This window comes from Triturus cristatus, chromosome 10, assembly GCF_964204655.1.
Source record: "Triturus cristatus chromosome 10, aTriCri1.1, whole genome shotgun sequence".
Lineage (NCBI taxonomy): Eukaryota > Metazoa > Chordata > Amphibia > Caudata > Salamandridae > Triturus > Triturus cristatus.
Genome location: NC_140593.1, coordinates 477,343,822 through 477,488,000, shown reverse-complemented (window position 1 = coordinate 477,488,000; position 144,179 = coordinate 477,343,822).

The following is a 144,179-nucleotide window of genomic DNA, read 5'->3' as shown; positions in this document are numbered from 1 at the left end:
GGTCTTAGGCTCTAGCTTTTGCTTGTATCTCTATACCCTCCACAGGCCAAAGTTAGCATTTTTGTGGTCTTGAAACAGAAAGCTTAAGCTGTCACACACAGACCGCATGCATTACAAAACTTGGAGTTGACTTAGGGATCAGCTCTTTTTCATGGTTGGATGGTTTTCCTTCCTATTCTTGTTTTTTGTTCCAACTATAAGCATTGTTCATTTAACATTGTTTGGATTGGATGAGTGGATGAGCTTTATCCTTCCACTGCTGATCACAGGGAACTATTATTTTAGGCTGCACTTTTCCATTTCATTTAGCGTTAAGTACTCAACAGGAGTGCATGGCTTTCCCTATGTCTTTTTCCATGTCTGCCTGACAGCTCATTGTTAAATGTTTTTTGAGTATTAACACAACATTAGAGTGAATGGTTTTCCTTGTGTCTTGCCACTCATATTCCCTGTCACATCCCCAAACCCAGTTGATGTTTGTGTGTTCCTCATTACAAATGTCTTGCCCTAACGTGCACAGGGCAGTGCAAGCCCAGTCGACAAACACCACTGTCACTTTGACATTGCTTGTTGAATTGACTCATAGGCATTGCCTACGCCAATAATAGCATCAAAACATCTCAGAATTATATTTTTCACTAGTTCCAAGATGGTCATCACGTTGCACATAGATTCAATGTGACGGACATGTTTGAACAGTATAACAGTGTTATTTTCTATTATTGTTTGATTATTCCAAGACAGCAGTTGTGTGGTATGTAGACATAATGGGACAGCCATCTTGGAAGTATACAATTCCAAGATCTACATATACCACTGTTTGCTTTGACAGTACTTGCAACTACTTCCTACAAGCATTTCCCAAGACTAAACTGGCAAAAAAAAAAAGAGAAAAGGTTTGACAGATGCCGGCTAAATAGGCTTTATAGATGTTTGGACAAAAGGGTTACTCTTTTATGATGTTGGCTCCTTTTACATAATGAAACAAGTAGTTGTAAAACAAGAAGAAAAATGACAGAAGGCCTACAGATTCTCCTGTAGTGGTAATAGACAGCTTTGAGCATCAGGAGGACACCAAGAAGAAGACGAACAGGAATAAAAATGTAAATAGAATATTAAATTGGAATTGAGCATAGCAACAAAGGCAAAGGAAGAATACAGTCCTGGAGCAGAACATCAAACCTATATGCCTTCCCTTCAGTTTGCTGCTCAGCTTCCAAGATGGACAACGCTATAATCACACCCCGCGATATTAGCTGCATAGAGTGCAGTCAAAAGTCATCACAAGGCTTTATGCAAGAAACTCTTTACCACGTACTCCCACCAAGAGGCTGGCAGAAAGGTGCACTAATCAATGTAAGTGAATTGGGGGCAAGATGAAGAAGCATACAGCAGCTGCCAGGCTTCCGGTCTATTTGGTTATCCCCCTTCACTGCTAGGCCTTTATTCACCTTGGGCTATTTGGGATAGCTCCCGCTTAGGCCCCTGTAAAGTTTTATAACTTTTTGTCCACATAAGGTATGCATGCCAAATTGGTGTCCTTTTCTTCCAACATCCTTAGAATTCTAAAGGTACCCATTGTTTGTGGATTTTCCTGGAGAATTAGTCAAAATACAGCAAAAGTTTGTTTTTTGGGGGTGAAATGGGAAAAAAGAGCTGCAGAAGACAGCATCATTTTTTTGCCCCTGCAATTGGTATCAACTAAGGGTTTGCAGTGCTAAAATCACCATCTTCCCAGCTTTCAGGAACAGGTAGACTTTCGCCGGAAAACCAACATTTTCTATACAGTTTTGGCATTTTACTGGGACATCGCCTATTTTTCCTATTTTCTGTGCTTTCACCACATCTCCAGTTACTGGTAGAAATGGGTGTGAAACCAATAATGGATCCCAGAAAGCTATACATTCTATTTTAAAAAGTAGACCGAATTATGAGTTCAGCAAGGGGTCATTTGTGTAGATCCTTCACTGTTTTCATATAGAAACTAGCAGCTGAAATAAAACAAATATTGATATTGAATTGAATAAAACAGCCATTTGTGCCTACATTTTCACCTGTAACTTCTTATAGTTATGGCAGAATTTTTAAAGAAATATACCATTAAGTCTGCTGGACACTTCTGGTTGTGCATTCAGCAGGCTGCTTCACCAGAGCCATACTTTTCTTGGACTGGTTAGTGGCAGGCCCATGAAGATTGATGTGTTTCCACCGAAGTCTGTAATTACAAACAAACAGTGGTCCTCAAATGGTTTAAGGAATAAAGGGAATAAATATAGTACAGAATCGAAACTATATTAAGGATGTCCAGCCGGACACCCAGAAGATTATTTCTTTGAAGCTTCCATTCTCACCCAAAAACTCAGAGACCGAGGGTACCCTAAGAGACTTGTACCAAACGCACAAAAACGAGCATGGTATTGCCCAAGGGAAGTTCTTCTATCTCCCAGAACTAAAACCAATACCGACCGTATAGTTTGCGTCACTACCTTCTCCCCCGCTTCTAATCAAATTCGCAAATCTATTTTGCAACACTGGCCAGTGTTAAATGCGGGCAATCTCTCAATAGAGCGACCCTTGTTTGCCTTCCGAAAGAGCCGTAACCTCAAGGATCATTTAGTAAGGGCCGCCCTACCTCCCACTCGTCCCATGGCGACCTTGGACGCTCACTGGGGCCTTGCACCCCTCATTGGTCATGCGAAATGTGGTAATTGTAATGTTTGTAGCACGACTATAGAAGGAAAGAATTTGTATTTAACAATGTATCTATCACTCTGACTTCTTTTTCCAATTGTAACACCAGCAACGTCATTTATCTGATTTCCTGTCCCTGTAACAAAGTTTACATTGGCCAAACCACTCAAAAAGTAAAACTACGCATGGTCAGCACAGAAGTAGAGTGCGCTGCAAAACCCTCAATGCCCCTCTTGTTGAACATTTTTCCGAAATGGGGCACACAGAGGATGACATTAAGTGGACAATTATCAAAACCATCAAGCAACCCCAAAGGGGTGGGGACATTGCAAAAATCCTAAATAAAGAAGAACTAAGAATGATCATTTGTACCAACAGCATCAGGGATGGTTTGAACCGCAACGAGGACTGGACCAATCTCATCTGATTATCACCGGAATGGTTCTACCTTTTTCCCCATTGACAATTTTCCTCACAGTTCTTTAGAGGTTGTTTGAATTCACACCTTATTTTTATTTTCTTATATGTCTGATTAAGAATTGTCTCTTCTCCCTTATTATCAATCATTCTCTCACTGTTATGAAGTATCCTGTCTTACATGGTATGTGGCGCACAATATATAATTTTTTCTATTCTCCTCATGATTGTCGAAAATGAAAATATGTTATTCTCATTGATGTCATTTTCTATGAAATCGTCGCAATTTTGATGACTTTCTGATTGTCGAGTCCTATTTCTATCTGCATTCTTCTCTCCCATCATGGCGACGCGTTTTTACGCTTTAGTACCCCACTTGCCATTTTCTCACTGTTTTGAAGTATCCTGTCGTATATGGTATATTTTACCTCCCTTCTCATACTGTGGCGCATAATTTATAATTTTTTCAATTCTCCTCATGGTTGTCAAAATTTTAATGTGTTCTTCTCATTGATGTACTTCTCTCCGAAATCGTCGCAATTTTGATGACTTTCTTATTGCTGAGTCTTTTTTCCATCTTTATTCTTCTGTCCCATCATGGCGGCGCGGTTTTACGCTCTAGTGCCCCACACGCCAATGCTGCATGTATACCAGCACGCTTTCCTCTTCACTTGTCCATCGCCACTTGAGGACGCGACTTGATCACGGTAACCGCTCTCACCATCGCCCCTCACGGGTTCAACCACTACTGACCCAGTCACTAACTCGCATTTCCCCCCTTTTCCAGTGCATTTTCACGGATCATCCCTCGGAGCAACTTATCCGAATTGCCCGTTTCCTCTGAATGTCAGGTACCTCCCCTCGTACCTTCCTTTTCCAGTGCTAGCTCACGGATTACCCATCGGAGCAACTTATCCGAATTGCCCGGTTCCTCCCAATCTCAGGTACCTCTCCTTCCCTTTTTTGCCCCTCGGCGCCTCTATCCATTCACTTGCTCACTGCTTCACGTGCCTTCTTCCTCCCCTAGCAACTGTTATGGTAACGCCCGTACTCCCGAGCCTCCTGCCGGACCTCCTTAATTCCCATTGCAAGACGTGAGTTCCATCATTCCGGCATTGAACACGTCCTGAATTCTGTTTTCCTCACTACGGTAAGCGGGCCCTCTGGCTACCCTACATCCCGTGTTGTCATCCATATAATGACCGGCAGTTACCACCCAATGCCTGCAAGACCCTGTCTACACCTCATGCGGTTCAATTCTCTCCACTTATCAGTCCCGATTTTAGTGGTCGTTCGTAGCACTCTCCTATCGGCGCCAATTTAATGCTTGCCTTAACTCACTCCCCACGTTTCCGTGAACCGGAGACCCTTCCGGCTCCTTCACCAGTTTCACTCGTTGGCTTCCTAACGACCGCCACGTTTTCAAATACGCATGCACTCACAAACGGCATGTGCACTGCGCACAATTTTGGCTAAATTACCGCAGCTGCCTTATCCTAGCTCTAATTTTTACCATTTCTCCTCCTCTTTTTCCTTTTTTTTCCCCTCCTTTACTCTTACTTCACCTCCCATTTCCCCACAGGCAATTTCTCTCAATACCAGGCTTGTACATTCTACCGTCCTGATGATGATCCTTGTATCCCTGTAATAGGATCGAAACGTCGTCGACCCCAGTCTAAACAGCGTGCACATTAACCCATTACGTAAAAAAGTGCATTGTCTGTTCGGAATAAGCTTAAAACACTGGATTTTGTAAATAAGCTCCTCTGCCTTGCCTGAAATGTCTGTTTGTTTTGTATATGTCTTTTTTTCCCAACAGATGCAGGACTGTGTCCCACATATGTTTTGCTGTTGACTATTTTTTATGTTTCATTGAAGAATTAAACTGGGTGTCCGGCTGGACATCCTTAATATAGTTTCGATTCTGTACTATATTTATTCCCTTTATTCCTTAAACCATTTGAGGACCACTGTTTGTTTGTAATTAACGATTACCCAAGGTCCTCAACTACCTTTTGGGTCCCCTTGTTTTGTTTGAATAATCCACCTAAGTCTGTGGCACACTGAGGAAACTTAAATCAGCCCCTGCAGATGATCCATGCCTGGAGTTCACTTCTCAGGCCTACACCTAAAGATTCACAGTAGTTAAGATCCAGACTCCAATGAAATATCAGGTAAACATAATGAAAAGTATACATACATCTATGTATTTAACCAGTGCCTAAAACTGACTCATATATTTGAGAAACAATCTTGTTATCTTTATAACACAACTAGTTATGTTGGCCCTATGTACAAAGGGAGCTCAAATTTATCTAGGAAATGGGTGGTGATCTTCAAGAATACACAGGCACTGGCAAAGCCAATAGGTGTTGTGTTTACTTTCTTTTGTCATGATTCCATTATTACATACAATATGTTCTACGCTCCGTGCCCATCTATTTGTCCACTCTAGCTGTGGATTCTAGATTGCTCTTAGAGGACGTTAGGAGTTGGACAATGGGTGAAGGGTCTTGCCTTCCTGCTGTACCAGTGTTTCTTAATACGGAATAAAGCTTTATCTTCTTCATTTGTGTACGACTCCACTTTACAAGTGGTTTCAATTTTGAGTGATGCCTTTAAAAGGTAGCAGCAGTGAACACAATAAACAAAAGTATGTTTCTTTCTTTATGAATGAAGTATCGGGGTTGCTGACAGACGAGACTGGAAATGGAGAGTCGATCCAAAGAAGTTTATTTGAAAGGATTGAGGGGCATATTATCAAGGGCTGGCGATAACATTATCGCCGCTTTAGCATCCATTTTGGGTCAAAATGCGGCGATAATGTTATCGCTTTATTAACAAGGAAACGCTAGCCCGTGTTTCCTTGCCTTAGCGCCCGGTTTCCTATCGCCTCGCATCGCATCGCTAATGAGATGCAAGGTAGGCGTGCCGCTTACAACTACATTATAAAATATCGCGAACGGTTCTTCGCTGTATCTACAACGAAGCCCTGTCCGGTTTAGTGCTGCTTTTTTTTCGCACTAACTGGGCCTTAACGCTGGAATTTAATGTCTGTTAAATTCCAGACTAAGGCATTTCTAACATGGGAGGTGGATTGTGTGGCTAAGATCAAAGGCCCTATCATCAAGGATATCGCCGTTTTCCATGGAACATCGCTGGAAAACCAGCGTTGTTCCATGGAAAACAGCGATATCCCCGTTATCGCTGGAATATTTATCGCAATAGCGCTAAGCGTTGTTAATACAGCGCTAACATGGCGATAAGTTCCGGCGATAGGAAAATGCGCGCTAAGCACGGTCAGCGATAATTATCGCTGCCGCTTGATAATATGCCCCTGAGTTCCCAGTACAGGGAACCACAGCTATCACCAGTTGCTCAGAAAAAAGTCCAGAGAGTCTGACCTTTCTCCTAGCAACTGGAGATAGATTCCAGAATAGGACTTAAAGGATAATGAATAAAACAGAAGAAATACTCAACTACTGTAAAGATACACTAAAATGCAAATAATACAAAACACTAAATCATCTTCCCCCTTATAACAGAAAAATTAAGATAAATCATAATCATCAAATTGGAAGTGTCTGGTTGTAAAATATTATGTCACGCACCTGAAAAAGGAGGGGAAACCCCTCAAGGAGTGAAAATACTCATGTAGATGCAGGTGAAATGAAGGAGGAAGCTGGTGGGTCCAGAGGCAGGAACTGCGTGGTAGTAGAGGGAACAAAAGTCAGCACTACCCCACTCCTGGTCCCAGATGAAGTTTTGGGGTAGCTGACAGAAGAGACTGGAAACGGAGAGTTGATTCAAAGAAGTTAATTTGAAAGGATTGAGTTCTCAGTACAGGGACCCACAGCTATCGCCAGCTGCTCAGGAGAAAGTCCAGAGAGTCTGACCTTTCTCCTAGCAACTGGAGATAGACTCCAGAATAGAACATTAAGAATAATGAATAAAACATAGAAGAAATACTCAACTACTGTAAAGATACAATAAGAGTAAAATGCAAATATTACAAAGCACTACAATGAAGTACATATATGTTATAAATACTTCAATATGTCCTAGGTCACTGTACTTTTGAGATGTGAAATAGTCCTTTATGCTCTGCAATGAAAACACTCAATGAGAGGCGGAATAATACACCAAAATAGCCAATGGTATGAGGTGAGTGGGTAATATTTGTCTCAGCAGAGCTAAAGCGAGCAATAGGTATATATATAGGTATATTTTACTTAGTTAAATAATTAATAAAAGTTGCTAAATATAGACCGTGCACACATCTGCACTGTAGCCATTCTTAAGAAGGAATATTCTCTAAAAATCCAGCCCGCAGGCAGCTTGACAGGATAATAACTCCAAATAAAAGGTATTGCCTGTGCAAATGTTCTAGTCTGACAGCTTTAAAAACGATGGCAGTGAAATTCTGAGCATCTTTCCTCTTAGGTCACGAGATCAACCTCTGCTCATAAATACTGCAGATCATAAGATGCATGGAGATTGTAATAGGACAAGCGATACTGCAATTAAACAAGAGCACAACAGAGCCTTTTAGTAAAAGTGACACAAAATTGGGGCTTGTAAATCTGCCCTACTATTCCTGGACTGCAACGCAATCCAATTGCAGCATCCTGCTCTTAACATAGTGAGTTTGACAACACGAACGGCTGTGCAAACACATGAAATGAACTGCCAGGCGGATGAGATTAACAAGACGGTTGTGAAATATTTCACTAGTACACAAACATCCTTGGGGCAGATTTACAAGCCCCTTGCGCCACTTTTGCGTCACTTTTAATATGGGAAAAGTGACGTAAAAGTGGCGCAAGGGGCTTGTAAATCTGCCCCCTTATTCTCAAATAATAATCTCCATACCTGAAGTAAAATTAGCTTAGTTAACTTAACGTAGCAGGAAAGAAATTAAAACAGTCCGCTCTGCGTCATAAACAAAAGTAAATGAGACTAATTGCGCACCTTCTCCTGAAAGGAAAATAATGTGTCTCTGATCGGACCCCATAGACTTTCGTTTTCAGCCCTATATCACTCTGAAGGAAGACACTGCGGGGCAGATTTGCTAAGAGTTTATGTTGTGTTTGCATCACAAAAGTGATGCAAATCGTCGCAAAATCCTTTTGTACGATTTTCTTTCAAGCGCTAAACTCGTTTAAGTCTGGAAATAATGTGAAAGTAACGCGAAGCAGCCTTTGCATTACTTACGCCAACAGGGCGTACTGTGGGTGGTGCATGGGCGTTCTCATGCAACCACCCATGGTTTCTGATGCTAAATCCAATTCACTAAATAAAGTAGACAGGGTTTAGCGTCAGAAAATAGTGTACCTTCAACCAGGCTCTATGAAGGAGAAATGCTTTTATTCTCCTTTGTTTTCAGACATGGCATGTGTGCTGCACTGTACAGTGGGAACAAATTTAAAATTAGTCTAAGCATAGTATTTTGGACTGGATGATTATCTATACAAGAAAAAAACCTATGCTTGACTCACAGAGACACCCCTGCACTATGGAGCAAAGGTGTCTCTGTGGCACACAGCATCTAATTCTAGCGCTCGCACTAGGGAGAGGAGAGTGCCATTTTTCAGTAAATTTGGCGCTGTCCTGCTCTCTCCTTCTCATGCAGCGCAGCATTTGGGGCTGCTGCACTGCTCTGTGTTAGAAATTGCTAAATCTGGCCCTGCGTGTCTAAAATCACAGGTAATTTGCTTATGATCTTTTCTGAATTTTATGGTGCATTTAGTATTATTTCAGTTAACTAAAGCTATCTGGGATTCATACCCTCTGAGGTAGTAGGTCCTCAACAGCAAGCAACCAAAGTCAGTTTTAATAATGATCTGAAAACATCACTAATTCCTTCAAATAAAGTTTACTTTTGCAGATGGGGGTAAAGATTGATTTTCCACATAAAGTGAGATATACTTCATTTGTGAGAACCAACACAAACAAATATTTCTATATTAGAAATTTGGAGCAGCAATCTTGTGCATCTAAAATCAGTTGGCTTAACCACGACTACTACTGCTATTGTAACATTAAAAAGAAGTAAACCACTACATAAGTATTAACAGGCACATGCATCAAGCATAAAAATAGCGGTTCCTTATTTGCGATTTTTAGGGACTCGCAAATAAGGAATCGCTATTACCTATGCATGATGCAGATAGCGATTAAATAACGAATCGCAAATAATCGCTAAACATATTAGCGATAACACCAAAAATAATCGCAAATCCTGTGAAACACACAAATTGCGATCTCGCAATTTGCGAGATCGCTATTTGTGATTTCGCAAATTGCGAGATTGCAATTAGCGAGATCGCAATTTTACCGAGTCGCATTGGGAGCAGGCTGATGACCTCACAACCAGGAAGTCAGTCAGCCCATGCTGCAGTCTGTGCCCAGAGGAAGTGAGAGCAGGAAGCAGAGTGCTCGGGGAGAGCTGTGAAAAGAAATACATTGTTTTCCAGACACCTGCAGATACCACAAATGGCCCAAACATCAGCAGAAGAGGGGGCAGTGGCCAGAAAGCGAAAGCTAAAATTCAGTGAGAGGGAACAGGAGTACCTCATTGAAGAGGTGGTAAAGAGCCATGATAAGCTCTTTGGGAAGCTCTCACTAAAAGTACCAGAGGCAGAAAAAAGAAGGATCTGGAACCGGATCAAGAACAAAGTTAATGCTGTGGGTGTGACACACCGCAGTATAGAAGAGCTGAAAAAAAGGTGGTATGACCTGCGTAGCCGGGCCAAGGAGAGAATTGCACAGAGGCTGAAGGAGGCGAAGAGAACTGGAGGAGGACCCTCAACAGTCCCAGACAACACAGCCCTGGAGGACCTGGTGGAGGGCACAATCCTCAGTCAAGAAAAACCTCCTTGTCAACAAACCATTCAAACCGATGCACCTTTCATACCAAGGGGATGAGGATGGACAGCAGCAGCATAAAACACAAATAAGAAGAAATAAATCAGACAAGTTTATTAGACATGATAAAAACGATGTACACAATCAAAAATGTTGATAATGCAACAGAAAACAATTTCATTGTATCAGTGTATGAGTATTAAAAAACATTTAGTACAATCAAAATTAAAAACGACCTATACAGTAATGAAAAACACAACATTAAAATTGGGAACAGCATACAAGGAAGATATTATACTTGTAATCCTATTGACATAAGGAAATCACCAAATCAAAAAATTGCATTAATTGTGACCCGAATCAGTGTCCTTTTCGATTATATGTCACACAGACCAATATTGCTAGATTTTAAGTGGTTTCCTTTTTAAAAGCATCGACGCGTTTCGGTGGGCCTAGATTCACAGCCAGCACCTTCTTCAGGAATAGTATAGTACCATCCCAATAGTTAAAATCCTATAGAGATACAAAAAGACATTATGTAGTCCCAATAATTGTAGCCCTATAAGGAACATAACATAAAAACAATTATTATTAACATATTGTGTCTCTACCAATAATTATCAGTGTTATTTCTTCTTAAAAAATGCCAGCTGTCCAAGAGCATCCTCCGTATTCCATCCATTCTCACCCTATCCAAGCAACAATCAAACTCCATTCATATCACACCAAGAGGTGGAATAATAGTGAAATATCACTTACACATATACTGATGAAAATTGAATAATGTGGTGTGTTCAAAAGACCAATAAACAGGCTACACCATAAATAGTAGTATTAAAAAAGCCTTGTTTAGGGTCGCAATGCTGTAGTATATGCGTACCCATAATCACACAACTACTTCACCATATTATAGCGCTGATTCTAGTATGATATATATCCCAGATATTATATGAAAAGGGGACTTACATGAATCCTTTAGTAAGCAATGTCCTTAAGGATCCTGCCAACAGTTCTGAACTTTAACTTATTTATATTTTCTTTGAAGATTCTTTGGTTGCAAACACCCTATTTGAGAAAAATGGAAATTCGTAACAGACTGCTAAGATTGAATCTAGGCTATGATATCAGGTTTAAATAATCTAGAATCTAGATATAGCTTATATATACCTGGTATTTGATCAAATCCGGGTCTTAATGGACCAGAAGATAGCGCTTCTTGCCTGACTAACAGACATGCCAAAGTCTGTATCTATTTAGAGCATGGGTTTTCATAAGACCTAAAGGAAAAATATATATAACTGGTTTAAATTCTATTATTAGTAACCCCATATCGCCAGATTTCTTGCTATTTTATCAATGATGAAGCCTAGTTAAAATATAAGAATATTCTTTTAACAAAGGGCTAAAAAATGATTAGCACAGCTGTATAAGCCATATTAAAGCAAGCCTATCGCTAGAGAAATACACGCTGAAAGCAGCTCCCGACCTGACGGTTAGGCGGGGCCAACATATCATGAATTGCGAGCCCCAAAACTAGGCACTGCCAAATTGGCCTAATATGCAACCTATAATGGTCTCATTATATCTAACCATAATAACATCTATATGCCCACAAGAACTCCCACGTGATAATAGAGCAAACCAGAAACATGACCACTGTGCTCCTGACAAGGCATCTAGGTACGCGGGTGACAAAGAATGAAAATACCCCGACATGACTTTATGTCGTAAAAATCTGAAACCGACATTAAAACTAGCTATGACCGGATAACGCGGTCCGATGAAAAATAGCGATAAACCGGCATATGTTACTGTCATGACACCTAACGTCAACCTGGGGCTAGCTAAGACCGAGCGACACGGTCCAATACTCATTAAATAAAGTTTCACCCGGTTATTCATAAAGAAAAAAGACAAATAACACAAAATAAACACAGATTGGACAATATACCTTAAGTGCTGTCTCTGCAGTCAATAACCGTGCCAACGTCTGGTGTATATAAAAACGGATAAGTTGTGTCCGGAGACGGTGCCGAAAGAGCACTATGGAAAGAATAATCTAATCAGACCACGTACTTTGAAACTAGTCGATAATACCACCAGCCCATCGCTCAATGTGCTAAAACCTTACCTCAGTCTCGACTTGCTTGGATATACGTGGCACGGTCTTCCTCGTCGGGTAAATATAAAACTCGGACAACGCCGGAATACAATACCGGGCATTAAATAACCCCGCAGGTCGGAAGTAGATACATCTCTTCCGGGGTGTCCATGCCTAACTAAAGGTCCTATATGTTATGCCAACGAAAGAAAACGCCATCTTGGAAGAGAAAATAAAAATGATAAACAGCTAGCATACGCATCAATGTAGCTAGCATCAAGCCATATATCTCAGATTAGACCCGTGAAGAGTTTAGTAATATTTAACAAACTATAGGGACGGACACATCGGTGTTGAAATGGTTGACATTAAAGTGTTTTTATACCGTATCCATCAACACTTATAACACCGAGTCCATCCTGGCAAAATACATCGTGTGGATAAAAATAAGCATGCTGAGTTACGGCAAACCGTGCGATCACGTGGTTACTAATCAATCCCAACCGGCCATTGAAAGTTTCAGGACGCCATATTGGAAAGGTGCGGCAAATACACAAACTCCCCATAAAAGTTAGGGGAACAAGGTGTATATTGGCAACAAACAATGCCGAAAGATATTTTTCAGTAAGGGATATGAAAACAAAATGCGTTTTATACTAGACCTACAGGGATACAGTGATAGATGATATACAGCCACTAGCTAATATCATGCACCTAAATGAACCTATACAAAGAATATAGGTAGCCCCAGTACGATACAGGGGTCTAAATAGGTATTTTTAGAGCACAGACCAGTGCATGCCTAAGTCACGTTTGATTGCACTGACTACCTCGCAAAAAAGGTGTAAGTATAAGCGACATAACCACAAATTGACTCTCCCAGTGTATAGGGAATAATAGACGCAGACCCTTATTTCTGCCTAAATCGCGTTTTAATCATACTAACTGCCAATCTGGAAAAGTGAGAATATAGACTACACGACACTAAAGTATACGCGACATGACACTAAAGTGACTCTCCCAGTATATAGAGAAGTATAGAAGCAGACCCTTATATCTGCCTTAGTCGCGTTTTAATAATACTAACAGCCTATCTGCAAAAGTAAGAATACAGACTACACGACACTAAAGTGATTCTGCTAATCTAGATCATCTTGCTGCCAGCAGATTGTCCCATTCCTCTCTTGAATTTAGTCCCTTATAGACAGTATTGAGATGGGAAATATGCCATTGTTCACGAGCTTTGCGTTTGCTGGCAATATTACCACCTCTTCTATCTATTCTGACCTTTTCCAGAATAAACCACACGAAGTCATTCTCGCCATGTCCAGACTCAAGGAAATGAGATACAAGGAGGGCACAATCCTGCCAGAAGCTGCTGTGGGAGTATTGCAGCTGGATACATCCGGTGCGGCCTGTAGTACACAAGGTAAGAGGCACAAAAATATACACATCAATATAAATACTAATTGTGCACATACTGTAATTAAAAGCCAATTAGCTGTAATCAACTCCAGTCCACCTTTCACATAGAGATTCTAATGCATCATGGGAGTTGTAGTCTCCTGAGCCAAATTGGTAGTCAAATTCCACATTGTGAGGCCATAGTTCCAAAACTGCATTGCAGTCAGTGATTACAGACAGTGAGATCTTAAGAGCAAACTACATTTAATGAGGCAAAACATTAACACCAACACAAATTAATATTGCACTGTTTCACACCACAGATGTTGAAGAAGTAGACACTGATGACAGTGAATGCGGAGAGAGCACACAGACCACTGCAGAGACTGCCGTTGCGAAACCTGTAACACCCCCGAGCACATCCCAGGCACCCCCAAGATGCAGGGCCACAGTCCCTACTCTTCAGACAATGGAGAGCGATCAGGATCCTGAAAGGGCTCCGGTGCCAAGCCAGCCTAGTGTGAGGACCACCACAACACCTCAGGCACAGGTCCGGATGACAAGAAGACGCAGGTCAAGGGGACACATAGCAGCACAGGAGGCATCAACTCCAGATGTGTGGGGAGGTGTGGAGTCGCAGATGATGAGGGTGCAGGGCCTAAAAGCACGACATATGGGAGCCATCAATCTGCAAATGACAAAGATGAACAAGAACATTTCATTCATGGCAGATCGCATGAGTGAACTGACTCAAGCGCTTGTGGAAGGCAACAGGCACACTAACGCCACAATGCAGGAGCTTGCGCGTGTGATGCAGGAGGGACACAACACAGAGAGGAGAAGGCATCGCCAATTCATGGCGCGCTTGGCTGGCTATACCAGATCGAACAACAAGTTGTGCAACGCAACTGCACTGCTGTCACGGAGGTCGGTGGCAATGCAAATTGACATGGGCCATTGTTGTGGGGATGTGGCCTGGGCCCTTGGCCAAGTAAAAACTGCTGTTGAACAGCTCCAGGCTGGTACTGGTGGGCTCAGCAATGTCACAGGAGATGAGGGGACTGAGGGGGCATCCAGCCTTAGCAGCATGTCAGCACCAGTCAGCACTGGCAGGAGGTGCAGTACACGTCAGTCAACACCTACAGTTGCACCCATGAGTGAGGATGCAGATGCAGGCGAAAGACGTCTCGGTGTGTGTGGGAGGAAGCGCTGAACACAAACATACCTCCGGACTATCTTCCATGGTGGCGTAACCATGTCCAAGACATTCATAGTGACTGAGAATGAAGTCCATCATTTATTTAATTTGTGCTTTGGTACATGCAGTGAATGTGCTATTAAGCAACATCTATGTTTAGCCACACACCACTACCTGCTCACGTGCAAATAAAAACTTTGCAGTTCAAGAAGGCGAGTGTTTTGTCTCATTATTACGTACCTCAGAAGTAATGTTGGGTGATCTCTGCACGTTTGCTCTGCCCTTCCGCTTGAGCTTGCCGAATGCGGCTGTCGTGAGTGTACAGGGGACTGGTTGTCATCAGTGTCGGACACCTCTATGGGTATGCCTCTCCTTGTAGCTATATTATGCAACATTGCACATGCTGCCACTATCCTACAGCAGGTTTCTGGCTGGTACAGCATCGCTCCACCAGTTTTGTGCAGGATGCGGAAGCGACTTTTGAGCAATCCAAATGTCCGTTCGATCACATTACGTCCTGATGTGTGCTGCGTTGTACCGCTGCTCTTGTGGGGAGGCTGGGTTCAAGTATGGAGTCATGATATAGTTCCTCACGGTGTATGCACTGTCACCTACAGGGTAGTTAGCACGGTGTTAGTGTCAGGTATGCATTGCCATATCAGAATTAATTTGTGTGCATGAGTATATTGTCTTACCTAGCAGGTGTCCTTCGCCAAATTCTCCCCTGAGCAGGCGTGTGTGAATGCCACTGTGTCGGAAGATGTATGAATCATGGGTGCTCCCAGGATGTTGCGCTACAATGTCGGTTATGATGTTTTTCCCATTGCACACTGCTTGGACATTGATTGAGTGATACGATTTCTGGTTACGGAGGATATACTCATTGACTGCTGGTGGACATATGGCTACATGGGTGCAATCTATGCATCCAATCACATGAGGGTACTGGGCTAATCAATAGAATTTGAGTTTTGTTTGGTTCAATTCCCTTTGGGTTGTGGGGAAGGAGATGTGGTTGTGGATCATAGTCATCATGGTAGCCAGGAAGGATCTGAAGAAACGTGAGAGGGAGCTTTGTGATACCCCTCCAGCTACTGCCACTACTCCCGGGAAACTTCCTGATGCAAGTAGGTGCAGGCAACATAGCACCTGGACATGGGTAGGGATTGCATGGGTCCTATGTGTCTGGCGCTGCATTAGTGGTTCCAATTCAGCTATGAGGTAAAGTATCATAGCAGCGTTCAGCCGGTACTTATCATATATGTCCTCAGCAGTTTGTCCCAATAGAGTGATGCTCAGGCGGAATATCCTCTCCTGGATTCTCCTTCTGGCCTGGCCTGCTGTATGGATCCTCATCCTCCTCGCAAACACGTAGAGTGCTGCCATTGTGTATTGGTCAGTTTAAATAGCCCTCTGCTGCTTTGCAGCTGTTGGGAAATGTTTTTTTCCACCTGCTTCTGATTCCCCTTAATCTGCACTTGCTAATTTGCGAATTTCATGGAAATCGCTATTGGCGATTTTTCATGCATTGCATTGCGAATTTTTTTAGCGAATATTTATTTGCTCCCGCATTTTTTTTATCGCTAATAAGGATTCGCTATATCTTGTTGCCCGGTATTAGCGATTCAGTATAATTGCGATTTTGTGATATTTGGTTGATGTATTGGAAATTGCTAAAATGCGCTCGCAAATAGCTATGCGCTAATTTTGCGAGCACATTTTAGCTTGATGCATGTGCCTGTAAGATCATTAAGTTGGGTTGCACTTGGTCTAGTATTTTATTGTCAGGTTCTGTCAGGTGATAAAAGGTAAGGAAGGCATCACCCACCTCGTGTTAGCCAGATCCAGCGGGGGCGATGCTATGATTCTCAATTCCCCTTAGTGCTACTTGCAGAGAGAGCTATCACATACACAGCTCTGCACAGGAGCAATCATGGGAAAAGGGAAGTGGATAAAATAATAAAGGAAATGGTAGTCGTCCGCTACCCACAAACTGCTCTGGTCTTCTGACTCTTCTGTATGTCTATCTGTACTCCTCGCTCTATGCATGAAACAGGAGCTGACGACTGTAAGCGAAGAAAGACAGAAAAAGAGTCACATACCAAACACCTCTTCCTACACCATAATACAAACATGGAGGAGATACATTCTACTCACACGTCACTCCCCCTCATGCACCCTGGGAGAGAGAGAGAGGATTGTTCCAGAAGAGGATGCTCTGCGAATGTCCCCTGCGAGTTGAGCCCAAAAAGAGCACCTGAGCAGTCTCAAAGAAATAATAGTGTAGAAGACCTCACCGTGTCTACATGAAATGTTAATCCAATCATGAGAAACGTGTACGTAATAATGAGTCCCTTCCTACGACACCATGAAATGAAAAGGAAGCAGAATAAATGCACCTGCAGAGGCTCCTACCTCTCGTAAAATAATCACGAACTTCAGAAATCTGAAAATGAGCAAACAACCGCTTCCGGATCTCGGGAGGGAGAAAGAGGATACAACGGCGTATGCGAGATTGGCTGCAACTGACTCCTCTGCTCACCCTGCGGCTCTGCATGGCAGGCAGATGTGTCCTGACCTGAACACGGCCAGGAAGAAAAGATCCCCTTGCTTTTCAAACTCATGCAGCTGTAGCAAAGAACAAGAACACGTAGCTGCTGATGTCGGCCACGCTCTGGCAAACACCAAAGTGCAGATAAGGCCTGCCAAGCAGCAAACTCCTCTGGGAATTCACAATGAAACCGCCAGACTCGTCCAAGGAGTCGATTGTCAAGCACTGATTCTCCCTTTCCCCCTCGGCATTGTGGGATATGTAGTTTTCCCCCCACTCCGAGACATTATTTCCAGAAAGTCGTGACATTTATATCCTACATCTAAGATAGTGAAAGTTGGAGAGGCTGCCTTTGACTTTAACAGTGATTGGACCTGCATCAGAGATGCGTTCCAAATCACAAGAGAACCTAAAGTATACATAATTAAAACATTGGAATGTTGGGAGCTTCTAATGAGCTCCAACATTCCAATGTTGTTGTTCACAGCTGTTGCTATGAACAAGGGCCTCACGGAGCCCGAGGGGATTGAAATCCCCTCGGGCTCATTGAGGCCTTTGCTTTATTTGTTAGAACATTCTGCCCTCTTGTTTGCAAAATCTTTACTACTTCACCCAGATGACTAGATTGAGGCAAAGGAATAAGTTCATAAGTTCATCAGTTCAAACTGGCTTTTGTATAGGCTTGTCAACAGCTCTGCCCACCCAACAAATACTGCACTACAAGTTTCTTGTATACTAATATACTTGCATATATAATATAATTGCATAGTTAAGTCGCATAGTTAAGTCGCATATGTTTCTCCTGAGGAGACACTGTTCAATTATGTCCCTCCTGGCTGCCAACAGACAGACCTGCCGTCGCAGCTCCTGCATTCGATTTTTTTCAGGGAAGGGGGGAGGGGAGGGAGGGGAGGGAGGGGAATGGGTGGAGGGGGGAACAGGGGTAAATTCACTTACGGTTGTTTCCTTTCTGTTTTTATTCTATGTACGTCCATTTTGTCACTTACTCTATGTTGTAGCATTACGTATTCTCCATGCTGAACATTTGCTCAGGGACAGATCGAACTTGGTCACAAATGCGAAAAATGCTCTCCAAAAGTCGTCAACCTTGACCCTAGTTACACAACACAGTCACCATACACATGTTCGGTGCTCCAGCGCCCACGCAAACATCCACCTCAAGGTCAACCAATCACATAGCGTCCTCTAGTCTCTAAAATGGCTCAAAATAAGGTCTAGCAGAGAACCTTAACATCGTTTCTCTGAATGTTAAAGGACTCAATCACCCGGCGAAACGCAGGAAAGTGTTCGAGTATTTGGCCAAAACTAGGGGAGACATTATTATTCTCCAAGAAACAAAATTATCAGAAGAAGATGTAGGCCTTATCAAACACAACTGGATCTCTCATATCTCTTGCTCACCAGCAGACCATAAGAAAAAAGGTGTCATTACCCTTATTGCCAAAAAATCCAATATCACCTCTATCTCGCACACAAACGACGAAGATGGGAGACTATTAGTCACACATCTACAGAGAGGGGACAACCCCATCCATGTAGTTAACATCTATGGCCCTAACTCCAATGAGCCCAGTTTCTGGGAAAAGGTCTCAAATTCAATAGAAAGCGTCCCTCAAGATGATCTCATCATATTAGGCAGTGACTTTAATTTGCCGTTAGATCCCCTTATAGACCGCCAATCGAAATGCAAATATCAACCCACCCGCTCACACGAGGTGCTTCACAGAATTTGTTCCAAGTTTAACTTAAAAGACTCATGGCGCCTCCACCATCCAGATACAAGAGACTAGACATTCTACTCAGCCCCACACAACTCCTACTCTAGAATCGACTACATCCTAATCTCAAGTATCTTTACACATCTCATAGACCAAACATACATAGCCCCTAAATTAATCTCAGATCACTCCTGCATCAGCGTCAAGCTAGCAGGTACCTATCCAATCTCACCCCCAAAAAGATGGCACTACAATGAGGAGGGACTCTCTGATCCAGTAAACAAAATAAAAATCGAAACCGCAATTAAGGAGTACATTGCAACAAACAACCTCCCAGATATAAGTACTTCCACCTTGTGGGAGGCACTTAAAGCAACCTTCAGAGGGGTCATTATTGGCATTAAAGACCCTGGTGCAGGATTTTGTCCTAAGTCGGCTGGATTACTGTAATGGCCTGCTCCTCTCAGCAAATGAGGGAGTGTTGGCCAAACTACAGGTGATCCAAAATACAGCAGCTCGACTGGTCCTTAATGCCCCTCCTGGAACAGCTTCTAAACCTCTTTTGGAAAAACTGCATTGGCTGTCAATCCGTCAACGGACTAAGTTTAAAATCTGTTGCCGATCCACAAAAGTATAAATGGCCAAGGTCCCTTGTACTTGGAAAACAAATTCATTCCTTACACTCCTACCAGGACCTTGAGATCCAGCAATGGTTATCTGCTGGTAGTGCCCCGTGCCAAAAAAGCTAGACATGGGGGTAAAGCATTGTCAGTCGTGGGACCTACACTGTGGAACAGTCTACCACAAACTTTAAGACTATGTCCCGAACACTTGCAATTCAGGAAACAGCTTAAAACTTTGTTGTTTAAAAGTGACATCTAAGCCGGCTCTCCCTGTCTGCTAATGATCAGCTGAAACCCGATCCAAAGCGCAGAGATACTCCATTGGAGTCGATTCTAGCGCTATATAAACCCGCAAATAAATAAATAAATAAATAAATAAATAAATAAATAAATAAACTAAATCTTGAAGGGAGAGAAATCAAATCACTTGAATTAAAACATACCAAGGATATAAACAACAAGGAAGCCCTTGATCGGTTAATCAAGAAGAAATACGAATATAATAAAATTGTGAGCAAACGTGCTGGAGTGTGGATTAATAAATTCAATGCACTCAAGCTTTGTGAAGGAAACAAGGCAGGCAAATTACTGGCCTCTTATCTCAAGCACAAACAAAGACAGTTTAATATCTCCTCGATCAAAGATACCAATAATGTTATCCAGGCCAAACAAAACGAAATATCAAAGGCCTTCTATTCTTTTTATGAGGATCTATACAAAAACAAACAAACATTAGATTCAGACGCCTGCGTAAAATATTTAGATTCACTAAATCTCCCAAAATTACCAGAGGCTGACAGCTCTGCGCTGGGGAACCCTATTTCTGAAATTGAACTTGCGATCGCTATCAAGTCACTTAAGAGCAACAAAGCCCCGGGCCCGGACGGCTTCTCAGCCTCCTTCTACAAGGAATTCGACAGGTCGCTTCAACCCACCTTACTAAAACTCTTTAACTCCATAACTAAAGATGGCTGCATTTCTAATTCAATGAAGGAAGCCACTATCATTGTCATACCGAAAGAAGGAAAAGATCCCCTTTTAACAAAAAACTACAGACCAATCTCATTGATCAACGTGGATTGTAAGATTTATGCAAAAATCCTAGCCAATAGACTAAATGCGATCCTTCCAAAGTTAATCAGTAACTCGCAGGTAGGGTTCCTCAAATATCGTATGTCTAAGGACAACACTAGATTATTATGTCACATACTGGAGAAAGCTAAAATCACCCTGCCCCCTCTATCGCCATTACCCTTGACGCAGAAAAAGCGTTTGACAGAGTTTCATGGTCATTCCTGAAACACTGCATGATATCCTTCAATTTGGGTGATCCATATATTAACATGGTTATGGCATTATATTCAAACCCTACTGCCCGTATAGCAATTAATGGAACCCTCTCAGAGTCTTTCCACCTAGAACAAGGCACTAGACAGGGCTGCCCCCTTTCCCCTGCTCTGTTTCTTCTAGCCCTAGAACCTTTAATTCAGGATATTAAACACAACAATGAAATAAGTGGGGTAAACTTTGGAGATATGCATGTGAAATTAGCCGCATACGCGGATGATATCCTCATTGTTGCAGAGAATCCGGGAGAATCCATCAAAGCCCTAATGTCCACCATAGAATTATACTCTAAGCATTCCGGGTATAAATTAAATCGCGATAAGTCCGAGGTCAAGCCCCTAAATATTCACGGCACACGAGAAAAATTAGGTGACTCCGGTCTTACATGGCAACCAGGGCACATCAAATATCTGGGGATCGAATTCGGCAGCACTACACTAGAGACACTCCAACACAATGAAAATAGAACCCTAGTTAAAATCAAAAAACTGCTTGATGCATGGTCCCCAAGATTCATAACATGGTAGGGTAGGATCGAGACCATCAAGATGTTGATCTCTCCTCTAGTGAACTATCTAATAACCATGCTTCCTCTAACTCTATCAGAGGACTTCAATCATAAATTGGACACCCTACTCTCGAAATTCTTCTGGAAAGGGAAAAAAGCTAGAATCAGTATGAAAAAACTCAGACTAGACAAATCCTTGGGAGGGGTCAATCTAGCTGATTTTAAACTATACCAGGCGGCTTTCATAGCAAAACAAGGCTCATACTGGCTTGCCCCACCAGAAGGAGACACCCCGGTATGGCTAGAAATTGAAAAATCGCTACTCAAGAATCTCGCCCCAGCAGCCCTTCTTACCACAAATCTCAACAAGGTCACCTGTTCAAAGCCCATTTTCAAAAACACTAGATCTGCCCTGCTGAAAATAGACGAAATTTTAGACATCAGCATCAAACAGTCGAATCTTGAGTCCCTGTGGGACCCTGGACCAAGTATTTAGGGTAGTACTTCTTTATTGGAAGGTTGTTTTTCTGGGGGGTGGTAAGTTGTATGCGGCATTCGTGGACCTAAGGTCTGCGTTTGACCTTGTGCCGAGGGACAAGTTATGGAAAGTACTCTTGGATATGGGCATGCCAAAAGATCTGGTTTCCTTTTTGGTCACCTTTCATGAAAATACGTATGCCCGTGTCCGCTGGGGTAAACCCGGGGAGCTGACTGATAGATTTAAAGTGTCCAAAGGTGTTCGACAAGGATGTGTACTCGCTCCCACCTTGTTTTCATTATTCATCAACGGGGTTGTAAATTATTTCTCAAACAGCCCTACTGATGCACCTATCCTGGCCGGAATGAAGATTCCCCTACTCATGTTCGCGGATGACACCCTTCTGATCTCGAAGACGAGGCAGGGCTTGCAGTTGGCCCTGTCTCGCTTCGAGATCTTCTGCCGCGAGCATGAGTTGGAGATAAATGTTGGGAAGACCAAGTTTATGGTTTTTCGTGGCCCCCGGCGCGTTAAGGCGGAGGTGTGTCTGGGTGGTGTCAACTTATCCCAAACGGCAGTGTTTACTTATCTTGGAGTCACCTTTAGCGAGACATGCAGCTGGTCCCATCAGCTGGATCTCCTCGCTCTCAAGCATGCCCAATTGGGAGGAGCCTTGCTGAAAGAGCACAAACACTCTTTAACAAAACCAATAGCTCCACTCATGAAGATCTACGGCTCCAAGATTTTACCTGCCATCTTATATGGAGCCGAGATCTGGGGTTTTAATAACTTGTCTAAGTTGATGACCGCCCAGAATAAATTCCTCCGGTCAGCTATCGGGCTCCCCCAATCCACTCCGCGCATCCCCCTATTGTATGATCTGGGAATCCAGCCTATAGAGGACTGGGCAGGGTACAGACCTCTGGCGTTTTGGCGTCGTTTGTGGACTACTCCTGAACTGAAAGCCCTTTTGGAGATCAAAGGGTTGGAGGGGTCGCACAGGATTCCCTGGTTGTCTGGCATCAAAACCCTGCTGATTGATCTCGGGATGCGTGACCTATGGGCTAACCCTGATACAGAGGTCTTCCCGGCAAAAAAGGTCCTCAAGGATGCGTACTGGAGTTATATTAAGAACAGGAGATGTGCTTCCCTTATAGGTTCCACGATGACTGTCACTTTCCTAGTTTTTAAGGACGAGTCTGTTTATGAAAGCTACTGGGATACCATCTTGAAGTTTTTTGATCGTAAACTGTATCACCAGTTTAGAGTGGGCGCCCTACCACTGCGAGGACTCACCAAAAGTTGGAGTCCTCTTGGTAGTGATAAATGCCCCTTTTGTGCAGACAAGATTGAAACCATGGATCATTTCCTTTTTTGTTGCCCAATCTACCAACTCCCTAGACGTGTTTGGCTTCGACCGGTCTGCAGACTAATGAGTACTCGTTCTGCACAGGTTGCTAGTAGAATTTTAAAAACAGATACATCAAAACCTGTAGTAATTGGTGTTGCCAAATTTATTAGCTGGGCTTGGATCCTTAGGGCTAGGAAACTTAAGTCGTGATCTGTGTTGTTAGCTGTCATTAACTAGCATTTTATTTTGGTCCCTGGGTTAAATGACTTGTCCCAATTTGCACTTTATTGTATTTTTATCATGTTGCGACCATTTTAATCTACCATTTTATGTAATATTTTAAAGGTTTTATAAGTCTGATTTTGTACTGTAAAATGAATTGCATTGTAGTTGAATTGTTTTAATATGTGTAGTTATGTCTTTTATGATGCGAATCGAATAAAGACTTTTTTGACTGACTGACTGACTGAGTCCCTGTGGGATAACCGTACAATCCTATATAAAGGGAATACCCTACATAACGCATCATGGATTAAGAAGGGTATCTATTTTCCCCAGCAACTCTATAACGGAGCCCATCCACTAATCTTTAAGGAAATACAGGCTAAATACAACCTAGATCCAATCGAATTTTACAACTTCCTAAAAATAAAGGCTGCTTTAACTAAAGCGAAACTATCAACTCTACCCCTTCCCTCCCACAATATCTGTCAAAGCTGCACAATTTAGGCCACCAGGTCTCCAGGATCTATACATTAATACTCCCACAGCGATCTTCTCTAAATAAGAAGCTCACATCCTTCTGGGAGTTACACTCCTCCTACCCAATCTTGGAGACAGACTGGTCCAAAACTTGAAACTCAGTCATGAGAAACAAAATCAGCCCAACACTATCCCAGACAAAGTTCTGGTTACTGCATAAGGTCTACTGGACACCAGCCCGTTTACACTCACACAAAATTCGTGACGATCCCATCTGCTGGAATTGTAACGATAAAATAGGTGATCTGGAACACTTGATAATTCTGTGCGAGTGTGTTGTACCCTTTTGGGATAAGGTCTTCGAACTCATATCTAAACTCTTCTCCTACTCCCCTAAAAGAGATCTATTAACACTGGTATTCGGTCACCTCCAAGCCGAGTCATTGAGTGAAGAAGATAGGGCGCTGCTGAACCTACTTCTAACAGCTGCTGTTAAGATCATACTTAACAATTGGAAAGATACACTCAAAGCATCCTTTAACTGCTGGTTAAACTGGGTCACCAACCTAAGAGGGGCTGACAACATAGCGCTCCAGAACTCTCCATGGAAAGCCCCTATTAGACACATGTGGGTCACTCTTGATCTCTATTTTAACTCACACAGACCACCATGAATCACAACAGACCAGACATCATACTTTCTCTAGAGTTCGTTTAACGGACTGTGGGCACCACCCCGTCGATCATTGTTTCACACCGATATCCGAATCGTTCTAGTCCCTGAGCTAAGACACTTCCTGCTTATTATGTAGTCACATTATGCGAAATTTTAATTCTACTTAGTGGCTGGTTAACACTAGGCATGCATACCTGTGTAAAAAGATGTTATTCAGACACACCTACCATTACTTAATGCTTTTGTGTTTTGATTTATTACCCTGCTTATTATTTTCGCTTGTCTAGTCCTTATGTCCTCTCATCTGATGTACTGTACATATTGCTTTATTCGGAAACAACCAATAAAATACTTTGAAATTAAAAAAAATACTGCACTGTTGTTTTGAAACCTTAATTCGACCTCTTCATACAGAAACTTTGGCTCAAGTTCAAATTGCTTGTTAGTTGTTCTCCAAACAGCATGATTGCTACTGCTAATGACCTTAAACAGGGACATGTTCCTGTCCCCTGCATTTTTGCAGTGAGATGCCTTCTTCCTGTGTTTGATGATACCAGCAATTCTGGCCTATCCTGATGATGTAATATTCATTGATCAAACTCCTATTAGACTTCAAAGATTACTGGAGTCTTTGATGTTATATAACCAAGACAAGGGCCTGGTAACATTTTTTTAAAAGTCCTCATTTTTTGCTCGTTGTTACCTTTCTCGGGTATGGAGAACTCTGGGTCTGCAGGGGAAGGCTAGTATCGCCAGTAGAAGTTTTTCTTTTTTTGGTTATGGGGTGAATATTTGGATGGGGGGTGGAATTTGCCTCTATGGATAAGCTTAAAGTTCTCTCATGGAACATTAATGGCCTGCGTTCTAGTCGAAGAAAGTGGAAGATTATGCAGTATCTTCGAGACTTTGATGCTCAAGTACTTATATTACAAGAGACCCATCTCACAGAAAAAGAGATTCTTTCTCTAGTTAAAAAAAATAGGTGGGTCGATTTCTGTGTATCTACCACACAAAATTCTAATACTAGAGGGGTCGCGATTATTTTTAAAAAGTCATTAAAAGCAAGGCTAGTTGATAAACTCGCTGATTTAGGAGGGAGGTGGCTTATTGTTTCGGTAATTATAGCTGGGGCCCTAGTTACCATAGTAGGGTATTATGGGCCTAACCAGGACGATCCATCAGTTCTAAGTTCTGTGTTCTCCCATCTCCTTCATTATCCAGAACCGATCATCTTGGCCGGAGATTTTAATGTGGTCTTGGACCCTATTCTTGATAAATCTCCATCTAACAGACCTACATCCCTATCTAAAACTAGGTCTTTTCTACTTGATAAAATGAAGGAGTTTGGATATGTGGACATATGGAAACTTAAGTCTGGCCTAAGACAGGGCATCTCATTTCATAACTATAAATACCATCACCAGTCAAGGATAGATTTAGCGCTGGTCAGTCAGGAACTAGTTAATCTGGTGCAAAACGTTTCCTATCTCCCTTTTCATCTCTCTGACTATGCAGCTTTATGCCTTGAACTGGTTGGGCTGTCGAAAACCACAGTTAGAACATGGTCATTTGACCGCTCACTCCTTAATGTTCCAGATGATATTTCCTTCTTAAAAACTGAAACACAGTATTTCTTTGATAATAATACCGGCTCCGCTTCCTCAGGTTCTGTATGGGACGCATTTAAGGCCTTTTTGCGTGGCCTAATCACTAACAAGGTCTCGCATAAGAGGAAAATCTATAGAGACATGGTCACCTCGTTGGAAGCCGATATGGCTAAGGTGCAGGAGAGCATCCTGCTACATCCTGCCGCTCCACCAGAAATATTGGAAGTCTGGCAAAATAAATTACTTACATTAAAGGGGGAATTGGGTTCTATCTTGGATTTACGAGTTCTCCAGAGATGGGAGGCCAGTAAGATGGCCCATTTTGAATATGGAGAAAGCGCAGGGAAGCTTTTGGCTTGGAAAGCAAAAACGAATCGTATTAGAAATAATATAGATCAAATTTCGGTTGAAGGCACGGTCCATTCTGCAGATAGGGATATTAGAAATGCCTTTCGCGACTTCTATAAGAATATATATCATGAGGATAAAAGCATTGATGCGCGACAAGTTGACGACTGGCTGAATGGAATATCCCTCCCTTCTCTTTTGCCTATTCAGAAAGTTGCCTTGGATAGATCTATCACAGAAGAAGAGGTAACTGGAGCTATCTTACATAGTAAGAAGGGGAGGGCATCAGGTCCTGATGGCCTCCCTTCTGAGGTTTATTCGGCTTTATTACCAACAATAGTCCCCTTCTTAACCCAGCTGTTTAATCAGATTTTTTTGGAGGGGGTCTGTCCTCCTGAATCTTGGAACGATGCTTCTGTTACTTTGATACTAAAGCCTGGTAAACCAGCTGATAGCTGTGGGTCATACAGACCGATTTCCATTCTAAATTCGGATTACAAGCTTTTTACATCTATCCTAGCTAAAAGACTGGGGGAGGTGGCACCCTGCATTTTACATCAAGACCAACGAAGCTTTGTGAGGGGCCGCCAGCTCTTTGAGCTGACTTATGATCTGATGGGTGCTATCGACATGGCGACTACGGATTCCTTGCCCTTAGCAGTTATTCCTTTGGATGCTACCAAGGCCTTCGACAGGGTGAATTGGACATTCCTGTCGGGGGTCTTGGGGAAATTCAACATTGGTGAGGGTTTCCGTGGAGCGGTTGGTTTGCTGTATCGGAATCCTACAGCTTCCCTGTTGGTCAATGGTGAATTGTCAGACCCCTTTAATATTACTCGTGGCACCAGGCAGGGCTGCCCACTCTCCCCTCTCCTATTCGATTTATACATCGAGCCCTTTGCCCAACGACTGAGGGACGATGTTAATATCAAGTCGTTTATCTATAGGGGATGGGAGAAGAAGGTAGCCCTATACGCTGATGACATTCTTATTTTCTCTTCAGACCTGAGTGCAGCACTACCCGCGGTTTTCGCACAGGCCCGTGATTATGGTGACATGTCGGGATACCAGATCAATGCATCTAAAACAGAGATGATGCTATGGAATGAGGCTGAGCCAGTGGCAGGGGCCCAGCCAAGTCGCTCTATGCGTTATCTCGGACTTACCATCGTTACGGACATAGATAAAATCGTACCACTGAACTTAGACATAGTGACGAGAGAATGCAGAAAGCTTATGAGGTCTTGGTCTTCGCTCTCTCTTTCAATTTTGGGTAGAGTTAACTTGGTTAAAATGTTCATTTTACCGAAAATTTCTTTCTTGTTTAACACTATTCCGTTGTACTTTGAACCTTCTACTCTACAAAAGTTGCAAGGCTACATTAGTTCTTTTATTTGGAATGATCATATACCTCGGATAGCATGGAAAAAGATCAGGCGCCGTAGAGAAAAGGGGGGACTGGCAGCACCTGATTTGCAACTATATGCTTGGGCTTTTCAACTTTCCCATGCCAGGATGCTGCTTAAGATGCCGACAAATGTGGGTATAGGTAGCATGTTTGCTGCACTATTGAGAGGGGGGGCAGTAGACCAGCAGGGCTTTTTGTTTAAATTTGGGGATCCTAAGTTTTTTAAAAAGGTTAAGTTGAAGATTTTGTTGGGTTCTATAAAAACATGGGTCAAACTAAGATGTGCAATAAAGGTGGGTTATTTTTCAGGTAGGTCACCACTATGGGACTCTCCGGGTTCCCCGGCGTGGCTTCTTGATAGTTTGGCAACACCTTTGAGAGAGGCTGGTCTGGAGATCTGGGGAGATCTCTTTTTCGATGGTGTTTTGCTATCTTGGGACCACATATTAGTTAGAGTGGGGTTGGGTCTCTCTAAATTTAAATATTTACAGATGGCGAGTTGGGCCCATACTCAGAGCTCTATTAGGGGTAGATTTCAAATAGGTGGTGAGAGCAGTATAGTGACCCTGATGATGGACAAACCTCCTGTACCTAAGGAGATTTCGTTCTGGTATAATTTGTTACTAGATGAGGTTGACGGGGAGTTTGTCTTACCTGAAACATTGTGGACTTTATTGTATTTTTATCATGTTGCGACCATTTTAATCTACCATTTTATGTAATATTTTAAAGGTTTTATAAGTCTGATTTTGTACTGTAAAATGAATTGCATTGTAGTTGAATTGTTTTAATATGTGTAGTTATGTCTTTTATGATGCGAATCGAATAAAGACTTTTTTGACTGACTGACTGACTGAGTCCCTGTGGGATAACCGTACAATCCTATATAAAGGGAATACCCTACATAACGCATCATGGATTAACAAGGGTATCTATTTTCCCCAGCAACTCTATAACGGAGCCCATCCACTAATCTTTAAGGAAATACAGGCTAAATACAACCTAGATCCAATCGAATTCTACAACTTCCTAAAAATAAAGGCTGCTTTAACTAAAGCGAAACTATCAACTCTACCCCTTCCCTCCCACAATATCTGTCAAAGCTGCGCAATTTAGGCCACCAGGTCTCCAGGATCTATACATTAATACTCCCACAGCGATCTTCTCTAAATAAGAAGCTCACATCCTTCTGGGAGTTACACTCCTCCTACCCAATCTTGGAGACAGACTGGTCCAAAACTTGAAACTCAGTCATGAGAAACAAAATCAGCCCAACACTATCCCAGACAAAGTTCTGGTTACTGCATAAGGTCTACTGGACACCAGCCCGTTTACACTCACACAAAATTCGTGACGATCCCATCTGCTGGAATTGTAACGATAAAATAGGTGATCTGGAACACTTGATAATTCTGTGCGAGTGTGTTGTACCCTTTTGGGATAAGGTCTTCGAACTCATATCTAAACTCTTCTCCTACTCCCCTAAAAGAGATCTATTAACACTGGTATTCGGTCACCTCCAAGCCGAGTCATTGAGTGAAGAAGATAGGGCGCTGCTGAACCTACTTCTAACAGCTGCTGTTAAGATCATACTTAACAATTGGAAAGATACACTCAAAGCATCCTTTAACTGCTGGTTAAACTGGGTCACCAACCTAAGAGGGGCTGACAACATAGCGCTCCAGAACTCTCCATGGAAAGCCCCTATTAGACACATGTGGGTCACTCTTGATCTCTATTTTAACTCACACAGACCACCATGAATCACAACAGACCAGACATCATACTTTCTCTAGAGTTCGTTTAACGGACTGTGGGCACCACCCCGTCGATCATTGTTTCACACCGATATCCGAGTCGTTCTAGTCCCTGAGCTAAGACACTTCCTGCTTATTATGTAGTCACATTATGCGAAATTTTAATTCTACTTAGTGGCTGGTTAACACTAGGCATGCATACCTGTGTAAAAAGATGTTATTCAGACACACCTACCATTACTTAATGCTTTTGTGTTTTGATTTATTACCCTGCTTATTATTTTCGCTTGTCTAGTCCTTATGTCCTCTCATCTGATGTACTGTACATATTGCTTTATTCGGAAACAACCAATAAAATACTTTGAAATTAAAGAAAATACTGCACTGTTGTTTTGAAACCTTAATTCGACCTCTTCATACAGAAACTTTGGCTCAAGTTCAAATTGCTTGTTAGTTGTTCTCCAAACAGCATGATTGCTACTGCTAATGACCTTAAACAGGGACATGTTCCTGTCCCCTGCATTTTTGCAGTGAGATGCCTTCTTCCTGTGTTTGATGATACCAGCAATTCTGGCCTATCCTGATGATGTAATATTCATTGATCAAACTCCTATTAGACTTCAAAGATTACTGGAGTCTTTGATGTTATATAACCAAGACAAGGGCCTGGTAATATTTTTTTAAAAGTCCTCATTTTTTGCTCGTTGTTACCTTTCTCGGGTATGGAGAACTCTGGGTCTGCAGGGGAAGGCTAGTATCGCCAGTAGAAGTTTTTCTTTTTTTGGTTATGGGGTGAATATTTGGATGGGGGGTGGAATTTGCCTCTATGGATAAGCTTAAAGTTCTCTCATGGAACATTAATGGCCTGCGTTCTAGTCGAAGAAAGTGGAAGATTATGCAGTATCTTCGAGACTTTGATGCTCAAGTACTTATATTACAAGAGACCCATCTCACAGAAAAAGAGATTCTTTCTCTAGTTAAAAAAAATAGGTGGGTCGATTTCTGTGTATCTACCACACAAAATTCTAATACTAGAGGGGTCGCGATTATTTTTAAAAAGTCATTAAAAGCAAGGCTAGTTGATAAACTCGCTGATTTAGGAGGGAGGTGGCTTATTGTTTCGGTAATTATAGCTGGGGCCCTAGTTACCATAGTAGGGTATTATGGGCCTAACCAGGACGATCCATCAGTTCTAAGTTCTGTGTTCTCCCATCTCCTTCATTATCCAGAACCGATCATCTTGGCCGGAGATTTTAATGTGGTCTTGGACCCTATTCTTGATAAATCTCCATCTAACAGACCTACATCCCTATCTAAAACTAAGTCTTTTCTACTTGATAAAATGAAGGAGTTTGGATATGTGGACATATGGAAACTTAAGTCTGGCCTAAGACAGGGCATCTCATTTCATAACTATAAATACCATCACCAGTCAAGGATAGATTTAGCGCTGGTCAGTCAGGAACTAGTTAATCTGGTGCAAAACGTTTCCTATCTCCCTTTTCATCTCTCTGACTATGCAGCTTTATGCCTTGAACTGGTTGGGCTGTCGAAAACCACAGTTAGAACATGGTCATTTGACCGCTCACTCCTTAATGTTCCAGATGATATTTCCTTCTTAAAAACTGAAACACAGTATTTCTTTGATAATAATACCGGCTCCGCTTCCTCAGGTTCTGTATGGGACGCATTTAAGGCCTTTTTGCGTGGCCTAATCACTAACAAGGTCTCGCATAAGAGGAAAATCTATAGAGACATGGTCACCTCGTTGGAAGCCGATATGGCTAAGGTGCAGGAGAGCATCCTGCTACATCCTGCCGCTCCACCAGAAATATTGGAAGTCTGGCAAAATAAATTACTTACATTAAAGGGGGAATTGGGTTCTATCTTGGATTTACGAGTTCTCCAGAGATGGGAGGCCAGTAAGATGGCCCATTTTGAATATGGAGAAAGCGCAGGGAAGCTTTTGGCTTGGAAAGCAAAAACGAATCGTATTAGAAATAATATAGATCAAATTTCGGTTGAAGGCACGGTCCATTCTGCAGATAGGGATATTAGAAATGCCTTTCGCGACTTCTATAAGAATATATATCATGAGGATAAAAGCATTGATGCGCGACAAGTTGACGACTGGCTGAATGGAATATCCCTCCCTTCTCTTTTGCCTATTCAGAAAGTTGCCTTGGATAGATCTATCACAGAAGAAGAGGTAACTGGAGCTATCTTACATAGTAAGAAGGGGAGGGCATCAGGTCCTGATGGCCTCCCTTCTGAGGTTTATTCGGCTTTATTACCAACAATAGTCCCCTTCTTAACCCAGCTGTTTAATCAGATTTTTTTGGAGGGGGTCTGTCCTCCTGAATCTTGGAACGATGCTTCTGTTACTTTGATACTAAAGCCTGGTAAACCAGCTGATAGCTGTGGGTCATACAGACCGATTTCCATTCTAAATTCGGATTACAAGCTTTTTACATCTATCCTAGCTAAAAGACTGGGGGAGGTGGCACCCTGCATTTTACATCAAGACCAACAAAGCTTTGTGAGGGGCCGCCAGCTCTTTGAGCTGACTTATGATCTGATGGGTGCTATCGACATGGCGACTACGGATTCCTTGCCCTTAGCAGTTATTCCTTTGGATGCTACCAAGGCCTTCGACAGGGTGAATTGGACATTCCTGTCGGGGGTCTTGGGGAAATTCAACATTGGTGAGGGTTTCCGTGGAGCGGTTGGTTTGCTGTATCGGAATCCTACAGCTTCCCTGTTGGTCAATGGTGAATTGTCAGACCCCTTTAATATTACTCGTGGCACCAGGCAGGGCTGCCCACTCTCCCCTCTCCTATTCGATTTATACATCGAGCCCTTTGCCCAACGACTGAGGGACGATGTTAATATCAAGTCGTTTATCTATAGGGGATGGGAGAAGAAGGTAGCCCTATACGCTGATGACATTCTTATTTTCTCTTCAGACCTGAGTGCAGCACTACCCGCGGTTTTCGCACAGGCCCGTGATTATGGTGACATGTCGGGATACCAGATCAATGCATCTAAAACAGAGATGATGCTATGGAATGAGGCTGAGCCAGTGGCAGGGGCCCAGCCAAGTCGCTCTATGCGTTATCTCGGACTTACCATCGTTACGGACATAGATAAAATCGTACCACTGAACTTAGACATAGTGACGAGAGAATGCAGAAAGCTTATGAGGTCTTGGTCTTCGCTCTCTCTTTCAATTTTGGGTAGAGTTAACTTGGTTAAAATGTTCATTTTACCGAAAATTTCTTTCTTGTTTAACACTATTCCGTTGTACTTTGAACCTTCTACTCTACAAAAGTTGCAAGGCTACATTAGTTCTTTTATTTGGAATGATCATATACCTCGGATAGCATGGAAAAAGATCAGGCGCCGTAGAGAAAAGGGGGGACTGGCAGCACCTGATTTGCAACTATATGCTTGGGCTTTTCAACTTTCCCATGCCAGGATGCTGCTTAAGATGCCGACAAATGTGGGTATAGGTAGCATGTTTGCTGCACTATTGAGAGGGGGGGCAGTAGACCAGCAGGGCTTTTTGTTTAAATTTGGGGATCCTAAGTTTTTTAAAAAGGTTAAGTTGAAGATTTTGTTGGGTTCTATAAAAACATGGGTCAAACTAAGATGTGCAATAAAGGTGGGTTATTTTTCAGGTAGGTCACCACTATGGGACTCTCCGGGTTCCCCGGCGTGGCTTCTTGATAGATTGGCAACACCTTTGAGAGAGGCTGGTCTGGAGATCTGGGGAGATCTCTTTTTCGATGGTGTTTTGCTATCTTGGGACCACATATTAGTTAGAGTGGGGTTGGGTCTCTCTAAATTTAAATATTTACAGATGGCGAGTTGGGCCCATACTCAGAGCTCTATTAGGGGTAGATTTCAAATAGGTGGTGAGAGCAGTATAGTGACCCTGATGATGGACAAACCTCCTGTACCTAAGGAGATTTCGTTCTGGTATAATTTGTTACCAGATGAGGTTGACGGGGAGTTTGTCTTACCTGAAACATTGTGGACTTTATTGTATTTTTATCATGTTGCGACCATTTTAATCTACCATTTTATGTAATATTTTAAAGGTTTTATAAGTCTGATTTTGTACTGTAAAATGAATTGCATTGTAGTTGAATTGTTTTAATATGTGTAGTTATGTCTTTTATGATGCGAATCGAATAAAGACTTTTTTGACTGACTGACTGACTGAGTCCCTGTGGGATAACCGTACAATCCTATATAAAGGGAATACCCTACATAACGCATCATGGATTAACAAGGGTATCTATTTTCCCCAGCAACTCTATAACGGAGCCCATCCACTAATCTTTAAGGAAATACAGGCTAAATACAACCTAGATCCAATAGAATTCTACAACTTCCTAAAAATAAAGGCTGCTTTAACTAAAGCGAAACTATCAACTCTACCCCTTCCCTCCCACAATATCTGTCAAAGCTGCGCAATTTAGGCCACCAGGTCTCCAGGATCTATACATTAATACTCCCACAGCGATCTTCTCTAAATAAGAAGCTCACATCCTTCTGTGAGTTACACTCCTCCTACCCAATCTTGGAGACAGACTGGTCCAAAACTTGAAACTCAGTCATGAGAAACAAAATCAGCCCAACACTATCCCAGACAAAGTTCTGGTTACTGCATAAGGTCTACTGGACACCAGCCCGTTTACACTCACACAAAATTCGTGACGATCCCATCTGCTGGAATTGTAACGATAAAATAGGTGATCTGGAACACTTGATAATTCTGTGCGAGTGTGTTGTACCCTTTTGGGATAAGGTCTTCAAACTCATATCTAAACTCTTCTCCTACTCCCCTAAAAGAGATCTATTAACACTGGTATTCGGTCACCTCCAAGCCGAGTCATTGAGTGAAGAAGATAGGGCGCTGCTGAACCGACTTCTAACAGCTGCTGTTAAGATCATACTTAACAATTGGAAAGATACACTCAAAGCATCCTTTAACTGCTGGTTAAACTGGGTCACCAACCTAAGAGGGGCTGACAACATAGCGCTCCAGAACTCTCCATGGAAAGCCCCTATTAGACACATGTGGGTCACTCTTGATCTCTATTTTAACTCACACAGACCACCATGAATCACAACAGACCAGACATCATACTTTCTCTAGAGTTCGTTTAACGGACTGTGGGCACCACCCCGTCGATCATTGTTTCACACCGATATCCGAGTCGTTCTAGTCCCTGAGCTAAGACACTTCCTGCTTATTATGTAGTCACATTATGCGAAATTTTTATTCTACTTAGTGGCTGGTTAACACTAGGCATGCATACCTGTGTAAAAAGATGTTATTCAGACACACCTACCATTACTTAATGCTTTTGTGTTTTGATTTATTACCCTGCTTATTATTTTCGCTTGTCTAGTCCTTATGTCCTCTCATCTGATGTACTGTACATATTGCTTTATTCGGAAACAACCAATAAAATACTTTGAAATTAAAAAAAATACTGCACTGTTGTTTTGAAACCTTAATTCGACATCTTCATACAGAAACTTTGGCTCAAGTTCAAATTGCTTGTTAGTTGTTCTCCAAACAGCATGATTGCTACTGCTAATGACCTTAAACAGGGACATGTTCCTGTCCCCTGCATTTTTGCAGTGAGATGCCTTCTTCCTGTGTTTGATGATACCAGCAATTCTGGCCTATCCTGATGATGTAATATTCATTGATCAAACTCCTATTAGACTTCAAAGATTACTGGAGTCTTTGATGTTATATAACCAAGACAAGGGCCTGGTAACATTTTTTTAAAAGTCCTCATTTTTTGCTCGTTGTTACCTTTCTCGGGTATGGAGAACTCTGGGTCTGCAGGGGAAGGCTAGTATCGCCAGTAGAAGTTTTTCTTTTTTTGGTTATGGGGTGAATATTTGGATGGGGGGTGGAATTTGCCTCTATGGATAAGCTTAAAGTTCTCTCATGGAACATTAATGGCCTGCGTTCTAGTCGAAGAAAGTGGAAGATTATGCAGTATCTTCGAGACTTTGATGCTCAAGTACTTATATTACAAGAGACCCATCTCACAGAAAAAGAGATTCTTTCTCTAGTTAAAAAAAATAGGTGGGTCGATTTCTGTGTATCTACCACACAAAATTCTAATACTAGAGGGGTCGCGATTATTTTTAAAAAGTCATTAAAAGCAAGGCTAGTTGATAAACTCGCTGATTTAGGAGGGAGGTGGCTTATTGTTTCGGTAATTATAGCTGGGGCCCTAGTTACCATAGTAGGGTATTATGGGCCTAACCAGGACGATCCATCAGTTCTAAGTTCTGTGTTCTCCCATCTCCTTCATTATCCAGAACCGATCATCTTGGCCGGAGATTTTAATGTGGTCTTGGACCCTATTCTTGATAAATCTCCATCTAACAGACCTACATCCCTATCTAAAACTAAGTCTTTTCTACTTGATAAAATGAAGGAGTTTGGATATGTGGACATATGGAAACTTAAGTCTGGCCTAAGACAGGGCATCTCATTTCATAACTATAAATACCATCACCAGTCAAGGATAGATTTAGCGCTGGTCAGTCAGGAACTAGTTAATCTGGTGCAAAACGTTTCCTATCTCCCTTTTCATCTCTCTGACTATGCAGCTTTATGCCTTGAACTGGTTGGGCTGTCGAAAACCACAGTTAGAACATGGTCATTTGACCGCTCACTCCTTAATGTTCCAGATGATATTTCCTTCTTAAAAACTGAAACACAGTATTTCTTTGATAATAATACCGGCTCCGCTTCCTCAGGTTCTGTATGGGACGCATTTAAGGCCTTTTTGCGTGGCCTAATCACTAACAAGGTCTCGCATAAGAGGAAAATCTATAGAGACATGGTCACCTCGTTGGAAGCCGATATGGCTAAGGTGCAGGAGAGCATCCTGCTACATCCTGCCGCTCCACCAGAAATATTGGAAGTCTGGCAAAATAAATTACTTACATTAAAGGGGGAATTGGGTTCTATCTTGGATTTACGAGTTCTCCAGAGATGGGAGGCCAGTAAGATGGCCCATTTTGAATATGGAGAAAGCGCAGGGAAGCTTTTGGCTTGGAAAGCAAAAACGAATCGTATTAGAAATAATATAGATCAAATTTCGGTTGAGGGCACGGTCCATTCTGCAGATAGGGATATTAGAAATGCCTTTCGCGACTTCTATAAGAATATATATCATGAGGATAAAAGCATTGATGCGCGACAAGTTGACGACTGGCTGAATGGAATATCCCTCCCTTCTCTTTTGCCTATTCAGAAAGTTGCCTTGGATAGATCTATCACAGAAGAAGAGGTAACTGGAGCTATCTTACATAGTAAGAAGGGGAGGGCATCAGGTCCTGATGGCCTCCCTTCTGAGGTTTATTCGGCTTTATTACCAACAATAGTCCCCTTCTTAACCCAGCTGTTTAATCAGATTTTTTTGGAGGGGGTCTGTCCTCCTGAATCTTGGAACGATGCTTCTGTTACTTTGATACTAAAGCCTGGTAAACCAGCTGATAGCTGTGGGTCATACAGACCGATTTCCATTCTAAATTCGGATTACAAGCTTTTTACATCTATCCTAGCTAAAAGACTGGGGGAGGTGGCACCCTGCATTTTACATCAAGACCAACAAAGCTTTGTGAGGGGCCGCCAGCTCTTTGAGCTGACTTATGATCTGATGGGTGCTATCGACATGGCGACTACGGATTCCTTGCCCTTAGCAGTTATTCCTTTGGATGCTACCAAGGCCTTCGACAGGGTGAATTGGACATTCCTGTCGGGGGTCTTGGGGAAATTCAACATTGGTGAGGGTTTCCGTGGAGCGGTTGGTTTGCTGTATCGGAATCCTACAGCTTCCCTGTTGGTCAATGGTGAATTGTCAGACCCCTTTAATATTACTCGTGGCACCAGGCAGGGCTGCCCACTCTCCCCTCTCCTATTCGATTTATACATCGAGCCCTTTGCCCAACGACTGAGGGACGATGTTAATATCAAGTCGTTTATCTATAGGGGATGGGAGAAGAAGGTAGCCCTATACGCTGATGTCATTCTTATTTTCTCTTCAGACCTGAGTGCAGCACTACCCGCGGTTTTCGCACAGGCCCGTGATTATGGTGACATGTCGGGATACCAGATCAATGCATCTAAAACAGAGATGATGCTATGGAATGAGGCTGAGCCAGTGGCAGGGGCCCAGCCAAGTCGCTCTATGCGTTATCTCGGACTTACCATCGTTACGGACATAGATAAAATCGTACCACTGAACTTAGACATAGTGACGAGAGAATGCAGAAAGCTTATGAGGTCTTGGTCTTCGCTCTCTCTTTCAATTTTGGGTAGAGTTAACTTGGTTAAAATGTTCATTTTACCGAAAATTTCTTTCTTGTTTAACACTATTCCGTTGTACTTTGAACCTTCTACTCTACAAAAGTTGCAAGGCTACATTAGTTCTTTTATTTGGAATGATCATATACCTCGGATAGCATGGAAAAAGATCAGGCGCCGTAGAGAAAAGGGGGGACTGGCAGCACCTGATTTGCAACTATATGCTTGGGCTTTTCAACTTTCCCATGCCAGGATGCTGCTTAAGATGCCGACAAATGTGGGTATAGGTAGCATGTTTGCTGCACTATTGAGAGGGGGGGCAGTAGACCAGCAGGGCTTTTTGTTTAAATTTGGGGATCCTAAGTTTTTTAAAAAGGTTAAGTTAAAGATTTTGTTGGGTTCTATAAAAACATGGGTCAAACTAAGATGTGCAATAAAGGTGGGTTATTTTTCAGGTAGGTCACCACTATGGGACTCTCCGGGTTCCCCGGCGTGGCTTCTTGATAGTTTGGCAACACCTTTGAGAGAGGCTGGTCTGGAGATCTGGGGAGATCTCTTTTTCGATGGTGTTTTGCTATCTTGGGACCACATATTAGTTAGAGTGGGGTTGGGTCTCTCTAAATTTAAATATTTACAGATGGCGAGTTGGGCCCATACTCAGAGCTCTATTAGGGGTAGATTTCAAATAGGTGGTGAGAGCAGTATAGTGACCCTGATGATGGACAAACCTCCTGTACCTAAGGAGATTTCGTTCTGGTATAATTTGTTACTAGATGAGGTTGACGGGGAGTTTGTCTTACCTGAAACATTGTGGAGTTCCTCTTTCCCTGGAAAAGACCTTGAGAACATCTGGTATTCCTCCTTTAAGATCCTGTGGGATACAGTGAAGCCGGCGTGGTTGTGTAGGAACCATTTCTTTACGCTACATAGGGCTTATTATTCCCCACAGCGGCCATCAAAATTTTCTACTGAATCCACTGTGGCATGCCCTAAATGCGGGTTGCCAGCAGCCTCGGACCTACATATGTTTTATGAATGCCCTTTGGTGTTACCTTTTTGGGACGCTATCAGCACTTTGTTGACAACATCTGTGGGGCATCAAATTTCAATCGATACACTGCTCGTAATTTTTGGAACATCACTGGATGTTCAAGGTCCTGTTAAAAAACTCTTGTTTTATTGTATCCTACTTGCAAGAAGAGAGATTTGCAGGAAATGGAAGAAACCACTGCCTCCCACCTTGTTAGATTGGCGTTCATCAGTATTGCGAACGTCAAAAATAGACCTAGTAAGATCCGGTAACCCTGAAAAACTAGACTTTTGGCACCTTTTGAACTGGTCCTAGATGTGTGTTTGGGTTTTTTTTTTTTCCCCCACTGTCCGATGATTAACGCTGCTTGGTCTGCTCTCCCTCCTAGATATAGATATACCCAGAGCATGGTTTCCCTGATCTGTCATGGGTATTTAATAGCAGCAATATTGCTCCTATATGGATTATATTCTCGTGGTGCACTTTTTGGAGAGTTTTGAATGACACTGAGTGCTATCTCTGCCTGTCAGGGCACTACCACTTTATTTCATCTTTTCTCTCCTAGAGCTTCTACGTGATCTTCCAAGGGCAAAATGAGGACAAAAAAAAAGACAAGGGCCTGGTTATGAACAGCTCAAAGGAAAAATGTTTGATGTCTGCAAGAGAAAACACTGTTACTTCTGGTATGGAAAAGGACCAAAACTGAGGTGATGCCTCGGTATTAGTATTTGGACATCACCTCCAACAGCACTCGCATATGGTGAGTTGATAATGAAATCCCCCATTTAAAAAATTTGGTAATGTATTTTTGATTCCTATATTGCCCGTTTTTGATGCTAAAATCACCACTGTGATGTTGTTTTTTTGTAATTAACACATGGGCAGTCAGTTCTTAGATAGTATTGAAGCATCAAGTCTTCAGAAGGGTTCATATCCAAGTACCTCAACTCTCTAGTAAACATCTGAAACCTTGGCTACTAGCAGTATCTTAACCTTATTACAAAGGTCTTCATTGTCTACATGAATAAACTTCACTGCAGTACATCTGATACGGTAGCTGCTATTAGTTGGAGGGAGCAACAAAACTCTGCATCTCTGTTCATGTCTTCTTTTTTTGACCAATTGGCAGTTTTATGACTGTTTGGTGGTGCTGACTCGAGGTACCCCTAAAAGACACCTCAACAGCAAACCCATGGGTGGGTGGTTCAGTGATGGTGTTAAATTTTTATTTCATGATCCAACGTTTCCCAAGATAAGGTGTAAATCAGCATATCAAATGTTCAGTCAATTAAAAAAGGACCATCTCATAAGTGAGTTCTAGGGTGGAATGAAGAATTCATTACAAAAACTTAAAGGGTCGGTTACAGGATAATAAGAATGCAAGAGCATAAAGTCATTGACATAATGGCCATCATTGCAAAAAAATCACAAAATCAAAGGGATGCTAAGTGTCAAATGTGCAGCAAAATCAGTAAGAAATCGGACAGCATACATAGTAGCATGGGAAAATCATCTGGCTCACCTCCAAATACGAAGGTTTATATTGGAAAACTTGTTATAGAACAGAAGGAAAACTAGATTCATCACAAGCAAAAAAGGATACACTTACAGCAAATCAAGACACATAATTGTAGATTGTCACACTGTGGTAAGGCTGTAAGCACTAACCCACTACAGAATTTTAGTTTGCTCACCCATGACCGAATGTTATCTGGAGATGTCTGGAGATGTAAAAAAAAACTAGTTTGAACAACAGTGAACCATTATGAAGGAATGCAGTACCACATACAAGTGGAAGAACCTTGAAGGTAGTTACAATACTGAGCCAATGGCAATAGGAAATAAACAAACATGAATTTGCTTGACTGTGTGCAACAGAAATAATAAACATTGAATATAACATCCATTTTGACAAAGATGGCATTGAGGCCTAGCTTAGGTCTAGTTGGCATAAGCCAAGAATATGCACTTTAACAGGTTATACCAAAATTGTTTCAAACACAACACCATTATGTCAGTGTACAAATGTGAATTTAAATGAAGATCCATATTCTGCACATTGTTAATAATGCACAAATAATATAAAATACACAAAAAACTTCTACAATATCCTTAGCATGTGGGTAAATCAAAGCTGAAGTATAGCGTGACTGGTGTAATTAGGGAGCAATGCTATGATGACAATATAGAAACTTTGTCTATGCTTAAATTAGCTTGGCATGTGTGTGAATATTTTCCTTCCCTCTCACTCCAAGTTTACCTGCTCCTGTGTACAGAGCAGTCCACTCGCACTTCACACCTGAAAATTTAGGTCCAGGGCAACACGTGTGTCTAATGTGCCAAATGGCCAACCCATATGCTCCTCATTAGCCCTCTGTCTGCTAAGTCTATCCAAGTATTTTCTGAGACATATCTTTAAAAAGCATAGTGTATGTAAACGCTGAGCTGTTATTGAGGTTTGTGTGGGAGGGTATACAGCTAAAATGTTCTTCGGGATAGTATAATGTGTATCTGCTTTATGCAAACTTCTTAACAATATTAAACTGCATAGCTTGTTAGTGAGTTATTATTTGCGCTTGGGAAGAAGTGGTCTTATTAATGGTAGTTTGTTCGATGATCCTGCTTCTCTTCAATGGGGACTAACAACCTTTTATTACCTTCTGTATACCACCGCTTTAACGATTTGTATTTGTAACTACCTTTTTATGATGCCAATTTGTATTAGTTTATTCAATTAAGAGTAATATAACAGTTTTATTTAAATCTATCTATGAATTAATTTAATTGCTTGAAGGTATAGCTAACAAGAGGGTTATATTCCTGTATACTAATTAACTTTACAAACTCACTTTAAAAATAAAACAGGAAGTTGTCTTAATAAAAGCAGCATGAAAGAATGAAATAATGAGTAACTTGTCAATCTACACGTGATTATTGGATCACAGTAGCCTTGTGTTACTTAAGGTTTGTGGTATACTTTGTGTTGTTATCTGGTTTGTTACTGTCTATATTGGCATGTAATTTACAATAAGGAATGGGACACAAAGTAATTATCAGAGTCTGATATTAAATCAATGAGGTCATTCATCAATGTTTGTGTTGTATGCAGTGATTGTTAACAGAATTTAAAATAGAAGATGAATTTGAAAGCCATTACTTTCTTTTTTTCAATATTTTCTGGTTCTATCCAGAAAGCGTAACAGCTCAGGTCAGTTTTTCGGGAAGTTTAAAGTAAAAGTGTCATAGAATATTGCTTGCCAAGATGTCCTCATCTGACATGTCCACTGCCCAGTTTGTTGTATTCTGTTCGTACACTAAAATAAGAAGACTCCATTCCTCCATGAGGCAACAAGAGCATACTCTTAGGAGAAACGAGTGCAGTAATATGTATATTTGGGAGCAATATGGGGGCATATCATCAAGGGGCGACAATAGGATTATCGCCGCTTTAGAGCCCGTTTTCGGGCGAAAAGCGGCGATAATATCATCGCATTATCATCAAGGGCACGCTGGCGCGTGATTGCCTGACGTATTGCCCCTTTTTCACACACCTCGACTCGCATTGATAATGAGATGCAAAGGAGGCGTGGCTGTGAAAACAACATGGGATAATATCGCGAAGGCAGCTCGCGATATTATCAAGGAGGTTTAGTGATATATAAAATCGCGTTAAGTATGCCTTAACGCAGAAATTTAACATCTGTTAAATTCCTGACTAAGGCATACCTAACATGGGAGGTGGATTGTGTGGCTAAAACCACAGGCCCTATCATCTAGGATACCGCAGTTTTCCACCATGGAAAACGGCGATATCCCAACTATCTCTGGAATTTTTATTGCCTCGGTGATGCACGTTGTTGATAACGCACTAACCGGGCGATAAATTCCAGAGATAGCGGCGATAAATATGCAAGCGCTAAACGCGCTTTGCGATATTTATCGCCGGCCCTTGTTATTATGCCCCAAGGTACTTCTCCTTTGAGCTTAACAAACATCACTTTCAGCAGGCCAGTGGCTCTGAAGATCAAGGTGAGTAATCTACAGAGAGCTATATTCTTAGCTGACAGCTATGCAACCTGGTTTTGGAGATAGGCAAGTGTTTCAGAAGATTGTAAATGGTTATTATGTCAAAAGTAAGTATTGTTTAATAGTTGAATTCTGACTCCTGTTACAGTGTTGGTTATGAATGTTCAATATTCTAGGAAGGTTCTAGCTGTACGGTGAGTATCTAGAGGAGTGTCTGGGAGGCAGAATGTCAGAGAGGAAGAGGATACAGCAAAGAAGGGAAGCAGGTGGCAGAAAGTTAGATAATAAAGGGGCATATCAACAACAACCGGAGATAATTATCGCTGAGCGCACTTAGCGCTCGGATAAATATCGCCGGCTAGCGCCGATTTTTATCGCTGAGATAGCGTGCTATTAGCAACGCTTATCTCATCAGCGATAAAAATCCTAGCGCTAACTGGCTAACGTGAGATTATCGCTGGAAACCCAGCGATAATCTCACGTTAGCTTGTTGATAGGGACTCACAAACTTAGCCATGATATCCTCCTGCCATAGGATATCATGGCTAAGTCAGTCCTGAAGCAGGTGTTAGGAAAGTAGCGATAACAGGTGTTATCGCTACTTTTCCAGACGCTATGCTTCATAGCGTGGGGCTTGATGATAGGAGAAATGTCGCTTAGTGACATTTCTCCTATCATATCAGGTCAGGAACGCCCACTTTGCATCTCATTAGAGATGCAAAGCTGGGCGTTAGAAATCCCCACGCTAAAGCAAGGTTTCACGCCTTAGCGTGACCTTGCTAATATAGCGATAAAATTATCGCCGCTTTTCGGCCGAAAACGGCCGCTAAAGCGGCGATAATTTTTTATCGCCTCGTTGTAAATATGCCCCTTAGTTACGTGAGGGTTAAAGGACGAAGAGCACTAAGATAATTAGAAGAAACAGCAAGAGATAGAGGAAGAAAAACAGTTTAAATTGGTGACGCTCTATCATTATTTTATGCTTTGCATGACATTTACATTAATCTGCACGCATTCATTTATATACAGAGGGGCAGATTTACAAGCCCCTTGCACCACTTTTGCGTCACTTTTCCCATGTTAAAAGTGACGCAAGAGTGGTGCAATGGGCTTGTAAATCTGCCCCAGAGTGTGGTTTCCAAGTTAAACTTGACCATAGAAGACGTAGGCCTCAGTTTAAATGAACGATGCTAAAATTAAGGGGCATAGTATCAAGACAGGCGATAAAATTATCGCCGCTTTATCAGCAGAAAACTGCAGCTAAAATGGCGAAAATGGGCTTGATAATATGCTCTATGGCAGTGGTTCCCAAACTTTTGACTCCTGAGGACCCCCATCGAGTCACCACTGAAAGCCGGGGACCCCCAAGCAGTTTGTAGGATTTAAATTTCAAACATTAAAACAGTAATTTAAAAAAAAAAAAACACGTGTGCACACAAAACAAATACTCGAATTACTAAGGATTTCAGGGGCATATTTACAAGTCCCTATCGCCATGGGAACGTCACTTTTAGCGATGTTCCTGTGGCAATAGGGGCTTCGCCTTATTTACAAGGCAGCGTTAAGCAACTTATTGTGGCTTAACGCTGCCTTGTAAATAAGGCCCCCTATCACGCAATGATTAGCGTGAAAAAGGTGGGCAATGGGAGTTACAGTGGGCGTTTCACTCCAACACCCATTGATTTTGACGCTGCCCTCTATTTACAAGGTCAGCTTAAATAGGAGACAGCACCCAAATTAAGACCATGAAAAACCTGCTTTTAACTTTGCGAAATGAGGAGAAATGCCTTATTTCTCCTTGTTTTTGCTTTTTCCAACGGAAAAAGCAAAACACCTTCGATTGTTTATCTTCGGAAAGGTGACCCTTCCTGCACATAAACAATCTTTAATAAAAATGACGTTTTGTAACTTCCATGTGTGCTGCATTAGGCAGCACACATAGAAGTGACAAAACAGCATTACAAAATTGTTCATGTGCAGGAAGTGGGAACATAGCAGCATCAGGATAATGATAGACTGGGAATAAACATATGTTGCTAACTTTTACCATGCAGTTTGCAAGCAACTCTTTGATGACAGTTTATAGGACACTGCTAGATTACGATTGTCCCTTATGAATTGCACAGTGACGAAAGAATCTCTGTGACAAAATCAGTAACCCATTGACCTAGGCACATAAAATACTGTTTTTTAAAATGCATTGTACACGTTCTTTGCAGTAGGCATATTAACTCTCTGTGTCACATTAGATAAGTCAAAGCTGCCACTGGACAAAACTCTCATCTCTCTCCAGCAGGTACAGTAATCACTGGCATTTTCTTGCCACTTTTATAGTTGCTCAAACTGCTAATTTCACAAAGAACTTTGCAGTGCTTTTAAAATTGCTGGCTGAGGACCCCCTGGGAATGTGCCACGGACCCCTGGGGGTCCTCGGACCCCAGTTTTGGAAACACTGCTCTATGGAATTTCAATTGAAGCCCATGTCTGATGTGAAGGACATCTAACCTGAGCTTCAATTGGAATTCTATAGAGCATATTATCAAGCCCATTATCGCCGTTTTAGCTGCAGTTTTCTGCCGCCAAAGCGGCGATAATTTTATCGCCTGTCTTGATAATATGCCCCTAAATGCTCTCTGTCTGCTGTGCTGTTTTACGTGTTCTCGTTTCAGGAACCAAGCTACAACAATATGAGCTCGTTGATAGCATAATAATAGTATTGTTCTTCTTTTAGTTTCTGTATAAATGTTTATCTGTGTGCGTTCAACGGAGAGCTGAATAACCTGCACATGGAATACACTGACCGTGATTTATCATCCTACTACGAGATATCTCTTGAAGGTCAAACAACAGAGACGTTCATTGTGCATTGACTCGGAATAAGGCGGAAACTGGCTTATCATAGAGTTTCTTGATCCTGATTGGTTCTCTTCATGGTAAACGTGGTAGTTCGTTTTCACTGAGGATCTATGCTTTTAAGTGTGTATTGCTGAGTTAGTTAGATTTAGATGCCCATTCCACTCTCCTCAGAGGATATTCTCCTTTGCTCCTGCCGAAAGAGTTAGACTCTGAGTCCTGGGCAAATCTATTCTCAGTTACTTGACTGCATTTTTATTTGATTCTTCCTTTTAGAGACTATACCTGCTGACACCTCCTGCCTAACTTCTCTCACAAACTTCCAAATTTTCTTTAGTTTAGCATATCAGGGATCTTCCATTCAAGGGATGTTGAGCCTTCTCAATTTGCTTTATGACTTTAAGCATTTTGTATTTGCTATTTCAAATGAAATTGAATTATACTCAGTGATATCTTTGTGCATGGCCAACTGATTTTGACTACATTAAATGACTTGAGTGTGTAACTTTGCTAATCTAGTCATGAATTGCAAAAACCATGACTCTGTGGGGCCTACCTGCTTCTCTTTAAGTATTGTTGAGTCAGGGACTAAAGGTCCATCCGCTATAGGGCAGCTTGTACTTGAGTTGTACCAAAGATTCACAGTGCAAATCCGCTGCAGCAATGCGAAGTTTCTGTTGCCACGATTAGATAGTGTGGGCGGTATAGAGGGTGATTAACAGCGTCAGACTTGGAAGGCTGAGAATTTAACTGTGAATATAATGACGTTTTTGAATTCATTAGAAAGATCGCGCATTTGTGAATTGACTGTAATATCTATATGTGAACACGAGAGGGTGCTCGAGGATTAAAAACACACCGAGAATGTTAAAACGTATCACGTTTTCGTTATGGATTTGGATTCTATTATAAAATAGTTAAAAGGATTCTAGTTTAAGGCATTCGGCAGGTTTGCTCATTCGGGTGTGTGTTGGAGAAAACAATCCAGTTAGAACCTAAGGAACAAGTGACAGCACACTGCATAAAATATTGTTAATCCCATTGATTTTCAATAAGTTTGCAGCAGGTAGTTATTTGGAGAGCACGTTGCATACAAAGTGCATGGGGATGCTCTCTTGATGGCGTTACGCTTAATCTTGACTGATGTAGTCTGCATAAGGACATGCGCGTGCTGGTGAGTTCTATCCTCGTAAAATCAGGGGGGCATATTTACAAGAGCTTTATCTCCGCTTTTTTGGCTTACAAAGCCAAAAAAGCGGAGATAAAACCAGCGCCCTATTTACAAGAGGGTGCTAACATGCATAATCGCATGTTCGCACCCTTTTTCCCAACGCCTCCCTTTGCATCTCCAATGAGATGCAAAGTGGGCGTTACTGGGTGTACCCCGGATGGACTACCTTGCAAATATCGCTGATGTTTACATCGCAAAATTTACAAGTAAGCCCACATGATTTTACCAGTCGTTAGATTTTGGCGAAAACTGCAGTTTTCACCAAAATCTAACGTCTGCTAAAATCCTGACTTAGCCATCCCCAGCATAGGGGGTGGATTATGCTGATACGACCCTGTGGGTCGTATCAGCAAGGTTATCGCTGTTTTGCAGGGAACATCGCTGGAAAACCAGCGATGTTCTCTGCAAAAGGGCGATAACCTCGCTATCTCTGGAATTTTTATCGCCCTGGAGAAATGCGTTGTTAATAATGTGCTACCAGGGCGATAAATTCCAGAGATAGCCTGCGATAATATTATTATCGCTAAGCACGGCCAAAGATAATTATCGCTGGTCGTTGATAATATGCCCCAGGGTTCTCACGAAAAGCGTTACAAGTGAGAGAAGAAAGCGGCACGGGACTTCATGACCATAATGGAGGGATTGACATTGAACCGAGTATTCACATTCATTAATGGAGAAGGGTTTCCTGCTGCTGAAATCCTTTGCATAGCAGGCCAGCGCCTGGGAGCCAGCTTAGCGACGTTGACCTTCCAGAGCGGGAAGGAGCAAGCAGTGTGCACCCAGAGCTCATTAACTAGAACTAAACAGCTTGAAATATTTTAAACGCTGTTCCACAGCCAAGACCACATTTTGGCCTACTTTAGCGTTCATGGTGCCCGGTGCAACAATCTTTGTGGACTCCCTCGGTAAATGTTTTCTTTTAATGTAGAGTATATGTAGGTGTTTTGGGGCCTATTTATGTAGACGTCAGCAACACAGTACAGCAAGTCACCTTGCTGCTCTGAGTGACAGGGAAAGGGCAGGAATGCGTCGTATTTAACACAATTCGGCACACTCCTGCCTTTTCCAAGCACTGGTGCACAATGTGCTAGTGCCAAAGCAGGGACTGTTACACCATGGGTGCCTGCGTTGTAATCAGGATTGTTTCTGTGCAAGAAGGGGCGCTTTCCTACACAAAACCATTCTCCTGAGAGGCATTCTCCTCTTTCTATGGGTGCTTTTGCAGCACACATAGAATGAGGAAAAACCAGGAGAAGTGAAGATATTTCTCCTTGTTATACCTCGCCTGGGACCACAACACTTTTTTGGCGCATTCCCAGGTCTACCAGTAATGATAAATCTGGGCATGTGTCAAAATCCATAGGTATTGCGAGGGCACACCCAAGCAACACCCATCGAATGATTACCTCGGGCAGAGTAACGCAACTCGGTGATTTGGATTATAGTATCCATAAAAAATTAACACTACATTAATTAAGAAAAAATAAAAAGTAACTAAAAATATAAATGCACAATTTAAAAACCAAAAATTCAAATAAAATTACTTGCACTTACATTGACCTAGCTAAAAACAAAGAAATGACAATATAAAAAAAAAAATACAAAAGTATTTAATTTAAATTAATAATAAAAAACAAACATAAAATATTATAAGCAAAATTATTCTACAAATGGACAATCAAAATCACTTACAGGAGAAATAAGTCATATATAACACAAAGGAGTTAAAAATATACATAATAAATGTATGAAAATACAAAAACAATTAAACATTTCAATGAACAATAAACTAATATTAATTGTAAAAACATTTTAATTTAACTTCCCACCCGATTCTCCTACAAACCCAACAACCCAGCACTACAATATCACATGCAATTACTCATAATACAATTAAAATATGCTGTAAAATAATAAAATACATTTTAAAAATATAAAAGAACAATTAAACAAGTAACAGAATTAATAATTGTGAGAAATTGGGTTTTTGGTTGAGTGGGGTGTTAACCTTGCTCAACCAATAGTCATAGTCCCCGTCAGGGTGAACCACTAAAGAAACTAAATTAACCTGTGTTTAACCCTTTTGTAGATTGGCACAAAGCAGTTAGGCTTAACTTAGAAGCAATATGTTGTCTATATATGCAGCACACAAACAGTAATAAAGTGAAAACATACACATGAAAAATTCCACACCAATTAAAACAAGCATTTGCAATGTAATAGGTCTCGAATTTACGCAAGTTGAAGCTATTGGTATTGTAAATGACAATGCGTTTTATGTATGTTTCAAAAACCAAAACATAAATAAAAGGCTTTGTCATTTACAATGCTAATAGTTGAAAGTCACGTAAATGGAGACCTGTTGTATTGCAAATGCTTGTTTGCATGTGCTACACTGAACTAATGCAGACCATGCTGCAAATTAATTCAATGAAGTAGAGCTGCCCCTTAAAGTGAAAGCAGACCGCGCTGGAAAAAGAAAGACCATGAAAGAAAATAGTGCTCACCCACTAAATAACGGAGACCGTGTAATGAGCCAAATATAAAGTCCAGTCGTTGGGTGGTAACAAATGCAGGCAAGGCAGTGCCAAGGCGGGACTAAAAAGCGTATGTAAGAATCAGAAGCCAGCATTTTCGAAGGACAATGACACAACCCAATGACAAATATGAGCGGAGAGTAGGCGGGGCTTCCAGTGCATACCCTAATACAGCATGCCTCGTAGAGTGAACAGCGTTTGCATTTGCTTTGTTTGCCCTAAGTTGGCAGGGTATGCCCAGACGTGGGCCCCTTGCTCACTTTGCCACTGGATTCAAGCTAGCCTGGCTGATGAGGGGTGTTACCCCAAAACTTGTCCCAGGATTCTTTTTTCCAGTTCAGGGAAGACCTGGCTTGGTAGTTCGGGCTGAACTGTTCCCATGAGGCACAGGGTCAAGACTGATTTGCATATAGCTGAGTCTGAACTGACCTGGCGAAGTGAGCTAAAGAACGATGATGGATTCAACCCAGATCTGTGACTGGGGATGAGTGTCTGAAAAGTTTCAGCACTCCGTCCATCATATCCTTGTGTTTGCTTTGTTTGCTTTAAGTTGGCAGGGTATGCCCGGACGTGGGTCCCTTGCTCACTTTGCCACTGGATTCAAGCTAGCCTGGCTGATGAGGGGTGTTACCCCAAATCCGATCCCAGGATGTTTGTTTCCGGTTCAGGGAAGACCTGGCTTGGCAATTCGGGCTGGACTGTTCCCATGAGGCACAGGAACAAGACTGATTTCCATATAGACGAGTCTGAACTGAGGTGACGAAGTGAGCTAAAGAACGATGATGGATTTAACCCAGATCTGTGACTGGGGGTGAGAGTCTGAAAAGTTTCAGCGCTCCGTCCATCATCTCCTTGTGTTTGCTTAGTTCACCCTAAGTTGGCAGGGTATGCCCAGACATGGGCCCCTTGCTCACTTTGCCACTGGATTCAAGCTAGCCTGCCTGATGAGGGGTGTTAGCCCAAAACTGGTCCAAGGATGCTTGATTCCGGTTCATGGGCGGTAACAAATGCAGACAAGGCAGTGCCAAAGTGGGACTAACAAGCTTATGTATGAATCAGAAGCCAGCATTTTCGAAGGACAATGATACAAGCCAATGACAAATATGGTCGGAGAGTAGGCGGGGCTTCCAGTGCATATCTTAATACAGCATGCCACGTAGAGTGAGCAGTGTTTGCATTTGCTTTGTTTGCCCTAAGTTGGCAGGGTATGCCCAGACGTGGGTCCCTTGCTCACTTTGCCACTGGATTCAAGCTAGCCTGGCTGATGAGGGGTTTTACCCCAAAACTAGTCCCAGGATGCTTTTTTCCAGTTTAGGGAAGACCTGGCTGATGAGAGGTGTTACCCTAAAACTGGTCCCAGGATGCTTGTTTCCGGTTCATCGAAGACCTGACTTGACAGTTTGGGCTTGACTGTTCCTATGAGACACAGGGTCAAGACTGATTTGCATATAGCTGAGTCTGAACTGACCTGGCAAAGTGAGCTAAAGAACGATGATGGATTTAACCCAGATCTGTGACTGGGGGTGAGAGTCTGAAAAGTTTCAGCGCTCCATCCATCATCTCCTTGTGTTTGCTTAGTTCCCCCTAAGTTGGCAGGGTATGCCCAGACATGGCCCCCTTATCACTTTGCCACTGGATTCAAGCTAGCCTGCCTGATGAGGGGTGTTACCCCAAAACTGGTCCCAGGATGCTTGTTTCTGGTTCATGGAAGCCCTGGCTTGGCAGTTCGGGCTGGACTGGTCCCATGAGGCACAGGGTCAAGACTGATTTACATATAGCCGAGTCTGAACTGAGGTGGTGAAGTGAGCTAAAGAACGATGATGGATTCAAATCAGATCTGTGACTGGGGGTGAGTGTCTGGTCCGCCATCTCCTTGTGTTTGCATGTAAATTAAGGTAACAGTCAAATAATGCACATTGGACAAAGTTGGTGCCCTTCATTTAGGTGTGGCCTCTTTCTTTATTCTTATCATCACAATCGGATGATTTTCTTTGTTTCTGTAGCCAACACGTGTTTTGTCCTTGCCAATACGAAACCATCACATCATAGATAATTCCAAAAGGTTTTTCATACCATCTTCGAAGTACATTGAACCCTTTCTATTTCCTATTTGAAGTCACCACACAAAGTAATGTCTGTAACCTAACAAAACACATGTTGTGTGTGTGCTCCAATAAACAGACACGAGATGCCAAATCAACCCCCGCTTTTGGGCTTATCGTTATCATTCCTACGCGTTAGCTATCTGGATAGGATTACAGCCTCCAGTGAGGCAGTGGACATACAGGCCCGACATCAGGCTCATTTTCCTAAATTGTACAAGATCCAAAAGCTTTGGTCATAAAGGTTAGTTTAAATAAAGCCTTCATGCAGTTTTCAATCCCTCACAACCTCCGCCAGTGACTATGTAACCAGGAATATGAGAGCCAGTGGTAGAAATGGGAAAGAGGAATGGGATAAGAGAGAAACAGAAACACAGGACTCCACCTCAATGGATCATCACCTCTGTTATTCAAGGATGCCTGCACGATATAATCGATATTTAAAAGCAAAGAAATATCTATATTATCTTCCAATTGAAGCTTCTATTCTTAACTGTAATAGTGAATTGATATACCTTAGCAATATGTCTGTGTAACCAGCTCTTTGTACTTTGGTGTGGAACTTGTAAATTTTGATAACTAAGCACACAAAGAATGGGTACCTCTAAAATATGTACTTAGTAGCACATCTCCCTTTGACTTTAATATCTACTGTTTATGGAAGTTGAGTTGTAGTACTACTTGGCTTAGAAAGAACTGTAAAGTAACCAACAATGTTAATATTCTCTTTTTCCCTAGTCTTGAAAATGTATCTGTGGAAAATAAATCTCATATACTTGGTGTTAGAAATGGGATTCCTTGTTGGCTGAGGGATGCACCCAGGCAGGAACCACCAATCTAGTTAGGGAAAGCTAGATACACACTAAAAGATAAGCTGTGATCACCCTCTGGTAGCTTGGCAAAGAGCAGTCAGGCTTATCTAAAGAGGCAATTTGTACAGTATTTGTGCAGCACACACACACACACAGTAACACAATGAATACACTACAAAAATACTCCACACAGGTTTATAAAAAAAATAGGTTATTATATTATAAACAAAACAAGACCAAAACGACAAAAATCCAATGTATATAAGTTGAGATATTAAATTTTAAAGGAAAAAATGCAGTAAAGTGCCTAGAAGCAAGTGATAGTAAAAAGGTTCCTTTAGGTCACTCTGGACCGGGACAAAGTCAAAGTTCAGGCCGACCTTGTGGAAACTCAGCTGGTCTGAGCCAGTAGTATTTTGAAGCACAGGCCAGCTACAGGACCCACGCATTCCCAGGTGCACAACCTTAGCATAAGCAGATTTTGAGTGTTGCTCCCTCGCAGATGACCCACACTAATCTGTAAATAGAGTCTCCAGCTCCACTTCCCAATAGTATGACAGTGTGTTGCATTTTCAACCATGGCAAGTGAATTTTAAATGAATCATATAATGCATCATATAATGCATTGTGGGAAAACCTGGGCTTCCACATATGAAATAAATGCTAAAAACCTGAAGTATTGAAGGGTGGCCAGCAAAAATTCGATATGCATTAGGTGCATTGAAGCCCATGTTAGATGTGAAGGACGTCTAACATGGTCTTCAATTGGAATTCCATAGAGCATATTATCAAGCCCATTATCGCCGCTTTAGCGGCAGTTTTCTGCCACTAAAACGGCGATAATTGTATCGCCTGTCTTGATAATATGCCCCAGTATTGGGTATTCTTACAATAATACAGCGCCAGCTGGAACCCAGCCTAAGCATGAAGACCGCAAAAATTCTGGCACTCTTGTTCTTCACCACTGGTGAATTGTCACCTACGTTTTGCCACATTTTACAGGAAGTGATAAATGCGCTGCTGTAACATTGCAAGAGGTCTCTTTGCTTTATATCAGAAGGATCAGAATTGAAAGTGAGTGTGTGTGTTTTTCCGGCTTCGCCTGTTTTCCAAAAGTCTTTAGTACCATCAGTTGCACTCTTGAATTTATTTTCCTCATCCATCCTGCAGAGTTCGTCAAGGACCAGATCATTCCTTCACCATAGTTCCCAACTTATAGTTATTAATTGATTTTATGATCTGTCATGCTTTGGGCATGTTGTTTGAATTTTGAGATGCAGCAACCCTCCTACAACCATGTGTAACATTCAAGTTGGGCAGTTGATAGTTAAAATGCTCATGTCTATGTATCATTCACTACGTTGTATGTAAAATTATGGGGTATGCCAAGTAATATGTAATTTGACCATTTGAGAGTCTCATACCAAGTCTCCACTGCTTTTATGATGCATAGGTTTGAAAAGAGGGTATTGGGAGGTTCACTTGGGGTTTTGTGAGTTTTCAGGGTACACCAATATATTTTTTCATAATTTATAATTGGTGTTCAGAATGACTTGGTCTTATGTATGTGTGTGTATATGTGTATGTGTGTGTGCACAAGCATGTGCGTGTCTGCATGTGTTTACATGATTGTACAGCCACCATTCCTGTATGTAACAATGAGTTACATTGTTGATTTGTATTGCATGCCACTCAATATAGACATTTGGATACAAATTTCATTACCTCAGAAATGTGTAACAGCTGAGTAAAATGGTAACATTGTTGGCATCGTAGGGAATGATAGAAAGACCAACTAGGGCTGAAAGGCATATAATTATGTAATCTTCATTTTGTTTTATAAATTATAAATGACACCTCAATAAAAAGATGATTATAAATTAATAGTTTAAGTCTTGCTGCCCAGAAAAGTTTCTAAAGTACACAAAATTGAAAACAGATTTGGACCTCATCTCCTTTTTTTTCATTGTACCTACATTTCATTACCATGTGAGCAGCTATTAAACATGCATAAGTAAAACATAAAAATAAAAGGTAAATATGCAATTGGCTAATCGTTTTTACAACAAACAAGGCAACTTTTAACACTTGTACCACTTTACAAGTGTAACTTCCAGTTGGGAGCAGATGAAAATTGGAGTTTGATGTCTCTGGACTCACATTTTAAAAACACATCTTTCCCTAGAATACATGTCTGAGTTGGATGACAGTTGGGCTTTGTGAATTCACTCTAGACCCGTGGTACTAAAAGTACAGCCCCCCGGCCGCCGGCGGTCCGCCAGACCTTGCTTGGCGGCCCGCGGACCTTTCTCATGGCCCTGTTCTTGCTTGGGCAAGCCCAGCACAGCTGCTCCATAGCAGGATCCCCCGAGGGTTTCAGTAAACAGAAAAGAGGGCCGTTCTAGCATTGCAATATCAACTTTACTGCACGTGCTCCAGTGGCCCTCTTTGTGTTTACTGAATGTCTCAGTGACTACACACGCTGGGCACTGGTGAGAAGCAAAGGCCCTTTAAAAGTCAGCTGTTATGCATTCACAGCTGACTTTTAAGGAGCCTTGCAGCAAGCTTCTTGCTACCTGTGTGAGGAAGTGGCCGCCCGCATTGTTCATGCCGCTCGCAGCCACTTTCTCTAATCTGCCAAAAGGCCTGCAAATGCAGCAGGGGGCCTCCAGTGGATTGGGCCAATCTTCCCCCCTCCTGGTTGACCAGCTTGTTTCACTTCTTTGGCTGCCTGCAAGCCGTCAGCCAGCCTTCCCTCCTCGTCAGGAAGTCTGTCTGCCTGCCCTGTGAAATCAGCTTGCAGGTCAGTGTGCAACAGTGTCGTCTTAACAATTTTTGGGGCCCTGGGCCAAACATATTTTGAGGCCCCCATTCAGAACAAACTTGAATTTTGTTACGTATTTTCTGCTTATTCAAGCCTGTAGGAAGAAAGCAACATTAGAAAAATTGACAAAAGTGAAATGGAGTGATAGAAAGATCACATTACCAGGAGCCCTTTGAAAGGTGGTGGCCCTGGACTATTGCCCACTTTGCCCTTGCCATAAAACCTCTCTGTTGCATAGGATGCACACTAGGCCTTATGGGGTGAGTTTTGGTTTCTAGCTTGTGGCATCTCTGTAACCTGCATACAGGGGAATTTGATTCCAGCCTTAAGCGTCTCTGCAGCACTGCAAACCACCTTGTGCCCTAATAATTATAGCCTGAATTCCATTCCAGGTTTCTGCAGTTAAGTAGATCATGGTTCCTTCATTTTAACATACTGTTTCCCTAGGCAATATGGCAGAATACTACTTTCTGTTTCTTTGCAGGTGCACTTCCTGAATGTTCCTATTTAAGGAGACGAACTTAAGTTCACCTTCTTGCATCGCAACTACGCTTGCGTGCTGCTCGCTTATTGGAATCGTTGGGTTCTGTTCATGCTCCAGCCTCTTAATGTTTTCTGCATCCAGCTGCACCTTTGGACACTTCTGCATCTCTTGTTGACTGGCCTGGCGTGGTGTAGGAGTTTTTCCTGAACTCCAGATTTTTTCCTTCAACCACGCAATTACGACTCATTGCACCTCTGGGCTTCCTGTTGTAATATGGAGCCGGAGTCTGTTGCTGGAGGTATGTTAGACGGACCGGGAGGGTCGGCCGAGGACAAGGGGAGAGGTCTCTGGGGAGAGCCGTCTCCAGCGATCGTACAGACGTGTAACTTCCCCCCCACAGATGTACACCACACAAGGATAAGGTTTAACGTTCTTTATAAGCGATTTCTTAGGTACGATAGAATGGTACAAGGAGGTCTGGACTCAGGGGTCTCCTCGATTCTAGTCTCTAGGTTGAAAAAGGGGGTAGCGGGACAGTCTGGTTACCAATCTGGTAGATGCGATGATGGATAGCTCACAATCCTCGAGCTCGGTGTTCTAGCTGGACGGGCCGCGGCAGCGCCAGCAGGTCCCGGTGAAGGTGGTCGTAACACGGTCCGCGGCAGCGCCAGCAGGTCCCGATGAAGGTGGGTGTTACACGGTCCGCGGCAGCGCCAGCAGGTCCCGATGCAGGTGGTTGTTACACGGTCCGCGGCAGCGCCAGCAGGTCCCGATGAAGGTGGTGGTTACAACGGTCCGCGGCAGCGCCAGCAGGTCCCGACAAAGGTGGTAGATGTAACGGTCCGCGGCAGCGCCAGCAGGTCCCGACGAGGATGGAGGATGTAGAAGGCCGCGGCAGCGCCAGCAGGCAGGACGATAGTTCACAAGGCAGGGCTACGGCAGCGCCGGTAGTCCGTCAAGGATGAGTTCTTCTCGGTGTCTCTCGACTCCAGGATACAACTGCCTTCCTGCTCTGGAGCTGCCCTAGTTATAGGTCTGGCGCCCTTTGATGTCCGGACCCTCGCACTTGGAGGTCGGGAGGTCCGGGATGAGGGAGTCCAGACACCCAGCAGGGGGGTGGAGCCAGCGCCCGGGGGAGCTGGAGGGCGATCGGCACCTGGCGGGGGAGAGCCATCGGCACTTCTTTCTCCCATCGACCTGCCAAGTGGTCCGTTCACCTCCTGGGTGGATGGTGGTGCCGGGATGTCGGGGCCTGGCCAGGCCCAGGGTTAGGGTCGAGCTGAGGCCACGCGGCCTCGTGGTGCAGTGTCCAAGATGGCGGCCGGTCCGGCCGAGGGAGCCGGTAGTGGTTCGGCCCCATGATACAGGGATGTCCGGGGGCAGGAGTCCCGTATGAGACGGGGTGCGGGTTGCTTCTGTGGGTAACACCTGGAGGGCCGGGGCTCGGGCCCTGTCATGCGGGGAGGGAGCAAGCCCTTCATGTGGCCTGTCCAACATGGTAGCAGGCCCTTTCTGCACATTAAGAAGAGTCTTCATAGCCAAAAAGATAGCCCTTGACCACTTGCCCCTTCAGCACACAGTCTGCCCTCGGCACACAGTCTGACCCCTCTGTTCACACACTGACACTGTCTCTCTGCTCACTCCCACATCTGTTCGCTCCTCTTCTGTTCACACAGTCTTTTTTCTCACTCCCATCTCTGTGTCTCCTCTGTTTATTTCCACCTCTGCTCACACACTGACTTTGCCCCTTCTCACCCCCACCCGTTTGCACATTGCCTTCTTTTTGTCACTCCTGCCTCTGCTCATGCAGTCCTCTCCTCGTACATTCCTACCTCAGCTCACATACTTCCCCTCTGCTCACATATTGCCCCCTCTGCTCACTCACCGCTCTGTTCACACATTGCTGCCTTTTCTCACTTTCCCTTCTGCTTACACCCTGGTGCCTTTGCTCATCCACTCCGCACTTCTCCCCTCTGCTCACACGCTGGTTCTTCTACTCTTACTCAGGCCCAGTGATTAATTTGTAACAGAATGTCGGTGCCCATAGCTCTGCTTAGAAGCCTGAGGTCGGGGCTAGTAAATGTTGGTGCGCTGAATGCGTAGTTTTGAATCTACCTCATACCTCTTTAATCCACTACCAGACACTTGTGGTCCCTTTTTCACTCTCTTGCAGTTTCCTGCTTTCTTTCTTTGTGATGTTTTTTCCATACATCTCTTCATCTTTCTTTCCACTGTGTTTTTCTGCTCTCTTGCTATTGTTCAATGTCTGATGAGGAAATAGTCCAGGTGGGCTTCAATTCAATTCAATTCAATTCAATTCAATTCAATTCAATTCAATTCAATTCAATTCAATTCAATTCAATTCAAAAACTTTATTTCGGACAGAATGTCCTAGAAAGTACATATGATAATAAAACAATACAATTGTACATACAATTTCAAAATGAGAAGATCATCGAATCATTGAGTCATAGAATTTGGACAGAAATACTACAATTTTTGTTGGAGAGTTCATGGAACAATAAATATATAAATTAAGCTCAAAAGAACATTCTTCAATGAAAATAGGAAAAAAGAATCCTATATTTAAAACTAATACATAAATAATCAGTTAAAAAATACAATTCTAGCATAAGTTTACACAGTCAGTTTGCATTTTGGGATCTCAGAAGGGCCCTTCTAGTGCACCAAGCCGAAAATAAGAAGCCGGCAACCGAATAAACTATTGGGATACCAGTATCGGATTTCAATATCCTGAATGCTTCTAGGCAAGACCTGGTGCCAAGATTCCTGCAAATCTGTGCCAACCAGCGACTTCTAGCCTTCTGGTATCCAACACAACAGAAAAAAACATGCAGCTCTGTTTCCACAGGATAATCACACATAGGGCAATGGCTCGGATTTTGTTTACTCCATTTGGAAGTAAAACAACGTAGTGGGAGTACCCCGTGTCTGAATTGTAAAAAGAGCTTCCTGGCTGCAGGTGGAGTAATAAGATCAATTGCCGGTTCAAAGCAGGAAAATGATTTCATTTCTAAAAAAGCACTAGTACATTTCCCAACCCCGGAGGAGTTATTGAGTTGTGCTAATCTGTACTCGCTATAGCAAGCCTTCATTTGGCCCTTTGATGTTAATAAACAGGCAGACTCGGGATAATGCCAACAATCTCCCAGTCCCAGGCTAGATAGGAGGAGTCTTATATGGTCAAACCATGGAATTTTCAGGGAACCACAAGACCTTAATACCTCCATAAGCTCCTCCCTGTAAGATGTAAGCACGGGAGTTGTCCACAGACGTCGCCAATACATAATAGGTTTAAGTCGTACAGCTTCATCTATTGGCGTTATGCCTGTATCCAGGCGTAGCGGGACCAAAGGTGTGCTACGGGGTAATCTAAATAATTGTCTTAAATATTGATTCTCCACCTGCAATAATCTTAGCATATTTAGGTGACCCCATAATTCTGCACCATACAATGCTCCACCCCTTGCCTGAGCCCTATAGATTTCCAGAGCTGGGCTAACATTTCTTTTACTGGAATTATTAAAAACCTTCATGATCCCTCCTGAGGATTGTGCTAATTTTAAGGTAGATTTTGTGATATGGACCCCCCAATCCATAGACTCGGTGATTGTTAGTCCCAGATACACAAAAGAAGACACCCTTTCGAGAGGTTTACCATTTAGGCATGGATTGGGACGTGTACTTTTTGGGCAATTGAATGCCATAAATTTGGTTTTTTGAAGATTTATTTCAAGGCCACGATCCCTACAGAATTCTTCAAATTTATCCAAAACCTTTTGTATCCCCATGGCTGATTTAGCAACCAAAAGGGTGTCGTCGGCAAACATCATGGCCGAGATTCTGCGAGTAGCTAGTTTTGGGGCATCTAAATCTTTTGCTGCTGAAAGAATGTCAATTAGGCCATTGATGTAGAGGCTAAACAGGGTGGGTACGAGAACGCAACCCTGTCTAACTCCACGATTTATTGGAATAGGGGCAGTAAGATTGCCATCCTTCCCGTACCTAATTTGAGCATAGTTGGATTCGTGTAAACGTTTAAAAAGATGTATTAAATAAACAGGAACCCCCATCCTGGCTAGAACAGACCAAAGTTTCTCTCTCGGGACCAAGTCAAATGCTGATCTAAGATCAACAAATATTAAAAAGAGACAACCCCCCTGTAATCAGACAGTCTTCCAGTATAATAATTGGAGTCTTAGGACTTGGTGCAGGGTTGATAATTTTTCTCTGAAACCAGCCTGGAAGATAGACAAAATATTCCTCTCCTCCATCCATGACTGTAGTCTAAGGAGGAGGACTCTCGCAAAAAATTTTTGGGGAATATCAATCAGACTTATAGGTCTGTAATTGGTCGGAAGAAGTGGGGAACCCTTTTTAAAAATGGGAATAATTTCCGCGCCTAACCATCTTTTAGGGATCTTTATGCCTTGCATGATTGAGTTAAAAAGCATCCACAGATAGGGAGCCCAGATATCAGGTTCACTTTTAAATAGATCACCGGGCATCTTGTCCAACCCTGGGGCTTTTCCGGGTGCTATGCTAGCTAAAGCAATATTGATTTCCTTTATAGAGATGATTAAGAACGAATCATCTTCAAGTAAAGGATCCAAATCTTCGCTATTCGTTGTACTAGAGATTGGTAGATCAAGCCCGTGGGTTTGGGCAGCTTCAGGTTCCTTAGCGTACAGGGATTCAAAGTGGGTCCGCCATGTCTGTTCATCCAGATTTGGTTCGACCGCACTGCGAAGAGTAGTTGTACCTGAATTGGCTATTCGCCAGAAGGTCCTCATGTCTCTATCACCCAATGCGATTTTCATAGTAGCCCAGTCTTCAACTTCCCAATTTTGTTTTGATTTATTTATGACAGATTTGTAATGTGCTCTTGCCATCCTTATTGTAAGGCGATCACGATTTTTAATGGCTGTTACCAATTCCTTTTTTGCTTTACGACACAAGCTGTCAACCCAAGGATGGATGGGCTGTTTATCTTTTTTGCATTTTTTTGTTGGGAAAAAGAAATCATAAGTAATTTTACCCAGTTCTTCGAAATTTGATTGGACCAAGTGGATATTAGGGCTCTCATTGGTCGTGTTGGATAAATTGGATGCATCTATAAGAACCGGAAGCAAGGCATCATATAAAGTGGCCATTTTTGTTTCAGAATCAATAAAATTAGACCATTTCACTCTCTTTCTGCAATAGGAGACCACAAGCCTAGGGTCAAGAGGGTTGCTTGTGTCCGGCAGAGTCCCTGTATTTAGTGCTTTAAGTTCCAACATAAGGGCGGAATGGTCACTATCAATACGGGGAATTATCTTAAAGTCCACCATCAAATCCCAAAAATATGAATTAATCAAAATATAATCTAATATGGACCCCCTATTCTTACTATAAAATGTGTGGTTGTTTGATGTAACAGATGATGCTCTCCCATTACAGGCACGAAGACTGTGCCTCATGGTGAGACAACTCATCTGGATCGCCAAGGGGGACCAAATTTTAACTTTGGGGCAACCAGACTCCGGGATTTTTAAAAACTGGTCCTCATCGTACAAACTGTCCAGTGGTAAACCTTCCAATGGTTCAAATTGACAGTTAAAATCTCCACCTAATATAATCAACTGGTTGGTATCAATGGTGCCTAGGAAGATAGTTAATTCTTCCAAGGTAATGGATTCAATACCTTTTGGAGATGGCCGTGAATATACGTTTATTAGGACAACTGGGGGCCTAGATGGAAACTGTAACCTGACGCATAGTATGTCTTTAGAGCCTGTATCAATTTGAGATACAGAGCACCCCAAATGCAAGCATACCCAAATAATAAGACCCCCAGAGGGTCTACCTTTTCCACTCGAGGATGCCAAGATGTGAAAACTAACATATCCCAATTTAAGAACCTCTTTTTTTGCCCAGGTTTCTTGGAACATACATATTTCAAAACCATCAATGAACATACCCCACTCAGGATCATCAAGTTTACTGTTCATACCTGCTACGTTCCAAGATAAAACCCTAGTAATTTCATTTATAGGGAGGTTCTCATAGAGTGGAGTGACTAGATTATAATGTGGGGACACATTTGGTGGGTCAATGCTTGCGATAGAATTACAAGCGGGGTGACTCAAATGGACTGTGGATTCTGTGGGAACACAGCACAGACTAGAAAGACTTATATTGCTAATGCCAATCTGGTTGGTTCCGACTAATTCCTCCATAGTCATGGGCATCATCCCTTTAATCATATCCTGGGACTCAACATCAGAAGTAATAGTATCAGTTCCCACTTCGATAGTATTGTCTATGACCCCAAGTCAGTCTACACCTTCAAGTGGACTATACCTGTTGTTGGTGGGGATATTAAAAATTGGATAGTTATAAGACGGGTGAGCCGGCATGGGGGGGGCCAACTTTATAAGAGACCCTCTCCTTTTCCACTGGGGTAAATGATTTTGATAGCGAGGCCTAAACGGGGGATAAAAGTATCCTAAGGGAAGTAAAATAATGGACCCCCTATTTTTTCCATACTCTGTCGCTAAGATGTGCTCAATGATACATGGATTTCTAAAATTGATTAATACACAGTCCCCTTGAATATCTTTTTGATGTTTACCAATCCAACCTACCCTTCTTGTAGTCAAAATCTCATGGGTATACTCGTAGCTAAAGTCACTGTGATTAGCAAGCCAGTGTATGGTTTTGTGTTTTAGCTCTTCGTGGGATTCACCTATACCCTCCCTTAGGGCAGGGGTTCCTGCTAGGATCAAAACATAGGGTGCAGATTCAGGTGGTAGGTTGATAGTTGGGGGGCCCTGTGCTTGTATATTTGGTGCATAATCGTTATAATTCTGTTTAGGGAGAGTTTCAACCAGCTCTCGTCTACATGAGGCCTCTAATGGCAATATCGATCGAGCCTGAGGCGTAGATTTGGTTGGGGCCACATTAACATCAGAACTCACCCTGTCAGCAGCAGTTGGTCCCTGTGAGATCACAGAGGACGGGGCCTTAGATGTTGTGGTCAACCCTGATTGCTTATTACTCCCATGGGCCGTGGCATTTGCCATAAAATTTATTCTAGAGGGCATTTCTTTGTTTTGTGCCCATACATTCCATGCTGATGACAAGCTATCCAACCTTGCTAATACAGGGGTTAATTCTTCTTTAATGATGAGTCTTATCTGCAGTTGCAGGTTCGTCATCAATGCAGTAACCCACTCAGGTTGGACATTTACATTTACATTATCATCCTCAATGGGCTTACCCTGGTTCCCCTTCTCCAGAGAGAGGACCTGTCCCTTTGTTTTTTTTGTTAAAGGTGGTTTCGTAATGTGTTTAGTTTTTTCTTTGCATTTACGACCGGGGCAGCGGGATGTCCCCTCTCGTGGGCAACCAATGGGTTGGATAGCCTCGTTTACAGAATTTTCTTTGGGAGGCTCAATTTCTAGTGATCGTGAAGTGTTTGAAAACTCAGAGACTTGAATAATCTCTTCTAGATTAGGAGTAATAGAAAGACGCCTTTCAGTGCGTTCAATTTCAGTAGCCACTACACCCAAGGCTTTCTCCAGCATTCTATCTATGGATGTGGGTTTGGACATGCTCATTGCAGGAGTATGATCGCGTTGTCGCACGGCGCAGGCCCGTTTCCCCATCCTTAGATCAAAACACGACACACTTCAAATTACTTAGACCCAATCTCAGACAGCTGCATGAACACAATAGGAGTACATAACAGTTTTAGTAGTCCGCACAGGGGATTAGTCTCAGAATAAAGCTATCGGAGAGTAGTACGCTAGGGCCCAGCTACACGCACTACTACATACACAAGTTACTCACGGACCACGGATGACAGAGATGTGGCCCAGCCCTGCCTCCTCCTGCCCCGGACGGCCACAGACGGCCCGCCCTCTGCCCGGGCTCAGCCCGGCGGCGCCCGCGCGCATCCGCGAGGCGGAGGTGGCTGTCTTCTTTTAAAGTCCTCCGGCGCGGGAAGCAGGCAGTGGGCGGAGTCGCTGGGTAGGCTGGGAATTGTAGTCCGCACCACTCCGCGGCCGCGCGATGTTAGGAGCACGGCGGCGGGTGCGACCACAAATACGGGGCTCTTGGGCTGCTCCGCTTCCAAGATACCAGGTAGGCAAGCAGGTAGATACTGACAGCGTGACCTCCTCTAAATTCAACTGCGGCTCAATTATGCTCCCCCGCTCCCCAGTGGAAGCTGTCCTCTTTTAAAGTCCTCCGGCGCGGGAAGCAGGCAGTGGGCGGAGTCGCTGGGTAGGCTGGGAATTGTAGTCCGCACCACTCCGCGGTCGCGCGATGTTAGGAGCACGGTGGCGGGTGCGACCACAAATACGGGGCTCTTGGGCTGCTCCGCTTCCAAGATACCAGGTAGGCAAGCAGGTAGATACTGACAGCGTGACCTCCTCTAAATTCAACTGCGGCTCAATTATGCTCCCCCGCTCCCCAGTGGAAGCTGTCCTCTTTTAAAGTCCTACGGCGCGGTAAGCAGGCAGTGGGCGGAGTCGCTGGGTAGGCTGGGAATTGTAGTCCGCACCACTCCGCGGCCGCGCGATGTTAGGAGCACGGCGGCGGGTGCGACCACAAATACGGGGCTCTTGGGCTGCTCCGCTTCCAAGATACCAGGTAGGCAAGCAGGTAGATACTGACAGCGTGACCTCCTCTAAATTCAACTGCGGCTCAATTATGCTCCCCCGCTCCCCATTGGAAGCTGTCCTCTTTTAAAGTCCTCCGGCGCGGGAAGCAGGCAGTGGGCGGAGTCGCTGGGTAGGCTGGGAATTGTAGTCCGCACCACTCCGCGGCCGCGCGATGTTAGGAGCACGGCGGCGGGTGCGACCACAAATACGGGGCTCTTGGGCTGCTCCGCTTCCAAGATACCAGGTAGGCAAGCAGGTAGATACTGACAGCGTGACCTCCTCTAAATTCAACTGCGGCTCAATTATGCTCCCCCCAGGTGGGCTTCACTGGCAACCACTGGCTCAAATTAAGCACTGCTGTGGCCCATCTGCTCATACTCTGGCCTCTCTGATCACAGACTGGTCCTTACAGCTCACAGTATGCTCTCTGCATTCACTGTCCCCTCTGTGCACACACTGACTTTGTCCTTTAGCTCACTCACACCTCTATTCACTGCCATACCTATCCAAACAGTGCCTTCTTTACTCACTCTCTCTCTGCTCTCACATCACTTCCTCAGTTCACGTAATGGCCCTCTCCTCACACATTGACCCATCTGTTCTCTCCCAGCTCTTTTCACACAATGTCCTTTCTGCTCACTCCCAACTCTGGTTGCATACCGCTGCCTGTACTCACTACTACTTTTGCTCACATCCTGGGCCCTCTGTGCTGTCTCCCCTGCTCACACCATAGCCAATCTGTGCGGCCCCCTCTGCTCACACCCTGCTTTCTTTGCTCACACCCTCGCCTCTCTGCTCACACCCTGGCCTCTCTGCTCATAACCTGGCCTCTCTGCTCACACCCTGGCCTCTCGGCTCACACCTTGCCCTCTCTGCTCAAACCGTGGCACCTCTGCTCACAATCTGGCCTCTCAGTCTCTGCTCACACCCTGACCTCTCTACTCACACCTTGCCCTCTCTGCTCACACCGTGGTCCCTCTGCTCACAATCTGGCCTCAGTCTCTGCTCACACTCTGCCCCCTCTGCTCACGCCTTGGCCCCTCTGCTCACACCCTTGCAGAACAGAACTGGCTCCATTAGGGGGCCCCCTGAAAGGCTGGGGTCCTGGGCCAGAGCCCACTTTGCCAATGCATTAAAACATCTGTGAGTAGACTGTTTTGAACTTTGTGTGTGCCTGTTTTACGGTCTGCTGGGTCAGGTTTTACTGTATGTTTCCATGTTATTAAAAATAACGTTGTGTGCAGCAAGCTCAAATCCATGCAGTCTTCCTGTCATTGCATAAAATGTATTAAGCATATCTTTACTAAATAAAAAGGGTCTCAATTTGTTGTAATGGGACCTGTTTTTAGTTTTCTAATTTACTAAAGTGGTACATTTTTATTTTGGTACTGGGGCCTATGTCGTGTCCCAGTTAGACACTGTCCCTAACCCTCCATGTCACTCCACATATATTTTTAAGTGTAAAATCAGCCTTCCTACTCTGTATCCAGTTAATGTTTTAAAATAGTGGCGATTATGTGTGTGTGTGGATTTTCTTTTTGCTCTAGTAGCCCCGCCCCCACCCGCAGGCCCATCAGTGCAGCCCTCGGCCACAAACCAGACTGTACTTTTGGCCCCCGAGAAAAAATGTGTCAGTAACCATGCTCTAGGCAGTCACACCTAAAGGAAGCTGAGGTGTGTCGTGCATATCCTGATGGGCCATCACCAGGCTGATGAGCCTTCCTGAGCTAGAGTGGTGGGAGTAGTTGACACTCGCACCTGAATAGGGCTGTGCCTATCCATTCACAAAGACCTGCATACCCGCCTGTAGTGTGTCTTTAGCCAGGGCCTGGAAGGGCAGGGTCTTGTGCACTACAAATACCTTTCTTTGAAGTCTCCCTACTTCATAGACTGAAATGGGTATAAGTACTGAACCTCTGACACATATATTCAGAACACTTCTAGACTGAGGACATTCTGCCTGGAAGAAGAGCTGTTGTACTGCCAGGAGGGACTACCACTTTGGTGCTTGCTTTGCTGTGTTGGCCTGCTGCTTCATGCCTGGGAATGAGAGTACTGGACTTGACTCTCTGCCTCCTGCTTTCCAAGGTTCTCCAAGGGCTTGACTGAGCTGGCCTTCTGTTGCTGAAGTCTCAGGCACATCAAAAAAGTCACCTTCATCTTGCTACCAGCACCTGGGCTCCTCTGCTGTGAGTCCTGCCCTGCCAAGTGGTTCCAAATTTAGTCCTGGGTCCTTTGAGGTGAATGTGGGCCTATAAACAAGAAACTAATGCATAGACTTCAAAGCATCAGTTCAGAACCAGCGCATCCCTGCGAAGTTGACGCATGTCGCTTCCTGCACCAAATCTGTGGACATCGCTCCCCGAGTGTGAAATGCAATGACCTCGACTTTCAAAGCAGCTCCAATTTTGCCGCATTGCCTCCGAAGAACCACCATTGCATGAGTCTCAAGCACCTCTTCACCGAAGTCTGAGATGCACCGCTCCAACTCAGACTCTAACGCGGCACTAGCCCTGCATGGCTTTCATCCGACGTATCACCTTCAGCCCAGCGGTTCGACTTTGACACCATGGAATCGACGCATCGCGCTGCTGACATTGATGCATCCTCTTTGATTTCTGATGCATCCAAGGCATTGTAAGGGGGTCTGCATGATTCCTGTATCTGGCCTCACTCCATTGCATTGGACTGAACTTTTGGATTGGTGTTGGTCAAGAGCAACCAGATAGCCCCAGTTAGTGCTAAAGAAGCTTAAGCACTTCATTTTGATTCATTCTTTAAAAATTCTTATCTTTACTTCTGTATGTTGGATATTTGTCATTTCAGTCTTGTTTTACTCAGGTAAATATTGGCTATTTTTCTAAACTGGTGTGCTTTTGTGGCGTTTTCACTGTGTTACTGTGTGTGTGTGTGTGTGTGTGTGTGTGTGTGTGCACAAATACTTTACGCATTACCTCTTTAGTTTTGCCTGACTGCTCTGCGTTAAGCTACCAGAGGGTGAGCACAGGTAAACTTTTAGGCCTCATTTATAATCAGGCTGTGCCACTGTAGCATCACTTTTTGCGATGCTCCGATGTTGCAGGGGTCTGCTTCGTATTTACCAGGGAACACTAAGCCACTTTGCATGGCTTAATGCGGCCTTGTGAATATCGTTCCTTTTAACATAATTTTCTGCATTAAAGGGGCATGCAATGGGTGTTGCTGTGGACATTCCAAGCAACACCCATGGCTTTTTGACACTGCCCCAGACTTATGAGGAATCGTAACTCTGAAGCAGCGTCAAAAACTTACGCCTCCCATGGGGAGGCGCAACACGGAGAAATACCTTTATTTCTCCTTGTTTTTCCTTTTTCTATGTGTGCTGCAGTGTGCAGCATACATAGAAAGAGGAAAAAGCTTATTATGATTGTTTTTGTGCAGGAAGGAAAATGTGCCTGCATTGGGGCATGGCAGCCCATTGTGCGCCAGTGCAGGGAAAAAGGACAAGAATGCGCCGTATCTGATAGATACGCACATTGCTGCCCTTTTTTTTGCCGTAGGGCAGCGCAGCAGGAAGGCTGTGGCACTGCCCTACAAAAAAATCTTGTAAATAAGGCCCTTAGTGTGCATTACACCTACCCTGAGTAGAGTGTGGGTCCCTACTTGGACAGGGTGCATACATCTGCCAACTAGAGACACCATTTCTAACAGAAAGGAAATTGAATGTCCATGGTTTGAGGTAAATTACCAGGTCAGGTTGTTCATTATCATCTGAACAAGGAAATGATTGGAGACTTCTGTACATTGGAACATTGATGACGACCATGATACCACTTGGGGCACATAAGAGAAAGTATACTTTTTGGCATAGGCAAACTCAGTACACCTTAGGACAACTAAACCTAAATTGTGCTTGAGGTTCAGCACATCAGGTAAGATTAAATGAGCCTCTGTGTCGACATTAGTGCACCCCAGGCTGTTGAAATATTTGTTTGGCACTCCTTCAAAGTGCCTCATTACAAGTATGGTGGAGTGGTAGTCTTGGTGTGGATTCTGAGCCTACATTTGTGCGATAGTTAAGCGCCAACGTTTGACTAGGGGCTTCTTATCATGTTTGCAGTTGGCCGTTGCTCTTTGATCGGTCCCATAGGAGAATATCACCCGACCAGCTCCTTCAAATCACCAGGACTACGTCTTGCTGGTACTCTTTCTCTTGTAAAGTGCTTGTGCTTTGCGACTGTCTAGGAGAGTGTTCCTTTCGAGGTCCTATGTTTAAAATCATCCAGTATCAGTGTTTGGACAGAATGAGGGCTAGTTCGGGAGGCCATGACGGGGTACATAGCGCCCCTGATATATTATACAAATCTTCTGCAGCGGGCCAGGATATAAGGTTCTTTTTGTATGAAACACACTGCAGATGCCTCATGGCAGGTGGTTACTTTTTCTCTCAGGTATAGTTCTCTAAGTAGGATCCTCCTTTCAGTTGCTAAGGTCGGGCAACAGCACCGGAGGTGTAGCCATGATTCTCGTTTTTAGTCACACAGTCGACATGCTCCTCCTGTGTTTTGGTTTGCCCAAGCCCGGCTGAAATCTGCAATTGGAAATGCCAGCAATCGTATGTACTTAATCTCTCTTCTGGCTTTAGGGTTAAGCCGGGTGGAAAGGTAGGGCTGAGGTTTATTTACTAAATATGAGTCATTCAGCGGGATCAGGAAAGATAGTGTTTTTGATTTTGCCTGGTCTCGCTGGAACGAGATTTGTTGGACTTGTTTATTGATACGCGTTTTCCAGGTAGCGTATGAAATGCAAGGCAGAGCGAGTGCTGGTTTGTTTATTTCAATGGAGACCATGGCTCTCATAAGCTGTTTATTCCATGGTGAACCAATCTTTTCAAATGTGTCTCTGAGGCAGCTCTTTAAGGATTACCCAGAGATTTTAGGATTTGAATGTAATATTTTAAGAAGTTGGGCTCAAGGGTTAGTGATTGTTTGACCAACCCAATCTCCAACCTAAGTCTCGCCCTGGAGAGGTGTTTTGGTAGTTGAAAGATTCTTTTATAGGCCACATATTGAGCCCGCTCTAGGAGTTCTGAACAAGCACCCCGAAACGCTTGATGCCCATACAAGAGTGCTGAGAGAAGGGAAGCTTGAGTGACCTTTCTGATAGCGTCTGCTGACAGACTTTTTAACTTGTTGTTCAAATTTATTAAACCATAAGTTATGGCCATTTATTGGAAAGGATGTGATTAAACTAGTCACTCTAGCAAACTTTATTTCAGATAACTGTCCTTTTTGAGCTGGTCTTGACCTGGTGGAATGTGTGAGAAGATCCTTTCAGATCACCTTCTCATTGTTCAGGGGTATGTTGTCCTGCAGAGAAGGCTGAATGTCTGCCCTAAGTGTGACATTTGGTAGTGCCCAGCACCAGAAACCACTAGCTCAAAATAAGTACTGGTAGAACATCACCAGCAATGTTCAATCAAAAGCAGTCACTACCCGTGCCCAATTTGCGTTGATTTACCTTGAGATCTGAATACAAGTGAGTGCTGGGAAAAAAAGCCGATCACAGATGTCTGCAAATATTTGTACATTGTGCATGTAGGCTAAAAATCCACACTTCAAGAGGAACTTGTGGTTTCCCCGTTTTAAATTTGTACATACAGTGCAGTAAAAACACTGGGGGTCTACTCAGGAAGGCATTTTCGAGTGTGTACATTGGTACTCCTGTAGCACTATTTTATGTACTCTTACATGCTTCTGTGATTTGGTTCCAAAACATCTATAATGTGAATAAAACAGGAATATTCACATACAAGTAGTACAAACAGAATTAAGTATGCCCTTTTTGCATTTTGGATCCGATTCACTAGGGCATGAAAAAGTATGTAATAGTGATAGAGTAGACCTGTGGTAAAACTTCCAGCATTGATAAATGCTTTTGTGAATCGACTTCCCTTAGTCCAGTCATGTTACTGGTCAGTACTGGGGCACTGCTGTCTCTTAATTATACGCCTCACATCTGATTACATCGACTGCTTGGTACTCATTTGCACCCCAATGCATATTCTAAACTGGTGCTGTATTTTTCAGTGTTATTGTATGGCAAAAAGGAGGTGTGCCTCTTTCCTCCACTTAGAGAAATAAGAATGATATTTTACAACTAAGAAAGCAGTACCGACTGCAGCATATGAAATGGCTCCAAAGACCATCAGAGAAGTTTAAGTGATGCAACTCAGGGACTAGTTTCACCACTTCCATGCAATATTTTTCTACTGAATGAGAAACACTAATCATTCACTACAATAGACCCATGCTTGTCTGTATGTGGCCAGGCTCTGACCCTGGAGATAAACTGAATATGTAGGAGGGTATGTCTGTCAAGGCCTTCTGTTTGAACACAATACAATAAAAGTCTTGTAAATGGCACCTGACAGGGACTCCTATCTTATTTAGTGCTGCTGTCTGTAGTTTTCACGCATAAAATGTCCCAAGTGCAAGGCCCGCGGTGCAAGTAGGTTGTAGGGTGTAATTCAGTCAAGGATTTCGCTGACACAGTAATCCTCACGGTAGCTCGAGCCTTTCAATGGAGACAGGACATGTGGGTTCAGTTACAGCATCACAATTCCACTGCAATGCACAGACTGACATTTGTAACGTGAAGACAACCCTGGAAAGATTTTGGTGGCGGGGAAGGGGAATATTTACCCACTTGTCACCCCGGCCATGCCTCTAATTTACCATCTGGTTTAGTCTGCATGGTAGCCTGGTAATATGGAGCCAGACAGCTTCACCCAGAGTAAAATCCGCATCAGTGTGAACTGCTCTGACTTCTCGCACCTGAACACTTTCCCTTTCTTTGTGCACTTTTATATAGCGAGAACTAGACCCGAAGGTGTTAGAGCGCTTTACATGAGCGCCAGTTGCGTTCCAGACGAGCACCTTCATTTCAAGGAATGGGGAGATTAAGGGGCTTATTTACAAGCTCCTTTCGCCGCCGGTGGGTCACATTTACTATGGGATAAGTGACGTGCCGACGGCGCAAGGGGCTTGTAAATAAGCCCCTAAGTGATTTGTCCAGAATCTCAGAGCCTGTCACAAGGCTCGAACCTGGGGGCATATCAACAAGGGCTTTATCTCTGCTTTTTTGGCTTTAAAAGCCAAAAAAGCAGAGATAAAACTAGCACCCTATCAACAACAGGGTGCTAACATGCAAATTTGCATGTTAGCACCCTTTTACTCTACGCTTCCACTTGCATCTCTAATGAGATGCAAAGGGGGCGTTCCAGAGTAAAATAATAGGAGAAATGTCGCTAAGCGACATTTCTCCTATTATCAAGAATATCGCTAACCCTGTTAGAGACAAAAAAAGCAGCGCTAACCACGGTTAACGCTGCTTTTTTACGTCTGGTATTTTTCTGATTTAGCCATGATATCCTATGGAAGGAGGATATCATGGCTAAGTTTGTCTGTCCCTATCAACAAGCTAACGTGAGATTATCGCTGGGTTTCCAGCGATAATCTCACGTTAGCCACTCAGCGTGAGGATTTTTATCGCTATTGAGATAAGCGTTGCTAATAGCACGCTATCTCAGCGATAAAAATCAACGCTAGCCGGTGATAATTATCCTAGCGCTAAGTGCGCTTAGCGATAATTATCGCCGGTTGTTGTTGATATGCCCATTGGTTCCCCAACTTTATAGTCAGCCGCCCTATCCGTTAAGCCAAATGCACATTGACAAAGGGTTTTTGTTCCTGGACACACTGATAGCTGATACAATTAAATTATATTTCAAAGTACTTTATTTTGATTTCCTTTCGAATGTTGTTTTATTTTACAAATTGGATTTTTTGATCATTTTGTGTAGGGCAAAAAAGTGACATAATTCATAGCATTCACTTAGCTTAGTGTGGCGCTTAGGAGATACAGAACACTACACAGTGATTTTAGTTTTTACTATTAAAGGTTTTCTGCTGAAGAAGTGGGTGCAAGTTAGTGTAATGATAAATAAAATTAATTGCTTTTTCAAACTGAATTCATTTCTAAGTTCTAATTAAATTAGCACCTTTAAGCATTGGGCGATTGCAAAAATGTCTATTTCTCCAGAGAAGAAGTATTTATGAAATGATGCGAGGTTTTCAGGAAATCGTGCAGCGCTTTTCTGAAGCTGATTTTCCTAACTCCAGAAAGAATCAGCTTTAGCCGTCTAGCAAAGCTGATACGATCAATACACTCAGACAGAAAGAGATAAGCCAGTTGCGCCATTGGTTATGGTAGCCATTAGTTAGTAAATGTCACTCACCTTTTTATCAACCTGCATCACAGCCCGTAATTGTGTTAAATGCCAGTCATAACATACCAGAGTTATCTTTCTACAGCACTCAACCAATTGGTTGGGCCATGAAGGGGCCCATTTAAGAGCCGGTTTGCATCGCTCTTGCACCAGGCAGCAAGATGCGAGATCGATGCAAATCATACATGTGATTTATGAAGCCACACAAGGCCACTTTGCGGGGCCCTGAGTGGCTCCATAAATCTGGAGGAAGGCAACTCAATGCAAACCGCTGCTTTCCCTTATTTTGCCCTGGGAAGATGTTCCATGGGCTTTGAGAAGTTCCATGTTTTTTTGACACAATCCTAGATTTATCAGAACTGGTAGACCTGGGAATATACCAAAAGGATACACCTTCTCAGTGAGGCGTAACGAGAAGAAATTTCTTTATTTCTCCTCATTACTTCCACATTCTATGTGTGCTGCTTTGTGCAGCACACATAGAAAGAGGAATATGTCTCTCGGGATTGTTTTTGTGCAGGACTGTGTCCTTTCCTGCACAAAAACAATCCTGCATACAACGCAGGCACCCGTGCACAATGGTGCAAGGGTGTCTGCATTGAAGCTAGGCTGCCAAAAGGGTACCAACGCAGGGGAAAAGGCAGGAACCGGCCATTTTGCCTTAAATACAATGTATTCCTACCCATTACCTTTCACACAATGCAGCGCTGCAAGGTGACTTGCTGAACTGTACTGCGTGACATTCTCGTAAATAGGCCTCTAATTGTATAGGCGCACTTACGGATCACTGTGCTATTTTTTCACTTTACATTGGTCATCAAGGGTGTGCACATGGCCAGAAAGGGCCACCGACTCTCCTCTGAGGTAACCTGTCTGATCTTCAAGTGAATGAAGCCTGGAACTGAGACAGCTGTAAGCCCTCGTGCACAGTTTCAGGCACAGATCTTATATCGACCTCAAAAGAATGGGTGACTTATCAGAGTCTTTCTAAACACTGTCAAGGATGTAATCTGTTGTGGGTGCTTTAGAGAGTCAATTTCAGGCTTTGCAGTGCAAATTTAACTTGGGTTCTCTACCAGTTGAAGATGAGTCTCTCTCATATTTGCAATAGGCACATACAAGTGACATATGCTAAGATAGGGGCACTGATGGTATACAATTCTGCGGCTGTGGTGTTTTCTGCATGAAAAGGGATCTCCCGCATTTGTCACATATTTCATCATCTGCTACTAAACCTCGAGGAGTGATTCTTTCTTTTTAGAATTCATGGACCTCCTGAAAGTGCGCAATGCGACTAAATCCAAGAGACAGGTTGTGTGGTCTGGCAGGAAGATTTTTATTACGCAAGATGTCTTGAATTCTCCAGCTAGCAGATGGAAAGAATTTTTCAGTCTGCGCCCTGCACTTTGGGGCACATTATGGTCTCTTTCATCCGTGTTTCTTCAAGGGTGCTTATCAAAACAAAACAAGAACATTTGAGGAACCGTATGCACTTAGGAAATTCATTGCTTCTCTCAAGACTGATGGCATGGGCACGGCTGGTCCATCTACATGTTAAAGTCATTCACATTGCTGATTTCATTTCTCAAATTGTTTCTCATCATTAAAATGTTGCTCCTGGTGTTACTTACTTGCTAATGAACTTTGTTCTTTCCTTACGGGTAAAAAGGGTTTTTGCGATTTTCCCTTTTTTCCTTCCACTTTGTTCCACTGTTGGTGTGTGGCCCCTGTCGAATGTACCATCTTCATCTGTGTTGTCACCACCCCAATTTTCTTCTTGTTATTAAGTAAGTTACGTGTTTTCAGTCATCAAGTTTTGACATGTACTGTCTTGTCTTGTTTTCTCTTATGTTTCCTTTCCTTGTATTTCTACCCTTATTTTTCCTTACCGAAATTCCAGTGGATATACACTCTTTTTGGATTGTAATTCTGTGATTTCAAATGTTGTTATATTTTTAAACTGGAAAATGTATTGTGATTTGAATAGTCCTCCTAAATCTATTTACATATTTGTATCTAGCATGTTATATTCAGGGACATTTCATGGATTGTTAAGGGATTTATTAATCCAATAAAACACCAGAGATTGTTATCTCATTTAGCTAAAGTTAATCCAGATATAGTCTTGTTGCAAGAAACTCATCTCACTGAACCTGACGTATTAAAATTTAAACACGGCTGTGTAGGCTCTGTGTTTGCATCTCCTGCTTGAAATAATAAGAACGGAGCCATTATTTTAAGTAGGAAGAATTTAGAGCTTACTGTAAGAGAGTGCTACTGAGGTTAGATGGCTTATTGCCAAATTATTGATTAACACAATTCCCATAACAGATTTTTAATGTTGATGCCTCTACTTTGATTATAATTTTTGGCCCATTATTTCACAAAATTGCCAACAATTTCATGATACTTGTTTTATTTTGGGAGATGATTGTAACCAAATTATGGACCCTTTTCTTGACAGACAATCGTCTGTTAAAATCCTTCCACACAAGATGCATAAACAATTTCACTCTACTATTTCACACACCTTAATTGACTTATGAAGACTTGTAATCCCACTTCAAGAGATTACACTTTTTACTCCAATGCGCATGGTTTACTCACTTGAATAGATCACATTTTTGTTTCCCAACCTTTATCCCAAAATATTATTCAATTTACCATTAGCCGTATTGTACTTTCGGATCATGCCATGTTGATCACAGACTTGAATTTGGTTCCCCCTCAACCTCAGAGGCAGCATTAAAGGTTTGATAACTATTTATTAAAAGGCACGCAATTTCCTCATCCTTTATATCCTTTGCCTCTGAATTTGTTTCGTTCAATGATTCTTCTAATACTTCACCTCAGCTTTTAAGGGACACGTTTAAAGCTGCTGCTTGAGGTTATATTATTGATTATGTCTCAAAAAAGTATAAGATTTGAGCTAAAGAACACAACTCCTTGTTGACTTCAATAGAATTATTAGAACAGATGCACTTTGCTTCCAATTCAAATAATGATCTTCAAAATCTCCTCTGAGCTAAACTACAGTTTATTGAACTTTCAACTAAGGAGGCCTTTTCCATCTTGCTGAAAAGTAGTGCCTGATTGTATGGTGGATGTAATAAAGTTGTTAAATTATTAGCTAACTATCTTAAGATCAAAAAACAGCGCTTTAAGATAGACTCCTTGACTAACTCACAGGAAACTCCTATGTTTAAAGATACAGATATCTTCGAGGAATTTACCAACTTCTATATGACTTTATATACACCAGAATCCCAAGTGCAATTGATCTCTATTGACTCGTATCTTCAAAATACGCAAAAACCCTTTCCCACAAATCTTGATTTTAACTTTTAGAAAAAGATGCTAGCTGGAAATTGCACACGCACTTGCCTTATTGCAGAAAGGAAAGTTGCCAGGTCTGGATGGCTTCCCTTTAGAGTTCTTTTTCCACTTTTCCAATATCCTTTTACCTCATCCATTAAATCTTTTCCATTATCTTACCACATCTGTTCACATTTCAGGTACATTTCAGGAAGTCACAATATGTCTTATACACAAGGATGAAAGGATCCTGCTTACTATAAAAACTACAGGCCTATATCTTTAGTAAATGTAGATTATAAAATATTTGCAATCATATTGGCTTTTCACATTAAAACCTTCCTTCCACATGATATTGGTAAGGAACAATCAGGTTTCATAAAAGGAAGATTGGCATCTGATAATACCTGTTTATTTTTCAATGGATTGAGTAAAGCCCTTCTCCTCACTCTTAACTGGTGATGCCAAGAAGGCTTTCAATAGATTAAATTGGGAATTTATGCTAAAATCCTTATCTTGGCATGCTTTTGGTTTTAAAATTATTGCTCTAATTTTGTTTTTATATCATTCCCGTAAAGCTTCAGTATTAGTTACTTGACTAAACCCATCATGTTATTCTCTTCACCGTGAAGTTCTTCAGGGTTGCCCTCTTCCCCTTTATTGTTTGTTTTAGTGCTGGAACCTTTTCTCACTCGTTTTAGAAAAAAATTGTCCATAACAGGCGTTCTGTATGGTGACCAATCTTTAATATTGCCAGCTTATGCTGATAAGGTACTTCTTTTTATCTCTTATCCTGAAATTTCGCTTCCTGCTTTATTAAAAGAGATCACCTCATTTTCTGAGGTCTTAGGTTACAAGGCCAATATGGAAAAGACTGAAATACTTCCCATAAGTAAATATACTACTAAACAGCCTTTTAATAACGTTTCCTTTCAATGGACGCCTTCTATAATAAAATATCATTCAACCAATCTCTTATGGATTCTGTTGCTCTTAACTTTAGGGAATGTATCACCCTTATTGAACATTTAATTTCAACATGGAATCCATTATTTTTGTCTTGGTGGGGACTTCAAGATTTCATTAAGATGATGCTTTCACCACTTTTACTGTATGTTATTTCTATGATACCAGTTAATGTTCCCAAAAACATTTTTTAAAAAGATCAATTTTATACTTTCTAAGTTTTTATTGGGGAATATGAAGGCTAGGATCTCTATTTCTTTACTCAAAAAATCTAAATTAGAAGGTGGGGTGAACTTTCCAGATTTTAGTCATTATCATAAAGGTTTTGGTTTATGTCAAGCTTCACTTTGGACTTCAGGGTACACTTCTCTCCTTCCTCTTTGGCTAGCTATTGAGAAGAATTGATTTCCCCCCTTCACTCCCAAAGAGGTGCTTTCCTTTTCCTCTAAATCTTCTTTTACTTCTTCCCCCCTTTTCTGTTACACTTTACTTCGTTTAATATATCCTCCTCCCATTCTCTCTCGGACTACTTCTCTCTATGCCTATATGGTTTAATAATATGTTAAAATACATAGCAGACCTATCTTCTGGAAGTCGTGGAAGTATAAAGGTATTATGTGCATTTCACCGATATTTGATGGAGATGCACCTATTTCTTCTCCTTATTTCAGACACATATTTCATTCTCCACAATCCTTTTTTACTCATTTTTCCTTGCTTATTAATAGAATTTTAGATGCTTTTTTCACTTTGAAGGATAATTTACCCTCAATCGATTGCACTTCTGACTTGTCTCTACTCCTCCCTTCTGGTCCTAAAGCTTCTATAATTTGTAAATTTTTTCTGCCTCCAACACCTATGTGAACCAATTCCAAGGTTGAACTCTTCTGGGAACAAAAGCTAGGTACTACTTGGAGCATTACATTTTGGAATAGGATTTGGCTTCATATTTATAAAATCTCCAGATTAGCTAGCATAACTCAAACACTATTTTTTATTTATCACAAGCTTTATATCACTCCACTTAGTTGCGCTAAAGTTTCTCCTGGCTACTTTTCCCCCCATGATTTTATACATATATTATTTTGGTGTCCTAACACTTTATCATTTTGCATAAGGGCTGGGCTCAAATCAAATGGATATTTAAAGTTTTCTAACCTTTAACTATTATTATTGTCTTTTTAGGGACTTTGACGTGTGAATTTTCTCCCCAATTTCCTACAACTAATGTATTTTTAGCACTAACATTTCAACAAATTGCAATTAATTGGAAGTGCTCTTCTTAAATTTCTTGGTGGGACTCTCTCACCATCATAAATCGGATACTATTTATGTACCCTCAATTCCTATCTACATAATGGAGACCCTTTATGGTTTTGTTTGACTACCTTCCTACAGAATAATGTTTATGATGGTTCTTCTATTTCCAGGACTTGCTCTGAATATTTTTAATCAACATTAAGAAATATCTGTCTGTCTATTTTTCTTCATTATTGGTTGTTCTGGATTTTAGATCTATTTTATTGCTCATTTATATGCAATAGATATGCAGGTAATGAGGACTTTATTCATTGTTCATACATATTTATGATTCCTTACCTTTGTTTTCTTCCACCATTTTGCTTCTCCACCTTCCCCTTAAATAACATACTGGTAGAAAAGATTCCCCGCATGGCTTTTTTTTTGTTTATTGTTTAACAAATCTGGATCTTGTTATACTCTATCATATTGTTTAATATTATTGCATGTATTAAAAAATAAATAAAGCTTTGAAACCTTAAAAAGAAGCTGTGACTGCAGCCAGCAAAGCCACACTGGATTCTATGAAGCACTGACCTGCTCTTTCCCGTGCAAAGAAGAGAAAGTGGAACTGCACCTTCACATATCATAACCGAAGCCCACGCAACCAGCAATAACCAAGGCAATGATTCTTCATACATCACTGATTCCCTGGATGGGTGCATAAATGAATAAGAAAATGAGTGGAATAAATTATGAAAATATGCTTTGCAGATTAATAAATGAATAGATGAAAACGTATGACAATGAGTGACAAAGGAAATAGATGGGCACAGAGCTGAATGAATGAAATATTAAACTCAATCATGCATAGGTGAATAAGCATGATTAAATGCATGAAAACTTAAATTTAATACTATTAAAAATATTGAAAAAATAATGCATGAGTTAATGACTGTGGTTGAATTAATGAGTACATTAAAGATGGTTGCATGTATGTATTGAATGAGTGCAAACAAAAAAGCAGGAGCCACACGTATTGGTGGTGGAGCGACATCAGTATCACAAGAGGAACATCAAAAACTGTGCCCAACATGAATCAAAATCAAGCAATAAGTTATAACAGCTGAAAATGAACAACTTAAACAATGTCTCCTATGACTGAATTTATGTAATGAAAATTTAAGTTTTATTGCAAAAAAAGTAAAGAGAGAGTGGAGTTTTTTGATTTATGTATTCTAAACAAGATTGGCCATCTGTAGGTTGAACTATATATAAAGCCAACCACTTGAAATATTTTTGATACATGTTCTACTTCTCACCCACAGAGCCATGGGAAGAAAACCAATGTTGATGACTATTTAAAACATGCAGCTTTTCTTACGAAAACGCTTCTTACAAGAGGCCATCCATCCCAGCTGCATCCCACCACCCCATCCTGTGCCCTCTGTATAGCGGGTCTAGAGCGCAGGGCCCATGTTGCATTACCCATGTGACGTTTAATGGCTTGCTATGACACCATGACTGATATTCGCTAAAGGCCTAGGCTCCATCGAAATTGAGTCTCTGGCATGCAGTCCCCAGAACACGTGAACCAACAGACTACCTTGCACCCGCTGTTACTAGGCCCTTGGTGTGTTTTTCCATTTTACACATTTGAGTGAAAGAGATGCATTTGTTTCCTGGTTAATTGGTTCCATCCATCGAGTTGTACCTGCCCTTCCTGTAAAGGTCAAATCATTGTACTAACGTGTTTCCTTCAGGCGTCTTTGAGAACCTTCCTGTTTACCCCATACTCCACATGCTCAGTGCACCTCACGTGAGCCAACTACAGTCATTGGTGTTCCGACATGGTATATAAGCTGCACCCAAATGCAAACCAGGTCTTGGCCTTGTTCCCTGCTTGAACATGCTTCCCCTGTCCCACTCACCTGTTGAAACAGCCAGAATCGAGCAGCACTCTAGTTTTCTTCAGTCCAAGCTGAAATGGTGGTTTCTTTGGTCCCAGCTACATCGATGTCTCTGTTGACCCTGTGTCAAGGCTTCGAGATCTTCTTAGAAATTCTGTCAAACTGAAAGACAAGGTTAAGTACTTGATAGTAGGTTAGTGCGCATTAACCCATCTAATAGCATTAGGCAAGACTGAGTGATCAACGCATTCAAGACTTTGAACATTATCCCCAGGCCATCCCCGTGATTTCTTCCAGCACTTCAGGTGTTTTCATGATCCAGACACTTCGATCGTACTTAGCGTTTGAACTGTAATAGCGCAAGAACTAAAGACACTACAAATGAACAGTTGTGACAAGAGAAAGCACATAAGAGCCCTTGATATATGTACACGTTTAATATAGAAATCTGTGTTTCATTTTGATCCTTGGTAGTGCCAGAAACTTTAATCTGTATTTTGAATGGATTCTAGGGAGTGCCAGAAACTCCAATCTGTGAATTTGGTTATTCTGCTTTCATGCTGTGTTTCTGAATGAAGACTGTGAGTGTATGTTACTGAAGTCAAAGTATGGTCATTGTATAATGAGGTTTGTTAGTTCACTAATGGTAACTGCCTACTCTTATCATTTCCAGTGTACGGCATCTTAACAAAACCAGAGGTCCAGGTCCAGTGCAACCTGGGTCTGGTAACTTAGTAGACTAATGTGTCCACTGTAGGGGCCTCTGTTTGACCTCATGGTCACAGGATGGAATCCCTACGGGTCACTCAGCCTTTCATCCTCCAAGATCGATAACATGAGGACTATTGGGTTGGGTAACAATAAACATCTGTTATTCAGGGCCAAGATACCCTTCTGAGTGAGTGTGCTCTTTACATATACACATGTTATGTTATTGCATATCTACCTCTCAAACACCGAAGGTCTCGAGAGTGCCAAATCCTGTTACGCAGTGTCGCACAGCCACTGAGCAGATTCAGTACCTCAAGTCTTTCTTTTCATTTTTCATCCCCACCCCCGTCCCCCCTGGGGCAAAGCGTGATTTAAGTAGTCTGATCCACTGATCTAGCGCAGCCACAAGAGGGATGGGAGGTCCAGCATCAGCTCCAGTATCATCTCTGTGGTTGGGACCAGGTGAGTGCATGACACTGCAGTGAAACAAATGAGTGTCATTTTACAACAGAGACTTGTTGCTCACTAATGATTGAATGAGTAATGCGGGTGAAGGATTATGAGCCCAAGTTATGTGTTGGTGGAGAGGGAAATCATTTGCAACGGTAGCAGAGTTCTTTTCCTGCCAACATAATGGTATGCCTGCACAAATTAAATTCAGATGGATCATAGTTTGGGGAAGGCAGAGACTACTCTGTCTCTGCTGTGTTCAAACTTCTCCGATAGACTGAAAAAGAAAGGGCCATCAGAGGTTTGCTTGTATGTCCACCCATCTTATTTAGATGCGCGGACATAAAGCTGTTTTTCAATGCACGTCACCACCTGGAAAAACCTAGCGGTAAGGGGCACTGGAAAGTGCTGTACCCCCTGGCATGGGAGCGAGGGGGCCATTTTCTTTTTTCTTTTCAAAAATAAAATCACACTTTAGGATTTTCTTTTTGACAATGAAAAAATGTTTGTGAGTTTGACATACAGCTTTGTCATATTGACGGAGCCATCCGTCAAACTTACAATGCATTGACAGGAACCACCCTTACGGCGATTCCTGTTAATGCTAGCTATGTCTGCTGGGCTGGGGGAAATTTCTAAATTTGGCGGGTGGCACCTCCGTCAGTGTGATGGAGTAATTTACTCCATCACCCTGGTGGAGAACAGGCTGATTACCGATATTAATTGGACCTTCTATGTGTTGAAAAGTTTTCAACTACAAACAACATGATCAAGAACTTGATGAATGCAAATTTGTATATTCTGAATGCAGGAGAAGTAAATAATTTGATATTGTCCACAGGAAGATTAATTTGGACACTCACAGAACAACTTTCTTGCCATTAGGGGTACTTTTAGATGTGGAACATGCCCAGCGCAAAATGCACTAGGGTTACTGATAAATTGAAGTGTAATAGTGACAGAAAGTATTTGAAACAGATGAAAAATTGCACTATGGTTACTAATAAATTGAAGTGTAATAGCGACAGAAAGTATTTGAAAAAGATGAAAAATTGCAGAATTGGGAGTATGGTTGTTAGATCTGGGGGTCTCTAGTTGGCAGGGTAGGTACCACTGTCCAAGTAGGGACCCTTTCTTCTAGTCAGGGAAAGGGGGATACACTGTTAAGATAACCCCTGCTCACCCTCTAGGTAGCTTGGCCTGAGCAGTCTAGGCTATCAAAGGCAATGTGTAAAGTATTTGTACCAACACTCACAGTAACACAGTGAAAACACCACAGATTTACTCCACACCAGTTTTAGAAAAATAATGTATCTTTACTAAAAACTTCACAAGACCAAATACTACAGACAAACCAACATATAATTCAAAAAGGTTACTTTAAAGATAGTTCAAGAGTTTGCAGAAAGTACTCCAGGATGTAAAAGTCAGTGTCCTGCACAATGCGACTCTCAATGCACAAAATGCGACACTTTCGTGCCCAACATTACCTGTAGTTGCGATAAGGTTCCCAAAAGCTATAACAAGGAAGCTTGCAAAGGCGATGCGATACTCCTGAGATCCTGGGGAGGCTTTGCAGCAGCCCTGCTTCACGCAGCAGAGGTGGATGCGCCGGCTCCGATCTGTAAGGGGAGGATGCGATGACTTTGGCCGTCGTTGCGTAGGTTTCTTAGGGGGAAGCTTCATGCACAGGTTCGATGCGACACTCTTCGATGTGGTGCGATGCGTGGCGCAGCGTTGCCTTCCGGCGCCGCAACTCTCGATGCGCCACGGAACGGGACTCTGCGTCGACGCACGCAGTGACTGGAGACTTTCACGCACCGGCAGTGGTGCGGTTCGCAAACTGGTTCTGCGACGACCCTCGCAATGCCAGGAATCTTCACGCTTCGGGACGATGCTCGACGCACTCGGCGATGCGGGGACCCTGCGTGTTGCGATGGTGCCGCGATGAAATTTTCCACGCACTCTCGATCTTGCGATAGCAATCGGATGATGCGTTGGGTACCAGTCACTCTTGTTCACGCTTCTGCTTCCCAGCTCCCAAACACAGCAAAACGACCTCCTGAGGCCCCAAGACTGGGCAAGCACTCCAAGGCAGGTCAGAACTCTCTCAGCAGAGTTCCAGGGGAGCTGGTGGTGAAGTCCTTTTGTTCCTGGGACTTCTTAACAGGGAGCCAGCTCTTCTCAGGCCCTTGGAGATCAGAATCAAAAGAAGGGGACACAGCAAAGTCCTTCCCCTCTCCTTGGCAGCAAAGCAAAACAGCAAGCAGGCAGTCTTCTCCACTTCAGTCCTTTCAGCTTTCTCCTTGGCAGAGGTTCCTTCTTAGTTCCAAAGTGATCTAAAGTTTAGGTGTCTGGGGTCCTCTTCTTATACCCCTCCAAGCCTTTGTCTCTCTTTGTTCCAGTGGGGGGATTCCCCTGCTCAAACCGGTTCCTGGGTGTGCTCTGCTCTGGAGCACCTGGTTCCTTTCAGAGTGAGGGGCAGGGTCGTTAGACGCTCAGCAGGAGGTGGAGCCTTCTTTGTGCCAGCAGAGGCAGAGTCCTCAGCCTGGCCAGCAGGGGGTGGAGCCAGCTTTGTGTTTGGCAGGGACAGCCCTATTCAAACCCAGGGACTACTCCTCCCACCCATCTAAAGCAGATCTCCCTATTCACCATGCTGCTGGCTCATCCAGGCTCCTGGAGCCACCCAGCCCATCACATGACACCAGTCAGCCAACCAGCACACAGGCACACAGGAAGGTTAAACAGGAGAATAGCTACTTTCTAAAAAGTGCTATTCTCACACAGTGAATTTAAAAACCATCTTGCTAAAAAGATGTATAATTAAATTATATGAGATACCAAACTTGGATTTTCTATCTTGCCCCTATGGGAAGATAGGCATGTAAACAGCCTTCCCCATTCTATCCTATGGGCAAGATAGCCTCTCAGCAGTGAAAAACGAAAATGGCTGTAATTCACTACCAGGGCATGTTACACACCTCAGTACATGCCCTACCTTTCAGATACACTGCACCCAGCCCAGGGGGGTACCTAGGGCCACCATAGGGATGCCTGACATGTACAGAAAGGGAAGGATAAGGCCTGGTCAGTGGGTACACTTGCCAGGTCGACATGGCAGTCCTGGACTGCACATAGGCACTGCAAGCAGGCCTAAGACATCATTTTAGCGCTACTCCTGTGGGTGGCACAATAAGTGCTGCAGCCCACTAGTAGCATTTGAATCACCAGCCCTGGCACACGCAGTGCACTTTACTAGGGGCTAACAGGTGAAACAAATATACCAATCATGGATAACCAATCAATATAACAATTTATACAGAGAGCATATGCACTTTAGCACTGATCAGCAGTGGTAAAGTGCCCAGAGTCCTATTGCCAACAACCACGGGTCAGAAAAAATAAAGGAGGAAGAAGCAAAAAGTTTGGGGATAACCCTGCAAAAAGGGCCGTTTCCAACAATGGTTTACATCATCATTTGTCCCTTTAATAATGGATATGTTGGAGAAACCAATAAAGGGATGAGGATAGGATTTTGTGAACATAAATCGTCTTTACGTACCCCAAGACTCACTTTTCCTTTGCTCTAACACTGTCTTGAGTATAGATGTTCAGAGAAGGTCTTAAAGTAGATTAGTATTGCGAACATATGAAGAAATAGTAAAGGTGGAACTCTGACAAGAAAGGGACAGCTGAGGGGGCTTATTAGGATATTCACCTATTGGTCATAAGAATTGGGTCTAGATTAAAGGATTTCATGGGAGAGTAGGTTGACAGATTATCAGGCTGATCTTTTCTTTCCATTGTTAATGGATGACATATTATTTTGCCTTAAAGTGTCTACTTGTACCTACCCCACAATTTATATGTAATATGTTTGTAAATATTAACAGATTATTTCTGATGTGACAGATCTCTGTGTTTCTAAAAGTTCTACTATAGTTGTTATATAGAACTCTCGAGTGTCGTATGGATGCTTCAGTTGTTGACTGAAAGCGTGTGAAGGGAGCTTGCATCGGCAACACATTTCAATGACAGTTAAACCAATGTGAGTTCACAAAAATGACAGAGAGCATGGCGTTCAAACATGAAGGTTTTATTAGCAGAATAAGTAGAGGCTGCAAATTAATCAATTTAGCCAAAAAGCATGAAAAGATATATATATTTATGGAATTTGTATATTATAAAGGAAAAGATGCAAAATATAACAATATAGAAAACTCAAAATATAATGTAAATTGATTCAATAAAGGAAGTTCCCTATTCTAAATAAAATTTCAAAAGTGGCATTGGGAAGTTCAAAGGGGAAGATGTTAGCATCAGAAGGACCAATTCAAGGTTCAGGGGAAAGAAATGAGGGGTCAAGCGGTAAGCTCAACACCTAAGGCAGGGGAAATCAGCAGATTTTGAGAATGGTCTTCTCTCAGCCAAGTCAGGACAGATTCTGCTAAACTTTTCTAGGGAACACAAAATGAATATGCAATAGAAGGCTCTGGAAGCTTCTTCCCATCAAATTCCACTTAACGGTCCAATCAGAAGAGGACATACTCTGGGAGTCTGATCTGCTTGGTACAGGAGGCTCTCTCCCATCGCAACGCACTGTGTATTTCACAGCCAAATTTCAGTTAGCCTAGCCAATCTAACAGTTCCCAACAATAAATAAAAGCCTACTCTAACTAATGAGTGTTCCTTGAGATAGCACTTACAGAGGAGAGAAGAACATGAAACAAGCAATTCATTTACTAAAGAAAAAAATATGAGTATCTGGGGCCTAAGCACAAGTCAGGTTAATGTTAACAGGGAAAAAGATGGCAACCCACAAGTATAGCTAGCATGAGTGAATACATTGAATATAACTCAACTATACGTGTGGCTCATACTACAAGTAAATGCTGTCACCTACAGTTATTTAATTTACATGGTGCACACTGATTATTATTGTTATTGCATAATGAGTAAATATGATGTATACATGCATGAAGCACTAAATTATGTTGCACCATTCCCAACTCTGATGGCTAGAATAGCCATCACACAGATTAAATCAACCTCCTGAGATCATTTCAAAACTTTGTAGTCTTCAATATCTTACGTCTAGACTTCTCCAATTTCTTCATTTCATCATATGCCTTACACTACTTTTCCTCCATTTCAACTTCATCCCTTGTCCTTTTGGTTCCCTTCCCTTCACTACCATTTTCTTAGTTCTCATATATTTAAAACCCATCACCTTAGGAAGCAAGCAAATCAAGCAAATGCCAAAAATCAATATAAGCCTAAGTAGAGAACCTAGAAGTATATTGCCAAGCCAACTACCTATAGCAGACAATTCCATTCCAACTGTTTCCCAAGCACCTGTTGCTTCCAATTCCTTCAACTTTTGTTCCACTCCAATGGTATACTTCATATACCCTTGTTTCTCTCATCTGGGATAATGGTGCAACATTGTTAAATGTTGAACATTTTACAAACTCCACCATCGTTTGCTAGCAAAATATATAAAGCAAGCCTATTTCCAGAACCATAGGCCTAATAGCTATCAGCTCAGGATTAATAGTAAGCAAAGCTCCAGCTGTACTAGTTTCAGGTGTGTCCACTAGTCTGGAAAGCTTTCTAATCTTTAAATCATTTAAAACAACAACTGCTGAAGGATTTAAAGCTCCAAAAATGTCTCTTACTCTTTGCTAAGCTCTACTACCACGCTTAGTCTTCGAAGGGAACCCAACTTCTTGAGCATTTAATCGATCTACTTGGTAAATCTTGGCAAAAACTAAGGCTCAGTAGCATATACCTGCCTTAATTCCAGGCAACTTGAAATAAGCTTGCTGTCCAGACTCCACACTCATAATGGACTCTTGGTATAATATGATCCTTCTCTGCAAGTACTTGATCAGTGTTACCCTGAAGCTCACACTTGTGATCACACTAACTCACTCCTATAAACTATTTGTGAACATCTTCTTCCCTCCTATATATACACACAGCATCCTTCTATATTGTCAGTGTAATGTCAACTTGGGGAAAACCCCCATCTCCTTATACTTCTTCTGTTTTTTCCACACAATCTTCATAATATCCATCCCTCTCATTGTTCTTTGATGTATCATTGCTCTTCTATCTTCCAAGTCATCAATACATTTCTTTTTAATTGGACTCATTAAACAAGGTAAATTATATCTATGGGCTCAGGCAATGTCAGGTTTACTTGGAGACCTAAAGAAGTGGAAAACTGTTTACATTTGCATCGGCATGAGGATTAAGGTATTTATTGATGGCGACATCTGAAAAGCCAAGGTCATAATTTGAGGAATAATATTCAAAGTAACCTTGACAATATAAGAGGATGAACAAAATACCACAGGTGATGGTACAGGTAAGAGGAATATGATGACAGGTGATTCTCTGAGCTACTGAGGCAGGCAAATGGGCGCAGGCGTAGGAGTCCCAAGTGTTCATCTCTTTAGTATACTCTTATAGTAACTTAAAAAAGGCATTTGAGGAAAAATCTCTTGAAGCATCCTTATGTAAAATTCTAAGGTCAAAGCTGTCTTTTACTGGAGGGGCTTGTGTGGTGGGTTTAAATGTGGATCTAATGGGACCTATACCAGCAGGGGAAATTAATCGTATAAGCAAAGCAGCAAACAAGAATGGCAATAATCAGCAATACAGCAACCACTATTCTAGATTGATTCTTGTAATGATACCCATAGTTCCTCTACAGTCAGACCCCAAAAGTGGAAAAGCTGTAAGCAGACTTATGATCTCTGTGAATGATTTTCACTTGTGCAAATGGCAAACTGTTTGTGTTCTCTCAATATTGATTAGCTTATGTACAGTTGTCTTCATGAGTCATCCCTAGCCCTACTCCATCTTTTTCTAAAATGGCAACCCTATTCATCTACAAGAACCTTGGCCACGGAAAATCCTTCAGAATTCAGTAAAAGCATAGTTCAATAAAGTTCAGTTCATAAACACCACCTGTTCTGATAATCGTGAACAGATTCCTTAAGCTCAACCTTGGGTGTGGGTAGCTTTAATCACAGGGGTTCTGTAGGCATTGCTCTTTTCACTATCCTAATCATAGAAGGTTCAATCACATTCACTGTCTGTGTAGCATGTCCACTTATGAGCTGAGTATCTTTGACTGGGCACCCTCATCCTCTTTGATCTTTTTAATTCCGGCTGTTCCTCCTCACCGTCACTTGACCCATTTTGCTGGTTCACCATGGCTACTCTTGGCGTATACACCACAGGCTCAGGACGTGCCTCGACTCAACTCTGTGTCGCTTCTAGATTTTGAATCACTGGCTGACTCTGTGATGCCTGGGTGCTATCACCACCCTCCATTGGCTTCTTCAGGATATTCCAGAGTTTGACATTGTGAATCAGTAGTTGTCAACACCACCTATTCATCAGGACATCTTACTCACTGGGTGTGTGGCTGTGCATCCAATTAGGCAGTCTATCAAACTTGACAGCAGTATTGGTGACCGGGATGACCTGGAAGGGGCTCGCCCCTGCCAGGCATGACTTTCTGAAGTGTTTCTCCACAAAGACCCAATCCCCAGGACTGAGGTCATGGTACTACTCCTGAAGCGGGAAAGCAGTTGCAGCTTCCACCTGGCGAGAGACAGAATGCACCACATCTGCTAATGCTCTGCAGTTGTAGAGACTCATATCTTTTGAGATATTCATAAGATCATTACCAGGCATGGCAGGCAGCCTCATGGCCCACCCAATAAGGCTGTCATGGGCCGACAATCTGATTTGACGATTGGGAGTTCTTCAGAGAATCATCAACACCAAGGGCAAGTCTTCCAACCACTTCAGAGAGGTAGACCCACACACTTTAGCCAAGCGGGACTTAAGCATCCTGTTCACCTGATCAACAATGCCAGAAGATTCAGGTCGGTACCTACAATGTAATCATTGTGAGGCTACAAACAGCAATTGCAAAACCTCTTTATTAAAATGAGTTCCTCAGTCTGACTCAGGAGAAACTGGGATCCTGAATCTGGGTATCAATTCATACAACAATAACTTTGTTACAGTGAGGCTCCTCAACCTTGCGGTCTAAGTGCCTGCTCCTCCACTGCTGTGTGGTTTTGTTCATTGTAATCTAACTCTGCCTCATAGTCCTTTTCAGTCAACTTTGGCTATTGTATTTTCATGGCTGCTGTTGTTAAATTCCATTTGTGTTATTGTTGTTGTTCTTCTGTCATTTTTTCTTATTCCCTCTCTCCTACTTCCTGCCTCCTTGCCAGCTCCTCCCACCTCCTAGGACTATTTATGGACGCTGCTGTGTGGACGCATGCAGCGGGCACTGGAGGTGTACCTAGGCCAAGCCCGTCTGCATCTGTCCACCCCTGGACCACACTCAGCACCAGGAACCCTGGCTCTCCCGCCACCTGAAGATACACCGCTGCTGAGCTCAAAGCCCTAGACCTAGGCCTGTGCAACAACAACTGTTGTCGCACTTCTCCCTGATCCATGATCGGACCATTGAAATATGAGCACTACCTCTTCTCCTGCAACACCAGAGCACCATCACGCACAGTGACCACCACCACGCCTACCACAACCATCTCGGGCAATCTCCACATGTCACCCGCTCAATGCATGATCTCTTAACTAGCATGCTACCAGGATGTGGGACACCATCAGCTTCTTCACCTCATGTCAGTTTCCTCACCGACACCTGGCTCAACCTCACATCTGCACCGAACATCGCATCAACAAGCACAGAGGTGGAACCGCCATCATCTTCATGGAAACCATTCACTGCACCACCACAGCTGACGACGGAACCCTGATCATGGAAAACCTCAGCTTCCAACTCCAAACCAACAGCCAAACCACCATCAGAGACCCCCTTGCCTACAGTCCTCCAGGATCTCTTCCCAGTTTCTTCAATGCCATTCCCAAATTCATTTCTCTGCTCGCCATCAACTCTAAAAACAAAACCTTCCTCTGTGACCTCAATTTTCACCTCAATGACCCCAACAACACCAACACTGTCAACCTCCTCGAAAGCATGAGCAACATCAGCCTCACCCAACGTGTTACCAACCCCACACACATCGCAGGACACATACTTAACCGCATCTTCACATCCAGTGACAGAATTAATGGGAAACGACCTGTACCACTACTCCTTAACAACGAGGGGCCAGAACCACAATTCCTCAACAACGATCCGGTCTAAATCACTAATGCCTTTACATCTATCTCGTCTAAACAACAACCTGTCTAAATAACGAACTGCTTGAAAAGATTAGTTGTTTTGATAAAAATGTATATTATCGGATTAATTGACATTTAAGTTATGGTTTTATTCTTATGTTATAGTTAGTTAAGGCTGTGTGATTTTTTTTTCCCATAGACTAAAAATTTGTAAAAAATAATTTACTGTTTTACATTTTCTACGTTTATTTAAGCACATATACTAATGTATGTTGTTTAAATTTACATTCCGTGGCCAGTAGATGGCATTCTTGGATTGTTTATGACTACTGTGTTGCTCAGCTACGAACGATGTGGGTGGATGGCCATTTTTGAAAGTTTTAGTAGAGTTTATTGTTTTTTAAAAAGAAAATATGTTTTGGAATCTGTTTTATAAAAAAAGTTTATTTACTGTGAGAACGTCTTTTTTCATAATTGCTTTGATTTACTAATTTGTAAAAAAACAAAATAATTTTTAGTGGCATTGTTAAATTTTTTTTTTTAAATGTGTTTATTTATTTATTTTTTGTGCCTTTGTTTGAAATTCCGTGGCTGTCTTGCAAAGTTGAAATTTTAGAGGTTGTATCATTTTATATATAAATGTTGTAATTTTCGTTGTAAAGTAAGTCGTAGGTAATATCTTAGTGGTTTAAGTTTGGTCGTGGTTTAGCCTTCGTGATTCAGGCATGCGTGATTTAGGCAGTAGTTGTTTAATCATACAACCAGAATTAAGTACACCATGTCAACGAGCTCACTTGGCCATTCCATTGTCTACTTCACCATCTCAGGAACCCCCTGCACCGCTGTCAAGCCAGCCAGCACTTCACACCACAGCTGGAACAAGTTCTCAGCTCACACCTCCCACCCTCACACCACAAGCAACCTTGAACAGGGTGGTCAAGAAGTTCTCTGCCTGGATCACAGAGTGCACTGACAGAGTTGCTCCAGCAAACCCACGAAACTCCAGAGGTCCTCGAAGCAAGCCAGTTGGCACATTACCGAATTAAGGACCAAGAAACACATCTGTAAATGACTTGAAGGGAGATGGCACACCAGCATGGAGCCCACGGACCAAATCACATTTGAAACAGCCCTTAATCAATACCACCAACTCCTGAAAAAGATAAAAATAAGGGCCCTGACCAGCGGCATACAAGCAAGCCCCGACCAGAGCAAGGATCTCATCAACATCATCAGAGAGTTCTCCAGCCCTCAGCCACCAAAAACTTCATCGCCCCTTACCAGGATCTCTGTGACGCCGTGGCAGACTCCACAACTAGATCTCCATCATCTACAGAAACTTTGAGCCCCAACCTACAGAAATCCTCAGCCATCACCCCCACGAATGAGGAACACGACCTCCTGCTCACCACCTGGGACCAGCTCACCACGCAAAACACCACAGCCATAAGGAATTCCATCCAGTTAGAAGCACCCACTGCCCCCTGCCCCCAGCACATCTTCAACCTCAGGAGCAAGACGATCAGCAGCAAGCTCATCGCCATTTCTAATGCATCCATCACCACGGTCACCTTCCCTGAAGAATTGAAACACACAGAAGTCAAGCCCCCACTCAAGAAACCTTCTGTCGACCCCAACAAACTCAAGAAAGACCGCCGATCTCTCTGCTGCCCTTTGCACCAAAATCCTATAAGAAGGCCATCAACCACCAACTCAAGAAACACCTGGAGAACAACATTCTTCTGTACTCTTCTCAATCCGGATTCTGCGCCAAAAACAGCACTGGAATCGCCCTGATTACTGCCACTGATGACATCAGATCGCTTCTGTACCAAGGAAAGCAGTGGCTCTGATCCTCCTCTACCTCTCAGCAGCGTTCAACACAGTATCACACCCTTATCAAAACATTTCACAACACTGGAATCCAGGGAGACGCACTCACTGGAAGAACCCAGAGAATACGCCTATCTCCCTTTACCTCGGAACCCAAGAACACCATTTCTGGTGCCCCTCAAGGTTCATTCCTCAGCCAAACCCTGTTTAACCCCTACATGAGTTCCTTGGCCAAAGTCATCAGATCTCATTGACCAACCATTATATCCCACGTTGTTGATACCCAACTCATCCTCCCGCTGTCAGATGACCCCTCCACCATGCTGACCAACTTGTGCAGGTGCATGATGAGCATCGCCGGCTAGAGGAGAAACAACTACCTGAAACTCAACACAGACAGGACATAAGTGTTGATCTTCGAGAACAACACTTCTCCTTGGAACGACGCCTGGTGGCCTCTCAAGGTAGGACCCTCACCCAACCTTGGCATCATCCTGGACAGTAAACTCACTATAAAAAGACAGATCAACAAAGTTTTGTCCTCCTGCTTCCTCACCCTTCGTATGCTCTTCAAGATCTTCAGGTGGCTCCCCATTGACACCATACAGACCATATCACAAGGCTTGTGACCAGTCATTTGGACTACAGTAATACAATCTATGTAGAAATCACCTCACACCTCCTCAAGAGACTGCAAACGATACAGAACTCAGCACCAGACTCATTCTAGACCTCCCAAAACACACACACTCCACCCAACCACCTCAAGAAGCTCCACTGGCTCCCCCATTCAGAAGAAATGCCTGTTCCAGATGTTGATCCACAGCTTTGCGGCCCTCCACAACCTGGGGTCAGATTACATCAACCACAAACTGAACTTCCCCTTTCCCTCCAGACACGTGCCCTCTGCCTCCCTCTGCCTCTCCCACAGGCCCCCACATCTGCCACAACAAAAGTGGAGGATGCTCCTTCTCCTACCTCACTGCGAGGTCCTGGAACAACCTCCCACTTCACCTACAGACCGCATCCTCCATGCTGGAATTCAGAAACAGACTCAAGGCCTGGCTGTTCAACTGATCCACATACAACAGCACTCCCAGCACCTGGATATCCTCGCAGGTGATTAACCACGTTTTACAAATCCAGATTGATTGATTGACTACAACCAGTATATTTTAGGGCCGGTTGTACAAAGGCATTTCAATAAAGTCCAGTTGCATTTTGTTAAATTGAGCTCCTGATCTTTCTATGTAACTCATGGTTACTGGGGTCCTTCTCCCTACATTGAGTTGCTGGCAGACAACACAGCAATGACAAAGGTTCTCAGTTGGTATGAACAACCTTATCGTGGCATAACTACCTATGTGTATGGGACCATGATAGTGTTTAACCAATTGGGAACAGCAAACTATCTGGCACAATAGGTCTCCCATGTGCTGAAACTCAATTTTCATCTTCATTCTTCACACTACCTGCTCTGACCAACCCTACCGTTCAATCTTGGTGGCTTCTTCCTGTAGTCTCTTAACCTCTTCCCAGGTATCTGCAACATCTAACAGCATCTTGAAATTGGTCTCCTTTTCAGGGTGCATTTGAATATTTCCCGTTAAATGCACATGACCCCTGAGCAAAGTACCGCAACTTCTTCGGCATACGGACTTCCAGCGGTAACATAGTATTTGCCATTCCTGTGTTCTGCGCATTTAACCACAGAAAAATCCTGAGGCATCCGCAATGCATCCAAAAATCTCATTACATAATTGCCATACTGTATCGGGGACCCAATAGATGTCATAAACCCTTCTTGTGACCACAACTGTCCAAAACCATGGACAACACCAAAGCCAGACTATCAGTGAAACTAGTGACTTATAATTGGTTTGAGACACAGCAAGCTCTAGTAGGAGTGACCAATTCAGCCACTTAGGCAGATGTTACACCACAGAGCCAGGAGGTTTCCACTACTGTTATCTGATTTGCAGATAGCAGTAGCAGCTCTCACATTTCCCCCATCATCTCTCAAGCATGAGCTGTCCACAAACAATACATAATCAGGCTCTGCAAGGGGATAATCTTCAATATCAAGTCTTGGCTTGGTATACAGTTCAGTGACATCGGGACAGTCATGCTCAGTCTCACTCATTAGCTACAGTCTCAGGCAGAGGAAACAATGTAGGGGGGTAAAGACTGAAGTAGCACCTCACGGTAATGTTTTTAGCTGAAAGGATAATCTGTTCATATCTTGTGAGTCTGCTACTGGACAGTTGTTGAGTCTTAGTACAAGTGAGAAGCACTTCTATAGAGGGAGGGACCATCGCTATAGGAGGATAGCTCATAATTATGGGCCTCATTATGATGGGGGACGGAAGGCCACCGACAGACCATCGGTGGCAGTCCAACTGCCAACAGTCCTTCGGTCCAACCGCCACATTTCAATGCTGGTGGGCAGAACAAAGTGGTCAGAGTCCAGACTGCTGGCTCCGCTAGGATCTCAGCTACTGATTGGGCGACGGTCGGTGTCGCTGGCCTGAATAGTGTCGTGCTGAGCCAGGCATCGCCACTGGGATTTGGATATCCCTTTCCAACAGCATGTTCATGGTGGGAACACCAGCATGTAAAGGCTGTCAGAAAGGGATATTGGGGGGCCCAAACAGGGCCTTGTCTGTCGTGGGCCACTGCAAATGCTTTACATGGTGTATGGCACATGGTCCATGGATGTGCAGGAGGTGGTCCATATCACAGTGTCTTGTGCTGTAGCCCTTTTCCTTGACCGCAACACAAGCCACCGTGATATAAAGGGTTTCTCAGCGTCAGTACAGTGGTCAATTAAAATGCAGTGGTCAGACCGTTGCCTGCTTGTCAGTCGGCCTCCTGACCGCTGCAATAGCGGTCAGTGGTCCGACTGACTGCTATCTAAATCAGGACCTATGTTCTTACTTTGTTTCATGCTGACATCTACAGCGGCTATTGCTGTAAGGCAGCTGTAAAGTCCTGCAGCTACTGGGTCAAGTGTGGCTGCGCAATAGCCAACAGGTCTCTGAGAATCACCATGTGTTTGTGTAAGCACTGAGAAAGTGCAGCCCTCCCGTTCACTGCAAAATAGAACACAATTTTTACTGTAATGTGCCATTCTTCTAGGAATGCTTTCATGCATTGGTTGTCCTATGGTATTGGATTAGACACATCCCTATGTCTCAACCTCTATAGAGGTTTTGAGACTAGAGAAAACTTGGCTATCCACTGGTGACAGTAGCCCACTATTCACAGAAACATCCTGACTTATCTCTGCATAATGTGTTGGTTCATTTTCAAAATGGCAGAGATTGTCTTCTGTGGTGACATCATCATTGATCTCTTTCTCAGTGTGATGTCCCAGATAGAGGACTTCCTTCTGGCAATATTGCAGTGTACCCGGGGACGCTTGTGTCCATTCTCATTCAGATGATTCAACGTAGCAATAGTATCCTATCTGCATGCCTCCTGCGACATTGACGCCACAAACAAATAGTCAATGTATTAGACAAGGACTGAGTTACATAGCAGCTTCAGGGTCTCCAGATTATTTTTCAAGATCTGGTTAAAAATCAGGGGGCATTCTGTATACCTTTGTGGAACTCAGCACCATGCGGGAATTCTATTTTGGAATGGAAATGCAAAGATGAATTGGCTTTCTTTAGGTAATGGGATGGAAAAGAACGCTTGGCACAAATCAACAACTGTGAACCACTCAGCTTCACAGGGAATCTAAAATTATTTCTCGGTTGGATTTGCTACTACATGACAACATGTCTGGTTATTAATCTCCTGATGTCCTGCACAATATGGTACTTACCGTTAGATCAAATTGTCTATGGTCATCAAGGGAAACAGCCGAAATGGCCATTCCTTGCTTAGCTATTTTGAAACAAACATCTGCATCATAAGTCTGGAACTCAGCACCCTGTGCAGTAAATTGAGCAATTTATCTTATATAACAGGTCACAACCTAATAGAGTAACCAGACTTGAGTCACATACCTCAAACAGGTGGTTTTCTATCTTAACTGAGACTTTCTCTGACATCGGGTTTACAATCTGCTTATTTGCAACAGCTACAACTTGGATCAGTTTTCTAGAGAGATGTAGGTTTGGGACTTCCACTGTTCTAACAGTGAAATGGGTAGCACCAGCATTGAGCAAAAACAACAGTTGGTAGCCATACACCGGACCTTCCAGAAATGGACCACTTTGGTCTACCTCCACGACAGCACGAAGTATGCAATCTTCCTCCCCTTCATGCACTATCAAGGTGATTGATCCAACCCACAGTCCCCAGACATATCAAAAATATTGGACGTCTGAAAACTGGCTTGATTCTCAAAAGGGTTTGAGTTTTATCTTGGAACTTGGTTCACATTGAACCTTGGGTTCCCCATATTCTGTGAGGCTACTGGGCCTGGGGAACTTTCATCATTGGGGCTTGTGACATGTTAGGATTCTGAGATCTCGGCATCAGTGCATTTTGTCTCTGCATAAGATTAACACTTTGCACTTGACCATCACCAGACATTCTATTCCAATTGAGTCTGCACTCTTCCTTCCAGGGGATCAACTTGTTACAATAATGACATGGATTAGACTGTTTTAAGGTTGCCACATCTATTCCGGTACTTGGATCATATCGCCCCTGCCTTGAAATCCAACTCCCTGCATTTCACCACGAGCACAGTTTTCAAAAGTGAGATCATTCTGAAAACTCTTCTGTACAAACTTTGGGGCATATTTACAACCCCCTTTGTGTCTCTCTTGCACCACGCAACATAGTACAAGAGTGATGCAAATTAAATATGTGGCCCTGAGTGGCTTCATAATTCTCGAGTAATACAATGCAGTGTAAATCACTGCGTTGCATTAGACTGCACCAGGGAGGTGTTTCCATGGGCATTGCATGGGTGTTCCCACACAATATACATGAATTTTGATGCATCTCTAGATTTACCACAAGTGGTAGACCTGGGATGTGCCAAAAACCTATGCCTCCCCAGGTGAGGTGTAATGGGGAGAAATATGTTGATTTCTCCTTGTTTTTACCTCTTTCTATTTTTTGTGGTGCAGGAAAATGGCCATCCTGCCCCAAAACAATGCTCCTTACAATGCAAGCACCCCTGCACCATGGTGCAAGGGTGCCTGCGTTGGCGCTAGGCAGCCAAAAGGGTGCCTGCGCAGGGGAATAGGCACAGACGCTCCCTATTGACTTAAATAGAACACCTTCTTGCCCATTCCCTGCCACGTAGTGAAGCACAGCAAGGTGACTTGCGCGCTGCACTGCTTGACTTGGCTATTAAATATGATCCTTAATCATATTTAATAGCCAAGTCAAGCAGCATAAACTTCTCTTTGAGCCTTTTCTGTTTCATCTCCTGCTCATAACTGTAATGCTTAGCAACTCCAAGTATCTAATCCAACAACTTACTCTGCCAGTAAATCACATTCTGCTGAAGGTGCAAGCTAATCTCCAGACGGATCAAAGACATTGGGGCCAATCACAATGTTGTTTGGAAATTATTCCGACCTAATCGGTCGCGGAAAGGTTTCCAACCGAATCAGATTCGGGGAGTCAGACAGACCGATTATGATGCTTCCAAACACTGTTCGGTGGGAATCCCATTGACTTCAACGGGAGCCTGTGTTTCGACCGAATACACAGGATCCTATTGAAGAAAGGGGTGGGTGGGGAAAATTGTGCACCCTGTGGCAGGCACCCCTTATATAATATTAAATATATATATTTTATACTGTATTGTTTGTTTTTTAATTGACCACTATAAAAAGCATATATATAAATACATTATCTACTGGCGGTCGCCAGTAGATAGTTATAGTTAGGACCGTGTTTCCATAGGAAATCTCAAAATTCTATTTTGAATAACTTTGGCGCCGGTTGACGAATCCTCGCGAAATTTTCAAAACTAATGGGGCGCTTCGCTCAGCTCCTACCCTGAAAGTATCGGGGGGATTCGTCAAGCGGGGGTTGAAAAAAAAGGGGGGTCGCAAAACGCGTTTTCCCCATGCATTTTCCCATGGGACCTTTAGTCGAAGGTACAGCCCGAACGGCTGAACAGAATTACTTGAAATTTGGCAAAGAGATAGTCCTCAGGTCAGGCATGTGCCTTTTGCATATATGGTGTCAATCTGTTCAGTAGTTCCTGAGAAAATTGCATTTAAAAGCACATACATATCTATAGCCGCGCACCGTCCACGCACCGTACGCACACGGTGCGCGCACCCTAACGTGTGCGAGCGTAATTCTGATTGGTGGATTCATGGCAGTCAACATTCGAATCGGTCGAAATCAGGAAGTGTCGGCCGCCATTTTGTGTGTTGTGTGTGTGACAGGGAAAAAGAAAGGTGGAGAACGTGAAAAGGGGGCAGGGTAGAGAGTTCCTGACCCCCTAGCCTTTGTCAGGGGGTCCCTGAAGGACCCCGAAGGGTGAAATTTAAAAAAAAAAAATTTCAAAAAATCACGGGGTGCGCACACGGTGCGCGCACCCCCAGCCGCCATTTTGGGTTTTAGAGGTAGAAGAGAGCTAAAAACACAAGTGGAGAACGTGAAAAGGGGTCAGGGTAGAGAGTCCCTGACCCCCTAGGCCTTCTCATGGGGACCATGAAAGACCTCTTAGGTTTAAAAAAAAAAAAAAAATTAAAAAATATCGCGGGGTGCGCGCACGGTGCGCGTACGGTGCGCGCACAGTGGCAAAAAAAACATTAAAAAAATAGAATTAAAAAAAAAGTTTAAGGGTTTAGATGTTGGTTGGCTCTAAAAAGAGCCGTTGTGTTCATTGAGTGTTTTTTGGTACCTACAAGTAAGTACCGATGCAGAGTCTAAAGTTCAAGAGGAAGACTCTGTTGCCTTCATCTGTGAAATGAACACCGTCTCCTCTATAAATGCCTTGCATGTTGTAACGCAAGTTGTTGTGGTATATAGAACCCATACCATAGTCTCTGAGGAAAGCAGAAACAGACTTATTGACGTGCTTTCTTGCTTTGTCAATCTGCAGACAATATTGGTTGGACCAGTTCCACTTTTGCCTTTGGCGCATATTAGAATATACTAAGGTAGTTTGTGGAAAAAGTGACATCAATTGCACAAAGGTGTCCTTAACAAGCATTTCCAGACCTACCCCAGTTAAAGTGCCTAGGTCATTTCCACCACAGTGCACAATTATAAGGTCAGGCTGTGGAAGATGTAGAAAGGATTTCACCAAAGGCATTAATGGGTGCCACTTTAACCCTCTCTGACCAATCCATTTAATGTCTACATTTGGCAAAGCAAGGTCTTTGAAAATACCTCTTTTTTCTGCATACTTTTCACTCCAGAAGACATAGCTATGACCTACAATCCACACTGTGAACATCTTTCAAGGAGATCTGGATGCACTCAGAAGGTGTCTTTCAGTAGAATGGCAATATGAAAAGAAAGATAGTTGTAAAATGGAGGCTTACATACTTTTTTTTAAAATAAAAAGAACTCATTGGCTGTTTCACACCATTCTACACAAAAAACTAGGCTGTATGTTTAAATTTTAAAAAGCATGTTTTGTATTGGTTCAGAAAAATGTGTTCCCACAGAACATTACTTTGGATTTGCTGTTAGGTTTGAAAAGTCAAGCACTCTTGCTCTTTGGATTAGAAACATTGTGTGCTGAACTTCTGACCTCTCTGCTCACACCAGAGCTCCATGACCTGTTGCTATGGTAGGAGGCAGAAGTCATGTTGGGGGTAGGGATCATTTGGAAAGGGTTGAAATTTGCAACCAATAGAAATGTGTGTTTCCATTTGAAAAAATGTGGGAAGCACTGTGATTTGAAGTTAACATGTATATGAGTGAAAAAAGAGAGGGAAACATTGCCATTTACTGGTTCTGCTGAGAGGTGTACAGTTCAGAGATTCTGGCTCTGATAATCTGCTGTGTGAGTGCCACATTTCTTTCTCAACTAACTACTTTTAAAGGTGAGTTATGAATTTGAGAGGGGATGTATGTGGTGCATTTTGATAAAAAAAATGTAAATGAGATTCTTGTTTTAAAGTTGTGTTTTACATTTTATGTTTTGGAAGATATTTAACTGCCTTGAACTTGTCAGATATTATGGAGTATGTCTTCACCATAAGTAAAGGTGTACTGGTATCACCCAGGAATATTGTTTTCTGCCTAGAATCACCCCATGAGTCTGTGTGCACAAAGGAATTGTTGTCAGAGATTTAATTCGTGGTGGTCTGGTTCTGTAAGACTTGCATTCGTAGGAAAGGGGCAGCTTGTTTTGTTGAAGTGTGATGGCTAGCATTCAGCACAAATCAATATCTCACAAAATAGAGGCAAATGCTAAAACATTTGAAAACAACAGGGTAGATTTTCCTTCCACTCCTGCCATGGGTGAGGTAGATCCTACTTGTTCAAAACTGCAATTAACCCTTACCCCACATGTACTCTTACATACATCTCTGCAGTCTTCATGCAGTTCTGCAAGCGTCCATGCAGATCTCTCTTGCACCTGACAATACACAGTCTCCAGAAGCACGCTCTTATCACACAGGCAGCTGCTTTTCCTGCACTCCCATGCTAAGTATTCAGCACTGTGTGGTATTTTAGATAGTAGTGTGTAACGCTAACACATTCAATGTCACCAAGGCTCATTTCCTTTGCTCTAGTCTAATCACTCACTCAGGTTCCACATGCTCATGCTCTCAAGTAGCTGTTAGGACATGTGCTCTTTTCTGCCTCTCTAAACTATAAGGAAAATGTGTCAGGCTCTTACAGTAATTATCACTTGCAAAACCACAGTGGTAAATGTGCTTTGAAATTGCCAATGAAAAATCGTTTTCTGCCTAGAATCACACCATGAGTCTGTGTGCACACAGGAATTTGTTGTCAGAGATTTAATTCGTGTTGGTCTGGTTCTGTAAGACTTGCATTCGTAGGAAAGCGGCAGCTTGTTTTCTTGAACTGTGATGGTTTGCATTCAGCAGAAATCACTATCTCACAAATGAGAGGCAAATGCTAACACATTTGAAAACAACAGGGTAGATTTTCCTTCCACTCCTGCCATGGGTGAGGTAGATCCTACTTGTTCAAAACTGCAATTAACCCTTACCCCACATGTACTCTTACATACATCTGTGCAGTCTTCATGCAGTTCTGCTAGCGTCCATGCAGATCTCTCTTGCACCTGACAATACACAGTCTCCAGAAGCACGCTCTTATCACACAGGCAGCTGCTTCTCCTGCACTCCCATGCTAAGTATTCAGCACTGTGTGGTATTTTAGATAGTAGTGTGTAACGCTAACACATTCAATGTCACCAAGGCTCATTTCCTTTGCTCTAGTCTAATCACTCACTCAGGTTCCACATGCTCATGCTCTCAAGTAGCTGTTAGGACATGCGCTCTTTTCTGCCTCTCTAAACAATAAGGAAAATGTGTCAGGCTCTTACAGTAATTATCACTTGCAAAACCACAGCGGTAAATGTGCTTTGAAATTGCCAATGAACAATCGTTTTCTGCCTAGAATCACACCATGAGTCTGTGTGCACACAGGAATTTGTTGTCAGAGATTTAATTCGTGTTGGTCAGGTTCTGTAAGACTTCCATTCGTAGGAAAGGGGCAGCTTGTTTTCTTGAACTGTGATGGTTTGCATTCAGCAGAAATCACTATCTCACAAATGAGAGGCAAATGCTAACACATTTGAAAACAACAGGGTAGATTTTCCTTCCACTCCTGCCATGGGTGAGGTAGATCCTACATGTTCAAAACTGCAATTACATGTACTCTTACATACACCTGTGCAGTCTTCATGTAGTTCTCCAAGCGTCCATGCAGATCTCTCTTGCACCTGACAATACACAGTCTCCAGAAGCACGCTCTTAGCACACAGGCAGTTGCTTCTCCTGCACTCCCATGCTCAGTATTCAGCACTGTGTGGTATTTCAGATAGTAGTGTATAACGCTAACACATTCAACATCACCAAGGCTCATTTCTTTTGCTCTAGTCTAATCACTCACTCAGGTTCCACATGCTCATGCTCTCAAGTAGCTGTTAGGACATGTGCTGTTTTCTGCCTCTCTAAACTATAAGGAAAATGTGTCAGGCTCTTACAGTAATTATCACTTGCTCAACCACTGTAGTAAATGTGCTTTGAAATTGTCAATCAAATATTGTTTTCTGCCTAGAATCACACCATGAGTCTGTGTGCACACAGGAATTGTTGTCAGAGATTTAATTTGTGTAGCTTTTATTGTGTAAGACTTGCAGTCGTAGGAAAGGGATAGCTCATATGATATGTTTTGAAAAGCTCATAAAAAATATAGTAGTATATATAAATTACAGAAAGGTATTTTTTTTTTAGTTTCTTTCAGGTATTGCTGAACAAGACTGAAATAAATTAAAGATGCCTATAAAATCAAGAAAGAGAAAAGAACAGCAACAACATCTATATTTGAAGACAACTGGACAAAAAAAATTAGTTGAAGAACCTCATGTTGGAAAAAAGAAAAAGCCTTCTGGTAAGCAGACTAAGGATTTTTTTAAAAATATCCTCAAGCCAAGAAAAAATGTAAAAAATATATCCACTGGAAATAGTGTTTTAAGTAGAAAACAACAAGACAATCGACAGAATATACTAAATGCTAATGTACAAACAGAAGTAAGAAAGAATGACTTAAAAAGAAAAATAGATTTGAAAAACATTCGTAGAAAAATGTTTGAGAGAAGAGTGATGTTCAATTTGCTAAAGGATGTGAAAAAATATAGGAAGAAAGCCAAATTTTATAAGAAAAAGAAACATATTGAAACAATTGTTGCAAAGGCTTTGGAGTTAAAAAGGAAACTATTCATTTTAATTTTGAACAGGATCCGTACATTAGATAAATTAGTGAATGTAATGAAGTTAAAAAGCAAAAGAAAAAGAGAAGTGAAAAAAAACTTTTGTAAAGTGTTCTTAGGAGAATGGAAGCATAGTTCAAGTACTGAACCATTTTTTAATGAAGAAAGTTATCTTCAAAGTAATAGTTTGCTGCATGCAGTTGACACCAGTGGTCGAGCTTATGAAGTTAAGGATGGTTGTGTAATGGAAAAGGAGAAAATGGTTCCAAGAAATGAGGAAGAAGTGTTAGCTGATGAGGTTATGGGGAGACGTCCTAAAGCCCCAGTGTACACTTGGAATTGTAGTAGTATTTGTACTGTACGATAGGAATCTATTGATAAATTTTGTGACTTTCTAAGAGAATATAGTAAAAAAAGTGTTAAACAGAAGATTAAGGTGCTTCAAAGACTAGATCCATGCAGAATGAGAGAGAATACTGGTTTGCAAGGACATTCTCTGGCTTGTCTTTCTAGGAAAGTTTGTCAAAGTGTTTTTCACCATTTTAGGATGCTGGCAGTTCATCATACTGAAATGAGAACGTTTGTGAGAAGATTGTATTTTGCTAAAAGTCCAGCACTAAAGTTACATGAGTTGAATAGTGCTCTGTTCCGTGGATCTGTAACAGATGTGAAGAAGGTTTGTGAGGATATTGAGTTTTGTTACTTTGGTCCAGAGCAAGAAAGTGCAGGAAATGACACAGTTATTGAAGAAAATGTGGAAGAGAATGTAGAACCCACTGTTAGTAAAGCATTTGGAGATCAAATGACAAAATTTACTATCATCTCTAATGAAAGACCAAATATTTGTTGTATTTGTTGCCGGAGAAGCCATTACAAAAATCAAACAAGGAATGTTGATCTCTATAAAAAAAAGTGAAAAAGAAAATAATTATGAGTGGAAGGATTTTGCTACATATTTGTTTCTGGAAAATTGTTTTGATTTGGGTGAAGATCAGCGTATTTGTAAATACTGTTATAACAAGTTAGAAGAAAATAAAATGCCTGCTAGAGCTGTACATAATAATTTAGAATTGGTTGATATTCCTGCAGAACTTAGTGATTTAAATTCGTATGAGTCTTTACTCATTCAATGTGTCCATCCGTTTGAGACTATAGTTCGTATGGAGCCCAAAACAGGCAAATTACCTCCTACAGATTTACAAAGAGGTTTAAAAGGAAGAGTTGTCTATTTGCCATTAGATTTGAAAAAAATATTGAAACAATTGATGCAGATAGTTTGGAAACTGAAACATTAGTTATTCTGGTTAATGGTGTACCTACAAAGAATAAGAAATATTTGAAAAGAAATAATAAATGGTATGAATCAATTCATATGGAAGAAGATGAAGAAGATTTACTAGCAGACACAGGAATACCAACTGGGCAAATTGAAAAAGTGGATAAGTCAAAAGAAGAAGGAATTTATGAACATTTCAGCATACATCCTCTTCATTCTAAAGAAGTTATGGGAAACACTATTGATCTCTTTCAGATGAAAAAAGCAAAAGGAACTCCCGTGAGTGTATGGGAGGAGAGCTTGGAAGCTCGTTGTTTTCCCCAGCTGTTTCCTACAGGAAAAGGTGGACGATATGATGAACGTCCAGTACAGATTCCTGCTTCTGAGTATCAGACTACAAGATTATATGCAGAAGATCCAAGATTTCGTCAAAGTATTCCTTATTTGTTCCATCTTTTATTTGAAAGTGACTTATCAGCACTATCTTATGCAGTAAATCACATTTTGAAAACTGGAGTACATCTACATAATGTGTCTGCAAAGGATTTTCTGAACAAAGTGCAACAGCGAGATGATAAAAGGAAGAGTTGTCTATTTGCCATTAGATTTGAAAAAAATATTGAAACAATTGATGCAGATAGTTTGGAAACTGAACCATTAGTTATTCTGGTTAATGGTGTACCTACAAAGAATAAGAAAATGTGGCAGGAGCTGGTGGATGTACGAAAAGTACAAAGAGCAAATTTATATTTGAAAAGAAATAATAAATGGTATGAATCAATTCATATGGAAGAAGATGAAGAAGATTCACTAGCAGTCACAGGAATACCAACTGGGCAAATTGAAAAAGTGGATAAGTCAAAAGAAGAAGGAATTTATGAACATTTCAGCATACATCCTCTTCATTCTAAAGAAGTTATGGGAAACACTATTGATCTCTTTCAGATGAAAAAAGCAAAAGGAACTCCCGTGAGTGTATGGGAGGAGAGCTTGGAAGCTCGTTGTTTTCCCCAGCTGTTTCCTACAGGAAAAGGTGGACGATATGATGAACGTCCAGTACAGATTCCTGCTTCTGAGTATCAGACTACAAGATTATATGCAGAAGATCCAAGATTTCGTCAAAGTATTCCTTATTTGTTCCATCTTTTATTTGAAAGTGACTTATCAGCACTATCTTATGCAGTAAATCACATTTTGAAAACTGGAGTACATCTACATAATGTGTCTGCAAAGGATTTTCTGAACAAAGTGCAACAGCGAGATGATCATTTGGAATCGCAATTGATTAATCGAATGACTTGTCAGCGTGGGACTAATGAATATTGGTACCGACGCCATGGAGAATTGAAATGTATGTTACGAAATTTAGGAACTCCTACATGGTTCCTTACCCTAAGCTGTGCAGAGTATGCTTGGGATGATTTACTGGATTTTCCTCGAGAGGCAAATTCAAATATTGAAAACATCCAATACAAGACAGCAGGAGAATTGTGTTCATTGGATCCGGTTAATGTTTGCAGATATTTCAATCATAGATTTGATGCTATGATGTCCTTCATCTGCAATAAAAAAAATCCACCTCTTGGAGAAGTTGTGGATTTCTTTTGGAGAAAAGAGTACCAAGCAAGAGGTGCTCCTCATATTCATATGCTGATGTGGATCAAGGATGCCCCAAAATTTGGAACAGATTCTGATGATGCAGTTTTATCTTTCATTGAAGGATATGCAACATGTGCTATACCTAAAAGCACAGAAGAAAAAAATTTAAAAGAGCAAGTTTTACGTTTCCAAAGTCATCGGTGTGGAAAATACTGTCGACGAAAGTACAAGAGTAAAGATAAATTCTACACAAAATGTCGATTTGGATTTCCACGACCTGTTCTTTCAAATGGAAGAGTAAACAGTTTAATGTCAGCTGTGCGACATACTATTACAAGAAAATCATCTAAGAATACCTACAACCTAAGAAGAAAAGAAGAGTCAAAATATATAAATGACTATAACCCAGTCATTTTATCCATGTGGAATGCTAACATGGATATTCAGTATGTAGCTGACAATTCTATTGCTGTTGCTCGGTATGTCACATCTTACATCACTAAATCTGAGAAAACGGAATTGAAAGAAATGTGGGAAGAGATTTCTCACGAGAAGACTGTCAGTAAAAAGCTATACAGTTTCAGTTTAAAGATGTTATCGCATCGAGAAATTGGCTCTTACGAATGCTCAGATAGGTTATCATCTGCAAGTCTGTACTCCAAATCCAGAAGAATAATTTGGGTAAGTTTAGGCCTTGCAGGAATGCGAAATCGGGTACTGAAATCTATTCGAGAAATTGAATATTTAGCAGAGTACGAACCTGAAAGTACAGACATTTTAAGAACAAACATGTTGGACACATATTACCCAAAGAGAAGTCATCATCTTGAGAACATGTGTCTCTATGAAGTGCTGCAGAACTACATTTATAAACGGAATGCCACAGAAGACATCAACAATGGAAAATATAAAGTCATTGGTGAGGAAGGATGTTTGGTAAAACAAACAAAAGGAAGTTTGGTTAATCACAGAAAGCTGAGTTGCGACACTACTGACAAGTAGGAATTTTTCCACTTAGCACTTTTACAGTTGTTTAAACCATGGCGCTCAGAGGATGAATTACTTGGACATTTTCAAAGCTATGAAGATTCCTTTAATGCATGCAAAGATACCATAGAATGCAGTACTTTCACAACATATGTACAAATGTTAAATGAAGAAATTGAACAAGAAGCAACAATTGCAGCTGAAGTAGCTAGAGACAGTTCTCAAGTCAGTCAAAGCTCTGCGACGCTCAGTCAAGATCCCCTAGGACAACCAATCGTAGAAAATGAAGCTGCAATAGCCATGACTGAAGTGGAAACAGCTATGAATCAAGGTCAGGAAGATTTAATAAACTTACCAAATTTGGAACAGCAACTGAATGATGAACAACAACAAATTTATGAGGAAGTCACAAAACAAATTGATCATGGATTACTACATGAAAATAAAGAGTGCTCATGCACATCATTTGAACCAATCAGAATGTATGTGAGTGGACATGCTGGAACTGGAAAAAGTTTCTTGATTAAAGTAATTAGAAGCTACCTACAGAAAAAAACTGATTCAACTTTGTCTTGTGTTGTTACTGCTCCAACTGAGTTAGCAGCATATAACATAAAAGGAATTACCCTCCATCGTTTGCTAATGTTACCAGTAGAGCATGAGAACAAAATACAATACCACAAGCTAACAGGAGAAGCATGTTTTGAAGTTTCAAGAGTATTGAAAAAAATGAAAGTTCTCATTATTGATGAGGTAAGCATGGTATCAAACTTAATGCTTGCCTTTGTGCATTTAAGAATGCAGCAAATTCTAAAGACAAACTATGACGTGCTATTTGGAGGAAAACATGTTATAGTTTTTGGGGATCTACTGCAGCTCACTCCAGTTAAAGGACAACCAGTATTTCATACCCTTACACATGAAGACACGAAAAAGTCGTTAGGAAGTATAGGTAATGTGAATGTTTGGACATACTTTGAGTACAAAGAACTCATTACCAATATGCGGCAAGCAAATGATGATGATTATGTAAGTATTCTCAAAGATATCAGAATTGGACTACTCACAGAACATGGCAGAAAAGCTTTACAGAGTCGATTGCTATGTAATTTGTTTCCAACAGAACAAATAGTTCCAGAGAAAATATAAGAAAATTGCTGGAAAAAATACTGTAATCTGCTTAATGCCAACACTACATGAATGCTCTATATTCAATCAAGAACTTTTGAAATTGGAAAATGAAGAGATTGTAAAACTGGAAGCCGTGGATAAAATACAACATGAAGGAATAACTATTATATTGACAAGCAAATTGACAACTAAATTGGATTCTCTAGAGAAAAACATCTCGAAAACAGCTGGTTTAGAAAAGAATCTTTATGTATGTATGAACTGTCGAGTAATTTTAAGGCGTAATTTGGATGTAGAAAAAGGTTTAGTGAATGCAGCTATGGGTAAAGTTGTGGGTTTTGTTAATTACCAGAAAAATGTTGGAATTGAATTTTTAAAAATAAAATTTGATCAGATTGAAGAGGTTAAAGACATTAGTCGTTGTTCAGTTCGTTTCTTGCTTGTGAAAGACTTATATGTACGTAGGAAGCAGTTTCCGTTTTCTCTAGCATATGCTGTAACTATTCACAAATCTCAAGGATTAACTGTAGATAGTGCTTTTGTAAACATTGGATCTACTGTGTTTAAAGAAGGTATGGCATATGTTGCTTTGTCACGCGTGAAAAAAATATCTGGTTTCTTCATGATAGACTTTGATGAGTCAAAAGTTAGTGCTGATGCAAACTGCGTAAAGGAATATAATAGATTAAGAAGAAGCTATGCTCCTCATTTAGGTCAGTATCCTGTGTTTGAAAAACGTGTTGTTTGTCGGAAAAGGAGAATTGAGAATATCTGTAATGAGGATGTACAGAAGAGAAAACAAAAGGAGAGTGATGTGATTCCAAGCAAAAAGAAAAAGGACAATGTTGAAGAGGTTGTTGGTTGTCATTTTGAAAATAGCTCTGGTGTCAACTGCTACGCTAATGTAGTGCTGAATGTTGTATTTTATCTTGAAAGTTTGCAAGAGCAGATAATACTAAATCATGAAAAAAGATTCTGTTCTCTGCTGAGTTTTCTTTATGAGAAGCTGAGTAATGATAAAACTAAAATAGAAAGTGCTTCTGATGTTAGAAATCTTTTAGATGTATGTTCAGGATGTACACAGTTTACTCAAAATGTCCAGCAAGATGCACAGAAATTCTTAATGTATATGCTTATGGTACTGGAAGATGAAGGGGTAGAAATAGAAAATATGTTTGGTCACTCTTATAAATGGGAACATAGTTGTGAAAACTGTTTGAACACATGCAACTCTAATGTTGATTCTGAAAGGTTCATATATTTAACATTACCAGAGAGTAAATCAGTGACTTTTAGTAAATTAGTTAAAAATGCAAATCACAACATGGAATGTTCTCAATGTAAATCAGACATGTTATCAATGTTATTTTTAAAGAAATATGGACAGTATGTAATTTTAATGATGCAACGTTGTAGAGCTGATGGAACAAAATTGCACACTTTAATAAAGAAGTTTACAGGAGATCAATTATTAATATCAGGAAAAACTTTTGTTGCAGTTGCAATAATTTTCCATGATGGACCTTCTATAAATTCTGGTCATTACACAGTTTATCTAAAATGTGAAAGAGGCTGGACACTGTGTAATGATTCTCAATTGATTTTCAAGCAACGTTTGCATGCAGAATTACCAAATTCCTACTTAATTTTTCTGAAACCAAAATTTTAGATACAAATTGCAGTATCTGAAGAAACCATTATTTCGATTTTATAGGATTAACATTGGATATTTCACCAAAAAAGAATTTTAAAATTACCATTTGGCCTCATGGAAAGGTAAAAATTTCTATTGTGGACTTCTTTGACAGATATTATTTTGGTGTATGAGCTTAAGCAACAAGATTTACAGACGTTATTTACTGGAAATAGTTATTGTTCTTAGATGATATTTTTAATATATATGTTACATTTCTATCAAGGTATGTTTTACTGAGGAGAGATTCAGGGCTTTTTTTAAACAATCTTTCAGATTGTCAATTTTTTTGCCCGCTGTTAAGTGATGAATGCAATTGATTTCACAATTTGCAGTGAAATTCAATATATTCTGAAAACAGCAAAAAAAGGGCAAAAATGACTTTGTTAAATATGAAAATATGTGTACTGTATTCTAAAATGTATTGTTAAATATTAATACTTTTTTTCTTTTTTTTCAGATCGGGAAAGAAAATTTAGGAAATGTAATCCTTTTTTCTAGCAATTAAAAAAAACCATTTATTTATAATTAAGTTATTTTGTTGGTCAGGTAAGTTTGAAATATCTGTATTTCTCACCCCTTCACTTTCATGCTCCCTTTTCTTCACTTCTCCTCACTCTGCTTTTCTCATTCCCCTTCTCTCTGTCTTCTTCCTTTACTGCTCTTTCGTAACTCCCTTACTCCGTCTATACTACTCCCCTAGGTTTAATGCCTCCATCACTACTTTTTCAACCATGTATCTCTCCCTGTCTCCATGTGTCTCAGTCATTCTAACTGCCTTGCTCCTTCTCAGTTCCTTGCTCTCTGTCTCTCTCCCTTTGTCTGTCTTACCCTTAATTTCCTTAACATCTCTGGAGCAGATTAACAAGGCCTCTGCGCCACCACTACGTCACTTTTCATAACGTACTGGTGGCGCAGGGAGCTCCTTCATATTTACAAGGCGAGGAAAAGCCACCCTGCGTGACTTTTCCTCTCCACATAAATACAGCCACTTCACACGCAGCACTGTGTGTTGAAGGGGCGTTCCATGGGTGTTGTTGTGGGTGTTCCCACGCAACACACAAAGAACTAGACACATCTCCAGGTTTACGAGAAATCGTAACTCTGGAGATGCGTGTGAATGCTACGCCACCCTAGAGGTAGTGTTGCGAGGCACAACGAGGAGAAATGTTTTTATTTCTCCTCGTTTTTTCCTCTTTTAGTGCGTCCTCCATTCTACAGCATGCATTGAAAGAGGAAAAAGCCTCTTGTGATTGTTTTTGTGCAGGAAGGTGTCCCTTCCTGCACAAGAACAATCTCCCCACCACGCAGGCATCCTTGTACCATGGTGCAAGGGAGCCTGCGCCGGCGCATGGCTGCAGTTTGTACGCCTGCGCAGGGGAAGCATAGAGATGCGACAAAAAAAATCGTAAAAAAAATAGAATTAAAAAAAAAGTTTAAGTGTTTGAATGTTGGTTGGCTCTAAAAAGAGCCATTGTGTTAATTGAGTGTTTTTTGGTACCTATAAGTAAGTATCGATGCAGAGTCTAAAGATCAAAAGGAAGACTCTCTTCCCTTCATCTGTGAAATGTACTCTTGCTTTTGGATTAGAAACATTATGTGCTGAACTTCTGACGTCTCTGCACACACAAGTGTTACATGATCTAATGCTATGCTAGCAGGCAGAAGTCATGTTTGGGGTAGAAATCATTTAGAAAGGGTTAAAATATGCAAAAAAAAGAAATGTGTGTTTCCATTAAAAAAAAGGTGGAGAACGTGAAAAGGGGGCAGGGTACAGAGTTCCTGGCCCCCTACCTTTTGACAGGAGGTCCCTGAAGGACCATGAAGGGTGGAAAAAACTTTTAATTTTATTTAAAAAATTGAGGGATGCGCGTACGGTGCGCGCACGGTACGCGCACGTCGGGGAATTTTTTATAAAAAAAATGATTAAAAAAAAAAAGCGTGTAGATGTTAGGTGGCTCTAAAAAGAGCCGTTGTGTTAATTGAGGGACAGAGGAAGGAAAGAATGGCAAAAATATTAGGGTGTCGCACGTGTGCTGCTGTATCTTGATATCTATTAGGGGAATGCTGGTCTCCCCAAAGCAAGAAGAGCATTACACGTATTGCACCGTATAATGACCCTCTCAAACAGAGGGTGTATATCCAGAGGAACAGAAGAAGGTGAAGCTGCCACCGCAGATGAAGTGCTCGGCTGAGCTGCCGATGATGTACTCGGCTGAGCTGCTGCGGATATGCTCGGCTGAGCTGCAGGAGGGTTTTCTCTAGCAGCTCGAGCAAAAGCCACAGGATGTACATCCCTAACGTGCCTGATCATAGTGAAGATACTAAAAGAGTATTTCTTTTTAGGATCTCCTCTTGATAAGATACGACCACAAAGAGTGCAGGTGACTTTGGGAGCATTGACTTTCTTCTGCCCCTGTGGAAATGTAAAATATTGCCAGATAAAAGAATCTTTCTGTTTCCTCTGTCTCTGTCTCACAAGAGTCTCCTGCTCACTCCCAGAATGTGACTGCTGCTCTGCCATTGTATCACAAAAACAGTTCAGCTCCTTCTCCCAGGGAATCAGAAGAAATAATGAGGGGAGTGGGTGTGGTGTTGGAAGTTTCTGGAACTGAAACTACTATAAACCAATGAAAAGTGTTGTTTCTTGATCACATGACTTACCGTGCGCGCACCATACGCTTACGGTGCGCTCACGGTACAAGCACACATGCACGTACGTAAGACGCGCGCATGCATGTACGGAGCACGCGCGCACGACCCACACGCGCATGCGCATTTGGAGCACACGCGCATGCGCGTACGGAGCACGCGCGTACGGAGCATGCGCGCATGCGCAAAAAGAACACGCGCGCATGCGTGTACGGAGCACGCGTGTACGCATCACGAATGAAGTACGCATGCGCACGTAAATCACGTACGCATGCGCACAAGGAGCACGTACGCATGCAAGCCACATGCGCGCAACGTAGGCGTACCGTACCGTACGCGTACGGTACGCGAACGGTGCGCGCAAGGTAAAAACCCTTAAAAAAATGTTTAGAGATTTATAGAAGATATTAACTATGCTGTTCAACTATATCTAAAATTTAAAAAAAAAAGCTGAGCCATTCCATATTGCAGGATACATTAAATCTATAATTATATACATAGGTAGCATATTGTAAAATAAATAAATAAAAAATATAATAAAACAATGATAAATTAGCATTTAAAAAACCTTGCAAATTCTCACACCCTAATATAACCTTTGATACACCGACTCAAAATTTAAGAGTTTCATTCTCAAAACCATACATACTGCAATGGCCAATAACTACTTACCCACTTATTAACTCTTAGGTCTACATACACCTCCACTCATTCACCTGTACAGTCACTCATACAAGACTATCATATGCATTTATACACCTATCTAGACACTCACACACTACCAATCATCCATAGACGTACTCTCACACCTACTCAGTCATGCAAAAAATCACACTCCCATTTACTCACCTATGCGGTTATACACACTCAAGTTCACTTACTCATAAAAATAGTATCACATTCTTACGCTCTTATAGAATCATTGATACAAGCACACACTCATCCATACAGTCACTCTCACAATCACACACTCTCACATATACCCATTTATATACTCTTACATGCATATATGCTGCTTTACACATATGTAGTTAGGCACAAATGTACCACTGAGATATACATTCAATCCCTAACACACCCATACATACACTCACTCAACCATACAGTGCATCACAGATGCACTCTTAAAACCATGCACCCATAGAATCACCCACTCACACATCTATGCATAGAGTCACACACACCTTACCCACACAAACACTCAGGAACCCATACAGATACTGAGACAAGCAATCAATAACTCATATAGACACTTATATAGGTATTCACAAAACCATGCCACCACTTATACACCAACATACAGAAACATACAGACATTTACACAGTTTAGTCACTAGTCTGCAGTAAGATACATTTAATGACTCACTTATAGAGTCAGTTACGCACCAAAGAAAATCATCCATTTACACACTCGTACAGCCACTCATTCTTCAACAGGCCTTTCCCTATATATATTAAACATATTAAAATTGTTCAGAAACACATACTCAATGGATGATGTCATCAGTGATGTCATTTGAGATGTCTTCAGTGATGTCATGAGTGATGTCACTGACCATGTCATGAGTGATGTAATATGTGACGTCATCAGCAGTGGATTGCGGGCGCGCGAGTTATAGTTAGCTGAACTAACTATAACGGGGGAATTTCAATGGTTTTGTACGAGTGAAATGTCCAGCTAACTATAAAATGTGTGAAACCTATGGTTTTTTCAGTGAATTTGCAAGGTTTTTTAAATGCTAATTCCTAACTATAACGTGTGTGAAACCTATGTTTTTTTTAGTGAATATATATTTATAAATAAACACATAACACATTAAACAATTAAAAACTGAAATCAAATAAAACAAATAAAACAAAAACGTTAATACAAAAATACTAAATTCTATCTATCTATCTATCTATCTATCTATCTATCTATCTATCTATCTATCTATCTATCTATCTATCTATCTATCTATCTATCTATCTATCTATCTATCTATCTATCTATCTATCTATCTATCTATCTATCTATCTATCTATCTATCTATCTATCTATCTATATATATATATATATATATAGATATATACAGATAATATAAAATGTACATAAAAAACTAATAATGATATTACATATATTTAAACAATAATACAAATATAGTAAACTCTGTAAAAAAACTGACGATTCCCACTCCACTGTGTGCAAAAGTAGGGAAAGTGTTGGACACCGGAGGGGTTTAATTTACTATTCCCACTTCAGTCTGTGCTACAGTAGAGAAAGCATTGGACTCCGGAGGGGTAAAATGCACTATTCCCACTCCAGTATGTGCAACAGTAGGGGAAGCTTTGGACACCGAAGGAGTATAATTCACTATCCCCACTCCAGTCTGTGCAACAGTAGGGAACGCTTTAGACTCCGGAGAGGCAAAATGTACTATTCCCATCCCAGTCTGTGCAACAGTAGGGAATGTGTTGGACACCGGAGGGGTAAAGTTAATATTTCCACTCTAGTGTGTACATCAGTAGAAAAAGTAGTTCACTTCAAACACATAACATATTTCAATAACTCTATTAATTGACCACAAATATAAAACTACAAATATAAAAATTATATATATATACATTTAAAAAACAATTACATGTTTTAAATATTTTTTCATTTTAATAATAAATTGCAAATTAAAGACATTGTTATTAATTGATCGTTTAATTTAAAACACACTTTATATTCCCACACAAATAGCAACACACAATTAAAATATAATTAAAATAAGAAAATATAACACAATTGACATCTTAAGTAATATATAAAATAATTATTAGTACATTATTGAGCATTTCTTCATTAATTATAATTGAATGACTTAACACCCTATTCCCCTACAAGCACAACAAAAAATATAATTATTAAACAATTCACATAATTATTAACTAATTACATATTTAATTAAACATTAATAATGAATTAATAATTCATTATTAATTAATTAGTTTCCCACCATATACAGCATCTAAAAAATAACATAAAAATAATTACACAATTTGCCTAATTAATTTTCAATTAAATAATTATTATTAAGTCAATAATGAATCAATTAATACTTAATTACTTCACACCCTATATCCCTACAAATACAACACACACCCAAAATATCACTAAAAACATATAATTACATTAATTAATAATGTATTTCTTAATTAACTTCCCACTCTATAACCTTACAAACAAAACAACCCACACCTAAAATATCACTTAAAACATTAAAATAACGACACAATTTGAATAATTAATTATCAATACATTAATTAATATTAATCAAACAATATTTATCGATTAATTAAACGTATTTATCTTCCCACCCTGTACTCCTGCAAACCACACAACCTGCTATGGCACTATAAATTACTAATAACAATAAAAATAAAAAATTACAAAAAACTTAAAATTAAAAACTATATTAACAAATATTAGCAACAATTATATGGACATTATATGATATATGCAATCAAAATATGAACTAAAACACATTAAAATAATTAAAAAACGATATTTTGTACAACTATATTATCGCAAATGATGTTAAAAACACAGATATTCTTGTAAATGATATTAAAAACACAGATATTCTTGTAAACGATATTACTGACCTAAAATTCGCTATTTATGTCCACAATATTTCTGCATCACGATATTAATGTGTCACGATATTAAAAATTCTGTATTTCTATGAGTTTCCTCAACGACACACTTTTCATGGCGGTGTGACCACCATGAAAAGTGTGGCAATGAGGAAACAAAGGGGGTCTGTTGGAAATGGCCCTTTTCGCAGGGTTATCCCCAAACCTTTTGCTTCTTCCTCCTATTTTCTCCTGACCTGTCTTTGTTTGTTTTAGGACCCTGGGCCCTTTACCACTAATGATGAGTGCTAAAGGGCATATGCTCTCTGTATAAATTGTGTTATGGATTGGTGTTTCCATGATTGGCAGATTTGATTTACTGGTAAGTCCCTATTAAAGTGCACTGAGAGTGTGAGGGCCTGTAAATCAAATGCTACTAGTGGCCCTGCAGCACTGATTGTGCCACCCACAGAAGTAGCCCTGTAAAGGTAACTCAGACCTGCCACTGCAGGGTCTGCACGCAGTTTGTAACTGTCATGTCGACCTGGCAAGTGCACTCACTTGCCAGGCCCTAACCTCCCCTTTTCTTACATATAAGTCACCCCTAAGGTAGGCCCAAGGTACCCCTGTTGGCAGGGTGCTGTGTATGTTAAAGGTAGGACATGTACTTGTGTGTGTGTGACATGTCATGGTGGTGAATTACAGTGTATTTCTTTTTTCACCAATGCAAGGCTATCTGTCCCATAGGAAAGAAAGGGAGTTTTACTTATAACATCTTATGAGCATAACTTCCAGTTGGGAAAAGATAGGGAAATGGTGCTTTATTATGCCTGGACTCAGAATGTAAAAATGTATCTTTTAGTAAAGGTGATTTTAATATTCTGTGTTTGAAAATACCACTTTTAGAAAGTAAGTATTTTCTTGCTTAGCCATCATGTGTGCCTCTGCTGGGTTTGTGGATTGACTGTATGGCTTTGGAGTGACAGGGGCTGGGGATGTGCAGTGGCTCCAGAGAGTCTGGATGAGTCAGGGCTGGGCTGAATAGACCTGGGCTGCCTTTAGAATAGTAGGAGGAGATTCCTTGTACCTGAATGGGCCTGGTCTGCCTTGAACAATGCTGTCTCCAACCCCTGCCTGAATGCAGGGCCAGAGAGGACAGAACTGGTTTGGACTAAGCACAGACACTCTCTGCCTGAGAGAACCAAGGTATTTTGAGTATAAATATTGGGGCCCAGACCCCAGAACTTTAGAACTCCCTGGAATCAAGGAACCTGCCAAGAAGAAGAGCTGGGAGAGCTGCCAGGAGGTGTACTGCCACTTTGCTGTGCTGTTGCTTTTTTGGGTTGGCCTGTAGTTGCTGCTTCTGCGTTGGGCAGTGAAAGGTCTGGACTGAACTTTCTTTACTTGTGCTGAGTATCTCCAAGGGCTTAAAGTAGAGCTTCCTCCTGTTCTGAGGTCTCAGATACTGCAAAGAATTCACCAACCTCTGGGTACCGCTTCTGGAGCTGCTGTTTCAGTCGCCACAGTGAAGGGAAACGCAAGTGACTCCGCAGCTGGCTCTGTGTCCTAACAGCACTGCAGAGGGCACCGCCCACATCTCACACCGCAACCCTGGTCTCACCAACGACGACGACAGCCGCCGCCTCCACCAAGTCGCTGCTTGCACCGTGACCTGTGGGCACCGCACTCCACACCGCCTCCCTTCACTTTGCCATCCTGGTCTCACCGACACCGTTGCTGACTTCGACACCCCTGACCGCATCGTGGCTGGGTGCACCGCTCGTAAGTTTCACGACGCACTGCCTCGTCCCACATAGTCGTCTGAGCCGACCGATGCCAGCTCCCGCTAACCGGCTCTGACACTTGCACCACAACCTGACAGCACCACATAGAGCACTGCTTCACCCTGCACCATAAGCCTTGGTCTCACCGACGCTGTCTAGACGATCGTCACCGAGCCCCTGCCTACACAGCATCAAGAGGGCACCGCACACTGCACCGTTTCCATTTTGCAATGCAACCGCGACAGTTGCCATGACCGGCTCGCATCAACGTGCCAGCTTCAATACGAAATGTACTGTTACTGAGTCTGTCCACGCTTTCGCTGGCCTATACTGACGCGGTCAGCTGGAACTGTTAGACTCTGTAGTTTCAGCATCGCGATAGCCCTGGAGCTACCGACTCGTACGAACTGTGTTTTTGAGGTATTTCAGCAATTTTAAAGGATATCTTGCAAAGTATATATTTTAAAAGTACAGTATGTTGGATTCTTATCGTTTTGGTCTTGTTTTAGATATAAACCAAACTGGTGTGGTGTCCTTTTGTAGTGCTTTCACTGTATTACTGTTGATAATGTGCAAATGCTTTACACACTGCCTCTGTGATAATGCTGACTGCTCGTGCCAAGATACTAAGGGGGTGAGCAGGGGTTATCTTAGGAGTGTAACTCCCTTATCCTGGCTTTGAAGAAGGGTCCCTACTTGGACAAAGGTGCAAACCCTTGCCAACTAGAGACCCCCATTTCTAACATGGTCCTACAGAGCCCCCTGGTGCCTCATGCCATGTCGATCCACACAGGGTTGGGCGCAACATGTGCCACCCCCAACCGCATGCACCCCAGTACCTGCACGGCATGAACTGCAGCAGTCCCTGCCATGCAGGTTGTGCCTTTGCCGTTCCTTTTGGAAAACTTACTTACCTGATCGAATTGATTCTGGTGCCCCATAACATATAAAGTTACAAGTTATTTTTATAAATTGGTGTGAATATACTTTTTTGGGGGGGAGTTTTATATAGCGTGAACTCAACTTGAAAGTATCAGAGCGCTGTACATGAGCACCAGTTGCATTACAGACAGACACATTCATTTTTGGTAGGCACTGGGAGATTATGTGATTTGCCCAGAATCACAGAATGTTGAGCGTTTTATATAGCAAGAACTCAACCCAAAGGTATCAGAGCGTTTTAAATAAGCACCAGTTGCGTTACAGACAGACACATTCATTTTTGTTAGGCACAAGGAGATTAAGCGACTTGCCCAGAATCACAGGATGTTGAGTATCCCTGCCGAGACTTGAACCTGGTTCTCCGGGTTCGAGGTCAACCGCTCTAGCCATTAGACCACATCCTCTTCCCTTATCGAGTCATGTGCATCATTTATTTTCTATTGTGTGTTTCCAGATGTCTAACACTCCTCTCTGATACACTTAAGGCCGCTCGACCATACTACCCACTGGAAGAGCCCTTTGGGATTGCTAGAGCAAGCCCCATCCACTCATAAGGGAACCCATGGACTCTTTGCACAATATACCTCATTTTGCTATATCATATAAAGAGCCAGCTTCCTACATTGGTGGCGCAGTGGTGAGATACAAGGCTTGGCCTCTTCTGTACCACTTGGCTAATAAGTGATTCCACTAAGGAGTCCCAAATTATCATTAATTGAAAGCATTCTTTTCTGATTTCAATTTTTTTCTAAATTGTTTAAAACCAAGCTATTAGGCCCTCATGTTAAGTCCCCCTGTGATTTTTTTGTAAATTAAAAAATATACTAGTAGCTAGCCCAAACGTTTATTTTAGAATTTTTTGTAATTTTTCTAAAAAGGTTCCAGCTTTAGTAACAATGTCTTCTGTGTGGGATCTGATTCAGGAGCTCACTCTGACCAATTATCTGTAGCTTTCAGTGCGGCAACTTAGGATCCTCTGTAAAACGTAGAGCTCTTGGCAGAGTATGAGAAAGACCATCCAGCAGATGACACTGTTCCCCCTGATGGTCAGTATGGAGAGGAGTAGAGGATAGAGCTTCCCCTCCTAGGAAGAGAATACCTCTCAGAGGAGGATCTTGCACTCTAGAGACTAGCCAAGAGGGCAGCTTTAGAAGCCAACATCCTGGTGATAGAGAAAGAATTGAATTGAATTGAAATAACATTTATATAGCGCATGGCTACCCGGCGGCATCCCAGTGCTGGTAGCAGCAGAAGTGGGGAGTTTCACCAGTTAGGGGAAAAGCGAAGTTTTTAACAGTTTGCGAAAGGCTAGGTGGTTGGTTCTACACGTAGGTGGGGAGGAAGGGAGTTCCAGAGCCTGGCCGTGTTAAAAGAGAATTGCCGACCCCCGCCTCTGGCTTTCCTGATCCTAGGGACGATGACAAGATTCATAGTCTTAGAGCGAAGGCTTCTGTTGGGAAGGTAGGACTGGATGGTGCTATGAAGAGTAGTGGGGCCTGTTCCAGCTAGAGACATGTGAATAATACATAGGGCTTTGAAATTGACTCTCTCCCTAACTGCCAACCAATGGAGTGATCTCAAAGCAGGTTTGGCTGAATGAAGTTTAGGAATGCCTAATAGAAGTCTTGCTGCCCAGTTTTGTATAGTCTGAAGTTTGGAGAGGGTGGCAGCGGTGGCACCCAGATAAAGGGCGTTTGCATAGTCCAGCCGGGACAGGATAAGGGCCTGGACCATAATTTTCCTTACCTGGAAAGGAAGAAGGGAAAGAACCTTCCGAATCATTTTCAGGATACCATAGCACGTGGCTGCCGTCATCTGTGCTTGTACCTTAAATGTGAGGTCTTGGTCGATCCAAACACCCAGGCTTTTTAACTGGGTCTTGGGGGTGAGGGCTAAGCCGAGAGAGGTCGGCCAAATTGCATTTAGTTCAAGGGAGAGAAAGAGCTGAAATGGGCCTAGGACCCATCTCTGGAGGCAGCAAAATAATAAATGGGGATTAAGAAGACGCTTTTGACCCTAAGATACCCAAGGGGATTGTCCCTAAATACACAGAGGGTGATGATATCACCAAATGGTTTACAGCTTTTGGGAGAGATTGTATAATGAGGCAACCCAACCAAAAGTATTGGGGGTCTCTTTTCTGGGACCTGTTCTCAGGGAAGTATAGACTTCTGACACTTAATGAGGCAGATGTTGAGTCTTATGACCTCATGAAGGTTACCCTGATTGAGGGCTTTGGACTCACCACTGGGGACTACAGGATCAGGTTCATGGAGACTTGAAAAACCCATAGTCAGACCTGGGTAGATTTTGCAGACTTTTCAGTGAAAACACTAGGAGGCTGTTTGAAAGGGAACAATGTGCAAGACTATGATGGGCTTTATAATCTTATTCTGAAAGAGTATCTGTTGGGTAATCGTGTTTCGGAGAAATTGCATCAGTACCTGGTAGATCCTAGGTCCACTTTTTCTTCAAGAGTTGGGGAAGAACGCAGACCACTGGGTCAAGACATGGGTAACCAAGACAGCTCATGGTGGGGATCACCAAAAGAAAGGGGTTGCTAAGCCCCCCAAGGGAAAGATGGTGACCAGTCTAAAAATAAAAACAGTCTTCTCTAGACTCCCAAAAACATGCACAGGAGGGTGGGCCACGAGCCAATACGCAATTTAGGGGTGGGTACCAGAGTAAGAACTGGGATCCCAAGAAGGCTTGGTGCCATGAATGCAAAGCCAATATGCACCGAACTGGAGACCTTAGTTGTCCCAACAAAAAGAATCCCCCTAGTTCACCTGCAATAAATGTGGTAAGTCTCCAGATGGGATCCAATGTAAGCCCTGACCATGTCAGAGAGCTCACTGAAGCAACTTAGTCTGAGAGGGTGGGGTGGATGTAGCTGCCCTGGCTGTCTGGACCTTGAACATGTAAAAATACAGACAAACGCCTCATTTAAATGGGATCAGAGTTGAAACTCTGAGGTATACAATTGCAAGTGTCATTATGGTGACTGAAAAACTGCTATCCTCAGAACAGTATTGACTGGTGAGACATTCACAGTCATCAATGCTGACAGCCAAACTAATATCCATCCCATGGCAATTATGTCCTCAGAATGGGGTGGGTTACTGGCCAAAAGAAGGTTGTGGTATCCTCTACAATTCCTGTAGCCTGTCTGCTAGCAAATGATCTAGAGTCCTCAGCATGGGCTGCGGTCAAAAGAAAGCCCATGCAGCTATGCTAGTTAAACCTTAATGGGTATGTGTGAAAAACAGAGCACAATGCAATGCCTAGGGTGAAAAAAAAGAGTTGGAGCCTTGGATAATAGCCCAAACGTCTAAGAGAATATGCAGGAAGACTGGCAAACCAGATTCAAATCAGCCACAAGGTCAAGTACCCTTTCCTCAGGGAGAATTCCTGTCAACCCCAGGGGAAAATGAAACCCAGGAACTTGGGCCTTACAAAATTGAGCTCCTGGGTTCAGGTGGACTCTCAATGGAAGAGCTGTGTCAGGGACAGAGGACCTATCCCACTCTTGACAGCTTGAGACATCAAGCTGCTGATAAGGAAAAGGGAGTTGTCAGTGGCTCCCAATGAACCTATTGGGTGGAAGGACTCCTTTATACTGAGGCCAGGGACCCCAAACCTGATGCCACTAGGAGAGTGGTAGTGCCTTGGATGTGTAGAGAGTTCTTGCTCACTTTGGCTCATGAAATCCCTTAGCTGGGCATCTTGACCAGGACAAAACTTGGAGTGAGCTAGTTATCCCCTTCTACTGTCCAACTTTGTTCCATAAGGTGAAGGAACTTGGGCCTTACACAACAGAGCTCCTGGGTTCAGGTGGACCCTCAATGGATGAGCTGTGCCAGGGACAGAGGACCTATCCCACTCTTGACAGCTTGAGACATCAAGCTACTGAAAAGGAAAAGGGACATGTCAGTGGCTCCCAATGAACCTATTGGGTGGAAGGACTCCTTTATACTGAGGCCAGAGACCCCAAACCTGGTGCCACTAGGAGAGTGGTAGTGCCTTGGATGTGTAGAGAGTTCTTGCTCACTTTGGCTCATGACATCCCTTAGCTGGGCATCTTGACCAGGCCAAAACTTAGAGTGAGCTAGTTATCCACTTCTACTGTCCAGCTTTGTTCCAGAAGGCGAAGGAGTTTTGTAACACCTATGCCACCTGCCAAGCCATTGGCAAAGCAGAAGGCCTCCCAAACCCCATCTTAATTCCACTTCCAGTGGTTGGGGTTCCCTTTGAAAGGGGAAACAGCCATTACAACGCAGCTGTTTCCCTGCATATATTTAACCATGCATGTGTTAAAACGAATGCACCGTTAACACGCACAGCCTTTACCATGCATGCCTTTATGTTGTAAAGCTATGTGTAGAAAAGGTATGTGTGTGGTAAGCATGGTCTATCGCTGTTGTTAAAGGAAATGGACCCTTCAGTTTCCTCTGTATGACGTGAGTCGTGTCTTAGAAGAGCTGGAGAGGTGGCGTTGCGGAGAGGTAAGGGGGAATTTAAATTAATGTATTTAAACGTATTGAATGTATTTATGTTTTAATGTAGATAGGGCAAGGGAGGGGTAGTGTTTAGACAGGCTGGGGGCCGGAGAGGTGGAGGGTAGGGATCCGCTTTTAGGGCAAAGGGGGGGGTTTGAAATAGAGCCGGAGGATGGGAGAAGGGAGTCACACAGGGGTATGTTTTTAGGGTTTAGTGCAGGGGAGGGGTATTTGTTAAAAGGTCCCCTTTTAGGGCTCAGGGCAAGCGAGGGGTTGTTTTTCGAGAGGTTGGGGGCCGGGAGTAGGGGTCCACTGCTAGGGCTCAGGGGTAGGGTAGTTTGAAGAAGGTCCGGGGTTTGGGGGGTAAAAGGAATCGCGCAGGGGACCGTTTTTTTAGGGTTCAGGGCAGGGGAGGGGAATTTCTTAGAAGGGTTTGGTGCGGGGAGGGTCACGCAGGGGTAGGGGTAGAGGGGAGGGGTACTTTAAAAAAAAAAAGACTGGCGCAAGGGACCAGATTTGGAGCAAGGGTCAAGAAAAACCTTTATCATGAATATTCCCTTAACATGCATACTTTTACCAAGGAATTTGCTGTAAAGGTATGCGTGGTAAATACATATCCATGGTAAAGGTTAAACGTTGTAATGGCATTCGCGTTGTAATGTAAGGGTTGTATAGTCATGCATTACAACGGAATGTGTTCTAATGCCATACAACCTTTGAAAGGGCAGGGGTTTATGTTGTTGCCCTCCTAGACCCGACAACACTATCAGGAACAGATTTATACCTGTGGCAGTGGATCATGCCATCAGGTACTCAGAAGCTATTCCCCTAAGGACTGTCACTGCTCCCACAGTTGCCAGAGCCCTCATTAGTATATTTACTACAGTTGATTTTCCTAAGGAGGTGGTGTCAGACAGAGGTAGTAACTTCATATCTGGCTACCTGGAAGCTGTGTGTGCTAAATGTGGGGTGGCATGCAAATTTAACACTCCCTATCACCCACAAATAAATAGTTTAGTTGACGGATTCAACAAAACTATGTAAGGTATGATTGGTGGACTCAGAAGGAGATGCCATGCTTGCTTTCCTCCTACCGAATAGTACCACAGAAGGGAGTAGGGTTTTCCCCATTTGAACGTCTGTGTGGTTATCCTATAAGAGACTATTGTGTCTAGTGAAGGAAGGATGGCGAGAGCTCTCAAAAGAGTGTAAGCAAGACATAGTGGACTATGTATTTGACCTTCATTCAAGGTTTGCTGAATACATAGGAAAAGCATCCAAAAGCTTGAGGCCCGCCAAGAGCTCCAGAAGCACTAGTATGACCAAAAGGCTGCACTGGTGGAGTACCAACCATGGCAGAAGGTGTGGGTTTTGGAGTCTGTGGCTCCTAGGGCCCTCCAGGATAAATTAGGTGGACCCTACCCTATCCTAGAAAGAAAAGGGGAGGTCACCTATCTGGTGGACTTTGTCTCTTGGAGGAACCTCAAAAGGGTCATCTATGTCAACCGCCTTAAACCCTATCATGACAGAGCTGGGGTGGCAATGCTGATGGTCACTGATGAGTATCAGGAGCAAGAGAGCGAACCTCTCCCTGGCTTTCTTTCTCACAACCATAAAGATTGGTCAGTGAATGGAGTTGTCTTTTCAGACATCCTCTCTGCTCAACAGCAGGCTGACTGCTTGCAAATCCTGCAACAGTATGCTGAGCACTTCTCTTTGACCCCTGGTCAAACAAGCTGGTGTGCACATGATGTGGAGACTGCAGGCAGGCTGACCAAGTCAAAGAGAGCATCAAAGCTAAAGTGAGCAAGATGCTGGAACTGGGAGTCATTGAACCTTATGCGAACCCCAGAACCAGCCCAGTTGTCTTAGTCCCAAAACATCACACCATGGGTGGAAAAACAGAGCTGAGGTTTTCTTTGGACTGTAGGGGAATCAATACAAGACAGTTGCACACCCAATTCCTATGGTTTACAAATTGATTGACAGGTTAGGGGCAGCCACATTTCTCAGTAATTTTGATTTGAGATCAGAGTACTGGCAGATTGGTCTGACCCCAGGAGCAGAAGAAAACTCTGCATTCTTAACCCCAGAAGGGAATTATCAGTTCACTGTTATGCCCTTTGAACCATAGAATGCCCCTGCCACCTTCCAAAGGTTGGTAAACAAAGGCCTTGTTTGGTTAGAGACCTTTAGTGCAGCATATCTAGATGATATTACTGTGTTTAGCTCTACTTGGCACCTGATCCACCTTGGAAATGGTCTTGATGCTTTAGAGAGGGGAGGCCGCACTATCATGGCAAGCACGAGATAGGGCAGGGCTCCGTTGTAAACTTGGGACACCTTGTAGGTGGAGGCCAAGTTCAACCCTTACAACCCAAGATCCAGACAATTGTGGACTAGGCAGCTCCAACAACCCTGACTCAAATCAGAGCATTCCTTGGCTTGACTGGGTATTACAGGAGATTGGTTCATTGTGGCCCCACTCACATGACTGACCTCTAAGAAAATGCCGAAGAAAGTAAACTGGACAGTGAGCTGTGAAATGGCTTTTGACACTAGGAAAGAAGCAATGTACTTGGCACCCATTTTAAAAGCTCCAGATTATTCAAAGCCGTTCATTGTGCAGAAAGATGCCTCTAACCAGCGGTCCTATCCCAAACCAGTGATAATTGCCATGACCAACCTGTTGCTTTCATTAGCAGAAGGTTACTTCCAAGAGAGCAGCATTGGAATGTCATTGAGAGGGAAGCCTCTGCTGTGGTTTGCCCCCTGAAGAAGTTGAGGACATACTTGTTTGCCTCACAAACTGACCTCAGTCCTCTCTAATGGCTGATGGAAATTAAAAGTTAAAACCCCAAACTGTTGAGGAGGTCCCTTTCCCTACAGGGGATGGACTTTACAGTGGAACACAGACCTGGAACTGACCATGCCAGTGCAGACGGCCTTTCCAGGATATTCCACTTAGAAGATGAAGATTCTCTTGGGAAAATGTAGTCTTATTCTCTTTCAATTTGGAAGGCTAATAGCCCTTTAACAATATGGTGTGCCTGTTTCAGGTGTACCCAATGTCAACCAGGCTACTGTAAACTAGCAGTATTACTATTTCACACCTTAACCCTGTGTTTGGACCGTCTGCATATTTTGTGAGGTGCCTAAGCTGCTACTGATGCATATGCAACCAGTTATCACAATTCTTGACAAACTGAGAAAAAATACATTAATAGGAAAAGTAGTATATCAGGATGACCTGAAGGAGAACATTTGCCTTCATTCTGTATATTAAGATTCAACCTCCACTCAGAGAAAAACTGCATAATGACAATCAACTTAGCTGTTTGTTTCTTTAGACAGAACTAGTTGATCTTGATTGACGTTGATTTATTTGAGGAACTTGAGCACCAGGAAAGGTTTGTGGCCTCTCAGCAAAGTCAAAGAGCCGAATTGCTTTCGGGGGGGCTGCTTATTTGGATCTTCATGTCCCAAAATCAGTGCACGGGCTGTGCGCGTTATTGGATTCAGTAATAGACTTTGGCATTATATTGCTGATTATGAGCAACAGCAAAAAATAAGATCAACTTTATATTCATGTATCACATGTGCAAGTCATTCAAAACCACCATGAACCTACAGAGTACTTCAACAATATGAATACATTAGTACATGACCATTCAACCTCACCCTACTTGGGAGCAGAGAGCACAGTTGGCAAAGGGCAATAATTACTGACAGGGCAGCATGACTTGAGTGGGACGCTTTGCACCTCTAATTCAAAGTCAAATCAGCTCTGAAATATGCACAACACAAATTAGCAGGCACCATGATGCTTCTGAAGAAATACCTGTTATTTTGCCATCCTCCAAAAGGAAAATGATATGCTCCAACATTTGCCCTTTAATATTAAAACTAATAAAATCAGTTGATTTGATGGTGCCTCGACGTGTTAGAACACATATAAAACTTGCTAATTTTGTAAGATGTAAAGCTGATTTAGCTTTATTAATGTACACAACATTGTATTTGTCCCATTTAAAATAGTATCAAATAGTGTCACACTAGCAGAACAGATATGGGTGACAAAAGATGAACATAAGTCATAATTCAATGAAAACAGGAGTGCCGAACAAGGTTTAATCGAAAAAGAAAAACATAATACGTTATAAACACCATACTTTAAGTGCATAGTTTAACCCATTCACACCTCAGTCCTACTGCTGGAGTACCTTGAGTTGAGACAGTGAACGGGAATCTTTTATATATGACGTAATCTTTTGCTGTGTTATTAAATCCGGGTTTCATAGGCAGACGGGTGCGCGGTTTTAGATGCAAGGACGTCCTTCTCGCTCTTATGAAATGAACCCTGCCATGTTCTTTAGGAATATTTGATGTAATAAAGATATTGTTGTGTGAACCCGGGGTGGTCTGTATGGTTTTCAGTGCCATCAGCAATGTGTTGCCTTGGAAACGTGGCTTTTGACTCATTGTGCGGGAGGTACTCGAATTGCTTTCAGTACAATCCTCGAGCTTGGTTGAATTGAATGGATCCGCTGCCACCTGTTGTGGCTACCTTTCTGTGTCTATAGGTAAGGTGTCTATTGACCTATACATATAGTTACCATTTTGAAGTGTCTCACAGTGAATTAAATGAAGTGTCTCACAGTGAATTAAATGGTAGCAGGGGCTTCCAGAGCAATTAGAACACTGTGTTTTATAGCAACAAATGAAAGCATCCTGCTTTTCATTAATGTTATTGGAGTTAACTGGAATATTTGTTTGGACAGCATTTCTACACAGTATGAATATTTTGCCACATATTGCTTACTGAGTGAAGAATCAGCTAATTTCATTAAGCGTCCCTAGTCACATTTGCTTCCTGAAAGAACATTAATTTGGCATATTCTGAAGACTGAAAAGCAGTAGAATGTTCAGTACTGTCTGACTACTCATGCACAAGCAAATATCGTGATTGAACCTGTTACATAAAAATTGTAGCTGCACAAATGCACCCCTAAGGACATAACTATTTTATATTTAGAACTCAATGCTTTATTTTGACATCAATTCTAGGTGTTAAACTGCTACACGCCTTCAATTTATTGTTCTCAATTAGGCAAACTTCACAGCTTAGTTGTTAAATTGATAGCAGGCCACCATCACATAGAGTTTATTAGAAGTTCCTCCCTTTCAAAATCCATCTTCTCTCCTCTGTAAAGCAGCAGTCTGCGTTTTGGGCAATTCTTGCTGCAAGCAGTGGTGGCTGGCATGCAAGTAGGGTAGTGAGGCAGGATGAAAGCAAAGTAAGTTATTACCAAATAAAAAAAAATGCACTTACCTTGGATCCTGGCACGACGTCCTCCTTGCTCGTGTCCAGGCAGGCAAGCAGGACCCAACACGGCGGGCCCAGGAAGCTGCAGTAACCAATCCTGGTGCTGCTTTCAGGCAGCATGAAAGCAGTGCCAGGATTTTAGGGAGCTGCCTCTCTCGCCGCTCCTGAGGGCACTGGAGCCCTATGCGGTCTCTAAATCAGTTGTCTTAAGACAGCTGGTTTAGAGAGGTTTAAACTACGCATGTCTAGCTGGCTGTCACAAGATGACCGGCCAAAAAGACATGCGTAATTTAAACCTCACTGCCCAGCCTATCACTGCTTTCTGCTGCTGCCTGACAGAAACCAGAAAGCCCCACCCCCTATCCTAATGCTCGGCTCAGGATGGGTTTGGAAAAATAAAATGGTAATAAAAATAAATTTATTACCATTTAATTTTTCCATATCTGGGGAAAAATGGCTAGTGGGCTTAACGGAGGAGTCGCCCCTGGCTGCAGGTACAATCATTCCTTGTGATTGGACAAATATTGAAAAGCCCGTGGTCCTATGGTATTATACAAAACAGCAAAGTGATAATGTTCCCACTCTAGACTTCAATTTGTGGAAAAATAGTTTGACCCTTTGTCAGAACACCACCTGTACAAGGAATAGTTTGGAACCTGGACATCTGCACATTTTTAACAGTAATTTTTTTTAAATATAAGTGAAAAAGGCATAAGCCCTATGGAGCTTGATGGCAGACTTTTATGGAAAGATGGTGGCAGTGCAACTTCAGTGGCTGCTTATACTCTTTAGGAGGTGGTGAAGGAGGGCCAATCTTTGGACTTGTTGGCACGATACTATGGCGCCGTGCATCATAATACTCAACAGTCTATAAACTTTGAGTATGAGTAGAAGTAGCTTTCTGTAGGGGGAACATGTTACAACAAAGTAGGTATAAATGTCTTTTTCTTATTCAAGTCTATACAGTTGCTGTGCATGCATTGCAGCACGATGAACCATACAGCTGATGTGCAAGATAAATAGCATCTGGTGTTCCTGTTCAGGGACAAAAGACACCTGGGTGCCATGGGAAATTAGAGGAATTTCTAAGCACAAGAAGAAAGGTTTACTCCTAATTATTCATGCAGGAATATGTGCAGTGCCTGTACTTGCATCAACAAATACACACCAAGGAAATATGGCATGCGCATTAGGAATGTCATGGGAAACATACCCACTTATGATAAATGAGTGATCCAACATTGCCCAGTGCTAGATATGTATTTGAATCTAGCAGGCATATCAAAAATACGATAACTAGATGAGAGACAAATGCAATTCCTGAGTGCAGCATTCGAAAAGCACCATATGCATTGTTCACTTGAGTTTTAGGATGCTTGTTTCCAGTCCAGGGCTGAGACTGGATTCTATGGTGGTCAAATAATGCTGCCATTCCACAGGTTTCTAAGTCCCACTGCAGAAGCGAAGCGATTTTGTCATTTATCTGAAAAAAACATTGAAATTTCTTCTGAGTCCCAATACAGAAAGGGTCTTTGTCACTTTTTTAGAAGAAAAATACTCTCTGAGTGGGCTGCCCCTGAAACTGTAGCCATGGTGGTGGAACTGAAGGCTGGATACCTGAAGCAGGCTGGTCCTGTGGAAGATTTGGAGCTTTGGAGATTTATCACGGAAGTCCCAACTCAGAAAGGGAGTTTGTCTTTTTTCCAGTGGTGCTGGAAGCCTGGCATGAAGGAGACAAACCTGCACATCAATCTGACGCTGTGCAACTGCCTGTTGGATCGTTTTCCCATTGGTTCCACTGGGGCTCTGAAGAAAAAGGTTTTAAAAATTTCCAAACTTTCAGCTGGTGCACAAACAACCACAGAAGTACACTTTTAGAGCCCCCAGGAGCCCTGGGATGGCAATTAGAAACCCTCAGTGTGTCAAACAGAGGCCAACAGCATTATCCAGTCCATGTCCATTTGCCACTGTTCACCCGGGTACTTCAGGGAAACATTCTCTTGACGCTTGATGTGTTCCTGTAGCCACACCGGAGGCCGGCCAACTGACCATTAGAGTCTACGTCTTTGTCCTGCGGTAAGAGGGAGCAAGACCATTCCTTAAGGGTTCCTTTCAGGTCACAAACAGCAGTCCCACTCCTCTTCTTATCTTCCTCAAATGCAGTAAGTATTCTGTCCATGGTACCTTGGGTTGCTACATTTATGCCTGGCACCAGTTGAGAATAAATCCTGGTCACTCCCTAATCAATGGGGTAAAAGATCCCTGGGGCAGTCCTGCCCACTTTTTCAGCATTTCCTGTTTGCCCTGCTACAAATAACACTACAGTGCTCCTTATTCCTATAATCCAAAGATCGTGAAACCCTGCTCCTCTTTTGCAGAACCTGTGCGTTCACCCAAAGGTAAGGCCTGGGTAATGATCAGTCCATCTCCTCACTCAAAAGCAGTTTGGAGGGTAGCTTTCTTTCCACTGGGTTTGATGCCAGTTTGACAATGGGGACAAAGGCTGGGGGCCTTTTCTAGTGACAGGGAACGCACCTTTGAAGTAAATGAAATTCTTGGTCCACCCCGTATAGTCTTCCTGTCAGAGGAAGGAAACATCATCGCACTCCCAGGCCATTTTTTCTGCTCTGGCAGCTGTTTCCACACTTATTTCAGGCTAACTGCAAGCAGGGCAATTGCTTGAGGGCTAATTCCTACTTCAGTTTCAGGTATGGTAAAGATAACTGTCTAAAAGTTCCATATTCCTGTATATTTAATAGAAATCGAAATTAACTATTCAATTTGAGTTTTATTGAATATAAAATGTAGTCTATGTATGGAGTCTGTACCTTGTTGAGGTCAAATGTTATAGATTATAGTGTATAATATATAGTGTGACATTTCCTATGAGCCAGTTACAGCCTGACTGGTGACTGTGTTGTTTTGGTCCTAGTCACTGGGGAAACATGCCATTTCTAATATCATATATGTTCAATTCTTACATAATATGCACCCTATCTTGTGGGAAGGAAGGTGTACTTTGGGTTGACTTATTAATCAATTAAAGTCAGGTTTTCCTACCTGCCAAAACGGTGATTGAGAGGTTTGTGCAGCAAGCTGCTGTCAGGCTACACAGGGTAGGCTTCAAACCATGTTGTCACTGCCACTGTAGTGGATGGCACAATGTGTGCTGCAGTGACAGGTGGCAGTTAACTTTACAGCCAGTGGTTTATTTCTACACCATACACTATGGTCGAATAGGAAAGTTAATTGGGTCGATCAGGTTTAAGTTAACTTTAAAATGTTTAATGGGGAGCACAGGCCCTTTCCTTATATTTAGCAAGCATACATTGTACAGTATTCTTAGGCCAGCTAAAATAGGGACCACAAAATGTTGACAAATCTGAAATGCCATGCTAAAAAAGCGGATTTCCTACAGTCTCCTTGATATCCACATTAGAATTTTTTAATGTTCCAGTATGCCCATGTTACCAGTTTTATAATCGGTAGCTCTTCCCAAATTTACTATTTTCATAAGATACGTGTAATTTTGCAATTCTTCTTTCTATAATGCCCCAGTAAGCATGTATTCTTGTTCATGTATTTTCCCTGTATGCCCATATTATCAATTGCACTACGACCCCAAATTACCCACTTTCCCTCTCTTTATGATGTCCAAGAATGCACACCACTATCAGTTCCACGAGTCCCATTGTGCACAAATGATCACCTTCCCCATCCAAGTTCCCAGTGGTCTTCCGGCAACTACGCCACCTTGGCTAACTCTTAAATTCAAGTCTTCATTGCCCATCCCTGGTTCTAGTTAACTCGATTCATTAGGGCCTCAATGCTCACACTCTCTCCTCATGTTAGCTGTTCTTCTTCACCTCATCAGGTGCCTACTCCACTCACTCACTCATTCACATTTCAACTAGACTCATACACTCACATGCTTCCACAAACACATTAAAGCCCACTCAAATAATCCCATTCGCACACAGTCCAGTTCAAGCAAACTCTTTCTCACTCTGTGTTTCACTCTTAGGTGTTTCAATCAATCGATCAGGGAATTGTAAGCATGCTACTCACCCGTGAGTGTCTCAAGGTGCTGAGATGAGGTGTTTGAGATGACTAAGATGAGTGACTATTTTAGTGAATTGTTATGTGTGGAGACAAAAGTGCTAGACACAAACCCGGCACTCACTCACAATCTCACTCACTTGCTGTTCCACAACCACTATTTTATCACCCTGATGGGGGATGCCTTTGCATGAAACAGTAGTGGAGTTTTCCACCTTATACAAATTGTAGATACAGAAAATGCCTGCATTTAGCACAGCTCTGAGATCCTTGTCAAGCAGCTGCATTATGTATAAATGGGACATGGTAAGCACCATGCAATCATTTGTCCTCCAATTTGTGCGAACAGCACAAATGCCTGCTTTTTCATAATTTCACTACAGTGCATCTTTTCCTAACCTATCCAAAAGGATCTCCAGTCATGAGTTCAAACATGTGTAATATCAAAAATAAAACTCCCTTTAGTTGCAAGCCTGATTAGTTCCTAAACTACATGGTGGCTTGGCACTGCTACCAGTGTTTGCACACACACAAACACGCACAGACACACTCAAACATACACACACAGACATACACACTCATCAAACTAGCTATCCATACTATGAGCCAGTTTGCAAGCATATTATCTGACTGGCACACTAATTTGTGGGAATAAATGCAAGTGTATGGATTTGTGAGTGATTATGAATTCACAAATGATTGTGTATAAAGTGTGTTGATATTGCTTCACTATTTCACATCATCATGCATCATACTAGCTCATCTCATTCACTCTCAGTTGCCCACTGTCTCAACTCAGCTTGAGGGAGCTTCTGAAGTCTCTCGTACTCACTTTTGCTGTAGCCATGTGAGCGTGTGCATGTATAAGTGAATGTCATAAATGAGTGTAAGTAGGAGCAATAGAGGCAGTGTCGGTGAGGAAAGACAACATACTGCTGCAGTTCTTCCTCTGTTTTTCCCTATTCATGCCACACTCTAGCGAGGAACTATTTATGATGCTGCTGAGGCAAAATATGTATGGTATGAGAAAACAATGGTTCTTTAGGGTACTTTATTTGCTAATGCACTTGATTGCTTAATTAATTTAGTTTTGCCACATCTTTGACGAATCAAAAAAAGAAGGTTAAATAGATACATAAATGTAGGTAAATAACAAAACATTGACACGACAGATTGTTAAAGAGTAAAGAGGTATATTCATATTCATATACCATGAGTGCTTACATTAGCCCGCAGAGCCATTGGTTTCAGATATGTAAAAATACAGCAACATGAATACAAAATACACAGTTAGTGCAGAATTTCAGAGATACAAACAATTAAAAACACAAGACATCATATATGTTACACAGCAGCACAAAAATACAAATTCAAAGTGGTGTCAGGGGGTGTTTTGAGATACATTCAAGCTTATGTCCTTATACTTAGGATGTGAGGTATGCTTGATCGAAATAAGGGGCACCTGTAGTTATCATTGATGTTTCGACCCAATTAGTTTATGTACTCATATAGCATCACCACAGGTCTTCTTCAGGATTAAAGAAAAAATAAAGTATTGCCTCATGTATATGCCATTCTGTATGAATCCGATGCAAATCAAAAATCAACCGGCCTCTCTGAATTGAGGGCCATATGGTTAATTACCTTGGCACCAGGATGGTTGTCCAGAATAGGGTACGTGGAATGGTGCCTTTTCACCAATTTCCACAGGGTTGGTAAGTCTAAAGAATGGAGATCCAGAACGGATTCTCATCCAAATGAACATCTAATTTCTCGGAAAATCAATTGTCATCTGACGCAAAATATGGCAACAATGTGTCAACAATTGTTTTTTTTTTCTTTTTTCTCGGGAATTCACAGATCCTTAGAGGAATGCATTTGAGATGGTCACCTCAGGTTAATATTTGCACACAGGACAAGAGTCTCTATAGTAAATGGTAAATATGCACATACATGTTATGGTCCTCTTTTTGGGAATATTATTTACTACCCACTGAAAATAATGTTACAATTCTAGATTAGTAGCTAGTTATTACAAAGTTTTGTTTTCCAGATTTATTTCTTAAATGCTAGTTTTTGCATTCTCCCTTTTCATGCTATGTCTTTGGGTATTCCAAAGCAAAGACAAGTATTGACAAGGCCAATAGGACCAGTCTTGGCAAGATAGCATGAATGTTGTCTTTTAACTTTTTTATTGAAAGCTGATGCCACAATAATAAAAAGGACATACAAATACCACCACATAAATGTGGCCACCATATACTTACAATACAAAATGTACATTATTTTTTTTTTTAAACCTTCACTGATGTGGTTGTTTTACTAGTTACGTTTTTAACTAAAAGCCTTTCAGTTGCAAAAATGCATTTTGTTGTTTATATTTATGAAGGAGATAAGATTAAATTATAATCCAACCAAGCACTCATATTGAAGCAGCAACAGTGTTACAATGTAATTTCAACAGTTTATAACAGCTACCATGAAAAAGAGATACAAATAAATTGCCATCTAGCTTGGCATTCGAGACAAAATAAATAACCAGCATTTAACACTAATATAAAAACAATATAAAAAAGCACAATTTGAATCAGCTTTGCCACTGAAGAGAAAGGAACCATTTTGAAGTGGATGTGAACAATATGCAAAGTTTTTTTGCAGACACTCAGAGTGAAGGGAGCCAGTAAGGAAAGGGGGCTGACCTATCGTCCCATGGACTATACTGTGGCAGGCAGAAGCAAAATGTATGCAACAATTTAAGAGACCAATGGATGAAGCCCGCTGACCAAAAGCCCCTCTTTGTATATTTATTATGTATACCTTTCATGGAGAAACAATGGTCTGGCCTGACAGCTAAAGCTGTCTCAGAAAACAGACCTAAAATACCTATCTAAAAACCACTATATAGTGATCACCCCTTGGTCGTTCTTCACCAAACTCAGGGGCATATTCTCAAGGACTTATCGCCGAGTTATCGGCACTTTATCGCAGCCAATGTGGCGATAAAGTTATTGCCCCATTCACAAACAAGTGCTAACCACCGATATCACAAGTGTTCCTGCGATAGCAGCCGCAAAAAACATCGCCACCGATGACCCCGGCAACTAACGCTAATGATATGCAGAATAGGCGTTCCTGTCCAAAATTCCACGAAAACACCACTCCGCAACATTCTGAACGTCCAGCCAGATCTACGATAAGATCCCAAAACAGGCGATAAGGTGCGTTAGCAGCAGGAATTTAACACCTGCTCTGACCTTGTGTAAAGTCAGACGACAACCTACACCATAAAAGAGACCCCAGCCCAGAGCTACACCAGAAGAACAACAGATGCCATGGAGCCACTGATCATGCAGCTCGGAGCCCCAAGAGGGCCACAACACCCACCGCCACCACATCCAGGCCCACCACCTCCCCGGACCTTCCCTGCTCCCCCAGACCACCACAGGCAGCACAGACAAAAGCAGCGGACCTTCGGAAAATGCACCAGCCTCACAGACCTAACACCAGAGGATGTCATTGCCCACTACAGGCTCAAAAGGACAACCATCCTCCGCATCCTTAACATCATAGCCCACAGGCTGACGGTACCAACACAGCGGACAACCAACATCCCTCCGCAGACAAAGCTGCTGGCTGTGCGGCATCTGTTGGCCTCTGGTACCTTCCAACCAACAACTGCCAGAGTCGAAGGAGTCTCACAGCCAGCCCTATCAAAAGTTCATCACAACTGTCTTGGATGTCTTCATCAGCTTGGTACCCCAGCAACTTATCTTCCCCCATATTGCGCAGGAACAGCTGGAGACCAAGCAAGGCTTCTACGCCATAGCTGGCTTCCCGCACATGTGGGGGGCAATTGACGGGACACATGTCCTACTTGTGCCCCCTGCCGACACGGCATACAATTACCGCAACAGAAAGCACACACATTCAATCAATGTGCAGGCAATAGTGGACCATCTGGAACTCTTCACCAATATCGTCATCAACTACCCAAGCAGTGTGCATGATTCCTACATCTTCCTACAGTCCATCAACCAGCGCTTCCAGGATGGCACCTACGGATATGCACTGCTCATTGGTAAGTACCAAATGAACACACCACACACCCCAACTCCACAATCATGCAACTCAAGTGTGGTGTGGATGTGCTGGACAGACTGTAGTATGCAGACCACAGACATGTCCACGTCAACATATACTACTGGTGTTTGGAGTGCAGTGGACAGTGGACGCAACCATGTTACCTCAGCCAGTGGGGAAGATTGCTGAAAAGTAGCTTGTTACGTCCCCCCCTGAAAGCGTGAGCAGAGTGGGCTGGCCCGGCGTACGTAGGGTTGTGAATAAAAAGCACGTAGCTCTGGGCGTGGTTCTCTTCCGGAATGGCCAACGTGTCTGCCAGGGCGGCGCCTCTCACCCTGCCACGAGGCTGACACCATGAGCGGTGTTGCCTGCACTCCTGTGCACCTGCTGCACCCCGGGCTGCTGGTCCCCAGACCCGTCTGTCCGCCCCTGCACACCCAGCCCTCACTGCTCACCTCCGACACCGGTGTGTGTCAAAGAGGGCCCGCAACGTGCCGGTGCGAGCTCCAAGCCCGAGGCCCGTGACCTTGGCAGCCTTCTCCGACCAACACGCCCTACATGACACAGGCCCGCAGTACTCCTTTCTCGTTGACGTACTCCACCGCTGCCTCCGGCCTACACTGAGGTCTAGTAGGTCACACATTTGGAACTGAGTCTTGATTTCTCAATGGCATAGTATATTTCATTGTTCGCAAGGAGAGGAGTAAGAGGAAGACGCAGTTTAGTGCGGAGGGAAAAAGGATCATCGTTACGGAGGTGATCGAACACTACCAACAACTGCTCTGGTGCCACTAACTCTGTGCTTCGCAAGGCAACGACACGTGGCTGTGGGTCCCTGCTAAGCCCTGCTTGTGGCCTACACTGCAGCCAAGTAGGTCACACATTTGGAACTGAGTCTTGATTTATTTATGGCTGAGTTCATATCATTTTACAGGCCTAATTGCAGACTGCATCCCCTTTCAGCCCTGGTACCACTGACTCTGTGCCCCGAAATTCATGGATACTCTCTGGTTGAACTTTTGTGGCGTCTGAGTCTATGGTCTGAGGGTTGTCTTCATCATCATGTAGCTGATACTGACTTGGTGGCAAAAAGGAGTCTGCAGCATTCTACTTCTCCATGTGCCTGTTTCGGCTTGCTTCTGCCCTCTGCATCATGCCCTGGAAGGACACCTTCCACTGTCCCCCGAAACACTCCGCAACATTCACCTTCGACATCAACGAGAACCCGCTCAGCTCGCGTGGCCCTACCTCAGTGCACCACAAGTCACCATCCTTTGGCGGTGTGACTGTACCAGCCGCAGTGCATCCAGGGCCACTAACTCTGTGCAGCTCAAGTAATGGACCCTGTCTGATTGAATATTGGGTGGCCTCTGGGTCGATGGCCAGGAGGTCATCAACGCCATGTGTCTGTGGCCCTGCGCTGTCCGCTGCCTCCGGCCTCAACTGTGGTCCCCCAGGGCTCACACATCAAATCGAGTCCTGACCTGCCCGGACGTCACATCACCGCAGGATGCACATGCCACCACCGCCAGGACCACCTCCAATTAACAAGTGCCAGAGTTGAAAGAGTCTTACTGCCAGATATCAGAGTTGCTCACACCTGTCGTGGATGCCATCATCAGCTTGATACCCTGCTCAGCTCTTCAGGTGCAACTAACTCAGTGCACCACAGCTCATGGACCATTTCTGATTGAGTTTTGTGCTGTGGACAGCTCACGCAGCAATGTCACATCAGGCAGTGTGGAAGACCTGGGACAATGATGAGAAAGATGATGCAGGTGTAACACACCCCACTGCAGCTGCAGCAGGAATATCCCAAAGGGACACAGTCCTAGACATTGTATTCACATGAGCACGCTCAGCTCTGGTGCCCCAAACTCAGTGCACTGCAACTCACGGACCCTTCTGATTGCATATTGGGTGACCTCTGTACTTGCTCCGGCTACCACCATGATGCTTCGCAGTTGTTTCTGCTATGCTGGTGTTTTCTGTTTCCGCTTTAATAGTGATCACTGTTCAAGTTGTTGCAAGAACCTACCACTCCATGAGGGCTGGTTTACACTCACCCCACACACATCCAGCACAGGCGTCACTGTACATGTGACCCTGGCAATAAAGGTGCCGGGCGCACGTGCCCGTAGCCAGTTCCACAAACTATCTGAGTGTTTCCGTGTGTTCATGATGTATGCATTAGGGCCCCGGGCCCTACAACATTGCATTGTGCTGTGTACAGCGGACGCAACCATGTCACCGTAGGCAGTGGGTAAGACCTTGGACATGTAGCTTTGTCGTCCCCCACTCAATACGTAAGAGGAGTGGACTGGGCCAGCGTTTGCAAGTCCAGCGTGGGGGTGTGAATGATTATGCCGTGCTCTGGGCATGGTTCAGTACTCGAAAAGTGCAAATGCATGTGTCTCTGTCGCAGTGTGGGTCTCTATTGGGGAGTGTAAGTGGTCCCTGATGTGACTTAGACTCCCACGTATGTGATCTAGTCCGGCTTCCATGAGGTCAAACCCCACCTGCACCTGTTTGGCTACCTCTTTCTGGCAGTCTAACACCCGGCCTTGGAATGCGATGTGTGCTTCGGTGAGGTGCTGGGAGCCAGCCGTGGTAGTGGATGCTTCTTGCTGTGTGGTCTGTGCAGGGGGTGGGGTCTCCTCGATGCAGCTGGGCTGCCCTGCTCCTGGAGGTGGGTTGCCTAAGATGTCCATGAGCTGTTGTAGGGCGTCGGTGTCAGAGGTGAGGAAGTCCTCTTCAGCATCACTGATGAGTTGTCTGGTCTGCTCTGCTGGAGGTGTTGTTTGTCCCTCTGCAATGTGAAGGGGAGATGCATTTTGACATTGTGTTGACATGTATGTTGACGCATTGTTCAAGTTTACATACAGACTGCATGACAATGTACATTGTGAATGTTTGGGAGGAGCTGACTATTTGATGCCGGACAGTGGACATTTGGACTACATCATGGATGTGAGGTTGTACACATACATTTTCATCTCACAGTTTCCTGCTTTGTCAGATGTGATTCGCCAGTTTCTACGCACAAGCGGACCCAGTTGAGTCCTCTGTTCTGCAGTCTAACTGTTGCACTTCGTACCACATTGTTATCAATGTGGATGTGCTGTTATTGCTATGTGTGTGTGATGCATTGTGGGAGAGTCGCCCCTGCAGCTGTGATTTTGCTGCCCCTTATCCCTTTGAGGCGGTGTGCCTTTGACTTAAGTGCTTTTACGTGCTGAGATGTTGGCGACTTGGGTCATTTCATTTGTGCTCTTGGACGGTTTTTGTACTCTTGTGCATTGATTGTCTGCAGATGTGTTGTTGACGTCAGGGGTTGTTTGTGCACATGGATGTGACAGAGTGTGACCTGCTCCTTTCCGGATGTGGTCCACACTCACCCACCTCAGTGTCGTTGCGTGCACAATGTCATGATGATTGTACTGCAGCCATGCTAATCATCATGTAGTGTCACTTGCGTTGTCAGTGTGGCTCACAAATATGCATCTTTGCTGGGTTTCACACGTGTGCATGTGTTGGTTGTGAGATTGGTGATGTGTGGGGTGGGACCCCTTTGGGCACATGGTGGACGGGGCCTACTTGGTGTTTGTATGTGTGCTGCGGTGTGCCACAGGGATCAGGGACATGATCCAGGGTCATTGTGGGAGTGCAGTGTGCTACGCATCATTGTGCATGTGTGCCATTGTGCCCATCTCCCCCTGTCCCCCCAGTTCCTGGTCGTTACTCACCTTGTTGATGTTGTGTCAGGTCATATTGAGCTGTGTCCGGACTCCCAACTCCTTGCACCGTTTCCACACTGATGACTGTGGCCACCATTTCCTCCAGCGGCGCAGGACTCCCACCTCCAGTCGCCGTTGCTGCCTTCATGTTGGCAGCGGGTTTATGCTTGGTTTGGCTTTTCACATCATGCCAGCGCCTCTTGACCTCCTCCATTGACCCGCTCGGCACTCCGACTGCATTAATGTTGTTCACGATGGACTGCCATATTTCCGTTTGTGTTGCCAATGACACAGTGGAGGTGACGAACAGTTGTTAGTAGTGTTCTATCATCTCCGTGACGAGGATTCGGTTTTCCTGCGGTCTGCACTCCGTCTTCCTCTTCCTCTTCTCCTTGGCCTTCCCTGACCCTGAGGTTCCTTGCTGGTGGTCTGTGGGGCTTGTGGGGTTCACGTTGACCTCTGCACTGGGTCCGGGTGCATCCATGGTGCATCCATGGTGCTACGCAGTTTGTTTTTTTCCCCTTTTTTTTGTTCTGCTTTTATGGTGCATTTTTCCTGCATGGCGCGTGGGAATTGCAGGCCTGTCGCAGGCCTGTCGCTGGTTATCGCTGATTTTCGTATCGCGATTGGCCTCATCTCAACTTTTTTCGCGTTCCACTTTTTTTCGGTGTCGCGTTAATTTTAACGCGATCATTTGGCGCGTTATCGTGAGACTATCGCATGGTACCGCCGTGTTGAGAATACAACGTTAACACAGCGTTATTTTTTCACGATAGACTGCGATGTGAAGAGTTGCGTTAAGCTAATTTGGGATGCGTATCACACCTTCTTGAGAATATCCCCCTCAGTATGAAGTTATCCAAAACGAATATTTGCAATTATTGGTACAGATTGTTCCAGGAGCGATGACGTTTCTTATGCTTTTTATAACCCCCCCCCCCACACACAAAGACCTGCAAAACTTTTTTTTTTACTGTGTGAGGGTGTGGGTGAGTGGGTCTTGGAGGGGGCGGGGATTTGTGATCAGTACTGCCTTTGAGACACTTCTACTCTCCCAATGCCTTCCCTTCCAAAAAGAAGAAAAAAAGCTTTTCCGGCCGATACCTGGAGAGCTTTAAAAAGCCTGTAATGGAAATTGCCTTTGCAGATCTTCCAGGCACGAGTTAGAATTGAGCTGTAGGCAGTTGTTTGCAGCTCAGCTTGTATGCCACCCTGCGGTTCCTTTCACATGGCCACCTGACGAGGAGCCGATATAGTGAGACACGGAGGCACCCACCATGCGTGCGGTGGCAAATCTGGAATTGTGTATGCATAGTAAACGTATGCGTACATTTCCATGGCATTTAAAAATGGCGCTGATAATGTTTGCAAGAAATCAAATTCTAAACTGGAACCTTCCATTTGTCCGTACACGCAGCAGTGAAATATATTCATGTCACATAATAGACTCTTAGAAGCCGAGCCTTCTTCTGGGGTCGCCGCTGCTGAGATGACAGCATCGTAGCTCTGTGCACAGTCTCACTTATTAACCTCTTTCCTGAAATGGCTGCTGCCCAGAGTGCTAATTAGGTTGGCTCCTCTATTGTTTTTAGAAGTAGAAATGTGTTTTCAGAGAATTAACAGCACTACCGCCATCTTTCAAACCGGTATTAATTGGCTGACATATGGAAAATACATATCGCCGTGTACCTGAGCTTAATTGAGGCAGAGGCCCAGCTGTACGTGTTTCAGGTTCACTATTCGCATGAGCCGTGCTCTTGCCTATTTGTTGTGACCCAAAACTTGACCAAACTGACAATTTAATTCCAATTCCCTCCAAAACTGAACCAAACTGACAATTTAATTCCAATTTCTAATCATTCGTCTAACATTATTTTTGCCTAATAGCAGCAATTAGTGATAGACATTTTGAGGTTTCAAAATGGGACTGTTCTGCACTGTCATTATGCAAATTGTGCTAATTTACTAACATTGATCGCACTTATGGCGCCACTCATTTGTTATTCCAAAATATTAAATTATTAAAGCCCATTAATTCATTTTCTACGCCCGCATTGGTCATATAATGAGTGTTCCATTTAGAAGACTGTGGGTATAGCCTAATGCAGCATATGGGAAGTCTCAACAAACTATAACGCCGAAATAGATCTGAAACTCATTAATGACACAAAAAGGTGTCACGCTGAAAAGTTGTCTTTGGAAAATAATTGCTCTATTCTCTCTTATACCCATGGCTAGCGCTTTAGACGGCGGAGAACACACGAATGTTATTTTATTGTGAGATTAATCAAGTTAACAGCATGGTGGGGCTTTGACAACGAGGCGTGAGTTAGACAGTAAATAGCGCGCGCATATTGCCGCGAGAGAAGGTGAATTGGCAATAAGCCTCGCTCTCGCAACACCTGCCGAGCTCAGGGTAATATAAATGCTTGTGAAAAAAGACTTCAATCTTTCCAGTTTGATATACGTTCGGGTGCATAACCCGCGCAAGCTTATCAGGAAGTCTATTACAAGCACCGACGCAGTATCCTTTTCATGACTGAAAATGCGAAATCTAATTTGTCTTTTGAACAGTAGTGCTCGCGGACCCGGGGAGCACTACAAAGACGAACAGGGATTATCCACTCGAAGCACCTCCTCTCAGAAAATGCGTATTAAAGTTATCCAACTGTAGCACATCCAGCTAAGTCACGATGTTGCGATGGTCATTTACATTTATATTACACTTTCATACAGAGTGGATTTCGACATTTTTCAGCTATACTGAACTACTTCGAAAATTCACGAGAGCAGATTCAGGGCGTTAAAGTTTGCAGTTTGTTCCGTTTTAGAAGTTTCACACAAAGCAGGAAAGTGACGCAACGCTGTGCAACAGGAAATGTTGCCGTGCAGCGTTGCGTCAAAGGGAGAAAGAACTGTGCCATTTTTACTAAGAATTTTTAGGGGGCGAGTTTCGTATAACGCGAACTCGACGCAAATGTATCAGAGTGCTTTACATAAGCACCAGTTGCATTACAGACGGACACATTGATTTTTGTTAGACACGGGGTGATTAAGTGATATGCCCAGAATCAAAGGATGTTGGGCACCCCTGTCCAGACTCGAACCGGTTCCTCAGCTTTGAGTTTGACCGCCCTAGCAGTCCTGCTGTTTCTTTCTTCCCCTGCGATGGCATACTTAAGGCTGCCTTGTGCCAACACGTGTGTGACATCAAGCATAGGTTTTGTATTGGAAGGCTACCCTTCTAGTGCAAAATACGATGGCCTGGATTTGCTAAGATATCAAGCCATTCAGTGCAGCAAGGAAAGTTGCTGAGATAGGTTGCCTGAAAGGGAGACAGCAGAACTATGTCATATTTACAAAGATATGAATGAATGAATGAA